Below are 144,179 nucleotides of genomic sequence, written 5' to 3'. Positions count from 1 at the left end.
TTAGGGTCACGATTGAAAGTGTCTGCCCAGCTTGTGGAGTGCAGGGGATGGCGGCACACACGTGATGCAGGCATGAGTCACGCGTTCCCTTATGGCGAGAAAGCTTCGTCGTGCATCGCGTCACGCACCGTGCTCTCTGCTTGGCCTTTGATCCCCGATGTCAAGCCAAGAACGCTCCCGGGAAGGACCGGGCAGCGAGGCACGACGTGTGGGCAATCGTAGAGGGAGACTTAGAGGGCAAAGGGTTTTGGGCGGTGGGGGAAAGGTGGTGTGACGGAAAAGGAAGTGAGAGGGCATTGAGTAGGAAAAGGAGGAGTAAAGTGAGATCGTTTTAAGGAATTTAGCAGGAAGATTTCGCGGGGAAAAGAAATATGAACGATTTGTAAGTGAATGGAAGGAAGAACAAAACGACGCAACAAAAGAGCTGCTACACAAATTCCAATGAAGAGGAAAAGGAGGGAAGATATCGTGCAGGTGATGGAGATTGGAGATTGGAGAGTGGGATGGAGATTGGAGAGTGGAATGGACATTGGAGAGTGGGATGGAGATTGGAGATTGGAGAGTGGGATGGAGATTGGAGAGTGGGATGGAGATTGGAGAGTGGGATGGAGATTGGATAGTGGGATGGAGATTGGAGAGTGGGATGGAGATTGGAGAGTGGGCTGCAAATTGGAGAGTGGGATGGAGATTGGAGAGTGGGATGGACATTGGAGAGTGGGATGGAGATTGGAAATTGGAGAGTGGGATGGACATTGGAGAGTGAGATGGAGATTGGAGAGTGGGATGGAGATTGGAGAGTGGGATGGAGATTGGAGATTGGAGAGTGGGATGGAGATTGGAGAGTGGGCTGCAGATTGGAGAGTGGGATGGAGATTGGAAAGTGGGATGGAGATTGGAGAGTGGGATGGAGATTGGAGAGTGGGATGGAGATTGGAGAGAGGGATGGAGATTGGAGTGTGGGATGGAGATTGGAGTGTGGGATGGAGAACGGAGAGTGGGATGGGCATTGGAGAGTGGGATGGAGATTGGAGATTGGAGAGTGGGGTGGAGATTGGAAAGTGGGATGGAGATTGGAGAGTGGGATGGACATTGGAGAGTGGGATGGAGATTGGAGATTGGAGAGTGGGATGGAGATTGGAGAGTGGGCTGCAGATTGGAGAGTGGGATGGAGATTGGAGATTGGAGAGTGGGATGGAGATTGGAGAGTGGGATGGAGAGTGGGCTGCAGATTGGAGAGTGGGATGGAGATTGGAGAGTGGGATGGACATTGGAGAGTGGGATGGAGATTGGAGATTGGAGAGTGGGATGGACATTGGAGAGTGGGCTGCAGATTGGAGAGTGGGATGGACATTGGAGAGTGGGATGGAGATTGGAGAGTGGGATGGACATTGGAGAGTGGGATGGAGATTGGAAATTGGAGAGTGGGATGGACATTGGAGAGTGAGATGGAGATTGGAGAGTGGGATGGAGATTGGAGAGTGGGATGGAGATTGGAGATTGGAGAGTGGGATGGAGATTGGAGAGTGGGCTGCAGATTGGAGAGTGGGATGGAGATTGGAAAGTGGGATGGAGATTGGAGAGTGGGATGGAGATTGGAGAGTGGGATGGAGATTGGAGAGTGGGATGGAGATTGGAGAGTGGGATGGAGATTGGAGTGTGGGATGGAGATTGGAGTGTGGGATGGAGAACGGAGAGTGGGATGGGCATTGGAGAGTGGGATGGAGATTGGAGATTGGAGAGTGGGGTGGAGATTGGAAAGCGGGATGGAGATTGGAGAGTGGGATGGACATTGGAGAGTGGGATGGAGATTGGAGATTGGAGAGTGGGATGGAGATTGGAGAGTGGGCTGCAGATTGGAGAGTGGGATGGAGATTGGAGATTGGAGAGTGGGATGGAGATTGGAGAGTGGGATGGAGAGTGGGCTGCAGATTGGAGAGTGGGATGGAGATTGGAGAGTGGGATGGACATTGGAGAGTGGGATGGAGATTGGAGATTGGAGAGTGGGATGGACATTGGAGAGTGGGCTGCAGATTGGAGAGTGGGATGGACATTGGAGAGTGGGATGGAGATTGGAGAGTGGGATGGACATTGGAGAGTGGGATGGAGATTGGAGATTGGAGAGTGGGATGGAGATTGGAGAGTGGGCTGCAGATTGGAGAGTGGGATGGAGATTGGAGAGTGGGCTGCAGATTGGAGAGTGGGATGGAGATTGGAAAGTGGGATGGAGATTGGAGAGTGGGTTGGAGAGTGGGATGGAGATTGGAGATTGGAGAGTGGGATGGAGATTGGAGAGTGGGATGGAGATTGGAGTGTGGGATGGAGATTGGAGATTGGAGAGTGGGGTGGAGATTGGAAAGTGGGATGGATATTGGAGAGTGGGATGGACATTGGAGAGTGGGATGGAGATTGGAGATTGGAGAGTGGGATGGAGATTGGAGAGTGGGCTGCAGATTGGAGAGTGGGATGGAGATTGGAGAGTGGGCTGCAGATTGGAGAGTGGGATGGAGATTGGAAATTGGGATGGAGATTGGAGAGTGGGATGGAGATTGGAGAGTGGGATGGAGATTGGAGAGTGGGGTGGGCATTGGAGAGTGGGATGGACATTGGAGAGTGGGCTGCAGATTGGAGAGTGGGATGGAGATTGGAGAGTGGGATGGACATGGGAGAGTGGGATGGAGATTGGAGATTGGAGAGTGGGATGGAGATTGGAGAGTGGGATGGAGATTGGAGAGTGGGATGGAGATTGGAGAGTGGGATGGAGATTGGAGAGTGGGATGGAGATTGGAGAGTGGGGTGGGCATTGGAGAGTGGGATGGAGATTGGAGATTGGAGAGTGGGGTGGAGATTGGAAAGTGGGATGGAGATTGGAGAGTGGGATGGACATTGGAGAGTGGGATGGACATTGGAGAGTGGGATGGTGATTGGAGAGTGGGATGGACATTGGAGAGTAGGATGGATATTGGAGAGTGGGATGGACATTGGAGAGTGGGATGGACATTGGAGAGTGGGATGGACATTGGAGAGTGTGATGGAGATTGGAGATTGGAGAGTGGGATGGAGATTGGAGAGTGGGATGGACATTGGAGAGTGGGATGGAGATTGGAGAGTGGGATGGACATTGGAGAGTGGGATGGAGATTGGAGAGTGGGATGGACATTGGAGAGTGGGATGGACATTGGAGAGTGGGATGGACATTGGAGAGTGGGATGGACATTGGAGAGTGGGATGGACATTGGAGAGTGGGATGGAGATTGGAGAGAGGGATGGAGATTGGCGAGCGGATTATAATTATCTTTATTCCCAACCACAAAACTGTGTCCTCCTCTCATGGTGCCTGTGGTATGGAAATAGACATTGTGTTCGTGTGACGGTCGGCACTTTGTCATCACGAATCGTGCAGCAATGGCTGTGATGGGACATGATTTGTTTTACACACAGTTATCGGGTATTACCGTTCATAATATATTCCCGCATGTAAGTTTAACCTCAGCAAATAATGTTAGCATTGTGGCTGCTATGGTTACCTGATGAAGGTGAAACGTGTGTGCTTCAGCTGTTTTCTCTGCCTGTGGCTTTTTTGAACCATTGACTGTAAGGTTTGATGGACACTGCCACGACATCCCCCTGGGGGATCGCTGCACTGTAGAGCATCATGTGAAGGTGACGTCATACTGTTGCTGTAGTTTGGAGAGTATATATATATATATATATATATATATATATATATATATATATATATATATATATATATATATATATATATATATATATATATATTGTTACAGACGTGGCTTGGATGTTATTTACCGAGCGGTTTTATGGTATGACCACGTCTGCACAAGTTACCCGATTGTGCCCGAACGTTGACTAGTCGCGCGATGCTGGCTCAATAAGAAAAAGAAGACACCCGGCTGGATTACAATAACACAATACGACACCAAGGTTTCGATTCTCAAGACCTCCGGAGGAGATTATATTCGTACGGAAAGGTCAGATTACAGGGGCTAGAAGTATAATCACAGAAAGACAGGCACTTAGACACACTCTTATATTAACCCCGGACAGACGACAGACAAACGGGACAACGGCTGACTCACACGGGGGTTTGATGGCTAGGAAAGGCAGGTATCGATGGCTCCAGGTCCTCCTGGGCTCGGGGCAGGGTACAGTACGGTCCGGTCCGGTCCAAAGATGCGGGGAGGTATCGTCGCGCTGGGGGTGGCGGTGGCTTCTCTCTCCAAGCTGAGGCGCATCTGACGTCACATCCGGCGCGGGGCCGCGTATATCCGGCGGGGAGTGACACGCCCTCGGCTCGTTAGCTCCGCCCCAGATGGAATCGGCACGTTGCTTCTCATTGGGTGCGTGGGGGGGTTACTGGCTCCGCCCCTGACGAGGAGCTGACAGCCAGCCCCTTCGGGGTAACGCCGTGGAGCGCATGGTCATGGCGGGTAACCGAGCCGGTGTGAGGACGCACACTCCCCGCCCCTCTGTTGTTGTAGTCGTAGTTGTAGTTGTAATTGTTGTTGTAGTTGTTGTTGTAGTTGTTGTTATTGTTGTTGTTTGGGGAAGAAGATGGGAGGAGGTATGGGAAAGGTCCTAAACTCACTACTGATGCCATATAATCACATTCTGGTGCAACGAAGAGTCATAATTAATGGAAACGAGGCCTTAACTGACATAGATTAAGAATAACTAGGAAGATGTCCGAAAGTTGTCTACGTGTGGTGCGGTGGACCTGGGCACGACATTTAATGGGGGAATAAGGGGAAGGTCGGCTCTACTGATTGTTATTTACATGCAATGGGACTAGGGAATGGGGGATTGGGGAAAGTTGGGGAGTATTGGAGAAAATAGGGGAATATTTACAAGCGGATATGGAGGCCAAATTCCATATTCGCAACATTGCACCCTTCTCTACCCTCGGGGCGTCCCGACCCGATAAATTTTTACCTACTTTAGTGTGGCACGCAATGTAGTTCCCTCTACTATTAACTCTACCCTGAGTGCGACAGTTTTACAGATATTCACAAATGAGTAAATATGTCCCCCTGCGACGTTGCACCCTTCTCCTCACAGAAACACACCCACAGGATAACCGAATCCGGAAAGAATTCTCAAACTAAACATACAGCCGGTAGGGAGCATTATTTACAAGACTACGCTGCTATTTACACTACGATCCAGGACCTGTTTTTGGAGGGACACATGCAGATGTTATGCATAGAGAGAGAGCGCGCTTGCCAACATCGATACACCAACCCACGAGTGCTCTGTGGCCGACGGCCTTTAATAACGTGCAGAGCACCCTTCCCGAGCATCAACAGCACCACCCCACCACCAATCGGTGCAGTCACCATTGTTCATTGGAATAAAAATAAATTCGACAACCCCTAACCCTGCAGGTGTCTCTTGCTCTTCTTGTGGTGCACTTGGTGGTGTTAACTATTAGTGGTTCACCTGTATGGCATAGGTGCCACGTTGATCCATAGGTCCATCCCCGGGTGGTGCTTGGCCGCAAACGAACTGCGGTCCATTGTGGGTGGCCACAAACATTGCGGTCCATATGGTGTATCGATCCCGGCAGCAAACAGCGAAAGTGCAGGCCCACAACTGCGCAGCCAGCACCTCTCTCTCCTCTCTCTCTACCCCAAAGCCAGATCCTCGGAGGTGGGAGACAAAAGAAGAAACAAGTGAGTAAGGTGGTAAGGGCGCAAAAGTGCACGCAATGTAAGGTGATGCACACTGGGGGCACATGGGAACCAGGTGAGACAGGTACGTTCCTATCGTACGCCCCCCCCCCCCCACCGGGTAACCTACATGGCCCCTCCCTTACCCCTTACTGTATCCACACAACACAACACTACCCATAAACATCTACTTTACAAATCAACAAACATCCCTACTGTCTTCCCCGTTCCTCCCATAAACCAAATTCGTCTTCTCTCCCTCCTAACCAATCAAATTTGCCATTTTCAACTCTCATCAAAATTTGCCATCTCCAACTCAACATCAAAATTTGCCATCACCAATTCATCATCAGTCCCTCCTAGGGAGGGAGAGATGGAATCACCCCAATGTCTCATCCACGTCGTGATGCGTCTCACAAATCCAACAGCAATTCTCATTTGTGCAACACAAACAAAGAAAACACAGGTGTGGAGTCATCATCATCACCACAGGTAAGTGGCTGCGTATGGTGCGACAGGTTCTTCAATCCTAACTATTTCCTAAATGACTTTAACAACTTTACACTACCCGGGGTCTTTCTCCGGCCAAACCATTGGCCCTCTTACTCTATGGGTTCTAAAAACCAATTCCCATTGGCCAACCTGTGGTGCTTTTCAATTTGGGGTCTCACTCCCCCGATTCATCTCCCGGTGCCCTCGCACAATTTCTGGGCTGCGGCGTGTACCTCTCCCAGTGGGTCTACCCACCTGCACACCTCCACCACTGCAGTTGCCTCCGAGCTTACCTGCTCCTTACCCTAACCTAACTACCTGGGGAAGGCCCTCTGGCTCTCTCCCCACTCCGTGCCCTCTCTGGCACTGGGCTGCCCGATCCACACCCGGGATCCTCAGGCACCCACTCACAACTACCGGCTCCCAGAGCCCACCTGCGGCCTCACCTGGCCGACATCCTCACAGTGGTGGAGTGCCCAACCAACTACACACACTAACAGGCTACACGCCCAGCCATTTCCACAACACTAATGCACCCATTCACAACACCATTCTGCAACCGCACCACAAATGCCAATATCCAACCACAATTTACCTGCACCCTCTACCTAACACTTACACTACCCGCCCCGGGTACTCGTGAAAGGGGTCCACTCTTCCCCCATCCACACCTTCGCACCATGCACACCACTCCGTACCACTCACTCCAACTCTCTCCACACACCTGTACCTGCACACCTGTGCTCTCACACCTGGTGCCACCTGCACCCTTCTCTCCCCAAGCGCATTCGCGCTGATCCACAACACTCACTACTCATACACTGCTCCACACACCTGTCCAGTTGCACACCTGTGCAATCACACTTGTTCAATCCTCACACACACAGCATCATCTCAGCTAACTACTCCCTTCTGAAACTTGCGCTTCCCAGTCGTCCCTTTAACTATTGCGCTCCCTCGTCATTATAATCCACACTAATCTACCTGCGTCCCCACTACAGGTATCAGGCACTAACTAACCTTAACGTTACCTAAGGTCATCTTCTCTAGATCCCTACACACAATATCCTAACCCACCCGGGCTAGTTTTCACTGCCATACACCCCATAAGCTATTGCTCCTTTGCCCCCCCATGGGAAGGGTGGCAGGGATGCCACCCTCTCCCACCGGGCCTATCGCTCCTCAATCCCCCAGTCCTCTGGCACTAATAAGCCCCCCTTATTCAGAGGTACTGGGTCCCGCCTCGGCATCTAAAGCCGAGGCAATCCACGGGGGCGCCTGCTCGCCGGTGTAAGGTCTTATCCGGTCGGCGTGGACGATCCGAGGGAGGGCTCGTGGCCCCATTTTGATCTTAAAGACCACGTCACAGATTTGCGACAGGACGACTCCTGGGCCTTGCCAGGGGGAGGTGAGTTTTGGGCACCTTCCCTTCCGCCTCCGGGGATTAAAGAACCAAATCTTCATCCCCGGAGCGTATTGACTCCCCTGGCTCCGGTCGTCGTACCTGCGCTTCATCTTTTCCCCCGCCAGATGGAGTTGGCGGCGGGCGAAGGCATGGACTAGCTCCATGCCTTCCTCTAGGTGACGTGCGTACCCCTCCCTCGGCGGGTTAACCACTGTGTCTGGCACGGGACCGCATAGCAAGTCGGCGGGAGCCCATAACTCCCGCCCATACATAAGCAACGCTGGACTGCATGCGGTGGCCCCGTGCTGGCTGGTTCGGTAGGCCATGAGCAAGTAAGGGAGATGTTCGTCCCAGTCATCCTGACGGGTGGTGGTGAACAGTGCCAGTTGTTGGATTAGAGTTCGATTGAATCTTTCCACCATCCCGTCAGATTGAGGTCTTAAAGGCGTTGTTCTGGTTTTCCGAATTGACAGGAGACTGCACACATCTTTTAGCAATTTGCTCTCAAAATTTCGTCCCTGGTCGGTGTGCAACTCCTGTGGAATCCCATGCCGGCACACAAATCCTTCCACGAAGGCCTGCGCTACCACCCCTGCTTCTTGGTTGGGGAGGGCGTAGGCCTCCGGCCACTTGGTGAAATAGTCCATTACAACGAGGATATACTTATTACCTTGGCGGGTGCGGGGCAGCGGTCCTAGAATATCCATAGCCACCCGCTCAAGGGGGGCCCCCACCTGATGTAATTGAAGGGGGGCCCTCATCCTCCGTGCTGGTCCCTTTTTGGCAGAACAGGCGTCGCATCTCCGACACCAGTCCTGTATGTCGCGCCCCATATTCACCCAATAGAACCTCCGGCGGACCCGAGATATTGTCTTTGTCCTGCCCAAATGGCCGCCGGAGCGGGTACCATGCACCTGTTGCAATATGACGTTCTTGAATTTGTCAGGGACTATCACCAGCCAGGAAGTTCGATCAGAGGGAACCTCCACCCACTTGCGATACAAGATGTTGCCTTTCAATTCCAGGGTCTGCCACTGAGCCCAATATGCCTTTGTTTGTGCCCCGAGGGGGGTGACCTCTTCCCCCTTTGGTCTTTGCCCCAATTTGACCCATTGGAACACCGGCCCCAGAACAGGATCCTCCTGCTGGGCCGTGCTCCAAGCCAATTCTCCAAATTCCTCGTCCGCGGTTAGTGGCAAAATTGGCCCTCTCACCCGGGTTGCCCGGACGACGAGAATCGGGGCGGAATCGCCCAATTGCTCCCTCTCCTCGTGTCTCGCACAAAATTTACAGTTTTCCCCCAGACAAGGACGCCGAGAGAGTGCGTCCGCATTACCATGGGCCTTCCCGGCCCTATGGGCCACATCAAAATCGTACTGCTGCAACTTTTCCAACCACCTTGCAATTTGGCCCTCCGGTTCCTTGAACCGAAGGAGCCATTGCAAGGAGGAATGGTCAGTTCTAACCAAAAATTTCCGCCCGTACAAGTACGGGTGGAAATGGTTCATGGCAGCCAGCATAGCCAATAACTCTTTGCGAGTGACGCAATAATTTCTCTCGGGCCTACTTAAGGCCCGACTATAATAACCAATCACTCTCTCCACGCCCTCCTGTGTCTGAGACAAAACTGCGCCCAATCCTTCCTGGCTCGCATCCGTGTCCAGGGTAAATGTCCCGTCACCAGTGGGGTAAGCTAGAAGGGGTGCGGATGTTAGACACCCCTTCAATTTTTGGAAGGCCTCGTGGCACTCCCGTGTCCAATTAAATCGCGTCCCCTTCTCCGTAAGCCGGTGGAGGGGACGGGCCAACTCCGCAAATTTCGCCACAAAGCGCCGGTAGTAGGAGCAGAGTCCCAAAAATCCCCGCACCTCTTTGATGGTACGTGGTGCGGGCCACTCCTCTACCGCTTTAATTTTGTCTGGGTCTGTTTTTACCCCCTCGCGGCCAATCACGTGACCTAGATAGGCCACCTCTCTTGCAAACAAAGTGCACTTACTCGGGTTCAGCTTCAACCCTGCCTGTCTGAGGCACCCGAACACCTGGTCCAAATTAGCTAGTGCCTGGGGGAACGTTTGGGCATGTACCAGGACGTCATCCAGGTACACCAGGCATGATTGCCATGGCATGCCGCCTAGTACATGCTCCATCAATCTCTCAAAGGTGGCGGGGGCGTTACACAAACCAAACGGCATCACAGTAAACTGATACAGTCCCTTACCTGTGGAAAATGCCGTTTTCTCCTTCCCTGCCCTATCCATCTCCACCTGCCAATACCCACTCTTGAGGTCCAAAGTTGTGAACCAATTTGAGCCCGCAACGGCATCGAGGGTGTCATCAATCCTTGGCAGGGGATATGAGTCCTTGAGTGTCACGTTGTTTAGCTGGCGATAGTCCACGCAGAACCGCGTGGTCCCATCCTTCTTTTTGACCAGCACAACAGGTGACATCCAAGGACTTCCCGAGGGCTCGATCACACCTGCGTCGAGCATTTTTGCAACCTGCTCGTCAGCTTCCGCCCTCTTGCTCCAAGGGAGCCGTCGGGCGGCCTGACGAATAGGCCGGGCCTCACCGGTGTGGATCTGATGTTTCACCAGGCCCGTACGTCCAATATCCTCGGTGGACAGGGAGAAGAGGTCCAAATGGGACCCAACCAGTTGGTGTAAGGCCTCCCTCTGGGTACCTCCCAACTCTACGCTGCTACGATTTACCATCTCGCAAATGGGATCGGGCCAATTCCTACTTGTTATTGAAGGCTCCCCCCGGGGTCGGCTCGGCTGGACGTTCTCGCCCCTCACTGTCGCGACTTCCTCAACGGGGGTGCAGCCAGCTACCCTCGTGCCCCTTACTATAGTGCGTGGTTCTGTACTCATATTTATTACTCGGACGGCCACTACCGGTCCGTCCGTTTTTACAAGGGTGCGGCCCACGATTAAACCCGGTATGGACTGCGCTGCCACCGGTTCGACCAGGCCGCAGGACTCCTGCCATGTTGGGCGAGCTGCCCATCGGGCCGGCACTATCGCCTCGGCCCTTGGGGGGATGGTCACGGCCTCGGAAGCCTCCAGCTCCGCTCTCTCGGCCGTGCTCACTCCCCCTAACGGCAGCTCTTCTACTCCCACCTGCAGGATCCCCCGGCACAAGTCGATTTTACAACCGCTGGCAGTCAACAGGTCCAACCCTATTAAACATGGGTCGCACACCTCCGCCACCCAAACATCTATCTCCCTCCTTACCGACCCTAACTTGAGGGTCACAGAACCACGCCCTATGATCGGGGCCGTTACCCCGGTAGCAAGCTGCAAACTATAATTTTGCAGGCGCTGGATCTTATCCCAGCCACCTGCGCTCGAATCAAGGACCACAGGGCTGATGATCGTGGCGCTAGCTCCTGTGTCCACTACGGCGTCTACCCCCACGCCGGCAATTTTGCATCTAATTGTCAGGCTACCGGTTCCAATTTGGCCACAATAAATGACCTGTCGCGTCAATGAGGGCTCTCCTCCATCCTCTGCTGCCGAACACCGCCCTACGTGCCCGACACCTTCTAGTTTCCCGGGGTCTGGCGGGGGGGTGTCTGGGGTCGGCTAACCCGCTCCCCCCTGGGCGGAGTTGAGGACCTCAACTGCCGGGGATCATCCCGGCGCGCGTTTCGACAGTGCCGCGCCAGGTGACCCAGGCGGTTGCAGGTATAGCACCTCACCTGGTAAGGTGCTTGCCTCCGGAATTCCAAATTCCCCCCCCCTGTAGGTCCGAATTGGATTACCCGCTCGTGGTCCACCGCGGGCCACCTCCGGGGCCGCCTGCCATGGTCCAGGTCCTGCCAGGCGCTGGTCCACCAGCCTCCGGACCATGCCCGCCAGGTCAGGACCCACGTCGGGGGCGGGCCCCCTAAGGGGTCCGCCCTCCATCGGGGGTCCCATCTGGCGGACCGCCATTGCGAGACGCTCGCCCCCCCGGGCCAGGGGCCTCGCTGCTTCCCAACGGGCCGCAGCGTCAGCCGCCTGGCTCAGAGTCTGCGGGCGCCACATGGCGAGCTGTTGCCGGAGCTCAATATCCGGGAGGGCCTGGATAAAATGGTCCAGCGCCAGGCTTTCCCGGGCATCCGCTGCCATGCTAGCATGTGCGATCCCCACTGCGCGGCGAATGTCGTGGGCAAGTTCCCCGATGGCTTCCTGGGGCTTGCGCTTTCGCAGCGCGAGCTGAGCTTTAACAAGCTCGCTCTGCTGTTCTATTCCAAATCGATTAATTAGGGCGTCGCGGAGGGCTGGCAGGGTGAGAGCACCCGCTGGTAATGCCGTCAGCACCTCCGCCGCCGCGCCGCGCAATGCGGCCACCAGGTGTACTCCACCTTCGTCCTCACCCCAACCGTTGCCCTTACACACACAGTCGAACTGCGCCAGGTACGCGCGTAGATCACTCTTGCCGTCATACGGCGCGAGTGGGACCTTGTGGGACCACCTCATATGTGAGTCGTTGCCCGCCTGCCGGACCCCGTGCGTCGCCCCTTGCGGGGTCAGCGCGGGGCCGAACCGGCCGGGCCCCCACAGTACACTACCCCCAAGGGGCTCTCGTGCCTCCCCGGTCCCTCCAACAACTACCCCTGTTGGTGTTGATGCATGGGTCACACCTCCGCAACCCGCTACCCATTCCATACCACCACCACCACAACCTTGCTCACCCACACCTCGCACCTCTCGTTCCATACCCTCCGGACCAGCCATACACCTCACTCTTGGCCTCTCACGAACATCCGGGTCTATCTCGACCCCCAAGCTTATTAAATCACCTGGCGCATCATACGCACGACCATATTGGTCACCACTTACACCGGGTCCTCTTTCTCTTCGCTTCTCCTCCATCACCTGCGAATCCCTCATCCGGTTAATGAGCACATCATCACGATCCGAACACAGACTTTGGACCAATTCTTTTACTTCCTCCTTTATCTCTTTCTTATCCTCTCTCCGTCGCTTCTTAATTTCGCTCACCCCTTCTTCCACTTCTTCTAATTTTTGCTTCATCCCCTTCATCTCTTTGTGCGCCCCTTTAAGTTCTTCCTCTAACTCCACTTTATTTTTTTCTATGTGCTCCCGCACCTCCCGCTCTTTAACCTCCATTACCTCTACCACCTTGTCCATTTTCCTCGTCAGGTCCTCATGTACCGTCTGACACTCTTTTTTAATTACCCCTACGTCCTTTTTCATCTCCTTCTGTGTCGATTTTAAACCCTCTATTACCGCTGTGTTCTTCTTTACCTGGTCCCCCAACTCCTTTTGTCCCACTGTCAGTTGTTCTACTCCCAGCGTCAACTCCTCTATACCACCTTGCAATTTTACAGTCCCCTTTCTCACCTCTTTCTCCATGCGCTCCTTACAGTGCCTCACCTCCTCGCGCACTCCTCCGACCTCCTCACTCACTCCTCTTCTGATCTCCTCTCCCATCACTTGCATCTCCTGCCCAGATGCCACCCTCATCTGCTCCATTTCCTCCCTGTGAGCATCCAGTTTGGTTTCTACCCCCATTCTGACCCCCTCTATCTGCTGCTCCATTTGTTTAACTTCCCTTTCCGCTTGGTCCCTCATGTCCCTCAATTTGCCTTCCATACTGTTCTCTAACCCCTCTAACCCATTTTTCACTCCCTCTATCGGATTCTCCTGGGCAGCCATTCTATTTTCTACCCCCGTTAACCCATGTTTCACCTCTTTTATCCCGTTGTCTAACCCCTCAAATTTCTTTTCTAATCCCTCACCGGTACCCCTCATTTGGCCCTCCAATCGCTCACCCTGAGCATCCATCCGGTTCCCCATTACCCCCATTTGGTCCTCCAATCGCTCACCCTGAGCATCCATCCGGTTCCCCATTACCCCCATTTGGTCCTCCAATCGCTCACCCTGAGCATCCATCCGGTTTCCCAACCGCTCATTATCAGCCCTCGTTTCCTCCCTCATTTTCTCGCTATTCTGGGCCATAAGGGCCTTCATTTGTATGAAAAAAAGGCCCCAATCCATCGGGGGCGCTGCCACGGTCGCTGGCGCGGTGATCAGCGAGGCGCCATTTTGCGCGCCCGCTTCTTCGTGCGTGACGGCGCTATTTTGCGAACCTGCCGCCCTCACTGCTTCGCTCTCCTCCTGTCCCTCATTTTGGTCCTGGATCGACCCTACCTCACTCTCCTTTACCGGACCCCAGCTGTCTTGATCCGCCATAGCGCGACTTTCAAAATTCGGTTTTTTTTTTTTTTTTTTCGTAAAACAAATTCAAATTTCGCCGTTATAATTTCGCGCGGGAAACGCGCTCCGAATCGATTCGGTCGAGCGCCGTACGCGCTCCGGCTCGATTTTCCCTCCCAAAATTTGGGCCTAACTAATTTAGTCCCGGGTTCGAATTCCACTCCTCGACACCAATTGTTACAGACGTGGCTTGGATGTTATTTACCGAGCGGTTTTATGGTATGACCACGTCTGCACAAGTTACCCGATTGTGCCCGAACGTTGACTAGTCGCGCGATGCTGGCTCAATAAGAAAAAGAAGACACCCGGCTGGATTACAATAACACAATACGACACCAAGGTTTCGATTCTCAAGACCTCCGGAGGAGATTATATTCGTACGGAAAGGTCAGATTACAGGGGCTAGAAGTATAATCACAGAAAGACAGGCACTTAGACACACTCTTATATTAACCCCGGACAGACGACAGACAAACGGGACAACGGCTGACTCACACGGGGGTTTGATGGCTAGGAAAGGCAGGTATCGATGGCTCCAGGTCCTCCTGGGCTCGGGGCAGGGTACAGTACGGTCCGGTCCGGTCCAAAGATGCGGGGAGGTATCGTCGCGCTGGGGGTGGCGGTGGCTTCTCTCTCCAAGCTGAGGCGCATCTGACGTCACATCCGGCGCGGGGCCGCGTATATCCGGCGGGGAGTGACACGCCCTCGGCTCGTTAGCTCCGCCCCAGATGGAATCGGCACGTTGCTTCTCATTGGGTGCGTGGGGGGGTTACTGGCTCCGCCCCTGACGAGGAGCTGACAGCCAGCCCCTTCGGGGTAACGCCGTGGAGCGCATGGTCATGGCGGGTAACCGAGCCGGTGTGAGGACGCACACTCCCCGCCCCTCTGTTGTTGTAGTCGTAGTTGTAGTTGTAATTGTTGTTGTAGTTGTTGTTGTAGTTGTTGTTATTGTTGTTGTTTGGGGAAGAAGATGGGAGGAGGTATGGGAAAGGTCCTAAACTCACTACTGATGCCATATAATCACATTCTGGTGCAACGAAGAGTCATAATTAATGGAAACGAGGCCTTAACTGACATAGATTAAGAATAACTAGGAAGATGTCCGAAAGTTGTCTACGTGTGGTGCGGTGGACCTGGGCACGACATTTAATGGGGGAATAAGGGGAAGGTCGGCTCTACTGATTGTTATTTACATGCAATGGGACTAGGGAATGGGGGATTGGGGAAAGTTGGGGAGTATTGGAGAAAATAGGGGAATATTTACAAGCGGATATGGAGGCCAAATTCCATATTCGCAACAATATATATATATATATATATATATATATATATATATATATATATATATATATATATATATATATATATACATATAAAAATGGTAACCTTCCACTCTTCCAGCCAAACGAACTTGTAAAGCGGCTGCGTGTGACGACTTTAACATATGAAGTGTGTACAGACCGGGCCAGATGGAACGGCCTTTCCTTGTACTCGCATTGTCTCGTTCAAAGAAAGGTGAAAAGCACGTTTAATACATAATCTGACTCATGAAGCGCTCTGTCTGCCCTAGTTCGGCTCCGGCACGTTACCATGGTAACGCCGGCGCTAATTACGCGGAGCGCGGGAAGAACCGAGTTTACGAGGTGCGAGGCGGGAGGGGAGTAAGAGTGCGAAAATGAGCCGAAGCGATGCGCGCTGCCCGTCCAGCCTTATAAAAAATTCAGTTTTAATTAGATTTAAAGTTTAATGAATAATTTCGGCAGCATGCAATGCCCGGGTTTCGCTGCCTCCATGTATGACGTTAACGCTAACGCCTTGATCATAATTCGCCTTGTGATCACGAAGCCACGTGTTGGGCCCCGCGGTCCACATGAGGGTGCGATGAATCGCCGCCGGGCTCTACCTGACGTCGCCTTACATTAGAGAATAATAATAATAATAATAATTCATTTATTTTGTATAGCGCTTTTCCAGAAGCCCAAAGGCGCTTTGACAGAGTGGAAAACATAATGCATAACAATACATGAAAACAACAATTGCAAAAAGACAAGAATCAAGAAAACAAACAGCAGCGATATACGGCATATATATAAGACAAGAATCATAAAGACAAGACAAGAATCAATAGCGAAATATTTAAAGCAAAAGGAGGGAGAAGGAGAAGGGATAGTCAGGGGTTAAATGCTGTGGGTTGAATGTTGAATGCAGCGTTGAACAGGTGGGTCTTTAGTGATGTTTTGAATGTGGTGAGTGAGGAGGAGTCTCTGATGGTGTGAGGTAGTGAGTTCCAGAGGGTGGGAGCAGCGATGGAGAAGGCCCTGTCCCCCCAGGATCTGAATTTGGTCCGGATGGAGGGGGTCAGGAGGTTGGTACCAGCAGAGCGGAGGTTGCGGGTGGGAGTGTGTCTGGAGAGGAGGTCAGCCAGGTAGGATGGGGCCAGGTTATGGAGGGCTTTGTATGTCAAGAGGAGGATTTTGTACTGGATTCTCTGGGGGATGGGGAGCCAGTGAAGCTTGTAAAGGACGGGGGTGATGTGGTCACGGGTCCGGGAATGAGTGAGTAGACGGGCAGCGGAGTTCTGAATGTATTGGAGTTTATTGGTGATTTTTGAGGGTGAACCATAGAGGAGGCTATTGCAGTAGTCCAGACGGGAGGTGATGAAGGCGTGGATGAGGGTTTCTGCAGCCGTGGAGGAGAGGGATGAGCGGAGACGGGCAATGTTTTTCAGGTGAAAGAAGGCTGACTTTGTGATCTGTTTAGTGTATTTGTCGAAGGAAAGGGTTTGGTCAAAGATGACGCCAAGATTCCGGATGTGAGGGGAGGTGGATACTGGGATACCGTCGATGTTGAGGGCAAAGTTATGGGTGGATTTTGTGAGCGTTTTTGGGCCAATGATGATTATTTCAGATTTATCACAGTTAAGCTTGAGGAAGTTGATTTGAAGCCAGGATTTTATTTCAGTGATGCAGTTTGTCAGGATAGAGTGGGTGTCGGTGGAGACGGACTTGGTGGAGATGAAAAGCTGGATGTCATCGGCGAAGCAGTGGAATTGGAGACCATGACGGCGGATTAAGTGACCGAGCGGGGACAGGTAAAGGATGAAGAGGAGGGGGCCAAGAACTGAACCTTGGGGGACACCTTGGGGGAGGGGAGCAGTGGGGGATTTGCAGTTATTGATGGAGATGAACTGGCATCTGTCAGAGAGGTATGATTTAATCCAAGAGAGGGCAGTGCCGGTGACGTTAAAGGTGGATTCAAGTCGGGTGAGGAGGATAGTGTGATCGATGGTGTCAAAGGCAGCGCTGAGGTCGAGGAGGACGAGAATGTTGAGGTTGCCAGCGTCAGAGGAGAGGAGAAGGTCGTTGGTGATTTTGAGGAGAGCAGTTTCAGTACTGTGGTTGGAGCGGAATCCGGATTGGAATGTTTCATACAAGTTATTGGCAGAGAGATGATGTTTGAGTTGAGTGGCTACAGCGCGTTCCAAAACTTTTGACAGAAAGGGTAGGTTGGAGATGGGTCTGAAGTTGTTTAGGGTGTCAGGGTTTAGACCAGGTTTTTTTAGAATGGGGGTAACAGCAGCAATTTTGAGGGAAGGTGGGACGATGCCTGTAGACAGGGAGGAGTTTATTGTTGCAATGATAAGTGGAGAGAGAGCAGGGAGGGAGGCTTTGACAAAGCTGGAGGGGATGGGGTCAAGAGTGCAGGTGGCAGTTTTCATTCCTATGAGGAGTTCAGAGAGGTCAGTAGGAGAGATTGGGGAGAACCGAGACAGGGGATGGCAGGACAAGGGGGGGCAGGTGGTTGGAGGGGGAGCGGGTGCGGCGGTGGTCAAGCTGTTGTAGATGTTGTCAATTTTGCGTTGGAAGAAAGAGAGGAAGGAGATGCAGTTGTCTACTGTGAATGACTGGGTGGTGGTGTTCAGGGGGCGGAGGAGTTTGTTTATTGTCGAGAAGAGTGCTTTTGGGTTTCCGGAGCCAGAGTGGATAATTTGAGAGTAGTAGGCAGAGCGGGCGCGGGAGAGGGCATCTTTGTAGTGTTGTATGTGGTCCTTGTAGGCTTGGGAGTGAACTGTGAGACCCGTTTTATTGCGGAGTCTTTCAAGTTGGCGAGCACGAGTTTTCATCAGGTGGAGTTCAGGGGTAAACCAGGGAGCAGAATGGGTGAAAGAAACTGTTTTGGTTTTTACAGGCGCAAGCTGGTCAAGGCAGGAGGAGAGAGTGTGGTTGTAGTAGTCAGTGAGGTCGGAAGGGGTGTGGAGGTCAATGAAGGGAGAAGTGGACATTTTTTCAGAGAGGGTGGATGAGAATGAGGTAGGTGAAAGAGCGTTTAGCTTACGGAAGTTGATTGTGCGATAATGCCTTGGTGTTGGGGCGGGGATGTTGATGGTCAGAGTGATGGCTAAGTGGTCAGAGAGGGTGAGGTCGGAGCCATAGAGATGGTGCAAATTTAATCCAGTGGAGCAGACAAGGTCCAAAATGTGACCACGGATATGGGTAGGAAAGTCGACATGTTGAGTGAGGTTAAAGCAGGTGAGTAAATCAGTGAAGTCAGTGGTTATTGTGGAGTCAGTGGAGTCCATGTGGATATTGAAATCACCAAGGAGGAGGATTGAGGGGGAGAGGGAACATAGCTGGGTCAGAAAGTAGGAGAAGTCAGACAGGAATGATGGGTGGGGTTTGGGAGGGCGGTAGACGACAGCCATGACTGACTGCGTGTGACCAGAGAGTTTTAAAGCCAGGTGTTCAAATGATGGAGCAGATGAGATGGAGATGAGGTTGGTCTTGATGTCTTGACGGTGGATAACGGCAATTCCACCACCTCGGCCCTCCGAGCGTGGTTTATTGACGTAGGAATATCCATTGGGTGTGGTGAGGTTGAGTGTGTAGTAGTCCAGAGGTTGTTGCCAGGTTTCGGTGAGACAGAGAAAGTCCAGTTTGTTATCCAGGATGTATTCGTTCAGGATGAGGCATTTATTGTTGAGGGACCGGGTGTTGAACAGGGTGAGCTTGATGTTGTTTTGAACAGCAGGGATGAATTCAGGTGATTTAGCCAGGGTTCGTAGGCAAGAGGTGCGATCGTGTGGGTTGCTGTGACCAGGTGCGCTGGGACGAAGAGTGAGAGTGCGCTGAGCCGACCAGAGGACGGGGATGGAGTGACCTGATTGCAAATAAACAAACTTGCGACCGGAGCCACGGTGAATGTACCTGGGTCGTCGGAGGAGTCCATTTGATTTGATGGCAGAGATGCATGATGGGGTGGAGCGGGTATTGAGCAGAAGAAGCCTTGCGGCGGAGTACTTCAGAGCCATGTCAGGCAGGAGCGAAGGGACGAGTACGAGGCCAAGGTCGAGGAGGCAAAGCGGCAAACGCAGCGGCAAACGCAGCGGCAAACGCAGCGGCAAACGACTGCAGCCGCTAATCAAGACCACAGCGGCAAACAAGGCCACAAAGACCACAAGGCCACCGGCAAACAAGGCCACGGCCACAAACAACGGGAGCGGGCCTTTCGATTCCGTATTCCGTACCATCAAAAGCAGATTCCGTTATCCAGCCGGAGGACACGCGGCACGTGCGGGTGTGAAAAGGCAGGACAGGTGTGAGATGTCAGGTCAGAAAAGTAGAAGCAGACCCTGTACATCCATCCAGTCGGAGAAGCGGCGAATATGCAACGCCAGCGTCCTCTCGCAACCGAACCCCAACATCTGAGAAGGAGCTGCGTACGCGGCCTCGCATCGAGACTCTCATTTCAGCCGGATGCAACGCGGTGACGCATCAATCAGGCAAAAGGTGGTTTTATAAACCGCTCGGCGTTCCGTGGTTGATGTGTAATATACTCGGGGACTGCAGACGAAGCAGACGCATGAATAATCTATAAAGCAGCGATTATTTGCAATGCTGAGCTGTCTTGGGGAATTAATGAGAAAAGCGTGCAATGAAAACGTGGCCGAGGTTCGGTGTTGGAAACGCGTCCCCGGGCCCGGGCTGAGCCGGGCATGCTGCTGGCGGCGCATTGGCATTACTCATGCTGTGTATTGCTGTGCCACACGGTATGCAGGCGTTATAACGATGAAGTGTCACCCACGGTGGGAAAACGAAGGGGTAGGGAATAAATACAATAACTACAACAGCATCTCGATACAGAGCATACCTCGCCAGGTGAACACTTTACCTTTTACTTTACCTTTTACCACTTTACCTTTACCTTTACCTCTTACACTTTACCTTTTGCAATTTTTATTTTTTTGCATTTTTTGCATTTTGAATTTTTTGCATTGTTTTGCATTTACCTTTTGTTTGTTTTTTGTTTTCTTGCCTTTTTTTTAACCTTTTGCATCCCACTGATAGGCCGGATCTGGATTACGACTGGAACCAAAATCGAACCGATTTGTCCTCGTCGCACAACCAACCTGTCCACCAAGTTTCGTCTGAATCTCTCCACAACTTTTTGAAATATCCTGTTCACAAACAGACACATGGGTGAAAACATAATCTCCATCCACCTTTGTTGGCGGAGGTAAATTTGAGGATGGGGGTGTATGAGAGGTAGTATTGCCGTATTGTAACAATTTTATTTATTTATGTTGAAGGCTCCAGTCACGGACTATATCGAGGTCAAGCCTAAATAAAAGAGCTGCATTGATAGAAAAATGAAGAAATAGAGAATAGTCGAAGTTTTTCAGGAAGTAAAAAAAATCAGCTTTTTCAAAAGGGGAAGGTCGAAGTGTTTGGAAGTACATGGGAAGGTAAAGAGTTCCATAGTTTGGCAGTGGAGGGAAAGAAACAAACATCATAACGACCCACCCTTGAGTTGTCAATGGCCACACAATAATCGAGAGATGTAGTGGCTTGTCGAGAATTCTGTGGTCTCACTAATGGCGGATATACACAAGCAGCAAGTTCTTGGTAGCAGAAACCGAAGAAATATCTGTAGAAAAGAGAAAGAGCCAACTTTGCGACGTAATTTGAGCGTGTCGAGGTTTGAGGTCAGATTGGGAGAGTTGATAAGTCGGATTACTTTGGATTCAATTCTGTCCAGCAAGTGTGTGGAGCTAGAACCTCCCCAGATGTGAGAGCAGTACTCTATACAAGGACGAATCAATCCTTTATATAGTTGAAGCAACTGTTGAGAGGAGAAGAATCTTCGACATCTGAATAGAACTCCCAGTTTATTCGAGGCAGATTTAGCTATTTGTGTAACGAGCAACGGTACCCGCCCTACGGGCGGGGCTTCAATTGGGAGACCCAAATGAAAAGGCAAAATATCAGAAATTGAAGGCTTTTATATTTTAAACGATTCATATAAACATCCGTTGAATCATATCACACGCAAATCATCAAAATCTAAACAGTACATGGCGCCAATTTTGAAAAAGATTGAATTCTGCAAAACGGAAGCGGCCGCTACACCTGTTTCTCAGTCGCACGTTTATGTGTGAAGAGTGCACGCCGAATCTGTAACAGGGAAGCGGCCGCTACACCTGTTTCTCAGTCGCTTTGCACACGCTGCCATGTTACTTCGGAGCCGCACGTTTATATAGGAAGAGTTCGTCAGGAGTCGATCTACTCTCTCCTGGTACGTAGAATAAACAGTATTTGTAGAATTTCAACAAAAGCCACATCACTGGTCATATTGGTCAATATTATTCCATCGTGTTTGGAAAAACTGAATAATTGGAAAGCTGGGAAAACTTGGAAAACAATATAGCCTATTTTACTCCCAGGGGTCCCAGGAATACCCACCCAAAATATCGTTGCGATCGGTTGAGCCGTTTTTGTGGTAACTTCGAATGGACGGACATTTGGTGAATTATAGTAAGATGTGTGGATTCCAGGATAAATTTGATGTTAGGGTAATACCTCGTAGGTTTATGTATCACAAGGTGTAATTGTGGAACTTTCAAAGGAGATTGGAGAGTTGAGAGCAGTTTTAGAGAGAGAGATGGGAAGAAATTGAGTTTGAGAAGCATTAAAATTAACTTGATTACATTTGCCCCATTGGGAAATCTTGTCCAAATCAGTATTTAAAGAGGTGGCAAATGAGATGTAGATTGAGTGAGGGAAGATTGGGTAGATGGGTAAACATGGAGGAATGTAATGTCGAGTTATTAGCCTACCAGTGCATTTGGTTATATGTAGAAGAAAGAATGTCATTGATAAAAAGAAGGAAGAGTATTGGAGACAGGACGGAACCCTGAGGGGTACGACTGTTGATAGGGAAGGAGGAACATGTTGAACCATCAACAGTTAGAGATAGAGTGGTCGGAGAGAAAACTTGATATGAGAGCGCAGAGTGAAGGAGGAAAGCTGAAAGAGGGAAGCTTGGATGTCAGACCCCGATGCCAAACTCTGTCAAAGGCTTTTGAGATATCAAGGCCTACCACAAAGGATTCCCCAAAGTCTCTCAGAGAAGAGGCCCAGACATTCGTAATGTAAGGAAAGATATCACCGGTAGATCTTGCCTTGCGAAAGCCATATTGATGGTCAGATAGAAGATTGTGAGATTCATGATGCTTGAGGAAATGCGAATTGAGAAGACATTCAAAGACTTTGGAAATGGTAGAAGTCAGAGCAATCGGACGGTAGATGGAAGGGTTTGAATGATCACCCTTCTTTAAAATAGGCTGCGGTAAGGTATGTTTCCAGGAAAGAGGAAACGTTTGGGTTTTTAAACAAAACCGAAACAAACGAGCAAGCACAGGTGCAAGTTCTGAAGCACACTCTTTCAAAACACGAGGAGGAATGCCATCTTGTCCGTACGCCTTGCTTGTGTCCAGAGAAGTGTTGCAGCAGTTGTGAAGTGTGTCAGGTTCTACATTCACAAAAGCCCATTCGATGTCTAGCGGGGTGGCTGGAACACCCTGTATTTGTATGTAGCAGATCTTCCTTCGCATGAGCAAGTGCGGGTTCAGAGGTCCATTGTACATTCTACTGACTGGACCTCAGAATTCCCTCCAAGACCTCACATAGTGCTTTGATAGAGTTTAAGTCAGTGCTTTGTGTCGAGCCATTCCAGATTCTCAACATTGTTGTCGTCGAACCAAAATCCCATCACCTATAAATAATCTTAAGACAAGGTGATGACTGCAGAATGAGGGGACACTGCATCACCAGCACAGTCATGCCTCAGTGATGATCCAATCAATGAACAAGTCCATTATGCTTTCACTAATGACCAGGGACCCGTGTGTAGTGCCGCGTACGGCCGAGTGAAACCGCTGTGGGTTGGGTGGGACCGCGTGAGGCCGTTGTGGGCGGCGCCGAGTAAAGCCGCTGTGGGTGGGGCCGAGTGAAGCCGCTGTGGGCGGGGCCGAGTGAAGCCGCTGTGGGCGGGCCGAGTGAAGCCGCTGTGGGCGGGGCCGAGTGAAGCCGCTGTGGGCGGGGCCGAGTGAAGCCGCTGTGGGCGGGGCCAAGTGAAGACGCTGTGGGCGGGGCCGAGTGAAGCCGCTGTGGGCCGGACCGATTGAAGCCGCTGTGGGCGGGGCCGAGTGAAGCCGCTGTGGGCCGGACCGAGTGAAGCCGCTGTGGGCTGGGCCGAGTGAAGCCGCTGTGGGCGGGGCTGAATGTAGCCGCTGTGGGCGGGGCCGAGTGAAGCCGCTGTGTGTGGGGCCTCATGAGGCCTGTTGCCGTTGCCTGGAATAAAGATGGTGCTTGATGCCTTCTGCGTGTCCGCATCTTTATAACAAAGACATGACATAGTGGAACAGAATTCCACGGAAAACCTCCCTTTGTTTGGGTAGTGTTTATGCAACAAAGCGCTGCGTTGCATGCTCCCGGAAGTTTATGTTTACTGCTAACTACCCAGTGTTCATTTTAGTCATCTGCACACTTATTGCCAAAAATAATGTTATGAATTTTTTTCAATGTTCCCAGAGATCAGACCGTGAAGGGAAAATAAACGATAAATTGCAAAATTAAAGTGTTGTAGCGGTTGCCGCTGAGCATACACAATCGCCTTACACCTGCCGAAGACGCAACCAGGGAGCGATCAGTGTATCGGGCTCGTCCAGGCCGCCCGGGTATGCTCAGACTCGCCTTTCCCGGGCATGCCCAGACTCGCCTTTCCCGAGCTCGCCCAGGCCGCCCGGGCACGCCCAGTCTCGCCTTTCCCGGGCAAACGCTCCGGCATGACGTGTTTGATTGCATATATATATTGCTACCCGATAAACGGGCTTTTCAGAGTACCCGAGTTTTGGTTTGATCAATAAAGAAGCTCGGACGAATTTCCGTCTTTTGTCGCGTCAATCCTTTCGACTCACATAGGAGCACGGCTCCTCACTGGTGACCCCCGACATGGACACGGCAGTTACCCTTAAACTGCCTACCTTCTGGGAGGCTCACGCGGCGGTTTGGTTCGCCCAGGCGGACTCCCAGTTTGCCCTGCGAGGCATTACCGCAGACGACACCCGCTTCCACCATGTGGTAGCGGCACTCGGCTCCGCCACCGCAGCCCGCACCCTGAGCCTCCTCCAGCACCCGCCAGCCGCTGACAAATATGGCGCGATCACGACGCTCCTCCTCGATGCATTCGCCCTCTCACCGGCAGGACGCGCACGACGCCTGCTCGACCTGCCCGAGCTTGGCGACACACGCCCGTCCGAGCGGATGGACTACATGCTCTCGCTGCTCGGTGAGCACTCCCCGGATTTTCTTTTCCGGGAGCTGTTCCTCCGCCAGCTGCCTAGCCAGGTACGCTTCGCCCTGGCAGGCATGCAGATCACGGATCCCCGCGCCCTCGCCAGGGAAGCCGACAAGATCTCCTCGGCAGGCCAGCACATCGGGGCAGCTACCTGGAGCCCGCCGCCGTCCGAGGCGATGCCCATGGCGCCCCAGCGCCCGGTGCGGTTGGAGGCCGAACTGCCAGTGCAACTGGCGGCCGCCACGCCGTGCCGACCGCTTCCAACACGACGGCCGGGGCCTCCACCTGACCAGGAGTGGTGTTATTACCTCGCTAGGTTCGGACAAAAGGCTCGGACATGCCGACCCCCGTGCACTTTCGGCAAGTCGGGAAACGGCCGGGCCAGCGTTCATTACCAGCCATGAGCACCGGCCACTCGGGCAACTTGCTTTTCATCAAGGACAAAGCGTCCGGGCGGCGTTTTTTTGTGACACCAGCACACAACTGAGCATCATACCCGCCTCCGAACAGGACAGGCAGACCGCCGTTTGTGGCCCCTCCTTGGTCGCTGCCAATGGATCGGCCATCCGCACCTTCGGCCCGCGCAACGTCGCCCTCTGCTTCGGCAGCCAGCGCTTTAATTGGACCTTTGTGACGGAAAGCGTGCCCATGGCTTTGCTAGGCGCCGACTTCCTCTGTGCGCACGGGCTGCTGGTCGACGTAAAACGGCGTCGCCTCGTCAACGCCGAGAGTTTCAGCTCCCTGGCATGCACAATGAGCAGCTCCGCACCGACCGAACTAGCATGCGCCCTCCCAGCGGCGAACGAGTTCGCTCGCCTGCTCGCAGAGTTCCCGGCCCTCACGTGGCCGATGTTTTCAGCCGTCGCAGTGAGACATGGTATCGAGCACCACATACCAACTACGGGCCTGCCGGTCTATGCCAGAGCCCGCCGCCTCGACCCGGCCAAGCTCGCCATGGCAAAGGCCGAGTTCGACGCGTTGGAGCACCTCGGCATTGTGCGGCGCTCCGATAGCGCGTGGGCCTTGCCACTGCACATCGTGCCGAAGCCGGGGGGCGGCTGGCGCCCATGTGGCGACTACCGCTGGCTCAACGACGTTACCACCCCCGACAGGTATCCGGTCCCGCATATCCAGGACTTTTCCGCCCGTTTGGCGGGGCGGGTCATTTTCTCGAAAATTGACTTAATACGGGGATACCACCAGGTACCTGTCAGGCCGGCCGACGTCCCAAAAACGGCCGTCATCACACCGTTCGGCTTGTTCGAATTCCTGAGGATGCTGTTTGGCCTCAAGAACCCAGGCGTTCCAGCGCTTGATGGATGGCGTGCTGCACGACCTGCCATTCCTCTTCGTCTACCTGGACGACATCCTCGTCGCCAGCACGTCCTGGGCCGAGCACCTCCTCCACCTCCGAACACTGTTCGGACGCCTCAGCGAGCATGGCTTAATCGTCAACCCGGCCAAATGCCACTTCGGCACGACGGCCGTTGACTTTTTGTTCCACCACATCACCAGGAACGGGGCCGTGCCGCTGCCAACCAAGGTCGAGGCCATCACTGAGTTCCCGCGTCCCCGCTCCATCAAGGCCCTGCAGGAGTTCCTCGGCATGGTGAATTTTTACCACCGTTTCATGCCCCGCGCTGCTCAGCTCATGTGGCCCCTTTACGAAGCCCTCCGGGGCAAGCCGGCCAAGCATGATGTTGTCTGGTCCGCAGACATGGATGCAGCATTCACAGGCGCAAAGCTGGCCCTCGTCGACGCAACGCTGCTTGCTCACCCGGTGCTCGATGCTCCCATCGCCCTCACTACGGACGCCTCCGACTACACGGTGGGCGCCGTACATGAACAATGGGTGAACGGGGTTTTGCAGCCACTCGCTTTTTTTAGCCGGCAACTCCGGCCGAACGAGCTAAAATATAGCACATTTGACCGCGAGCTCCTCGGTCGAAACCTGGCCGTTCGCCATTTCCGCCACCTCCTGGAGGGCCGCCCGTTCACGGCTTTCGTCGACCACAAGCCATTGGTTTACGCGATGGCCAAAGTCACGGAGCCATGGTCGGCCCGCCAGCAGCGCCACCTCTCCGCCGTGTCGGAGTTTACCACGGACATCCGGCATGTCGCCGGAAAAGACAACGCCGTGGCCGACTGTCTTTCTCGGGCCAGCGCGAATGCGGTCCACCTCGGCATGGACTTCGCGCTTATGGCGGCCGACCAGACCGCCGACACCACGGTGCAAGCCCTCCGGGCGGCGGACACGGGCCTCCGCCTGGCCGACGTCCCCTTCACGGACACTGTTCTGCTCTGCGACGTCTCCCAAGGCCAGCCTCGCCCAGTCGTGCCCGTTACCTGGCAGCGCCGCGTTTTCGCCTCCCTCCACAGCCTTTCTCACCCAGGCCGGAAAGCTTCCCAGAAGCTGCTGTCGGCGCGTTTCGTCTGGCACGGACTTCGACGGGACGTCCGTGATTGGGCCAATGCCTGCACGGCCTGCCAGCAGGCCAAGGTCCACCGCCACACCCAGGCCCCGCTGGCACCTTTCACCGTGCCCGAACGGCGTTTCGTCCACGTCAACGTGGACATGGTGGGCCCCCTTCCCCCATCACGAGGTTTCACACACCTGCTCACCATGGTGTACAGGACCACCAGGTGGCCGGAGGCCATTCCCCTCATTTCCACCACCACCGCCGACGTGGCGCAGGCTTTCATCGCCACCTGGGTCGCCCGTTTCGGCGCACTGGTGGACATCTCTTCGGACCGCGGTCCGCAGTTCACCTCCGAGCTTTGGGGCGCGGTCGCCCGCAACCTGGGGGTCAAGCTCCACCGTACCATGGCCTACCACCCCCAAGCCAATGGGTTGTGCGAGCGTTTTCCCCGCTCCATGAAGGCCGCGCTCATGGCCGGCCTTCAGGACGGCGGTTGGGCCGACCGGCTGCCGTGGGTCCTTTTGGGCCTCCGCACGGCCCCCAAGGAGGACCTCCAGGCATCCACCGCCGAGCTCGTCTACGGCCAGCCGTTACGCATCCCGGGCGAGTTCGTGCCCGATGCTACCAGTCCCTGGTCCGTGGCCCGCCAGCGCTCGGACCTCCAGGAGGCCGCCCGACGGTTTTCCCCCGTGCCAACGTCCCGCCACGGTGGCCCCCAGTCCTACGTCCCCCCAGCGCTTCGCACAGCGGAGTACGTTTTTGTGCGTCATGACGCACACCGGGGGCCACTCCGGCCGCTATACGACGGGCCCTTCCGGGTCCTGCGACGGGACGACAAGTCTTTCGTCGTCGACGTCGGCGGCAGGTCAGACCGGATTTCGGTGGACCGCCTCAAGCCGGCGCACTTGGACGTCGACCAACCACCACGGTTGGCCCTTCCTCCGTGGCGAGGCCACCCCCCATCCACGGTTCCCCCCGCTCGACCACCCACCACCACACCGGACCCCCCCTCCCATGAACCTCCAGTGGTCGCTTCGGCCAGGTCATCAGGACCCCCCTTAAATTGACCCTGCCGGTGCAAGTCGATTCTGCGGGGGCGCGTGTAGCGGTTGCCGCTGAGCATACACAATCGCCTTACACCTGCCGAAGACGCAACCAGGGAGCGATCACTGTACCGGGCTCGCCCAGGCCGCCCGGGCATGCCCAGACTTGCCGTTCCCGGGCATGCCCAGACTCGCCTTTCCCGAGCTCGCCCAGGCCGCCCAGGCATGTCCAGACTCGCCTTTCCTGGGCTCGCCCAGGCTGCCCGGGCACGCCCTGTCTCGCCTTTCCCGGGCAAACACTCCAGCTTGATGTGTTTGATTGCATATATATATTGCTACCCGATAAACGGGCTTTGCAGAGTACCCGAGTTTTGGTTTGATCAATGAAGAAGCTCGGACGAATTCCCGTCTTTTGTCGCGTCAATCCTTTCGACTCGCGTTGGAGCACGGCTCCTCAGTGTCAATGATGGTGAATGAAAGCCACAATCAGGAAACAAACGTGTTGTTCTATACATCTCACTAAAACTAACGTTGCTAATTAGCGTTCTAGGCAAATTGCCTATTGTGGCCATTTCCATAATTTATGCTTTGTGATGGTGAACAAGTGATAATCAGAAGAAAAAAAACGTTTTATTTCAGTGGTGGATAGATGGGAAGGGATGGGGAGGGATGGGGGCCCTTGGTAATTAAAATTTTACATATAACCTACGCTTGTTGTAATCTATATACTAGTACCGACTGCAAAGCCGCAATGAGCCGGCGAAGCCAAAACCTCTTGCCACTATTTTACCCATCACCATGGCATCAGTAGGTTAGGGAGTTGGTAGTAGGTAGGTATGTAGTTGGTAGTAGGTAGGTAGGTAGTTGGTAGTAGGTATGTGTAGTAGGTACCGTACCTGGTAAGACTTGATAAAAGAGAAGAGCAGATAGTCCTCCCCAATGGCAATACCTGCATACAATAAATGTCACAAGAAGCTTAAGGAAGTAACTATACGATGTGCCAGCTTAAGGCCTATTTTAAGAAATTTTAACTGGGTTTAACATACGTTTTCACAGTATGTGTGTAGTCTTATAACTTCAGTCGCTGTCAGGCGCCAGGGCTGGTTCTCTGACTCTCCGGGCACGGCAGCTTCCTCCACCAGAAGACGTTAGCTTGCAGTGATTAATTCGTTGAATTCCGTCTCAACTTCGGATATTTCCGGCCGTGAAAAACTATCCGTATTTCTAAACTAAATATGTAAACCGCTTATACCGTATTTCTGGCCATGAAAAACTATCCCATACCGCCGCGAGATTTCTAGAAAATAATTCTTCGTCAATGTTAGAATATTTGACGCCGTTTTCACCGTCCGAAACGCGTAATAATACTTTTTCAAATGCTCGAATCTCATTGGTTCTGGTGTTTGATGACGATTTTCGTTGAAGATAACGAGGTTGGTCTTAACGTATTTTAATTACTAATTAGAGGTTTCATTAGATTGTGAATCAAAGAACGACGGGTGAAACAAACTCCTATTGAACTTTTTCGCAATTGTTTTATGCAAACTTCCTCATCCGGTCGATGGCGCCCACCATTGAGCGCTTTCATTTTAGAAATATTTTTGCAAATGCTCGACTCTCATTGGGTCCGGTGTTTGGTGACGTGTTTTGTTGAAGATAACCAGGCCCGTGCGGGCCGATGTTGATCTTAAATTATTTTATTAATACATCGGAGGTGCATAAGATTGTGAATCAAACGATGACGGGTGAAAGAAACTCCTAATGAACGTTTTAAATTTGTTATGCATACTTCCGCATCCGCAAGATGGCTGCGTCCACTGCGCTTCGGATTCTCGAGCCAAGGCATAATCAGGTTTTCAACATAATACGTACTCGTTTATTGACAACACCGGCTTCGCCGGCTATTAGTGAACTATAAAAGGTGCATTTAAAGTATTTTATAACGTTTAAATATAACGTAAAGGTAAAGCATGGCGATTGTGATATATGACAGGTTCGACCACTTTGACGACGTGTTCAGATTAAAATGGCGGTCAGTGAAATCAGCCGTCGAACGCCGTAATGACATCTTCGACGTCATGACGTAGCGTGACAGACAGACAGACGGACAGAAAACTGCTGCTACTTTAATATATAGATGATCCACTACGTTGAAATACTCAAACATATTGTTGCGGATATGAGGATTGCATTTTTTATTGTGTGTATTGTAGTGGTAAATTGTTGTGTAAGCTTGGTTGAATATGGCCCCTCCTGCCTCCAGAGTTGTGTAAAGGTAAAAAGGGCGTCCCGGTAGTTAATTCCATGAAACACCACATTGCAGGACACGATAAAACCCTTGTTCAGTAGCTTATATCTTATTATGTGTTTTAGAGTAAGGCCTTGTCTTCCATTAGAATGACACTCCATTGCACCGAATCAATTAAGAATAGCTCCCCTTCAATAATTCCATTTCCCAGCCAAACTCTCCATCTGTGGGTAAAGCAGTTCACAAGCGTGGGGTGCACGCCCTCTCATTTCGCTGCTATAGTGAATATGTGCTCCGTGCTCTGTTTGAACATGAGGGGCAGGATCGCCCGGGAGAGGCAAGCCCAGGGCACGCCACGAAGGGTGGGGATGTTCAGCCCCATGCCCAAATAAGGAAACAAGCCTGTGGCTCGCCACGAGGGGCGTGCCGTCGGCGCCATGCCCAAATAAGGAGACAAGCCCGTGGGATTACCATACAAGGTCACGAAACAGAGCACGGGGGAGGAGGGCGGTACCGAAACCGAAGGGGGCGTGTCAGTCCCGCGCTGGAGAGAAGTGAGAGGCAGGGAATACGAGCTGGGCTGCGTGGAGAGGTACACGAAAAAGAAAGGGTCCAAGAGAAAGCAGAGGAACTTTTACGAACGAGTTGCAAAGAGATACGGCAGATGAGTCCAGCCCCGTTTCAACCAGCCGCGTGAAGCCCTGACGGGGCAGCGAGTGACCCTGCCGGCTTGCGCTGTAAAGCCGAATACCAGGAGCTGCTGGCATGCGCTGTAAAGCGGCATACAAGGAGCTGCCGGCTCCCCGCTTCCCGCCCGGAGTGGACCTGCTCGCTGTGCCCTGTGATCCCACCTGCTCATCCTTTCCAGCCATTCCTGCCTGCAAGTTCCCCATTTGCGTACGTGAGTTTGTTTTGTTCGTGCTGTCCTGGGTAGTAACTAAGTCTGTATAAGCTAGTAATTTTCACTGTGTCACCTGCGTTTTCATGTCCGCTGTAAATACCCGTGACTGCTCTTTTTGCTTATGTGTGTAAATAATAATAAACCCCGTTACTCTTCTGTACGTCTTCTTCTTCCTCTTTGCATTCGTCGTCTTAGTCTTTTCCCCATTGAATAGCGGTGGCGCGATACGGCCAACGTTTGGGTGAATCGGGTTTAATCGGGGAACAACTGTTCGGTCGCGGAGCCTCCGCTCGGCAAATATAACATCCTTAACCGCGTACCGTAACAATTGGTGTCGGGAGTGAGATACGAGGCCCGAACCAAATTTTTAAAACATCTATAAAAAATTTGGTCAAAATTTGGAACCACCGAAATTTGTGTTGTTTTACAAAACCCGAATTTTGAAATCGCGCTATGGCTGGTCAAGGCGACGGGATGTCGGTGGGAGAGATAGTCGGGGTAGAATCGACCCAGGACCTCGGGGAAATGTATATGGAGGAGGTGGTTGAGGGGGTTCCAGGCGCGCAAAATGGCGCCTCGCACATGGCTACGGCAACCGCGCCCGCGACCGTAGCAGCGCCACCGGTGGATTCGGACCTTTTTATGATACAAATGGGGGCCCTTATGGAGAGGCTAGAAGCCAAAATGGGACAAATGGGAAACCAAATGGTGGAATTGAGGGCTGATAGTGAGCGATTGGGGGTCGAAATGGGGGGCAAAATGGGCGAAATGGGGGGCAAAATGGGAGAAATGGGGGAACGGCTAGAAGCTAAATTTGAGGGGTTAGACAATAATTTTAAGGGATTAGACAAGAAATTTGAAGGGTTAGACAATGGGATAGAAGGGGTGAAACATGGGTTAACGGGGGTGGAAAATAGAATGGCTGCCCAGGAGAATCAGTTAGAGGGGGTGAAAAATGGGTTAGAGGGGCTAGAAAATAGGATGGAAGACAAAAATTGCGGGAGATAGGGGAGCAATCCACCCGGGAAATCGAACAGATGGGGAACCAGATAGAGGAGGTGAAAATCGGGGTAGAAACCAAACTGGATGCTCAGAGGGATGAATTGGGACAGATGAGGGCAGCATCTACAAAAGAGAGGGAGGAGATGAAAGAGGAGATACGACGAGGTGTAAGTGAGGAGGTCTCGGGGGTACGCGAGGAGGTAAAGCGAGGCGAGAAGCGTATGGAAAAAGAGGTGAGAAATGGGACGGCAAAGTTACAAGGGGGCATAGAGGACCTGACGGAGGAGGTGGAACAGCTGACGGTGGGACAGACGGAGTTAGTGGAGCAGGTTCAAAGGAACACTGCGGTACTAGGAGGGTTAAAGGCGACACAAAAATAAATTAAAAATGACTTAATAGCGACACAGAGGCAATGTCAGATGGTACGTGAGGGACTGACAATGAGGTTGGACGAGGTGACAAAGGTAATGGAGACGAAGGACCGGCAGGTGAGGACGCACATAGAAACGGTTAAAGTGGCGTTAGAGGAAGAGATAGAGGGGGCGCACAGGGAGATGAAGGAAGTAAAGGAAAAATTAGAGGAGGTGGAAGAAGGGGTGAGTGAAATTAAGAAGAGACGAAGGGAAACTAAAAAGGAAATAAAGGAGGATGTAATGGAATTGGTACAAGGTCTGTGCTCGAATCGTGATGATGTGCTCACAAACCAAATAAAGAGTTTGCAGGTGGCAGAGGAGGTGCGGAGACGAGGTGTCAAGGTGAGTGGCGATATATTCGGAAATGTATATGATGTGAGGGGAGCTTCAGTCGGCTTGGGGGTTGATTTAGACCCGGGTGTTTGTGAGGGACCAATAGCGAGGTGTATGACTGGTCCGGAGTGTGTGGAAAGAGGAGGTGTACAAGGAGGTCTGGCTATGGGGAGTGAGGGGGGTGCTGGTGAGCAAGAATGTGCGGGTATGGAGTGGGTAGCGGGTTGCGGAAGGGCGACCCAGGCATCGACACCAAGAGGGGTAGTGTTTGGAGGGGCGGGGACGCGCGGGAGCCCCCCGGGAATAGCGTACTGTGGGAGCCCGAACGGTTTGGTCCCGCGTTGATCCCGCAAGGAGTGACGCGCGGGGTCCGACCTTCGGGCGCCCACAAGGTCCCACTCGCGCCATATGACGGCAAAAGCGATTTGAGGGCGTACCTGGCGCAGTTTGAGTACGTGTGTAAAGGCAACGGTTGGAATCCGGACGAAGGTGGAGTACACCTGGTAGGGGCGCTGCGCAGTGCGGCGGCGGAGGTGCTGACAGCTTTACCACCGGGTGCTCTCACCTTGTCAGCTCTCCGTGCGGCTTTAATTAACCGTTTCGGTATCGAGCAGCAAAGCGAGCTTGTTAAAGCCCAACTTGCGCAGCGTAAACGCAAGCCCCAGGAGACCATCGGGGAACTTGCTCACGATATTCGCCGCGCGGTAGGGATTGCACACGCGGACATGGCAGCGAGTTCCCAGGAAAGCCTGGCGCTGGATCACTTTATTCAGGCCCTTCCGGATCTGGAGCTCCGCCAACAGCTCGCCATGTGGCGCCCGCAGACCATGAGTCAGGCGGCCGACGCTGCAGCCCGTTGGGAAGCAGCGAGGCCCCTGGCCCGGGGAGGCGAGCGCCACGCAGTGGCGGTGCGTCAGGTAGGGCCCGTGATGGGGGTCGCCCCCCCCGGGGGGCCGGCCCCCGACGGGGGCCCTGACCTGGAGAGCATGGTTCGGAGGCTGGTGGATCGGCGTCCAGCGGGACCTGTACCATGGCAGGCGGCTCCAGTGATGGCACCCGGTAGTCCCCGACAGAGTACCCCAATTCGGACATACAAGGGGGGGGGGGGGGGGATTTCGAATACCGGAGGCAAGCACCTTACCAGGTGAGGTGCTATAATTGTGCTAGGATGGGTCATCGTGCGTGGGAGTGTCGAGCTCCGCGCCGGGACGTTCCCCGCCAACCGATGCCCTCAACTCCGCCCAGTATCGATCGGCCTAGCCGACCGCAGACACCCCCCCGCCAGGGCCAGGGAAACTAGAACGTGCCGGGCTTGCAGGGCGGTGTTCGGCAGTAGGGGATGGAGAGAAGCCCTCGCTGACGCGACAGGTCATTCATTGTGGCCAAATTGGAACAGGTAGTTTGACAATTCGGTGCAAAATTGCCGGCGTGGGGGTAGACGCCGTGGTGGACACGGGAGCCAGCGCCACGATCATCAGCCCCGTGGTCCTTAATTCGAGTGCAGACGGCTGGGGTAAAATCCAGCGTCTGGAAAATCATAGCTTGCAGCTGGCTACCGGGGCAACGGCTCCGATCATAGGGCGTGGTTTTGTGACCCTCAAGTTGGGATCGGTAAAGCAAGAGATAGAGGTTTGGGTGGCGGAGGTATGCGACCCGTGCTTAATAGGGTTGGATTTGTTGACTGCCGGCGGTTGTAAAATCGACTGGGCCGGGGGATCCTGCAATGGGGGGTGGAAGAGCTACCATTGGAGGGGGTGAGCACGACCGAGAGGGTGGAGCTGGAGGCTCCTGAGGCCGTGACCATCCCTCCGGGGGCCGAGGCCATAGTGCCGGCCCGATGGTCAGCCCGCCCGACATGGCAGGAATCCTGCGGCCTGGTCGAACCGGTGGCAGCGCGATCCATACCTGGTTTAATCGTGGGCCGCACCCTTGTAAAAACGGACGGGCCGGTGGTGGCCGTCCGAGTAATTAATATTAGCACAGAACCACGCACTATAGGAAGGGGCATGAAGATAGCTAGCCGCACCCCAGTTAGAGAAGTCGCGACAGTGAGGGGCGAGAACGTCCAGCCGAGCCGGCCCCAGGGGGAGCCTTCAATAAGTAATAGGAATTGGCCCGATCCCATTTGCGAGATGGTAAATCGTAGTAGTGTAGGGTTGGGAGGTACCCAGAGGGAGGCCTTACACAAACTGGTTGGGTCCCATTTGGACCTCTTCTCCTTGTCCAATGAGGATATTGGACGTACGGGCCTGGTGAAACATCAGATCCACACCGGTGAGGCCCGGCCTATTCGTCAGGCCGCCCGACGGCTCCCTTGGAGCAAGAGGGCGGAAGCTGACGAGCAGGTTGAAAAAATGCTCGACGCAGGCGTGATCGAGCCCTCGGGAAGTCCTTGGATGTCACCTGTTGTGCTGGTCAAAAAGAAGGATGGGACCACGCGGTTCTGCGTGGACTATCGCCAGCTAAACAACGTGACACTCAAGGACTCATATCCCCTGCCAAGGATTGATGACACCTCGATGCCGTTGCGGGCTCAAATTGGTTCACAACTTTGGACCTCAAGAGTGGGTATTGGCAGGTTGAGATGGATCGGACAGGGAAGGAGAAAACGGCATTTTCCACAGGTAAGGGGCTGTATCAGTTCACTGTGATGCCGTTTGGTTTGTGTAACGCCCCCGCCACCTTTGAGAGATTAATGGAGCATGTGCTAGGCGTCATGCCATGGCAATCATGCCTGGTATACCTGGATGACGTCCTGGTACATGCCAAGACCTTCCCCCAGGCGTTAGCTAATTTGGACCAGGTGTTCGGGTGCCTCAGGCAGGCAGGGTTAAAGCTGAACCCGAGTAAGTGTACTTTGTTTGCAAGAGAGGTGGCCTATCTAGGTCACGTGATCGGCTGCGAGGGGGTAAAAACGGACCCAGACAAAATTAAAGCGGTAGAGGAGTGGCCCGCACCACGCACCATCAAAGAGGTGCGGGGATTTTTAGGACTCTGCTCCTACTACCGGCGCTTTGTGGCAAAATTTGCGGAGTTGGCCCGTCCCCTCCACCGGCTTACGGAGAAGGGGACGCGATTTAATTGGACGCGGGAGTGCCACGAGGCCTTCCAAAAATTGAAGGGGTGTCTAACATCCGCACCCCTTCTAGCTTACCCCACTAGCAACGGGGCATTTACCCTGGACACGGATGCGAGCCAGGAAGGATTGGGCACAGTTTTGTCTCAGACACAGGAGGGCGTGGAGAGAGTGATTGGTTACTATAGTCGGGCCTTAAGTAGGCCCGAGCGAAATTATTGTGTCACTTGCAAAGAGTTATTGGCTATGCTGGCTGCCATGAACCATTTCCACCCGTACCTGTACGGGCGGAAATTTTCGGTTCGAACTGACCATTCCTCCCTGCAATGGCTCCTTCGGTTCAAGGAACCGGAGGGCCAAATTGCAAGGTGGTTGGAAAAGTTGCAGCAGTGCGATTTCAATGTGACCCATAGGGCCGGGAAGGCCCATGGTAATGCGGACGCACTCTCTCGGCGTCCTTGTCTGGGGGAAAACTGCAAATTTTGTGCGAGACACGAGGAGAAGGAACAATTGGGCGATTCTGCCCCGATTCTCGTCGTCTGGGAAACCCGGGTGAGAGGGCCAATTTTGCCACTAACCGCGGACAAGGAATTTGGAGATTTGGCTGGGAGCACGGCCCAGCAGGAGGATCCTGTCCGGGGGCCGGTGTTCAATTGGGTCAAATTGGGGCAAGGACCAAAGGGGGAAGAGGTCACCCCCCTTGGGGCGCAAACAAAGGCGTATTGGGCTCAGTGGCAGACCCTGGAGTTGAAAGGCAACATCTTATATCGCAAGTGGGTGGAGGTTCCCTCTTATAGAACTTCCTGGCTGGTGATAGTCCCAGACAAATTCAAGAACGTCATCTTACAACAGGTGCATGGTAACCGCTCCGGCGGCCATTTGGGCAGGACAAAGACAATATCTCGGGTCCGCCGGAGGTTCTATTGGGTGAATATGGGGCGTGACATACAGGACTGGTGTCGGAGATGCGACGCCTGTTCTGCCAAAAAGGGACCAGCACGGAGGATGAGGGCCCCCCTTCAATTACATCAGGTGGGGGCCCCCTTGAGCGGGTGGCTATGGATATTCTAGGACCGCTGCCCCGCACCCGCCAAGGTAATAAGTATATCCTCGTTGTAATGGACTATTTCACCAAGTGGCCGGAGGCCTACGCCCTCCCCAACCAAGAAGCCGGGGTTGTGGCGCAGGCCTTCGTAGAAGGATTTGTATGTCGGCACGGGATTCCACAGGAGCTGCACACCGATCAGGGTCGAAATTTTGAAAGTCAATTGCTAAAAGATGTGTGCAGACTCCTGTCAATTCGGAAAACCCGAACCACGCCCATGCGGCCACAATCTGACGGGATGGTGGAAAGATTCAACAGAACATTGATCCAACAACTGGCATTGTTCACCACCACCCGTCAGGATGACTGGGACGAACATCTCCCGTACCTGTTGATGGCCTACCGAACTAGCCAGCACGGGGCCACCGCATGCAGTCCAGCGTTGCTTATGTATGGGCGGGAGTTATAGGCTCCCGCCGACTTGCTGTGCGGTCCCGTGCCAGACACCACGGATACACCGCCGAGGGAGGGTTACGCACGTCACCTGGAGGAAGGCATGGAGCGCGTCCATGCCTTCGCCCGCCGCCAGCTCCATCTGGCGGGGGCCAAGATGAAGCGCAGGTATGACGACCGGAGCCAGGGGAGTCGATACGCTCCGGGGATGAAGATTTGGTTCTTTAATCCCCGGAGGCGGAAGGGCAGGTGCCCAAAACTCACCTCCCCCTGGCAAGGCCCGGGAGTCGTCCTGTCGCAAGTCTGTGACGTGGTCGTAAAGATCAAAATGGGGCCACGGGCCCCCCCCTCGGATCGTCCATGCCGACCGGATAAGACCTTATGCCGGCGAGCAGGTGCCCTCATGGATCGCCTTGGCTCTAGATGCCGAGGCAGGACCCAGTACCTCTTGCGACGAGGGCCGTAGCGTCAGAGGACTGGGGGGAATGGTAGTGGAACATGCCCCATGTGATGGGATGGCCAATCCACCATCCCTCACAGAGGGGGGCAAAGGAGCACTAGATTTATGGGGTTTATGGCAGTGTAAGCTCGCCAAGGGAGGGTTTGGATAATGTATAGGGACCCTAGAGATTGACATTAGGTAACGTTAAGGTTAGTTAGTGACAAGGATACCTGTAGTGGGGACGCAGGTAGATTAGTGTGGATGATAATGACGAGGGAGCGCAATAGTTTAAAGGGATGACTGGGAAGCGCAAGTTTCAGAGGGGAGTAGTTAGATGAGATGATGCCGTGTGTTTGAGGATTAGAAGTGTATTGTGAAAAGTGTGTGAGGAACAGGTGTGATTGCACAGGTGTGCAACTGAACAGGTGTGTGGAGCAGTGTATGAGGGAGTGATAGTGATGAGTTGTGCTGACCAAATGGTCCAGGGAGAAGGAGGGTGCAGGTGGCACCAGGTGTGAGTGCACAGGTGTGCACCAACAGGTGTATGGAATAAATGGTTGTGTGGAAGACATGGAGTGTGGAATATATGGAGTCTTGGAATGGATGGTCGTGGAGTGAGTATGGTGGAAAATATGGAGTGGAGTGGATGGTGCGAAGGTGTGAATGGGGGAAGAGTGGACCCCCATCACGGATACCCGGGGCGGGTAGTGTAAGTGTTAGGTAGAGGGTATAGGTAAATTGTGGTTGGATATTGGCATCTGTGGTGCGGGTGGAAGAATGGTGATTGGATGGGTGCATTAGTGTTGTGGAAATGGCTGGGCGTGTAGCCTGTTAGTGTGTGTAGTTGGTTTGGGCACTCCACCACTGTGAGGCTGTCGGCCAGGTGAGGCCGCAGGTGGGCTCTGGGAGCCGGTAGGGTAGTTGTGGATGGGGCCCGAGGATCCGGAGGACGGACCCGGGTAGCCCAGTGCCAGAGGGCACCGAGGGGTGACAGAGCCAGGAGGGGCCTTCCCCAATTAGATAGGTTAGGATGAGGAGCTAGGTAAGCTCGGGTGGCAACTGCAGTGGTGGAGGTGTGCAGGTGGGTAGACCTGCTGGAAGAGCTACACGTCTCAGCCCAGAAATTGTGCAAGGGCACCGGGAGATGAATCGGGGGAGTGAGACCCCAAATTGAGAAGCACCACAGTTTGGTCAATGGGAATTGGTTTTTAGAACCCATAGTGTAAGTTGGCCAATGGATTGGCAGGGAGAGACCCCGGGTAGTGTAAAGTGTGTTAAAGTCATTTAGAAAGTAGTTAGGATGAAGAATCTCCTCGCACCATCTACATGCACTCACCTGAGATGACAGGTACTCCACACCATGCCAGGTTGTTTTTATTATTTTTATGTGCAAATGTTTTGGATTGTGAGACGCATCATGACGTGGGTGTGACATTGTGCTTGATGTTCCATCTCTTCCTCCTTATGAGGATTGATGATGAATTTGGTGATGGCAAATTTTGGATAGAGGAATTGTGGAGACGAATTTAGTGTCGGGGAAATATGGGGAAGACGTGACAGTAGCGACGAATTTGTAATGTGTAGATTTTGTACATAAGGGCAAGGGTAGTGTAGGTGACAAGGGGGTGACGTACGGTAGGGACGAGCTTTCTCATTTCGCTCTCCGTACGCATTTCGCCTTGCATTGCCTTGTTTGATGTGTACCCTTGTGACCTTACCCCTCGCTCATCTGTCTTGTCCCCCTTTTGTCTCCCACATGACCTGAACGCCGCTGGGCGCCAAGGGGAGCGTGCGTGAGTCCGCCATTGTGCGCACGGAACTCCCAGAACCAGCTGTCTGCATCGATGCACCACATTATGGACCACATGTCTGTGGCCGAGCACCACTTATGGACCCCATGGGTTGGGGCATGGCCCCTCTGCTGCAACCGGCCATGAGGGCCTGAAATCTTGCTGGCGGACCTTGGCCACAGGGCACCGATGCCCCACAGGTGAACCACACTAGTCGGCCCCTGTGGGCCATAAATAAATAAAAATGGACACGTTGGGTGCATTTCATTTTCGGTTCAAATAGGCCGCCAGTAAGAAAATGAAGGAAAAAGACAACAACTGGAAGAAATAATAATAGCCAGCAGAGGGAGCCAAAGAGCAAGAGACCACCTGCAGGGTTTGGGGTTGTTGATTTATTTTTATGCATTGAACTGTGGTGACTGCACCGATTGGTGCTTGAGGGTATTTTGGTGCATTTTGGGTGCTTTGATGGTGCATTGATGCAGAGCAGACTGTCTCCCCCCAGAAAGAACAATCACAGGTCCTGGGTTGCGTTTTGTAAATAAAAGTAGCGTCAACTGTAAATAATGCTCCCCACCGTCAGTGTATAGTTTGAAGACCATTCCGCAATTCGGTTAACTGTGGGCGTGAGTCTGTTAGGCAGGGTGAAATGGAGCAGCGGGACACATTTATTTATGTTTTAAAACTGTCGCACTCAGGGTCAGGTTAAAAGTAGAGGGAACTACACCTATGTTTCACACTAAATAAAAGTTGTAGGCCCGGGACGTGCCTAAGAGGAGGAGGGTGCAGTGTTGCGGATATGAGGATTGCATTTTTTTATTGTGTGTATTGTAGTGGTAAATTGTTGTGTAACCTTGGTTGAATATGGCCCCTCCTGCCTCCAGAGTTGTGTAAAGGTAAAAAGGGCATCCCGGTAGTTATTCCATAAACACCACATTGCAGGACACAATAAAACCCTTGTTCAGTAGCTTATATCTTATTATGTGTTTTAGAGTAAGGCCTTGCCTTCCATTAGAATGACACTCCATTGCACCGAATCAACTAAGAATAGCTCGCCTTCAATAATTCCATTTCCCAGCCAAACTCTCCATCTGTGGGTAAAGCAGTTCACAAGCGTGGGGTCCACGCCCTCTCATTTCGCTGCTATCATGAATATGTGCTCCTTGCTCTGTTTGAGCAGGAGGGGTGGGGTCGCCCGGGAGAGGCAAACCCAGGGCGCGCCACGAAGGGCGGGGCTGTTCAGCCCCATGCCCAAATAAGGAAACAAGCCCGTGGCTCGCCATGAGGGGCGTGCCGTCGGTGCCATCCCCAAATAAGGAGACAAGCCCGTGGGATTACCATACAAGGTCACGAAAGAGAGCACGGGGGAGGAGGGCGGTACCGAAACCGAAGGCGGCGTGTCAGTCCCGCGCTGGAGAGAAGTGAGAGGCAGGGAATACGAGCTGAGCTGCGTGGAGAGGTACACGACAAAGAAAGGGTCCAAGAGAAAGCAGAGGAACTTTTACGAACGAGTTGCAAAGAGATACGGCAGATGAGTCCAGCCCCGTTTCAACCAGCCGCGTGAAGCGCTGACGGGGCAGCGAGTGACCCTGCCGGCGTGCGCTGTAAAGCCGAATACCAGGAGCTGCCGGCGTGCGCTGTAAAGCGGCCTACAATGAGCTGCCGGCTCCCCGCTTCCCGCCCGGATTGGACCTGCTCGCTGTGCCCTGTGATCCCACCTGCTCATCCTTTCCAGCCATTCCTGCCTGCAAGTTCCCCATTTGCGTACGTGAGTTTGTTTTGTTCATGCTGTCCTGGGTAGTAACTAAGTCTGTATAAGCTAGTAATTTTCACTGTGTCACCTGCGTTTTCATGTCCGCTGTAAATACCCGTGACTGCTCTTTTTGCTTATGTGTGTAAATAATAATAAACCCCGTTACTCTTCTGTACGTCTTCTTCTTCCTCTTTGCATTCGTCGTCTTAGTCTTTTCCCCATTGAATAGCGGTGGCGCGATACGGCCAACGTTTGGGTGAATCGGGTTTAGTCGGGGAACAACTGTTCAGTCGCGGAGCCTCCGCTCGGCAAATATAACATCCTTAACCGCGTACCGTAACAATATGTAAGAATGATATTTGCTTTTCGTTATAATTTCATGGTCACGCTCATGGCCAAGGCCAGAGCTCCCAACCACAATCAGATACAACTTCACTGGTAATGACTGAGGGCCCTGGTTTCAGATGAGATCTGGGCCGTCTCTCTGGTCATAAGTCATGCTTTTGATACAGTCTGGCATCCTGCCTTACTCTCCAAACTCTCTGCCTTTGGGATCCAGGGCCAACTCCACACATGGCTTATTGACTTCCTCTACTCCCATAACCAACGTTTGGCTCTCAACGGAATCCTTTCATTTTCCCTTCCTGACAATGCTGGAGTGCCCCAAGGCAGTGTTCTGGGCCCAGTCCTATTCCTGATCATCATCAATTGCGGCGTAATTCGATAGGCCGGATCTCGAACTCTCTGGAAAATCCTCTTTATCTATTTGCTGACGACTCCAACCGCTGCCGTGACACCTCTCATCCGTCAGACAGGTATGGCAGCAGCCTCTTCTCTCTTTGCACATCTTGATAGAATCACATGCTGTTCAAACACTTGGAATATGTCTTTCGATACAGATAAATGTCACACTCTCATTATTTCTCACTGAAAGGACCGTATGGTAACCCTCCTCCCTCTCCCCCATATATTTTCTCAACAATCCTCTTGAGGAAGTTCAGTCAGTCAAACTCCTGCCTCTCATTATTATCAGCCATTAACTTTCCTGAGCAAACCACATTTCAAGTTTTTTTTTTTGTTGAACGCCAGTCGCTAACTGAGCAGCAGCTCCATCATACATAGTCCTTACTTGGCACACCTGAACTCCTATCCACATACAAGGCCTTAATGGAGTACTGCTATCCCCTCTGGGCTGGCGCTCCCGCCTCACACCTTGCTCATCTTGATGCCATGGAAAACCAGGCCTTCAAGATTGTTGAAATCTTCCACAATTAAGCTTAGGCTATGGGCTTAACACTTTCACATCACAGACAGGTCGGTGGTCTCTCGATCTTCCACCATCTCTTTTTTGATCTTACACCCGCTCCTCTTCGTGCTTTGTCCCCCACCACCCCAAAAGTTTCTACAGGGTGCACATGGTCCACCATCAACCCCTACTGGTGAAATTACCTAAATCCTGATTCACTGCTCACCTCCACTAATTTGTTCCTCTGCTTTTCCCACCTGTGGAACCAACTTGCACATCCACTTCAATCTCATTCTTCCCTCCAAGTTTTCAATACAGCTGTTCACCACCATATGAGATCATCCTCATGGCAAAACCATGATCGTTTCTATCCTTGTTAACCCCCCCCCCCCCCCCCACCCTTTGCGCTCAATCCTTCGCCCACCTCCTTCAAAATTTACAGTTTTCCCTTCTGAGAGTTTCCTTCTGTATCTGTATTGTCCACCCCGTGCGTATTCCCTACACCTCAGTCCTCCACACACCCATATTTACCCTGCGCTCACGAAGCGAAAAGAAGGGTTAAGCATTTGGGTGCGTACGTGCATACGTGTCAGAATTTTTTAAAATTCATTTTCGCGGTAAACGTTGGTCCGATTGGCACGAAATTTTACCGAGAACGCGCCTCCGCCTGTATAAAAATTTTATTCACAATTATGACGTCATAGGTCACGTGGTAAGGACGCCATCCTGAAAAAACGTTACACTTATATATCTCCCAAACCGCTCAATGAATTTTTTTTAAACATGGCTCATTGTCAAGTACTCCCCATGAGAAATAAGATATGTTGATGATGTCATTGGTGCCATAAGTATGACGTCATAATTTGACAGGGACAACGCTTAGTCTGATCAGTTTGAAATATATTGAGCGTGATCTATGCAACAATTATATTAGAGAATATAAATTTATGATGTCATCGCTCACGTGGTCTGGCAGCCATATTGGGTCAAAAAATGGGGAAAAAAACGTTAAAAAACAGAAGAGTTGATTCGCACCAAGTTGACGACGCAGGGTAAGTATTCTATGAATACCATCTAGTTGTCCAAGTGTCCATTGTCCCTGTATTATTTTGTCCTTCACCCCGCTGTTGGTGTCCTCACCTCTCTCTTGTTCCTTTTGTTATGTTGCATCCTGATCCATGCTTTAACCATTGACTCTGTGTACAAAAATATAATATAAACAACACCAAAAAACCTAAACGCAACCTTAATCCGAGTCGTGAAAGTCCAATTCTAATCATGAGTCTCATGGAGGCAGCTGTGTAGATGTGGCTTTGCTTCCCATCGGCCGGTAAGAGAACTTTCTTGTTTTGTTAAAATACTTTAGATCAAATTAGCAAGTTCCATTTTCTTCTCCACGTCGGTGTGCCATGTCTACCCAGTCCCCACATTCATTGGGAAACACCCAAACCCTTGGGCGCATCCCCACATCCCAATTGTACATCTCACAACCCTCCGGTTGCACGTACCTAACAACTCACGTTCTCATCAAGTGTTGTAGATTTCACGAGAATTATTTACATCAAATAACTTTTTCCAGAAATTGATTTCTCCTTTCACTAATGCTTCCTTCCGGTCGAGTGGCAACGGCGACAGTTTATCCGGTGCAAATAGGCCGACTTGTTTGGCGGGATTAAAGTAATTGAGGGTGACGGAATGGCTTGTTTAAGCCATGGCTTTTTCAGGGATTTCCAGTGATTAGCTGCTCACTTTGTCTCACCTCCCGATGGTCTCGGCTGCATCACCACATGAGAGGAATCCGTGCTTTGTACAACAGATCTTCTTTTCCTTTCATATGAAACACCTTGCTCATTGCGGGTAGTGCAATTTGCTAGGGTGTGGCTGTGCTGCTTCGTGTACAACAGAAACCTACCTCTTCACCACTACATTTTAATTCATCTGAGAGCGACACTGATTTTTTGATCACGCAATAATTCAATAACAGCCATAATTTTGCATTTTCTTATAATATGTAGGAATTATTATTAGCTTATCTGGAATTGGAATTTCAGATAAGGTATTGTCCGTCCGTGTCCATCTTTAAAACAGATCTTTAAGGTCTTTAAAACACCTGTTCACCACCATCTCTTATCTTGAGGGTGACGGAAGATTTGCCCTGATGTTCTTTCCCCCATCCAAAACCTTGATCTTTTATACCCCCGTTAATTCACCCCAGATCCACTTTTTTGAAATACCGACTTCTTTCCTGGAAGTCCTAGCAGTGGCCATGTGTTTTTTTTTACCTCTTCCATCCCCCACTCCCCTTCCCACGCCTCCTCCCCCCAAGCCCTCTCCCTCCCACAGATCTCCCTGCTCTCGGATGTGGTACTTGTGTGCTTCCCTCTCTCCTCATTTTGTCTCCCGCTCCCTTTATTTCCTCTTATGTGTCGGTTAATTTTTTTTATTGTTTTTTTTTTGTGATTAATGTTCGCTCTTACACGAGCCTCGATCTTGTATACAAAAAAAAAAAAAAATCTCCCATTTCAACTTCTCCGGCCAAACCGCTGGGCCGATCCGGCTGAAATTTGGCAGCAAGGTTCTGCTCCTAACTGGTAACGGGGATTGCGAAGCTCGTTACTTTCACATTACTTTAAGGAGGTCAAAATGGCAAACTTGGAAAAATTCCTTCAAAAATCTTCTTCTCCAGACCCAGCAGTCAGTATGCTACCAAATTTGGGTTACATTAGGACAGGGCCCTGCTGTTAAATTGTGGAGGCCATGCCCATCACGTGCCCGAAAGTGTGTCAAAATGGCCGACGTAGTAAATATTTTGGAAAATCGTATAGACTCCTTCAAAAAATTCCTTTTCCAGACCCACTGGTCAGAATGCTACCAAATTTGGGTTACAACATTAGGGCAGGACCCAGATAAGCGACAGGTCAAGTGGTCCTATTTTTATAATTACTACACAATTTGAGCAGCTCGGTGGTGGAGTGGGTGAAATATTGTTGGATTGCCTTCACTGGTGTTTGATTTCCATTGCTACTTCGGGTTAAAATTTCCAAGTGTCCAGGAATTGTTTTTCTTCATCCTCATCATCACCTACTGCGCTGAAAGGTTGTGTCCTGTTGTTGTTTGTGACGTGCATAAATGGGGGTTCTTCTTTGTTCGTATGCAGCGCAAGGCTGCAGGGTAGCATCATTGGCTGAGGGTGCGGCGTGCTGCTGATGGAGTGCCCTCTATGGTTAGGGCAGGCTGCACATGTTGCTAACGGGTAGTGCAGCAATTGCTGGGGTGAGACTCAATCTGTGCCTTGCTTCCCAGTCAAGTTAGAGGGTTCAACCTGCACACACACACACACACACACACACACACACACACACACACACACAGACACACACACACACCCACACCCCCGCTCCCCCTTCAAAAGGGGATTGGACAGATATTGGGAAGGAAAAAGGTTGCGACCTTGTACTAGCTATATACATGCACCAGCATGTTAAAATTTAAATAGTCTCAATGTTGGAACCCATCTGTGGATCGGTCCCATCGGCCGATGGGTCTGCGCCATCTGCGGATGTGTTGTTCACCTTGAAGGTGAACCCATCTGTGTTTCCTATGCATCAATGGTGGATGAGTATGTTTATTTGAACCTAAAAATAAGCAATTGATGTCATAAATGTTTATAAAGCAGTCCGTGACATGTGGTTTAACCTGTTAAACATTTAAAAATCATCTCTGTTAAATTCCTACCACATGTAATTCCAATGACTGTGTACCTGATTGAAGAGCACCATTCTGTCAACACATTCCTTCAAGGTGAACAACACATCCGCAGATGGCGCAGACCCATCGGCCGATGGGACCGATCCACAGATGGGTTCCAACATCAACACATGTTCAAACCTGCAGAGAAGATCAGGAGATTATATATATATATACAGTCACGTGAAAAAGTAATTACAGTAAGTACCTAACCTCACCACATACAAGGCTTTCATCCGCAGCTCAATGGAATACTGTTCTCCCCTATGGGCTGGTGCTCCTGCCTCACACCTGGCTCGGCTTCACGCTGTTGAATCCAAAGCTTTCAAAATCATTGGAATCTCCCGCGATGAAGCTATCTCTGAGGGCCTTTCACTCACTCACCGCAGGCAGGTAGGTGGTCTTTCTGTCTTCTACCGACTCCTCTCCGGCCTTGCTCCCCCAGCTCTCTCCGTGCTCTGTCCCCCAAATATTCCTACAGGTCGCACAAGATCTGCCAGCAACCCTCTGATGGTTAAACTGCCGAAATCTCGGCTCTCTGCTCACCTTCACTCTTTCATTCCTCTTTTCTCCCGCCTGTGGAACAAACTCCCACACTCCCTTCAATCCCTCTCCTCCCTCCAGGTCTTTAAAACAGCTGTTCACCACCATCTCTTATCTTCCCCCATCCATAACCTTGATCTTTTCTACCCCCACTAATTCACCCCAGATCCACCTTGTTTGAAATTCCAACTTATTTCCTGGAAATCCTGGCAGTGTCCATATGTTTATACCTCTCCCACCCCCCCCCCCCCTTCACATGCCTCCCCCCCTTCACATGCCTCCCCCCTTCACATGCCTCCCCCCCAAAGCCCTCTCCCTCCCACAGATCTCTCGATGTCTCCATGTCTCTCGGTCCCTGCTCTCAAATGTTGTGTTTGTGTCCTTCCCCCTCTCTCCCCGTCTTGTCTGCCGCTCCCGATGTTATTTGTTTTATGTGTCTGTTTGTCTTTCTGTGTGATTAATTTTCGCTCTTTCACGAGCCTCGATCTTGTATACAAAAAAAAAAAAAAAAAAAAAAAAACCCCCATGTAAAGTTTGGACTTTTTCAACATATTTCAACATACAGCTATTTGATCTTCATTTCAACAATATTGATAGATAAAGGTGATATAATACACTTTAAGTACTTACTTTTTCTATATGCGAAATTTGCATTTATGATTATATAAATTATACAATGGACTACAAAATGTAAATGTTTCATGATATTTGTTATATTATATCACCTTTATCTATCAATATTGTTGAAATGAAGATCAAATAGCTGTATGTTGAAATATGTTGAAAAAGTCCAAACTTTACATGGGGTGTACTTACTTTTTCACGTGACTGTATGTATATATATATATATATATATATATATATATATATATATATATATATATATATATATATATATTAGGGTGGGCTTCAAAAAAGCAAAATGCAGATTCTCTCCGGGACATGGTCTAATTCTGTTCCTGTTGGTGTCAAAGGAAACCACACCAAATTTGAATGGAATCCAATAATATGTAGGGGTGCCACATCAGTGATGAATTTTCCCCCATGCAAAAATAGGAATTCCCATTTTTTGGGCTGTATATACACAAAATAAATACATAATTATATGTATACATTAAATATAATATAAAAAATAAATATATAGTAAATATACATTAAATAATAAATATACATAAATACACATTATACATTATATATATACAATATATTATACATACAGTTTTGAGACTTCCTATGATCACTATCTGGGCAATTTTTATGCATGTTTTGTACAGGTTCCCGGGGTCAGGGGTACGCTTTTTTAGTGTGTAATATGTAGGCCTAACTTATTGACTGTGGCTCTTTTGTAGAGAGTGACCCTGTGGAGTAAGAATTAACAGGATTTTACCCACATTCTTGCTTATTTTGCAGATATGGCATGTGCTAGTACCAGTGCTTCATTGAAAACTCGGGCTCAGGATAATGTGTATCTCATTGGGTCCACTTCTGGAGATGCCATCAAAGGTGCCAAACTCCCGACTGTGCATCAATCTCTTGTCCTGTTTTTCCATCACCTGAAGAAGGAGAATCGCACTGCCCGGGAGAGTGCAACCCTCACCATTGAAGAGGTTGTGAAGTTCTGGGAAAAAGCTCACCTACCTACAACGACGAAGCAGCACTGCATCCATCGTTTGGAGAGGCTATATGAAGAATGGAGGAGCCTCCAAAAAGGTGCAAAGCGGGGTGGTGCGACCCAAGAGAAAAAGGAAGCATCCTTCAAGGCCTCCTTGGAGAAGACGTTTGATCTTAGGCATGCAGATTCGGAGGCCATAATCACCAACCCCGAGGACAGGAAGTTTCTTCACGATCAATTCTCAGAGAGGAAGGCTTCAATGGGATCTGTAGACGCTGTGTTGGAAGCAAAAACGTTCTTGTGTGTTTGAAAGATCAGCAGCCACGAGATGATTATCGTGAACTCCTAGAACTGACTGTCATCTACATGGGAGGAATCCCACCTCGTGGAATCCGGATCATGGCTCCAGGAGCAATGCACAGAGCCAGATGGATGGCAAAAGCACTATATTCACTACAGGTGTTCATGTTTCGGTCAGAGTTCCACTTGACACTTCGAGAGGCGAGAGAACTCCAAGCCTTCAACATTTTTGTCTGCCTTGTGTATGTACAGGCTTGGTTTCGGGCTCCACAAGCTATTGAGGCTCCCCTGAATGACATTAACCTCTTCAAGAAGTTGGAAAAGTTTGAACAAATCAATCAGAAGATGGCTCAGGCAGCCTTGAAGGCACTTGGCCGCCACACGTGGTACATGAGCCCAGTACTAGTGGCATTTGCATTCTTTGACACCAGAATTGACAAAGAAAGCAAGATCAATATGATTGAAGCATTGAAAAATGACGGTGAAAACCCCTCTCCAAAGAGACCAGCTATCAAACGAGGAACCGCCCTGTCAATCGCTGGCCTCATAACAAAACACACCAAGCATTTCTTCAGCATCCTAGGGACCCCAACTGATTGGATGGATAAGGATCCTGGTTCATGGGAGCAAGAAACCAGCTTTCAGGAAGCAAAGAAAGCCGCCAGTGGCTTGGTCGTGGTGAACGACAGGGCAGAAAGGGGTGTCGCATTGATACAAGACTACAATAAGCTCCTTACAAAGGATGAAGAGCAAAAGCAAGCTCTGCTCCAAGTTGTTGCTGCTCACAGGAAGATGTACCCCGATGCCAAGAAGGCAACAGTGGTGAAACAGGCCCAGAAATAGGAGTTACATTTCTCATTATATTTGGGTTTTTAAATATTATGTGATATGGTGTCTCTTCATTTTATGAACTGAACATTTGGATTGTTATCATTGAATTTGAGTTTTCATAGCAATATAGTGCTATTTGTGCAGCTATTGTAACTTGTGTTTGCTAGAATACAAAGAAAGTGAGTGGAGGGTGGATTTTCATAAAACAAACTTCTGGTTTTGCTTTCGATCCATATATAGAAAAGTTTTGTAGACACCTTTAGTTTGAAGGCTGATGTGGCACCCCTAAATAAAATCAGATTGCTTTCATATTTGGTGTCTTTTCATTTTGGAACAAAAGGAACAACATAAAGCCATGTCCCAGTAAATATTTAAAAACAATTATTTTGAGCACCACCCTAATATATATATATATATATATATATATATATATATATATATATATATATATATATATATATATATATATATATATATTGTTGCGGATATGAGGATTGCATTTTTTTGATTGTGTGTATTGTATTGTGGTAAATTGCTGTGTAACATTGTTGATTATGGCCCCTCCTGCCTCCGGAGTTGTGTAAAGGTAAAAAGGGCGTCCCGGTAGTTAAATCCATGAAACACCACATTGAAGGACATGATAAAACCCTTGTTCAGTAGTTTATATCCTTATTATGTGTTTTAGAGTAAGGCCTTGTCTTCCATTAGAATGACACTCCATTGCACCAAGTGAAAGAGATAGATTCCCTTCATTCCCATTCCCAAAAACCTCCATTTCCCCTTTCGTAATGGCCAAGCCTCAATTTGGCAATTACATCCCCTCCAAAGCCGCCATTGACCACGAGGCAGGGTTGGGGAAGAAAGGCGGGTCCCCACCTCGTCAGAGAGGGGAGGAGTGAGTCAGCCCCACTCAACCAATCACGAACAAGGGGTTGGACTTGGAGAGGGTGTGGAGAGAAACATCAAGGAGGTTCGCGAAGGTTGAGGGGCGGGGCCTATATAACCCGCGGCGGGACGTTCCCCAAAGAGAGTTGCAAAGAGGTCCAGAGATGAGCTGAGAAAGGAGAGGAGCTTTTACGAGAGATGAGCTGAGATCTGAGATGAGCTATGACAAGAGCTGAGTTGTGAGGTCCAAAAGCAGAGGTCATCCAGGGAAGCGCAAAAGCCTGCTATTCGTCACCTTGCTCGCCAGCGGCAGCGTCTACAGCAGCAGCAGCAGCAGCGTCCCCAGCAGCAACAACGCTCGCCAGCCGCGTGGGGCCTGGACGGCAGTTCGGAGCAGGGCCGCGAAGGAACGGCGGCTGCCCAACGCGCGGATTGTGCTGCCGGACCCATTGGACTTTCCTCTCTTTCCAGCCATTCCTGCCTGCAAGTTCCCCATTTGCGTACGTGAGTTTGTTTTGTTTGTTCTGTCCTGGGTAGGTAATTAAGTCTGTATAAGCTAGTAATTTTCACTGTGTTACCTGCTTTTTCATGTCCCCTGTAAATAACCGTGACTGCTCTTTTTGCTTATGTGTGTGTAAATAATAAACCCCGTTACTCTTCTGTACGTCTTCTTCTTCTTCCTCTTTGCATTCGTCGTCTTAGTCTTTTCAATATTGAATAGCTGTGGCGCGATACGGCCAACGTCTGGGTGAATCGGGTGAGTCGGGGAAAAACTGTTCGGCCGCGGTACCTCCGCTCGGTAAATAACATCTAATCATCGGACAGTAACAATTGGTGTCAGGAATGTCGGATTCGGACCTGGGACTAAATTTATTTAGCCCAAATTTTGGAACACCAATTGTACTATTGGCATAACAATTGGTGGCGGGAGTGAGATTCGAGGCCCGAACCAAATTTTAAAAAACATCTCGGAAAAAATTTGGTCAAAATTTGGAGCTGCTGGAAATTTGTGTTTTAAAGCAAAACCCGAATTTTGAAATCGCGCCATGGCTGGTCAAGGCGACGGGATGCTGGTGGGAGAGATAGACGGGGTAGAATCGACCCAGGACCTCGGGGAAATGTATATGGAGGAGGTGGTTGAGGAGGTATCAGGCGCACAAAATGGCGTCCTCGCGCACGTGGGTGTAGCGGCACCAAATTTTGCCGCGCCCGCGACCGTAGCAGCGCCACCGGTGGATTTGAACCTTTTTATGATACAAATGAAGGCCCTTATGGAGAAGAATAGTGAACAAATGGGGAACCGGATGGATGCTCAGAGTGAGCAAATGGGGAACCGGATGGATGCTCAGAGTGAGCAAATGGGGGCAATGAGGGACGAAGCAAGGGCTGATAGTGAGCGATTGGGGGGCGAAATGGGGGGCAAAATGGGAGAAATGGGGGAACGGCTAGAAGCTAAATTTGAGGGTTTAGACAAGAAATTTGAGGGTTTAGACAAAAAATTTGAGGGATTAGACAATGGGATAGAAGGGGTGAAACATGGGTTAACGGGGGTGGAAAATAGAATGGCTGCCCAGGAGAATCAGTTAGAGGGGGTGAAAAATGGGTTGAGGGGGTTAGAAGATAGGATGGAAGACAAATTGCGGGAGATAGGGGAGCAATCCGCCCGAGAAATTAAACAAATGGGAGAGCAGATAGAGGAGGTAAAAATCGGGGTAGAAACCAAATTGGATGCTCAGAGGGATGAATTGGGACAGATGAGGGCAGCATCTACAAAAGAGAGGGAGGAGATGAAAGAGGAAATATGACGAGGTGTAAGTGAGGAGGTCTCGGGGGTACGCGAGGAGGTAAAGCGAGGTGAAAAGCGTATAGAGAAAGAGGTGAGGAATAATACGGCTAGGTTACAGGGGGGAATAGAAGATCTGATGGAGGAGGTGGAACAGCTGATGGTGGGACAGACGGAGTTAGTGGAGCAGGTTCAAATGAACACTGCGGTACTAGGAGGGTTAAAAGCGACACAAAACGACATTAAAAATGACTTGATAGCGACACAGAGGCAATGTCAGATGGTACGTGAGGGACTGACAACGAGGTTGGAAGAGGTGACAGAAGTAATGGAGACGAAGGACCGAGAGGTGAGGACGCACATAGAGACCGTCAAAATAGCCTTAGAGGACGTACTTGAGGAGACGCACCAGGAAATAAAAGAGGTGAAGCAAAAATTAGAGGAAGTGGAAGAAGAGGTGAGTGAAATTAAGAAGAGACGGACAGAAACTAAGAGAGAAATACAGGAGGAGGTGATGGAATATGTTCAAGGTCGGTGCTCAAATCGTGATGTGGTTCTCACTAACCAAATAAAGAGTTTGCAGGTGGTGAAGGAGGTGCGGAGACGAGGTGCCAAGGGGAGTGGCGATATACGAGGAAATGTACATGATGTGAGGGGAGCTTCAGTCGGCTTGGGGGTTGATTTGGATCCGGGTGTTCGTGAGAGGCCGTTGGTGAAGTGTGCGACAGGTACGGTGTGCAAAGGAGGAGGTGTGCGAGAATGTCCGACTCTGGGGTGTGTGAGGAAAAAGTGCGCGCCGAGGAGTGAGTGTGCTGTCGAGAGTGAGTTGGTCGAAGCGCGTGTGCGAGGGGGCACATGGAAGCGCGGTGTGGTGAGTGTTACGGAGGAAGTAACGAGAGAGTGTACACCTGTGGTGAGTGTTACGGAGGAAGTAACGGGAGAGTGTGCGCAAGAGTATGCGCGAGAAAGGTGTGTAACGGACGGGTGCATGTGGAAAGAGTGCGCTGTCAAGAGTAAGGGAGAATGCACGCCTGTGGTGAGTGTTACAGAGGATGTAACGGAAGAGTGTGCGCGAGAAAGGTGTGTAACGGACAGGTGCATGAGGAAAGAGTGCGCTGTCGAGAGTAAGGGTGAGTGCGCTGTCAAGAGTGGTGGTGAAAGTAGTGAGAGTGACACGGAGCGTGAGTTGGTTGTGACAGGTGAGAGAGGATGTACACCTGGAATGGAAGGATGCACACCTGGAATGGTAGAGCGTGTGTGGGAATGCACAATTGAGTTGGTAGTGAGGCACGTGGTTGGGTGTGCAAGTGAGAGCACACCTGTGATTGTCACAGAGCAGGTGACCGAGAAGGGGGCGCGAAGAGGTGTGTTGGTAAGGTGTGCGAACGACGAGTGTGTGCCAAGGTGTTCGGTGGTTAGGTGTGTGACCAAGTCTGTGAGCGGAATCAGTGTACCTGGGTGTGTACGAGAAGGTGCAATGACGAGGAGCATGGGAACAGCTGGATGTATGAGCAAGGAATGGGCTGTGGGGTGTAAGCATGCAGGTGAGGCATCGACGGTAACCGGGTTAGCGGTTAGAACGATATTTAGCCGAATCGGGCCCTCGGTGCGCGTCGGGCAGCTTCACGTGCCGCGAGGACCAGCGGGGATCCGAACCACGGCGGGTTCGAAAGGACCGCCGTACGTGATCCACGCTGGGCCGCGCTTGGAACGGCCGCGTCCGTGCTCCACTAGGCGGAACGGGCAGCCCGATAGGAAGGGTCGTCAGGGCGACCCCTTTTTGTTGAGGCGTTCCGGCAGGTCGAGATCGGGCAATTGGATGGCCCCGTGCCGAGGTGGTGCGTGGGATCTCGGCCCGGGTAAGCGTCCTTCCCTGCACCGAGTGCCGGACGCATCCAGCCGCCGGCACCAAACAACCCGCATTCATTGCTCGGCTTTACGAAGCCGGGCTGTAGAAGTGAATTGGCGCACCGAGAGGCATTAGTAGGTAGACTGTAATGATGAGGATAGTGGTCTGGACCCGAAATTAGAAAAAAAACAAAATTTGATGATTGGCAAAGGATTGGCAGAGTGATGATTGGCAGAGGATTGGTAGAGTGATTGGCAAATTTTTGATTTGTGGAAATTGGACGAGCAAAATTTATAGTGAGAGATGCCCGATGTGGTGGGATGGCAACTCTGTCATCCCTCACAGCGGGGGCAAAGGAGCACTAGTTTATGGGGTTTATGGCAGTAAAAACTAGCCCGGGAGGGTTGGGATAATGTGTAGGGCCCTAGAGATTGACATTAGGTAACGGTAAGGTTAGTTAGTGACAATGACACCTGTAGTGGGGACGCAGGTAGATTAGTGTGGATGATAATGACGTGGGAGCACAATAGTTTAAAGGGGCGACTGGGAAGCGCAAGTTTCAGAGGGGAGTAGTTAGATGAGATGATGCCGTGTGTTTGAGGATTGGAAGTGTATTGTGAAAAGAGTGTAAGGAACGGGTGTGATTGCACAGGTGTGCAACAGAACAGGTGTATGGAGCAGTGTTTGAGTGAGTAATGGTGATGTGTGTTGTGTTGACCAACTGGTCCAGGAAGAGGAGGAGGGTGCAGGTGGCACCAGGTGTGAGGGCACAGGTGTGCAACAACAGGTATGAGGAACAGGTGTATGGAATAAATGGTAGTGTGGAATATCTGGAGTATTGGAATGGATGGTCGTAGAGTGAGTATGGTGGAAACTATGGAGTGGAGTGGATGGTGCGAAGGTGTGAATGGGGGAAGGATGGACCCCCATCACAAATACCCGGGGCGGGTAGTGTAAGTGTTAGGTAGAGGGTACAGGTAAATTGTGGTTGGATATTGGCATCTGTGGTGCGGGTGGAAGAATGGTGATTGGATGGGTGCATTAGTGTTGTGGAAATGGCTGGGCGTGTAGCCTGTTAGTGTGTGTAGTTGGTTTGGGCACTTCACCACTGTGAGGATGTCGGCCAGGTGAGGCCGCAGGTGGGCTCTGGGAGCCGGTAGTTGTGGATGGGGCCCGAGGATCCGGAGGACGGACCCGGGTAGCCCAGTGCCAGAGGGCACCGAGTGGGGTGACAAAGCTAGGAGGGGCCTTCCCCAGTTAGTTAGGTTAGGGTGAGGAGCTAGGTAAGCTCGGGTGGCAACTACAGTGGTGGAGGTGTGCAGGTGGGTAGACCTGCTGGGAGAGCTACACGTCACAGCCAAGAAATTGTGCAAGGGCACCGGGAGATGAATCGGGGGAGTGAGACCCCAAATTGAGAAGCACCACAGTTTGGTCAATGGGAATTGGTTTTTAGAACCCATAGTGTAAGTTGGCCAATGGATTGGCAGGGAAAGACCCCGGGTAGAGTAAAGAGTGTTAAAGTCATTTAGAGGGTAGATAGGATGAAGGATCTCCTCGCACCATCTGCATCCACTCACCTGAGGTGACAGGTACTCCACACCATGCCAGGTTGTTTTGATTATTTTTTATGTGCAAATGTTTTGGAATGTGAGACGCATCATGACGTGGGTGTGACATTGTGCTTTGTGTTCCATCTCTTCCTCCTTATGAGGATTGATGATGAATTGGTGATGGCAAATTCTGAAGTAGAGGGATTGTGGAGACGAATTTGGTGTAGAAGAAGTATGGGGAAGACGTGACAGTAGCGACGAATTTGTAAATGTGTAGATTTTGTACATATGGGGTAAGGGCAAGGGTAGTGTAGGTGACATGGGGTGACGTACGGTAGGGACGAGCTTTCTCACTTTGCTCTCCATACGCATTTCGCCTTGCATTGCCTTATTGATGTGTACCCTTGTGACCTTACCCTTCGCTCATCCGTCTTCCCCCCTTTGTCTCCCACATGAGGACCTGAGCGCCACTAGGTGCCGAGGGGAGCGTGCGTGAGTCGGCCATTGTGCGCCCGGAACTCCCAGAACCAGCTGTCTGCATCGATGCACCACATTATGGACCACAGGTCTGTGGCCGAGCACCACTTATGGACCCCATGGGTTGGGGTGTGGCCGCTCTGCTGGAACCGGCCATGAAGGCCCGAAATCTTGCTGGCGGACCTTGGCCACAGGGCACCGATGCCCCACAGGTGAACCACACTAGTCGGCCACGTGGGCCATAAATAAAATAAATAAACATGGACACGTTGGGCACGCTTTATTGCAAATAGGCCGCCAGTAAGAAAATGAGAGAAAATGACAACAACTGGAAGAAATAATAATAACCAGCAGGGGGAGCCGAAGAGCAAGAGACCACCTGCAGGGTTAGGGGTTGTTGATTTATTTTTATTCATGAACAATGGTGACTGCACCGATTGGTGCTTGAGGGTGTGTTGGTGCGTTTTGGGTGCTTTCATGGTGCATTGATGCAGAGCAGACTGTCTCCCCCCCCAGAAAGAACAATCACAGGTCCTGGGTTGCATTTTGTAAATAAAGTAGCGTCACTGTAAATAATGCTCCCCACCGTCAGTGTGTAGTTTGAAGACCATTCCGCAATTCGGTTAACTGTGGGCGTGAGTCTGTTAGGCAGGGTGCAATGGAGCAGCGGGACATATTTATTTATGTTTTAAAACTGTCACACTCAGGGTCAGGTTAAAAGTAGAGGGAACTACACCTACGTGTCACGCTAAATTAAAGTTATAGGCCCGGGACGTGCCTAAGAGGAGGAGGGTGCAGTGTTGCGGATATGAGGATTGCATTTTTTTGATTGTGTGTATTGTATTGTGGTAAATTGCTGTGTAACATTGTTGATTATGGCCCCTCCTGCCTCCGGAGTCCCGGTAGTTAATTCCATGAAACACCACATTGAAGGACACGATAAAACCCTTGTTCAGTAGTTTATATCCTTATTATGTGTTTTAGAGTAAGGCCTTGTCTTCCATTAGAATGACACTCCATTGCACCAAGTGAAAGAGATAGATTCCCTTCATTCCCATTCCCAAAAACCTCCATTTCCCCTTTCGTAATGGCCAAGCCTCAATTTGGCAATTACATCCCCTCCAAAGCCACCATTGACCACGAGGCAGGGTTGGGGAAGAAAGGCGGGTCCCCACCTCGTCAGAGAGGGGAGGAGTGAGTCAGCCCCACTCAACCAACCACGAACAAGGGGTTGGACTTGGAGAGGGTGTGGAGAGAAACATCAAGGAGGTTCGCGAAGGTTGAGGGGCGGGGCCTATATAACCTGCGGCGGGACGTTCCCCAAAGAGAGTTGCAAAGAGGTCCAGAGATGAGCTGAGAAAGGAGAGGAGCTTTTACGAGAGATGAGCTGAGATCTGAGATGAGCTATGACAAGAGCTGAGTTGTGAGGTCCAAAAGCAGAGGTCATCCAGGGAAGCGCAAAAGCCTGCTATTCGTCACCTTGCTCGCCAGCGGCAGCGTCTACAGCAGCAGCAGCAGCAGCGTCCCCAGCAGCAACAACGCTCGCCAGCCGCGTGGGGCCTGGACGGCAGTTCGGAGCAGGGCCGCGAAGGAACGGCGGCTGCCCAACGCGCGGATTGTGCTGCCGGACCCATTGGACTTTCCTCTCTTTCCAGCCATTCCTGCCTGCAAGTTCCCCATTTGCGTACGTGAGTTTGTTTTGTTTGTTCTGTCCTGGGTAGGTAATTAAGTCTGTATAAGCTAGTAATTTTCACTGTGTTACCTGCTTTTTCATGTCCCCTGTAAATAACCGTGACTGCTCTTTTTGCTTATGTGTTTGTAAATAATAAACCCTGTTACTCTTCTGTACGTCTTCTTCTTCCTCCTCTTTGCATTCGTCGTCTTAGTCTTTTCCATATTGAATAGCTGTGGCGCGATACGGCCAACGTCTGGGTGAATCGGGTGAGTCGGGGAAAAACTGTTCGGCCGCGGTACCTCCGCTCAGTAAATAACATCTAATCCGTGGACCGTAACAATATATATATATATATATATATATATATATAGATATATATATATATATATATATATATATATATATACATATATATATATATATATATATATATATATATATATATATACATAAATATATATACAGACTTGCCATTTAATATGGAATATTTTTTTTGTGGGGGTGAACTTACTTTTCAAGTTGATTTAGAACCAAAAGTTCATTGGAATTATGTTGAAATTATTCTAGATTTTGTTAATGTGCCCCTTTAAAAGAAACAAAAACCACATTTGACATTTCGAAGCAAATAAATTGATCCTTGAAAGTGATGTAAACTGACATCGAACTCAATTCATGGACAGTACTGTGTTAAACTTCTGTACGTTTTCCAGAAGTATCTCTTTATTTTGCACATTAGGCAAAAAAATTTTTTAACAAAAACAAAAGTTAACTTACGACTGGGATTACGGACAGTAAAATTACAGTTCAGTACGTCGTGCAACCCCCACGAGCATTCAGTAGAGCACATACGCGTTGAGGAATGCTGTTCACGAGATTTGCCAAGGTTTGGACAGGAATCGCTTGCCATGCAGTGACAATAGCCTGCTGCAATTCACGCAAAGTGGTGGGCTGCTGGTCCAAGTTGTCGATTTGACGCGTTAATTCTGCCCACAAGTTCTCTATCGGATTGATATCCGGGGACATGGCAGGCCACTCCATATGCTCTACACCACGGTCAGCAAGAAAGTGTTGGATCATGCGAGCATGATGAGGCCATGCATTGTCATCTTGGAAGACAAAGTTTCCTCGAAAGGCGGCACGAGCAAATGGAAGCAATGTTTCTTCCAGAATGGCCCTGTACTTGAACTGGTTCAGGTTTCCATTCAGAACAACCAGGACTGTTTTGCCCCCTGTATGAAAAGCAGCCCGAACGGTCACCCCACCACCTCCAGCTTGGACTCTTGGCACAATCTTCGTTGTAGGCTTCATGCACTTGTCTGCGCACTCGGACATGGCCATCTTGACGATAGACCAGAAATCAAGACTCGTCACTGAAGATCACGTGATTCCAGTGTCCTGGTTGCCATTGTCGGTGCTCTCTGGCCCACTGCAATCGGCGCTGGCGGTATTGTCTTGTCAGGCATGGCTTTCTCAGGGGACGCCTGGCATGATAGCCTGCTTGAACCAGTCGTTGGTTGACTAGCCTTCTGGATACAGGCACATTTGTCAGTTGCTGCCACTCAGCCCTAAGCCGATTAGCTGACTTGGTACGGCCATTGCGGACTAACCGGTGCAGCTGGCAATCATCCCTCCTTGTGGTTCTGCGGGGACGTCCTGGCCTCGATATTGGAGTAGGGACACCCCTCTGAGCATTTCATTTCGGGATCTTTGACACCTGACCTTGAGTGATGCCATACTGCCGAGCAATAGCACGCTGTTTCATGCCGGAATTTCGTAAAGCCACCACTCCATGACAAACAGCATTGTCGAGTTGATGGACCATCTCCAGAGGAAGCGGCAATAACTTTTGTAGAGGTGCAGCAGTTGTTTTCCACTAATACAGAACGCAACAACCCTTATATATCCGATTGTGAAGCCAATCGTCAAATGTACCTGTCCGTACATTTTGTCATGCCCCCTGTGATATAATCCTGTTATTGACTTCTTGCTGCGACAGACAATCAGTGACATGGTTCTTTTAACAAATAAATCACAGAAGCATGAAAGAAACTCACCAGATTGATATATTCCGATTTCAGAAAGTAAACCCAAGTCAAGAAAAAAAAAAAATCCATATTAAATGCCAAGTCTGTATATATATATATATATATATATATATATATATATATATATATATATATATATATATATATATATATATATATATATATATATATATATATATATATATATATACACATGTATATATATATATACAGTATATGGGCTTGCCTCTCAAGATGAACAGGAAATTTTCTTCTACTCCCATCTACCAATCATCATGATGAATGTTCTCTCTCAGAGTATATAACCATGAAAGCAGGGTGAGAAGTGAAGAGAGAAAGAAAAATGGCGAGTCTTGAGTTTATTTGTGTGTCATGGCGCATGAGGTTCACTGGTATTGCTTTTTCGTAGAGCGGATAGGAGGAAGGATCGTGCACTTTTTGATGAAAGCATCAAACTTGGTACATATCATCAGTAGGCCATTACAAGAAAAAATAGATATAGTGCCATCCCAGTTTTAGCCTATGACGTCTGTGGCGGCCATTTTTCAAAATTTGTCTTTTGAAGGGGTAATCGAGTTCAAGCTACATCTTCTCCGAGGGAGATTGTGGAATCTGACAGGGGTTTCGATATTCGGTTAGGCCAATGTCATGTGTCTAGCCCCACGGAGCTCGATTTTTCTTTTTTCACCGAATTTTCGGTATTGTGTAGCTAACTAACCTCATAACTGATTATACATTATTTTCTATCTCATTTCAAGGTCAGTAACCTTCGTTTTGACATTTCCGGGCCTGGCCTGTCCGAGCCTGTTTCGGTTATCGTCCGTCCTTTGTACCGGAATACCGCTCGCTCGTGAACCATCGTCGTCTCCTGACTTGTTTTGTTTGTTATGGCCTACTGAATATGTGTACCAAGTTTGATGCTTTTATCAAAAAGTGCACGATTCGTCTCTTTATTGCACCTATCCGCTGGACTATTTGGAATAAACGCAAGTTCAGAAGATACTCACCGACTGGTGTGGATCGGTTGAGTGAAGCACGTTTGGATTCCGTGACATATTTGGAGCTTGTCCAAGATCGATCGTCCATCGGTGGAGTTTTGTGTGCATGAAGTGGATGTGGACGTAGCAAGCGTTCCTGTGGATGGTACAGAGCTTTTCTTCTGTCCCTGGTGGCATGTTGGTTCATTGTGCGCATGTGAAATGGAGGAAGCGCTTTCTGTGGGGTTCGTTCTGGAGCAAACGGAGACCTATGTCTGAGGAGGAGAGGGCGACAAGAGCATTCTCCCGAAGGTGGCTGTGTGGCTGTCTCGAACCGGGCCACATTTGTTCTGTGCCGTTGATCGGAGAGATGCCTAGCCATGAGCGACTGTCAGTCAGAGTCAGAGAGATCATTGATGAAGATCAGGAATAGGGCTGGACCCAGAATACTGCTTTGGGGGCACTCCAGCCATGACAGTGAGAGGAGATTAAAGGATTCCGTTGAGAGCCACACGTTGAATACGAGAGTCAAAAAAAATTCAGTAGGCCATATGTGGAGATCATTTTGGATGCCATATGTGGAGAATGAATTATCTTTAAATATGCAGATTTTTTTATCAGTGTCTTTGTGTTTAACTATGCTTCATAATGATTGCTATGTAAGACAATAACACGTGTTATGAAGGACTTCTTTTTTCTATCTTGCTCGATACTGAACAGGTATCCATTGTCAAGGATTTCCAGGTGAGAGACCGAGGCTCTGGCCCAAGATGATGAACCATACTTGATAGAGCTTCTCATGAATGACCTGTGTGTTGTGAGCATCAGTTGAGAATTTGACCCTGTGAAAGATACTAAGATGGCATCTGCTTCTTTTGACCATCTTTGACATTTGGTATCTCCTTGACTGGACATGACTGACAGTGAGACCACGAACCTTTATCAACGAGACCGCTAACGGTATGATGCTGGGGATGTGCTCTGGGAGCCAAGGGGGCCATAACACAAAAAGGTTGGGAATCCCTGGTTTAGCGGATGCTTTGGTTTTGCGAATGTGTTGGTTTGGCGGATGTATTCGTTGAGTGGATGTGTTTGTTTACCGGATGTGTTGGTTTGGCGGCTGTATTAGTTTGCCAGATGTGTTGTTTTGGTGGATGTATTGGTTTGGCGGATGTGTTGGGTTGGCGGATGTTTTGGTTTGGTGGATGATTTGGTTTGGTGGATGTGTTGGTTTGGTGCATGTGTTGGTTTGGCGCATGTGTTGGTTTGGCGGCTGTATTAGTTTGCCAGATGTGTTGTTTTGGTGGATGTATTGGTTTGGCGGATGTGTTGGGTTGGCGGATGTATTGGTTTGGTGGATGATTTGGTTTGGTGGATGTGTTGGTTTGGTGCATGTGTTGGTTTGGCGCATGTGTTGGTTTGGCGCATGTGTTGGTTTGGCGGCTGTATTAGTTTGCCAGATGTGTTGTTTTGGTGGATGTATTGGTTTGGCGGATGTGTTGGGTTGGCGGATGTATTGGTTTGGCGGATGTGTTGGTTTGGCGGATGTGTTGGTTTGGTGCATCTGTTGATTTGGTGGATGTATTGGTTTGGCGGATGTGTTGGTTTGGTGGATGTGTTGGTTTGGCGGATGTGTTGGGTTGGTGGATGTATTGGTTTGGTGAATGATTTGGTTTGGTGGATGTGTTGGTTTGGCGGATGTGTTGGTTTGGCGGATGTGTTGGTTTGGCGCATGTGTTGGTTTGGCGGATGTGTTGGTTTGGCGGATGTATTCGTTGAGTGGATGTGTTTGTTTACCGGATGTGTTGGTTTGGCGGCTGTATTAGTTTGCCAGATGTGTTGTTTTGGTGGATGTATTGGTTTGGCGGATGTGTTGGGTTGGCGGATGTTTTGGTTTGGTGGATGATTTGGTTTGGTGGATGTGTTGGTTTGGTGCATGTGTTGGTTTGGCGCATGTGTTGGTTTGGCGCATGTGTTGGTTTGGCGGCTGTATTAGTTTGCCAGATGTGTTGTTTTGGTGGATGTATTGGTTTGGCGGATGTGTTGGGTTGGCGGATGTATTGGTTTGGCGGATGTGTTGGTTTGGCGGATGTGTTGGTTTGGTGCATCTGTTGATTTGGTGGATGTATTGGTTTGGCGGATGTGTTGGTTTGGTGGATGTGTTGGTTTGGCGGATGTGTTGGGTTGGTGGATGTATTGGTTTGGTGAATGATTTGGTTTGGTGGATGTGTTGGTTTGGCGGATGTGTTGGTTTGGCGGATGTGTTGGTTTGGCGCATGTGTTGGTTTGGCGGATGTGTTGGTTTGGCGGATGTGTTGGTTTGGCGGATGTATTAGTTTGGCAGATGTATTGTTCTGGTGGATGTGTTGGTTTGGCGGCTGTATTGGTTTGACAGATGTGTTGTTTTGGTGGATGTATTGGTTTGGCACTCCATCAGCACTCCATTTGGTTCTTCAGAGATAACGTGAGAGATAACGTAATGGCAGAACATGTCTTTTCTGGTGGAGCTCTGATTTTCTTGTGTGTCAGCAAGCAATCAAAAGATTCAGCTGTACTCTGTTGTGAGGATGAGTAAATATGCAGGATGAAGGTCTCCCTCAACTTGTGTTAGGTAGTGTTTGACATATTTAGCATGCTTGCCAAGTGGGGGTTGGCAAGTGTGAGCAGGCAAGGGAATTGAACCCACACCAGCCTGTGGAGAAAAAAAACAAGTCTTTAACCACTCGACCGAACACCCAACTCTCAAAGGAAATGTAAAGGCTGTTAATCTAAGTCAGAACAAGTACAAAAAGTTTTAATTAAAACAAAAGCCGCGTCGATGTTACACAATGCCGAGATGCAGCTGTGCCTATAACGTCGATGTTATAGGCACAGGACATTCCTATTGATTCGATTACTTGATGTTATTTTTGTGCAAAGTGAAAATATATCTCGGCAATTTTCCGTGTGTGGCGACGAATTTTTAATATATCTCGGCATTTTCCCGTCTGTTATTTCAGGCGGTGTATGACTGACCATGCCGCGATTTAAAAAATATATATCTCGGCAATTTCACGTGTGTGGCGACGAATTTTTAATATATCTCGGCATTTTCCCATCTGTTATTTCAGGCGGTGTATGACTGACCATGCCGCGATTTAAAAAAAAAAAATCTCGGCAATTTCCCGTGTGTGGCGACACGTGAACGAAGCTATGCTCCTCTCTCCACATTATTGTGACGACGTATAAATTAAATATTTCATCGTGACGATTGTCATCAAATGGACGAATATTTAATATATCTCGGCATTTTCCCGTCTATTATTTCAGGCGGTGTATAACTGACCATGCCGCGATTTAAAAAAAATATATCTCGGCAATTTCCCGTATGTGGCGACACGTGAACGAAGCTATCTATGCTCCTCTCTCCACATTATTGTGATGACGTATAAATTAAATATTTCATCGTGACGATTGTCATCAAATGGACGAATTTTTAATACTAGACGACCCATGACCCATTGGGTCAATGTTATTTAATATATAATTAAGGGGTTACCATGGTTACAGTGGGGGTCAAAGGTCAACCTATGGTGAAGATATATAATTTTCTCACACTTTCTAATAGAGAGGCAAAATGCCATATAAAACTAAATTTACTGGTTCTAATTGCTTTTATTTATCAATCCTCACATAGAAGAGCAGTTTTTAGTAATGAGCAGTGAGGAGAAGACCCCTCAGCCAATGATGCTACCCCTCAGCGAATGATGCCACCCCGCAGCCAATGATGTGACCCCTCAGCCAATGATGTGACCCCTCAGCCAATGATGTGACCCCTCAGCCAATGATGTGACCCCTCAGCCAATGATGATGATGATGCTACCCCTAGACGACCCATGACCCATTGGGTCAATGTCAGTTTGAATAGATATGAGAATAGAACTAAAGCGAACGCTGGACATCATCAGGGAGATTATTTGGGCCAGCAAGCCATAAGGCTCACCTCTCCAGCGTTCTAAATCACTTACCTGTGACACGTGATTTTGGCCCTTATCTCCGATCACGTTGACGGAAATCACCACAGCATATCGTCAAGATCCCTCCAAAAGGCTCGTCTTTGTCACATACATCACGCAACGTGCGATCCACAGCCTCGAAACTCTCTCTCCTGATCATAGGACACTCATCCCACACGATGGGTTTTGTACTTCGAAAGAGGTCTGCGATAGTGGAATTTTTATCGATGTTGCATACGCCATCTTCCCTCGGTGTCAGAGGGATTTGGAACCTTGAGTGCGCTGTTCTTCCACCAGGCATGAGGGTAGCAGCTATGCCAGATGAGGCCACCGCAGGGGGCAACTTCTCCACTCGCTCTCACTTTAGAGAGAATCAGGTTAATAAGAAACGTCTTCCCTGTGCCTCCAGGCGCGTCAATGAAAATCATTGATGACTGATTCGTGCGGATGTTGCTATTCGCGTCCATAGACGTGAGGTGTGATTCGTTGTCCGCGTCCGTAGCGCCGTCGGAGGGTTGATACGACATTCTTCCTGCAAATAGTATTGTGTTTGTGCTATGGTTTTCCCGATCATCAAATGACAAATAAATTACATTGTGAAAATTAAACATTTCAAATAAACCTATTTAAAGTGTATGCGCATATAAATAATTTAAAAAATCGAAGAAATATCTCTCGGTAATTTCCTGAAACATATTTTACTTCCGGGTAATAATGTTGAATACAATGACGAAGATATATACTGTATGCCTGTTATTTTAGGCGGTGTATTTTCGTATATCAACGTGGCGCAATTTTTAAAATATATCTCTGCAATTTCCCGTGTGTGCGTGAATGTTCTCAATTATTTCTTTTACCGAGTCTAAAACCATCGATAAAAATGAAATCAGATGGCGACTTAGATTGAAGATAAAGGCGTGAGACAGACTCATTGGCCTTGAAGATACAAGCCTTTCAGAATTCATTTCGTTCTATAAACGGAAACTTTCATCGGATTTTCTTCCAGCTTTTTTTTCAACCGAGTCTAAAACTATGTTAGCGACTGTGAAAAACGAAATGATATATCGAATTTGATTTGAAATAAAACTGAGAGAGAGAGCAAGACACCACGGGCCTACAAAACGCCTCAAAGCTATGCGAGTTAATAAAATGGTGGATATTACTACTCTCTCAAAGGGGTAAGCCACGCCCCCGGACCGATCGAATGTTACATACAAACACGCAAGATTTCTATTTTATAATTATATAGATATCTCGGCATTTTCCCATCTGTTATTTCGGGCGGTGTATGACTGACCATGCCGCGATTTAAACAAAATATATATCTATCTCGGCATTTTCCCGTCTGTTATTTCGGGCGGTGTATGACTGACCATGCCGCGATTAAAAAAAAAAAAAATCTCAATGAACTTGAAGTTACAGGCCTTTGAGAATTCATTTCGTTCTATAAAGGGCAACTTTCATCGGATTTTCTTCCCGTTTTTTTTCAACCGAGTCTAAAACTATGTTAGCGACTGTGAAAAATGAAATGATATATCGAATTTGATTTGAAATAAAACTGTGTGAGAGAGGAAGACACCACGGGCCTACAAAACAGGCCTCAAAGCTATGCGAGTTAATAAAATGGTGGATATTTGTTTATATGAAGCCTCTCCCACAATGGGTGGAGCTATGGTTCCCAGAATGGGTGGAGCTTTGAGGTTTTGTCTTCTCTGCAAGAACAAGAACAAGAAGAAGAACAACAACAACAGCAGAGGGCACTCTATTAGCAGCGTCTGCGACGCGGCTAAAAATAATTGGACTGAGGACTCTGCCTGGGAGAGCACCAAATCTTCCAAAGGGAGAGTGGACGACAAGTTATGGAGAGCAACCACATTGGCTTGTATCGCTTGATTGATAAAGGGAAGGTAGTTACGAGCAGAAGACCTTTGCCTCGCCAAAGGGTTGATGCCTGAAATATCAGCTTCTCCTTCCCACTGCAGTCAGCATATTTCGGTCAATGTTCTGTTGATTCCATCCATTGTTGTCCCTGTCCACCGAAGCAGATCAAAAGTAGCCTTAATGAGAAGGACATTTAAAGCTTTTGCACTATTGGGCTTGCCTCCCAAGAGTCAAGGGTCCATCAAATGGTACATCAAGGTGATGAAGGGTCCTGTCACATCCCGAGGCATCAGACAGGAACGTGACCTCTCCGCTCGCCTTACCACACCATTAAAACAAATCAAATGTTGAATTCCCCATTGTCCTATTACCATATACATTCAATGCTTCTATAGTGTTTTTTTTCCTCCATTGGACCTGATAGGAAATGGCTGCACGTGGACACACGTTGTTAGGTGCTACAATTGGGAGTTATAGACCTCAGGAGTTTGTGTCCCCTCCCTTAAGTTCTCGTTTTGAATCCCATCACCTACTCTGATTCATGCAAATGGCGTAAGTTGGATTGGTGGCAATGACATCATCCACCTTTGTGCTTGTGAAGACCTGTACCATATTAGACATTGCTCACTATTTCACTTTCTCAACCAAATTTTTTCTTTCCCAAAAGATGCATAAAACCATTAGTAATCAAATCTGAAGGCACGACCAACTAGAATATCTGCCCATCAAGCAAGGTCCAGGTCCGCTGGTTCTACCTCCGCGTGGTCTTCATTCAAGATTGTGCAGGCAAAGGTGATGAGCGCAGTCTTGGATGAAGACCACTCGGCAGTCGAAACATCAGGCCTTAGTGTTGCTTGCTCTGCGGTGATACTAGTTGATGGTGTCTTCAATTTTGAATATTATAAATCTTCCAAACTACAGCCAATCTTTTGTGACATATACATATATTTATATATACACAAAGAATTAAGTTAAGCACCCCTACACAACGAATTAAGGTAAGCACCCCCTAATATATATTCTTTGTGTATATGTATACATTGGCATATATTCTAAGGTATGTGAGATCAAATAATGATTGGTATGACATTAGCAATTATCCATTGATGAAATTGAGTGATCAAAGTGAAAAAAAGTGATTGGTTGAGTCAGTGATCCGATCACGTGGGTCCTACACACGTTATTGACGCAAAGATCGCTAGAGGTCTTCTCAGAACAATGACTGTACGTTAGAAAACATAAACGTCATCCACACTGTCCGTGATGGACCTATAGCTCCATACTTAAATTGAGGTGAAAATATGCCTAAAATTCCCAAAAAATTTCACCTTAAATTATTCAGAATAAAATATTGAAAACGGCATGATTGTTATGTTTTTATGTGACCATAATATCACTTCTCCAGAAAATATAGCAATATCATGGGTATATTACACTGTTTTGACGACAACAAACTTGTAATGTGCGAGGTTGTACAAAAACGGGGGGGGGGTGCTTAACTTAATTCTTTGTGTATATATGTATACACATGGGATATGGAGTATCGTATGTGTATGAATGCATTTGTTCATGCACACATGCATATTTCTAATGTACTGTATATCATTATGTAGGTTATGGTCATTCAAAACTGGAGACTATTATTTGTTTAAACATCATTTGGAAAGCTGCAGTTTGCTCTTTCTGACTATAGAGGGAACTTGGCAATAAAGGTGCTTGGTCGGCCATCCTTCCTCACAGGATACCTTGTGGCAATTCCTCGCGGATAGCATATGGTGTCAGGACATCAATGTTAGAAAGAGCTTGTATTTTTTTTTTTTTGGCCAAAACGAAATAAGGCTAGAAATGGGGCCGAGGCCACTTTGACAAGCCTCAATTGTGGTGAAACACCATGGTCTCCACTTCTGTGATGAAGTTTAATATGAAACTGAATGTGGAAAACAACCTTTTGCAATCGACATAATTTTTAAAAGCTATACAACAACAACAGGCATTTTAAGGCCATTTTCCCTGCTAGAGAGGGGGTTAGCCTTGCGGTCCCCATGACAATCTTCTCCATTTTGCCCTATTTTCAGCATCTCCCCTTGTTAACCCCCTTGCCCGCATTTCTTCTTCCACCATCTTTAGCCAAGTCTTTCTCGGTCTTCCCCGTCTTCTACTTCCTTCTGCATTCATTTCCATCACTCTTCTCAACCAGTCACTTTCATCCTTCCTCAACACATGACCAAACCATCTCAACCTGTTTCTCTTCACAGCATCAATCACAGGCTCTATTCCCATCATCTTTCGCAATCCCAGTTTAACGTCCATGCACAAACAAATTGTTTTAAAGCTATGAAATACAAAAATATCATCATTATGACAAGCTTAGGAGTGTGTATGGTAGACAGGTCTGACAGGATGGTGCAGAGGTAGTGCACCGAGCTCTGAGCTGTCTGGTCTGGGCTTGATTCTGGACCTGACTATAAAATGGTGGATTGCTGCTTCACAAACAGGGTGTTGCATCAATGAGTGAGTGTATTGTATCTCGGATGGATGATAAACTGTGGACCCATTTGCTAACATTACTTGGTGGATTGATACCACGGTGTCGTTTTATGAAAAGTATGCAAGTTTATCACTCACATCCTGAACGAATTCCAAATTGCTGAACTGACTTTCTTGCCAACTTGGACGTGGCAAGCATGGCAAGTATGCCATATAATATACCCATCAACAAGAATTGAGGGAGGCCTTCATCCTTCAATGGACTGAAATCTGGAATAGGCTGGAGGAAATGGGAAACATCAGATTGCAATAGGCAGCAGTCCTGAAGGACTGTAGGAAAGAGCATGAGACTACAGGAAGTCAATTAGTTCCTTCTTTATCTTCTTCTTTCATGTGCAGCGCATGGCTGCAGGGATAATCATTTGCTCGTGGCATGGCAGTGTCCACCAACTGATGCCAGCAGATGGTATGCCCAGTTTAACGTCCATCTGAGGGATGGCACACACGTTGATTCGTCATCCTGCGTGTGAAACATCAGGATGGCTGTTTATAGCTGGGTTGACATTCAAACCTGGGCTGGACTATTCAGAGGCAAGTGTGTGTTAGTAAGTGAATTTTACAGTCCAGGATATCCTTCCAACCCCAGGCAAGTATTTCAATTATTTCCACAGCCTGGACTTTGGGAAGGTAACTAGGTCTGGATTTCTGGAACAAAAGAGGTAACCTGAATTGGCTGGGATGGGTGGAGGGAATATGTGGGTGCAGTGAGACCTGAATTGAAGGTGGGAGAAAACCTACCTGTGGTTAAAGAGAAGTGGACCATGAGACTCGACATCCGGCTAAGACGTGCGTATAACTAGTTGAGACCTAAGTCCTCATTGTAACTTGCAATACACAGGTGGGACTGCTGTCCTTTTCGACCTTGTGTTATCTCTGTTGCTACTGGGGCAGCAATATGTGAAGAGGTTGCACCAGCCCAGAATGGGAAGCTATACTCCAACTGTTTAACACACTTTATCACATGTCATGAGAGATTTAAACTAGAGACGGCACTCGGTAGAGCATATACCTCCGCCAGGCTGAACTGTTTACCTTTTGTATCCCACTGATAGGCTGGATCTGGATTCGGACCTGAACAAAATCTAATTCGGCTTGTTCTTGTCACCCAACCATCTCATCCACCATGTTGAGTCTCATCCACCATGTTGAGTCTCATCCACCATCTGGGGACATTCAAACCCAGAACTGTTGTGGTCATTCAAACCTCCTGGAACCGTTGGGAACATTTAAACCTCCCAAAACTAGTTGTTGGAGATATTCCAACCTCCCAGGACTGTTGGAGACATTCAAACCCCACAGAACAGTTGGGGACATTCAAACCTCAGAGCAGAACAATGCATCATTTAAAAATATATTTATATACAGGAAGTTTCACAAAAGTGAACTATTTGAACATTTTATTGTAGAAAAATTACAAAAGGAGGTAGCAAGTTTTTTTTTTTTTTTTTTTTTTTTTTTGTATACTGAATCGAGGCTCGTGAAAGAGCTAACATTTATTTCACAAACAAATCAACCAGACAAGCAAAATATACAAAAAAAAGGGAGCGGAAGACAAGATGGGGAGAGAAGGGGAAGCACACAACCACAACATTTGAGAGCAGGGAGAAGTGTGGGAGGGAGAGGGCTTGGGGGCAGGAGGCGTGGGAAGGGGAGGGGGGGGGGGGGGAGAGGTATAAAACACAAGGGGACCGAAATTAGCGGGGGTAGAAAAGATCAAGGTTTTGGATGGGGAAGGATAAGAGATGGTGGTGAACAGCTGTTTTAAAGACCTGGAGGGTGGAGTGGGATTGAAGAGAGCGAGGGAGTTTGTTCCAGAGGTGGGAGAAAAGAGGAATGAAGGAGTGAAGGTGAGCAGAAAGTCTTGATTTTGGCAGTTTAACCATAAGAGGGTTGCAGGCAGATCTTGTGCGACCTGTAGGAATATTTGGGGGACAGAGCCCAGAGAGGGCTGGGGGGGGGGGCAAGGCCAGAGAGGAGTCGGTAGAAGACGGAAAGACCACCAACCTGCCTGCGGTGAGTGAGTGAAAGGCCCTTGGAGTTAGCTTCATCGCGGGAGATTCCAATGATTCTGAACGCTTTGGTTTCAACAGCGTGAAGACGGGCTAGGTGTGAGGCAGGAGCACCAGACCAGAGGGGAGAGCAGTATTGCATAGAGCTGTGGATGAAAGCCTTGTATGTGGTGAGGAGCTCAGGTGTGCCAAGGAAGGACTTCGCACGACGGAGGATGCCCAGTCGGCGACTGGCTTTGGAGGCCAGATTTGAAATGTGGTTTTCCCAGGAAAGATCATGGCAAATAGTGAGACCCAAAAGCTTGAGTGACAGAACTTCTTCGAGAGGATTATTCAGAAAGTGGATGGGAGGGTTTTCCAGTCGGTCTTTTCGGAGAGACATCGTAAGAGTGTGAGATTTATCAGGATTGAAAGACATGTTCCATTTGTTTGCCCAGTCTGTGATTTTGTCCAGGTCTGCAGAGAGTGAGGAGGCTGCAGACTGCCGATCTGAGGGATGAGGAATGGAGCGACAGAGAGTAGAGTCGTCAGCAAAGAGATAGAGAGGATTTTCAAGAGAGTCAGAGAGATCATTGATGAAGACCAGAAAAAGCACAGGGCCCAGAAGACTACCTTGGGGAACTCCAGCCTGAACAGGAAGAGGAGATGAGAGAAACCCATTCAGGGCCACACGTTGACTATGACCAGAGAGGAAGTCCGCCAGCCATGCGTGGAGATTTCCATGGATACCAAAGGAGGAGTGTTTGGTGAGCAGAGCAGGGTGCCAGACCGTATCGAAGGCACGTGAAATGTCAAGGGAGACAGCTCTAATTTCCTGTTTGGCGTTGAGGACCTCCATCCATTGTTGAGAAAGCAGAAGCAGCAAGTCCAGAGTAGAGTGACCAGGTCTGAAACCAAATTGATGATCAGAGATCAAGCCATTGGAGAAGAGGAAAGATTTCATATCTGAAGCAATGATGGATTCCATGACTTTGCTGATAATTGGGAGAAGGCTGATTGGTCTGTAGTTGCTGGGATCTGTTTTTGCACCTTTTTTGTGCAAAGCGGTGATGTTGGCTGATTTCCAAGCAGATGGCAGATGACCTTGAGCAAAAGAGAGGGTGAAGAGAACAGAAAGAGGGAGTGAAAGAGCGGAAGAACATGATTTTAGGACCCGTGGGCTGATGCCGTCAGGACCAGTTGCAGAATCAGAGTCGAGGGTTGACAGAAACTTTTCCACCTTGTCAGGAGGAAAGGACACAGAGTCCAGGAGCAGCTGGGTACGACTGGGTACGGTGGGTACAGAGAGGGATGGGTTTGGGTGCATTGATACATTGATACATTGATGGAAAGCATACGTCAAAGCCTGGTGTCAGAAAGCTTGGTGTTGGCTTAGCGGTTAGGGCGCAGGCTTGGGATCATAGGATCCTGCGTTCGAATCCCGGTCGATCGCTGAATTAACGCCAGGGGGGTTGACTCAGCCTTCATCCTTCATAGGTGGACAAATTGAGTACCAGCTTGCTGGGATGAACGTGCTGATGTGTGCCCCAGTTTAGAATAGGTACACCGTATACCTGGGTGTCGTAAGAGGCGACTAAAGGGGTGGCGTCAGGAAAGGGCATCTGGCCATAAAAACATTGCCTCAAAAAGGGAACCATGAGCTCATGGGGCCTGCAAGGCTAACCCTCGCTCTAGCAGGGAAAATGGCCTTAAAAGGGCTGGATCCGTCATGCCATTTACAAATCACTCATTATACTGCTTTTCGTTGATGTGTGTTCTGCCTCTAGTACATGGGCTTATGTTGGGAAACCAAAGTTTGTGGACCGTTTTGCTAGATTCTTGGCAACTAGGCTTAAATCACTCTAAATAGCATATAAAATAAAAAAATTGCTGTTGCCAAATTTTCACGACATCTTCATGGCGGCCATCTTGGATTTCAAGATGGCCACCATTTCGGACCTATTTTGCCTTATATCTCACTTATTAATCAAGGTATCAGCACAAGAATAGTGTCCTTACCCACATTTTCGGGGTCAAGGAAGACAATGGTAATATTCAAATTTCAGCTGCATGGCCAACATCTTTATAATTTCAAGATGGCCACCATTTTTTAATCTAGTTTTGCCCAAACTCCAGGTCAAAGCCATACTTTAAAAGGTTTTCATGTATATCAGGTTTAAATATAAATGTCCTGGTATTGAATCTATTTACTTTTACTCACAGGTCCTTACATTTTTAGATAATGGTTAGGATTGGATTGGGAGGGGGTGGATAGGAGGTGGGGGGACAGGGGAGTTCTTCTGCCAGATCCACACCCAAATATTATCTAAAGAATCAAGCTACCATACATCTAGTTTTAGTCAAATATTATTCCTGAAAATGTGTTGGATGACTTTTTAACAATCTTTATTCTTTTCAGATGTGCAGCAGACGACCTTGAGAAGTTGCATTCTTGGATAACTGTGGAGGAAGAACGACTGCCGGCATCATGACCACGCCAGAGGAACCTGCTGCTAAAAAGAAGCCCATTGACTTCAGTCTTTGTTTGCTTTGCCAAGGGAAGAAATACATAAAAAGGAAAGTGCTTGAGCCTTTAAGCACACCACAGGCAGATACATATGAGACATTTTTGCGAAATCTCACCAAACGAGATACATACAGGAATCCGACATATGTGGCCATAAATCAAAGACTGCAAGGCTTATCCGCTGGTGATCTGATGTCAAGAAAAGCATTATGGCATCGGAGCTGTTACGGTATGCTGACACATATACAGCATATTGAACGTGATAATGGACGATATGAACAAGCCACAAGTCAAATGGACACTCGTGTTCTGACCGGAGGTAAGAAACGAGGAAGACCATCAACAACTCCTATTCCAGAGGAAGCCTCCTGTTCAGCACCAGCAGAAAGGCAGACACGGTCGACAGTACCATCATTCTGCCGGAATATGTGCTTTTTCTGTCAGACTGTGAAACAGGACAAAAAGACCGGAACAGAAGAGATACGCTGTGAGTGTAGAAGCAAAGATATTGGTAGGTCAGTTAAACAGATTGTGGAAAACAGTGACAACAGTGTCTGGAAACTCAACCTTGCGGACTTTCTCGTTGAGGGAGATTTTCTTGCAAGGGACATAACCTACCATAAGAGCTGTTTGACCTCCAACTGGAGTCGCTACGTGCAAATGCCACAGCGCAAAAATTGTGCAGGTGACCAAAGTGGTGATGGGGACTTAGGACAGAGAGAGAGATTTGTATCAGCTGAAATTGAGTTCTTTGCTGAATTACAGGATTGCATCGATGATGGACAGTTTGTCTCAACACCTGAGGCTGATGAGGTCTACAGTAACATGATGCGGGACTATGGTATTCAGAATCACAGCATCACCAGGGGCAGGCTGTTACAGAAGATCCGTGAGAACATTTGTTGTGATATTACCGATGGTCAAGGCCAAAAACCTGTCATTCATGGCAAAAAGGTTTTTGAAGGTTTTTGGCCTTGACCATCGGTAATATCACAACAAATGTTCTCACGGATCTTCTGTAACAGCCTGCCCCTGGTGATGCTGTGATTCTGAATACCATAGTCCCGCATCATGTTACTGTAGACCTCATCAGCCTCAGGTGTTGAGACAAACTGTCCATCATCGATGCAATCCTGTAATTCAGCGAAGAACTCAATTTCAGCTGATACAAATCTCTCTCTCTGTCCTAAGTCCCCATCACCACTTTGGTCACCTGCACAATTTTTGCGCTGTGGCATTTGCACGTAGCGACTCCAGTTGGAGGTCAAACAGCTCTTATGGTAGGTTATGTCCCTTGCAAGAAAATCTCCCTCAACGAGAAAGTCTGCAAGGTTGAGTTTCCAGACACTGTTGTCACTGTTTTCCACAATCTGTTTAACTGACCTACCAATATCTTTGCTTCTACACTCACAGCGTATCTCTTCTGTCCCGGTCTTTTTGTCCTGTTTCACAGTCTGACAGAAAAAGCACATATTCCGGCAGAATGATGGTACTGTCGACCGTGTCTGCCTTTCTGCTGGTGCTGAACAGGAGGCTTCCTCTGGAATAGGAGTTGGTGATGGTCTTCCTCGTTTCTTACCTCCGGTCAGAACACGAGTGTCCATTTGACTTGTGGCTTGTTCATATCGTCCTTTATCACGTTCAATATGCTGTATATGTGTCAGCATACCGTAACAGCTCCGATGCCATAATGCTTTTCTTGACATCAGATCACCAGCGGATAAGCCTTGCAGTCTTTGATTTATGGCCACATATGTCGGATTCCTGTATGTATCTCGTTTGGTGAGATTTCGCAAAAATGTCTCATATGTATCTGCCTGTGGTGTGCTTAAAGGCTCAAGCACTTTCCTTTTTATGTATTTCTTCCCTTGGCATAGCAAACAAAGACTGAAGTCAATGGGCTTCTTTTTAGCAGCAGGTTCCTCTGGCGTGGTCATGATGCCGGCAGTCGTTCTTCCTCCACAGTTATCCAAGAATGCAACTTCTCAAGGTCGTCTGCTGCATATCTGAAAAGAATAAAGATTGTTAAAAAGTCATCCAACACAGTTTCAGGAATAATATTTGACTAAAACTAGATGTACGGTAGCTTGATTCTTTAGATAATATTTGGGTGTGGATCTGGCAGAAGAACTCCCCTGTCCCCCCACCTCCTATCCCCCCCCCCTCCCAATCCAATCCTAACCATTATCTAAAAATGTAAGTACCTGTGAGTAAAAGTAAATAGATTCAATACCAGGACATTTATATTTAAACCTGATATACATGAAAACCTTTTAAAGTATGGCTTTGACCTGGAGTTTGGGCAAAACTAGATTAAAAATGGTGGCCATCTTGAAATTATAAAGATGTTGGCCATCCAGCTGAAATTTGATTATTACCATTGTCTTCCTTGACTCCGAAAATGTGGGTAAGGACACTATTCTTGTGCTGATACCTTGATTAATAAGTGAGATATAAGGCAAAATAGGTCCGAAATGGTGGCCATCTTGAAATCCAAGATGGCCGCCATGAAGATGTCGTGAAAATTTGGCTACAGCAATTTTTTTATTTTATATGCTATTTAGAGTGATTTAAGCCTAGTTGCCAAGAATCTAGCAAAACGGTCCACAAATATACATAAGCCCATGTACTACTCTGTTCAAACAGGCTTTGATTCTAGCTCTGGAATTCTGCACAACCTGTCTGCAAGTGGCTGGAGTAGTAACCTGACAGTAGTCCTCCACCTCCTGCTTCAGGACAGCCAGTGTTCGAGGTTTGGTGGCATAAACTTGACCTTTGGCAGCACCTCAAAAGAAAAAATCCAATGGATTAAAATCTGGGCTGTAGGATGCCCACTCAGGTGCTGTGTTCATGCTGATGACACGATTTCCAAACAGCTGGTGGAGTAAGTCCATGGTTTCACCTGCAGTGTGCGTTGGGACACCGTCCTGCATGAACCTTGCAAGTCTGAGTTGGTTTGGAGTCAGTAGTTGAGCGAGATCAATGTGGAATCGGAGCAAGACCTAGCGGTACCGGTCTCCATTGACTGTCACCGTCTTACCATTGGCGTCCTCGAACTAATACGGTCCCAGCATACCCCATCTGGCATTCAATTCACAGAAGCAAGTGGACTTGGGGCCCTTGAGAGACTTATTAGACACCTCCTCATGAGGCTCATCACCCCAGAAGATGTTGTTGTGATTGTTGATGGCCCCATTCAAATGTAAGTGTGCTTCATCACTGGACCACAAGGAGTTGATCCAATTTGGGTACCCTTCCTTCGGGCACTAAACCAATCGCACATTGTTACTCTTGCCTTGTCAATCAGAGTTAGTTTATGCCTTACAGATATGATGTATGATGTAAGGGTAGAGCTTGAGTTCATAAGTGAGAATGTGTCACACAGATGAGGCTGTGATCACCAGTTCCCGGGAACGCCGACGATGGGATTTCTTCGACTTTTGATAGCAGAATCTCTCACAAGATGAATGTTTCCTTGGTTCTTCGTAACACTCGGTGTTTGGTGCCACTGTTGCCTTTATTTTGATTTTTCACTTATATGATTTTTCACTTTTCCATGTGCTTGGAAGTACTCCACAAACCGCTGAATGCTCCCATTGGAATGTCCATTGTGGGTGTGAACATTGTAATACTGACAGTATCATCGGCGCACCTGCACGTAGGATTTTGTCTCAAACCGCAAAGTCACGATTTCCACTTTTTGTTCCACTGTGAACACCATAGATGACGTAAGGTCTTACTGACTACTTGTTAGAAATGGCATACCACCACTAGCATACCCCTCAAGAGAGAAGAGTGTAGCATAAGAAACGACAGAATATCAGGCTGCTCAAATTGATCACTTTTTTGAAGAAAACATGAACACTACATGGCCAAAAGTATGCGGACACCCCTTACAATTAGTGTATTCAGCTATTTCAGCCACACCCATTGCTGACAGGTATATATATATATATATATAATTAAGCACACAGCCATGCAATCTCCACAGACAAACATTGGCAGTAGAATGGGCCGTACTGAAGAGCTCAGTGACTTTCAATGTGGCACCGTCATAGGATGCCACCTTTCCAGCAAGTCAGTTCCTCAAATTTCTGCCCTGCTAGAGCTTCCCCAGTCAACTGTAAGTGCTGTTATTGTGAAGTAGAAATGTCTAGGAGCAACAACAGCTCAGCCGCAAAGTGGTAGACGCACAAGCTCACAGAACGGGAATGCCAAGTGCTGAAGCACGTAGCGCGTAAAAATCGTCTGTCCTCGGTTGCAACACTCACTACCGAGTTTCGAACTGCGTCTGGAAGCAACGTCAGCACAACAACTGTTTGTCGGGAGCTTCAAGAAATGGATTTCCATGGCCGAGCAGCCGCACACAAGCCTAAGATCACCATGCGCAATGTCAAGCGTCGGCTGGAGTGAGTTAAAGCTCGCTGCCATTGGACTCTGGAGCAGTGGAAACGCGTTCTCTGGAGTGATGAACCACGCTTCACCATCTGGCAGTCCGACAGACGAATCTGGGTTTGGCGGATGCCAGGAGAACGCTACCTGCCCGAATGCATGGTGTCAACTGTAAAGTTTGGTGGAGGAGGAATAATGGTCTGGGGCTGTTTTGTCATGGTTCGGGCTAGTTCACATGGCCTTACACTGTCACAGTACGGCCCATACACTGTCACACTTCACTTAGTTCCAGTGAAGGGAAATCTTAACGCTACAGCATACAATGACATTCTAGACGATTGCGTGCTTCCAACTTTGTGGCAACAGTTTGGGGAAGGCCCTTTCCTGTTTCAGCATGACAATGCCCGCCCCCATGTACAAAGCGAAGTCCATACAGAAATGGTTTGTCGAGATTGGTGTGGAAGAACCAGACTGGCCTGCACAGAGCCATGACCACAACCCCATCAAACACCTTTGTGATGAATTGGAACTCAGCCTGTGAGCAAGGCATAATTTCCCTACATCAGTGCCCGACCTCACTAATGCTCTTGTGGCTGAATGGAAGCAAATCCCCACAGCAATGTTCTAACATCCAGTGGAAAGCCTTCCCAGAAGAGTGGAGGCTGTTATCGCAGCAAAGGGGGGACCAACTCCATATTAATGCCCATGATTTTGGAATGAGATGTTTGACGAGCACATACGGGTGTGATGTTCGGGTGTCCACATACTTTTGGCCATGTAGTGTATTTATGGAAGAGAGCAGATCACTGGCAAATGCTTTGATGAGGTATCACCTCTTTTGATCGCTTTCACGAAAGCTGAACAGGATTCTTTGCTTTATATTCTTTGTGCTTTGATTTATGCCTCCGGTCATGAAACCTTTACGAGATCAATACCCTTGAAATTTGATTTGGACAACACATGGAAAGTACCTTGATGGTATATAGGATAAGAGAAGTTTCCGTGTATGTTGGGGTGGGTCCATCCACGGGTGAGTCGTGAACCAGGTTGATGAGTTCAAATTAACTCCAAGTGGTTGCCCTGGAGAAGGTAGATTGAGAGATGTACTGGTTTTGATGTTAGTTAATCTACAGGCCACAACACTCCTCCACCACCACGTGACAATTCAAATTGTGGTCGTATTCCATCATTTTTACCATGACGATGAATACCATATATGACAGGCAGTTAGTTATCTCTTGATGATCAATAATCCAATGGATCAATTCGAGTTTAGATACTAGTATCCTGTTTCATACGAGGATCTGTAGGTTTTTGTGAGATAAATAAAGCTGTTACCAAAGACAGAAACAAAGAGACACGAGCAGACATGGGATATAGCAAAATTGTTTTTTCAACTTGTGTGATACTTCAGCGTGACAATCTCTTCTAAAATGTCTAATCCGCCTTGAAATGAGAGGCAATTCATCACCCACGGTAGGAGCGATTTTGTCTGTCGAGCTTGCGGGAAAAAGGGCAGGAGGGCTCGAGTAGGTTCTGAAATTTAAGGTATCTGGGAGAGTGGTGCGCGGTTCTTTGTTGGTCTCGGGAGGTGGTGTTGTGGTTGTTTGGGAGGTGGTTGTTGTGGTTGTTTGGGAGGTGGTTGTTGTGGTTGTTTGGGAGGTGGTTGTTGTGGTTGTTTGGGAGGTGGTTGTTGTGGTTGTTTGGGAGGTGGTTGTTGTGGTTGTTTGGGAGGTGGTTGTTGTGGTTGTTTGGGAGGTGGTGGTTGCTGTGGTTGTTTGGGAGGTGGCTGTTGTGGTTGTTTGGGAGGTGGTTGTTGTGGTTGTTTGGGAGGTGGTTGTTGTGGTTGTTTGGGAGGTGGTTGTTGTGGTTTTTTTGGGAGGTGGTGGTTGCTGTGGTTGTTTTGGAGGTGGCTGTTGTTGTTGTTTGGGAGGTGGTTGTTTGGGGGGTGGTTGTTTGGGGGGTGGTTGTTTGGGTGGTGGTTGTTGTGGTTGTTTGGGAAGTGGTGGTTGTGGTGGTTGTTTGGGTGGTGCTTGTTGTGGTTGTTTGGGAGGTGGTGGTTGTTGTTGTTGTTTGGGAGGTGGTTGTTTGGGGGGTGGTTGTTTGGGTGGTGGTTGTTGTGGTTGTTTGGGAAGTGGTGGTTGTGGTGGTTGTTTGGGTGGTGCTTGTTGTGGTTGTTTGGGAGGTGGTGGTTGTTGTTGTTTGGGAGGTGGTTGTTGTGATTGTTGTTTGGGAGGTGGTTGTTGTGGTTGTTTGGGAGGTGGTTGTTGTGGTTGTTTGGGAGGTTGTTGTTGTGGTTGTTTGGGAGGTGGTTGTTGTGGTTGTTTGGGAGGTGGTTGTTGTGGTTGTTTGGGAGGTGGTTGTTGTGGTTGTTTGGGAGGTGGTTGTTGTGGTTGTTTGGGAAGGTGGTGGTTGCTGTGGTTGTTTGGGAGGTGGCTGTTGTGGTTGTTTGGGAGGTGGTTGCTGTGGTTGTTTGGGAGGTGGTTGTTGTGGTTGTTTGGGAGGTGGTTGTTGTGGTTGTTTGGGAGGTGGTGGTTGCTGTGGTTGTTTGGGAGGTGGCTGTTGTTGTTGTTTGGGAGGTGGTTGTTTGGGGGGTGGTTGTTTGGGGGGTGGTTGTTTGGGTGGTGGTTGTTGTGGTTGTTTGGGAAGTGGTGGTTGTGATGGTTGTTTGGGTGGTGCTTGTTGTGGTTGTTTGGGAGGTGGTGGTTGTTGTTGTTGTTGTTTGGGAGGTGGTTGTTGTGATTGTTGTTTGGGAGGTGGTTGTTGTGATTGTTGTTGGTCTCTCGAGTTGCGGATCCTCGTCTTAAACGAGGAAACTAACCTCAGCAATGAATAGACATTGGTGAGAGATGCGGGTGGAGTCGACGGTAGGGTTGCATGCACAGCGGTGTGGAGGGAATTGGGGGCGGGCAGGGGGTTTAGGGAAAGGGCTTGCTGGCTCCCGATGTTATCTCCCGACTCGGTACGGAGAGAGGCCGTTTGTCTCCCGAGCCGCCTGCGCACCGTCGCGCTTCGGAGCGAGCTCGTATTTCCATACTCGGCAAAGTTCATTTCCTTCTCCAATGGTGCCCCCCAAACTCCCCCGTTCCCACCACTTGTGTTGCCTTTATTTTTCCATAACCCTCCGTTGCCGGCGCGAGAGAGGCCCACGTTGCCCTTGATTATGCAGACGTACGTGAGAAGGCAGTAATTCCAGGGTTCTGTCAAACACCATTGGTTTTACTGCAGACGAGTTAAGTAGTTCGGCGTGGGAGGCCTTTTGCTATACGAGGGGCACCAGAGACCCAGCACCAAGAAAAGTCCATGCACTTCTTCTCAATTCCCCCAGCTGGAGGATTCACAGCTTGGTCTTGGCAAGATGACTTCGGATCCATGCTGGAAATCCCATTGGTTTACCTCTATATGCTTTGAAGCTGCACTTCAACTAAGGAATGCAAGTGGAGCACATTTAAAGCATTGAATAGTTTAACAAGATTTTGTAGAGGTAACGCACTTACCTCTGAGTTATCTAGTCTGGGTTCGATTCCCGACACGACTACAAAAAGCCAGGTTGGTGCATCGCAGTCACTGCATTGCATCACATGACGTGTCCGTCCTTCGGTTGGGTGGTCCTGTCTGCTGGTATAGTACTAGTCGTAGTAGTCGGTGGACGTTAAAGGTCCCATGGGCCACGCGTTGCTTCGTGTAGAGTGTAGGTGAGTTATCGCCGGCATTCCTGAACAAATTATAGAAATTCCTGCCCAAATCTGCTTCATTCGAGCATCAGCCCTGGCCGGTCAGTTCGTGAAAGACCTCAGCTAAAGTTCCTTCGTGGCTGACCCCCACAGAAGGTGGGATTAATCGTGGTGGTAGTCGTCGTAGTCGTAAAAAAACAAAAATGAACGGTGTTGTGGCATTGTCGCTAAATGAAGCATTTTTCATGAGAAAAATAGTTTTTTGACTTTAATTCATTTCCTAACACCCAGTATGAAGTTATTATCCAAGCAAATGTGTGTGGAGTGTAAACTGCAGACGAAGCAAATGTGCCGAACACGAGTTTGTCAAGTTGTATGAAATGTTTCCATTGTGAGAACAGTTTAAGAATAGGCTTCGGTTCATCGTCCGCTTACTTTGAACATTCAGTATTATATAGGATAATTAGCATTGTATAGAAAATTCACTTTAATTACCCTTCTTCGGATCAGAACCAGACTGATTGTATGGACATTTGGTGGAAAACGAGTCCAAAATGCAAAAATTTTAATTGCTTTAATTGAAGCACATGGAATTTTAAAAAATGTATTTAAAAAATGTGAAATTAAAAAAACATTTTTATTTTTTTTTACATTATTTTTTTAAAATGTAAAAAAAAAAAATCAACACAGGTGGGTTCTGTTTTTACCCCCTCTCTGTCTGTCTGTTTGTCTGTTTGTGAACAGGATATCTCAAAAAGTTGTGGATGGATTCAGATGAAATTTGGTGGAGTGGTTGGGTGAGTAACAAGGATGAAATGATTAGATTTTGGTGAAGATCTGGATCCGGATCTGAGAAGTTTTTAAGTGATTCTTCACCATTGAGAGATAGGGCAAAAACGATATACTGTATATAGCACGATAACTCAAAAAGTTATGGTCGGATTCAGAGGAAGCTTGGGGCGCAAGTTGGTATGTGACAAGGAATAATTGATTCGATTTTTGGTGAAGATCCGAATATGCATCTGGATAGGAGTTTTCTTAAATTTTTAAAATGTTTCTTCACCGTTGAGTGATAGGACCAAAAATGATACGGCACGATATCTTAAAGTTGTGGATGACTAATGACAAAACTCGGTGGGTGAGTTGGTTAGGTGAGAAGAACAAGCCGATTCGATTTTGTTTCATGTCCGGATCCAGATCCAGCCCATCATTGGGATACAAAGTGTAAACTGTTCAGCCTGGTGGAGGTATGCGCTGTACCGACTACCGTTCTAGATAATCCTCATCGACCCCGACTCTTACACATATGTCTTCCTTTCGTTTCAAACTACACACACACACACACACACACACACACACACACAAAAGCACACATACACACACAAGCACACACACAAGCACACACACACACACACACACACAAGCACACACACAAACGACGCACAAGCACACATACACACAAGCACACACACACACACACACATACACAAGCACACACAAGCACATACACACACACACACACACACACACACACACACACACACACACACACACAAGCACACACACACACACACAAGAACACACACACACACACACACACACACACTCTGTTTTTATAAAGTAAACGATTCAACAAAATAACCATTGTTACGAACACTACCACCAGCACTCAAAGAATCCCCTCTATTTCCACACCCTTTGGGATTGTGAAAGAATCATTCGTCTGAGGTGCCCGTGCTGCACATCAAGGACTGCGTGACATTGACATAGGGAAGGGGTGAGCAAATGACCCTTTGGTCCAAATGTATATTTACCATGAGCGAGGGTTCGACCTCTCTCGGAATTGCGCACACACTCCCCCAAATGGATGGCAAACACGAGTAACGTGTTATTTGTTCTGCACGGCACATATGTAGCATTTTACTATCGCTTATAACGATGATTGGAAAAATACTTGGAGCACAGCCAGGTAATAGTATAGGTAACCCATCAAAATGTGCTTGCAAAGAAAGGTGCAAGAATGGTGTGTTTTCAGTCTAAGCTTTGTTTTATATCTCTCCCACCAAACCCACCCCCTCCAACCCCCCATTCCCATGCCCCCCCCCCCCCCAAGCCGTCTCCCTCCCACAGATCTCCCGATGTCCCTGCTTTCAAATGTTGTGTTTGTGCTATTCCTCCTCTCTCCCCATCTTGTCTTCCGCTCCCTTTATTATATGTTTTATGTGTCCGTTTATGTTGTTTTTTTGTGTGATTAATGTTAGCTCTTACACGAGCCTCGATCTTGTATACCAAAAATATATGTATAAAAAATATTTTTAAAAGTTTGGGTTAGGGTTCTTTCTAATATAATTAAAACACAAATATTGAACCTCGAGCAAGGAGATGAAGGAAAGAGCGTTACAAATCAGAAAAATAACTGTAGTTGGGACACATCATGTTAAAAAGTGTGGATATCGCAAAATGGTGAAAAGCAGAATCTCAACCTCGGAGTTTAGGTAGGGAGATGTAAAGCCGTGAGTATGGCCGAGTCACGTGTCCTGCAAAAAGAAGGGCCGTGACACCTAGGGTGCCACATTCTCATCTTCATCCACTTTTTCATCATTTCTTTACCAGGAGAGAGGGTGAAGGTTAACATACTGACAATTGCATGGTGGAGAACAGGCAGTGCAGTTAACAAGGAGTGGGTTGGTTGAGAAATGAAAGTGACCTACAGAGGCTGGAGAGGATTAAATAGGTAATGGAGTGGAAGGTACAAGACAGGGTAAGACACAGCAGAGGACCAAGAGGCCACCAACACATCTGAAGTAAGAAAGGAGCATATGTTGTGTCATGACCTTCTGGTTGATAATGACAATGATGTTCAGAGCTTTTGCCGCAAATGTGTCCAGGGATGGAAGATGGGATGCGGGAGCTCCAGCCCAAAGTGGAAAGACGTACTTTTTTGCAAAAAAAACTTTAAAGAGTTCACAGATGCCAAGAAAGGACTTTTACTCTCTATCACTTGGAGAATCTTATCGCAGGTAAGATTTTAGCGTCCTCATGGAACATTGTTGTCTTGGATTTGTGTTTATTTTTATGTTGTCTTGGATATACTCATATTACCATGGATATTCATTGTGTATTTACTGTATACTATCCTGTGTATTTATAGTATTGTTCTGTGTATTTATGGTATTGTGTTGTTGGAACCCATCTGTGGATCGGTCCGATTGGCCGATGGGTCTGACCCATCTGTGGATGCACGAGAAATGACAATGCAGACCCATCGGCCGATGGGTCTGCGCCATCTACGGATGTGTTGTTCACCTTGAAGGAATGTGTTGACAGAATGGTGCTCTTCAATCAGGTACACAGTCATTGGAATTACATGTGGTAGGAATTTAACAGAGATGATTTTTAACACAAACAATACAATACGTTAAACAGAATTTACGGATACAATTACGGATACAATTTACGGAATACGGATACAATACGTTAAACAGAATTTAACAGAGATGAATTATGATGCATACACATTCCTTCAAGGTGAACAACACATCCGCAGATGGCGCAGACCCATCGGCCGATGGGACCGATCCACAGATGGGTTCCAACAGTGTTACACTTGTCATGTCCAATTGCACTATGTGTAGACTTGCTTGAATGTTTATATTGCACCGAGGAGAAACGTCATTTTGTTCCATTTTATACTGTATTGTATATGGATGGGATAAAAGCAATGAAGAGTAGAAAAGCGGGAGGGCCGACGGGAGTTGTGGGACATATGTTGAAGGCAGCAGGAAGTTGGGGTGTGAAGAGAACGACAGAGATCTGTAATCTGGTGGTGAAAGAAGGCCGCATTCCAGTGGCTTGGGAACTGAGTACCCTTGTCCCTCTATACAAGGGGAAACGTGACCCTCTGGAGTGTGGCTCGTACCGAGCGATAAGGTTATTGGAGCATGGAATGAAGGTATTGGAAAGGGTGTTGGAGAGGAGGATAAGGAAGAAGGTGAAGATCGACGAAATGCAGTTTGGATTTATGCCAGGAAGAGGAACGACAGACGCACTCTTTATTGTGAGGCAGTTGCAGGAGAAGTACATGGAGAAGAGGAAGAAGTTGTTTCTTGGGTTTGTTGATCTGGAGAAAGCATTCGATAGGGTTCCACGCGAAGTATTGACATGGACATTGAGGAAGTTTAGAAGTGGAGGAATGGTTGATCAGAGTAGTGATGGCAATGTACAAAAGAGTGCGTACAGCTGTAAGGACGAAGGACGGGAACAGTGGTGAGTTTGAGGTGAAGGTGGGAGTGCATCAGGGGTCGGTACTAAGTCCACGACTATTTGTAGCTGTGATGGAGGTGCTGGCTCAGAACGTAAAGGAGGGTTTACCATGGGAGTTGTTGTATGCAGATGATCTGGTGTTGATTGCGGAAAGTATGGATGGACTGAAGGAAAAGATGAACAAGTGGAAGGAATGTATGGAGACAAAAGGTCTGAAGGTGAATATAGGAAAGACGAAGGTGATGGCAAGTGGTAAAGTATGTGGTGAGGTGGAAAGAACTGGGAAGTGGCCATGTGCTGTGTGCAGGAAGGGTGTCGGAATGAACTCCATTCAATGTACAATGTGCGCTGAGTGGGTTCATCAAAAATGTAGTGGTCTGAGAGGGTTATTAACCAGTGTGGCAGCTACATTCAAATGTAAGGTGTGCACAGAGGGAGCTGCAGATGGAGGAAATGTTGAGTTGGATCTTGGAGACGGCGTGAAGCTGGAAGGTGTGAAAACATTTTGCTACCTCGGAGACATGCTGATTGGAGAAGGTGGATCAGACTCGGCAACGGTTGCTAGAGTGAGATGTGCATGGAAGAAGTTTCGGGAACTGAGTGGTGTGCTGATGAGGAGGCGAGTGTCGTTGAGGCTGAAGGGAAAGGTGTATGCTGCATGTGTGAAAAGTGTTATGATTTATGGGAGCGAGACATGGGTCATGAATGTAGAGCAGCAACGAAGGCTGGAAAGGGTGGAAATCTGAATGGTTCGGTGGATGTGCGGAGTATCGTTGAGAGAGAGGAAGACATATGATGAATTGCGAAAGATGATGGGAATAGAGCCTGTGATTGATGCTGTGAAGAGGAACAGGTTGAGATGGTTTGGTCATGTGTTGAGGAAGGATGCAAGTGACTGGTTGAGAAGAGTGATGGAAATGAATGTAGAAGGAAGTAGAGGACGGGGAAGACCGAGAAAGACTTGGCTAAAGCTTGTGGAAGAAGAAATGCGGGCAAGATGGTTAACAAGGAGAGATGCAGAAAATAGGGCAAGATGGAGAAGATTGTCATGGGGACCGCAAGGCTAACCCCCGCTCTAGCAGGGAAAATGGCCTTAAAATGCATGTTGTTGTTGTTGTTGTATATGGATGGGATGACAATAAAATTTATTGAATTGAATTGAACATCTGAAGATTTAATTACTAACTCGATGAATAAACTGGAAAAATGTAAGTTATATTTGTATTCACCAAAGGCTGTACTACTCTGACAAAGTCTAATGAAATGTTTTATTCTTCATCTCATTTCATCATTGTCACAAGGACGAAATTGTTAGATTTTGGTGAAGATCCGGATTCGGATCCGGCTACTAAAATTTTAAAAGTGATTCTTCACCTTTGGGAGATCGGGCCAAAAACGATACATAGCAGGATATCTCAAAAGGTTGAGGACGGATTTGGACAAAACTTGGTTGAGAGGTTGTGTGTGTGTCAAGGACAAATAGATTCGATTTTGGTGCAGATATGAATATGGATTCGGATATGAGAATTATTTAATTTTTCAAGTGATTCTTCACAATTGGGAGATCGGTCCAAAAATGATACATAGCGGGATATCTCAAAACGTTATGGATGGATTTGGACGAAACTTGTTGGACAGGTTTTGTGTGTGACAAGGAAGAATCGATTCGATTTTGGTGAAGATCTGAATATGGATTCGGATGTGAGAATTATTTGAATTTTTAAGTGATTCTTCACCATTGGGAGATCAGTCCAAAAATGATACATAGAGGGATATCTCAAAAAGTTATTGATGGATTTGGACGAAACTTGTTGGACAGGTTGTGTATTAAAATGCTGGGAAAGTAAACTGAACCTTTTGGTACCTGTTTCATACATATCTTGCCGAAAAAAAGGTTGGAATCGATGATTTTTCACTTCCACCAACATTCCGTGGTTATTTAGCTACAGTATTTTTCTTTGGTTATGTCTAAGTACTTCTCAGTTCCAGCATTTATCAGGGGCGGGCATTTGCAAAAAAGACTACAGGCGAAGTTGATGGCACGCCATCACAAATCCATATGCTTCCCACCTAAAGCAAGGTGACCATAAAGCAATGACCCAATATCACTTTTTGAATTAAAGTTTGTTTTTTTTTGTTTTTTTTTGTTTTTTTTACACATTTTGACCCTTGGGACCCTTAATCCCCATCCCCCTAAGGCATGAACCGGAAGTCAAATCCAAAAAATTGTTACATATTTCATGCGTCCCCAAATGTTGATTGCACATACAAAGTTTTATTTAAAAATATTGTTGCGGTTTTGTGTTTTAATAATAAAGGTTAATTTCCCCTCCTAGTTTAGTTACACTACAACATGTAGCCTCGTTTAAGCTCAGTTATTTCATAGTAAATGTAAGCGTAGACCTTTCCTGTGTGTAGTTTTGCATTGAGTAGAATAATGAGAATTAGGTCCTTTACGATGCCTCCATGCTTTTGGTTTTGGCGCGAAATACCACGAGGCAGGCCTGAACAAGTCGATCAAGGCGAAGGAAGGTGGAGGAGTGGGAGTGACCGGTAAGCACGAGCCGCCAATCAGGGCTCGAGGGGAGTGACTTACCACTGCGGCAAAAGGCGGGGCTTGGAACATTCGATGCGGGCTAGGGCGGGGCCAACATAACCCTGTGCCTGGAGCCCCCATCTCAGTTATGAGAGTCGGTTCGGAGCGCCAAGTTATGAGATGCGCGCAGGGCAAGCCAGATGAGTTATGAGTTATGAGGAGGACATGTGCTGAGTTATGAGGCAAGCCCATCAGTCGGTTCGGAGCACTGAGTTATGAGAAGGGATGCACGGTGTTGAATTGGGTTATGAGACGGGAGGAGACGCGCCCCGTTGAGTTACGAGAGTGAAAGCGCTGTGTTCAGTTGTGAGAGGGAAAGCGCTGTGTTGAGCTGAAGTCAGATCCTCCGTTGAGTTACGAGAGTGAAAGCGATGAGTTACGAGTTATGAATTCAGAGCGCTCAGTTTGATGGAGTTGTATTAATCGTGCTGTGAAGGACAGCCGTGCTGGGCCAGAGACGCGAATATTGTCCTGCCTGTCTGCCTTTGCTGAGATACGCGCCGCGAGGATTTTCCCGCCTGCCTGCCTGTCTTCGCCGGGGATACATGCGGTGACTGCCAGAGGGCCACGCCGGGTGAGCTGTTCCTGGACGACCAAAGCCGGCGTGTTCAGTGCATGAACATTTCTTCCTTCACCCCCCTGTGAGTGTGAGTGGGCCCATTGTCTGGTAAATAAGTAAGACTGTTTAAGACTGCCCTGTGTCTCTTTTCTACTAATCATTGTAAATAGTGTAATAAATCGTGTTCTTTCTCTGATTCGACCATTTCGTCCCTTCCATCATTGACTTAGCGTGGTACGAATTATATCGCTCCAATCGGGTTCCAATAGCAAGGTAACAGCATGGACCACGTGGTACACCATCCGCTCGGGTGTACTCAATTATGCGTGGTTCGTGCGAGACTCGATCCCCGCTTGCGCGGCAGTGTGGGTACTTAGGTACGTGCGAAAATTGTCCCGAAACCCTTTTCCACGTCTGACCAGAAGTGGCGACCCAGTCTCGCGGTTTGAAGACCCAAGGAGAACAAGGGGCTTAATCTCCCCTTGGTAAGGGAACGGGCTTCGCCAAAACCGCAACAATATTTAAAAATGTGCCTGTAATTGAATTTTTTGATATTTGACCTTTTGACAAAGCCCAAGGGGATGGGGCTTTGTAGGAGGAGATAGCGTGACGGACGGACGGACAGACAGGCTTACAGACGGAGCGGAATCCAATATCACCCCAGTATTTTCAAAAAGCATGGAGAGAAAAATTAAAAGGGAAGTGTAAAATTGAGTGACTACAAACATTTCAAGTGAAAGGCATAATTATATTGAGCTATGAAGTTTCATCATGTATCAAAATCCAAAGTTATGGCCACGTAATGCAGACGGTTATAAAACAGGTTTGAAAGGGAAGGCGATATAGGCAGTGACTTTGACTTAACTACATACAGTATGTATAGATATCGTTTATTTATATGCAGATGGAGGAGCTTGGTGGTATGCACACTCACCTCCAGCCTGGGTTTGAATCCTGACCCAGCTGTAAACTCTCATCCTGGTGTCTCATCCATCGACATATGTGTGCCGTTCATTGGAAGGACGATTCCAGAAAGACTTGGACCAGGATCGTTCCCTGTGTCCAACTCCACAAGGTGGGAATAATTGGGTCATACACATGCAGGCAATGTTTATTACCAGGTCATTCACATACATTCACGGTCATTAGAATGCCCTTCTCGGGCTACTTGATGACATTATAGGCAAATGTCCTACATTATTCATTCACTGGGGAACACGAATGGGAAGAAACTAATTCAAGATAATTAATCAAAATTAAACCCTGAATTGGACTTTTTCATTCGATAATCGCTATTCAAGAAGCCTCTTGTTACAGTCACAATGGATACAGGGATACAAACGTTGCTATGGTTTCAATCAATTGTCCGTGCATTTGAGGTTCAAATTAAAAGTCATTGCACAGCACAAACCCAGATTAATTTATTATAAACCTCACAAAATTTCGTTTAAAACGGCTTTTCATTCCACGTTTGATAATTCTCACTTCGAACTGCAGTATATTTATCTAGGATGTCCCGTAAAATGTTACATTTTAAAAACATGCTTATAGCCTTTTTTGTTTTTAATCGTATGATATAATGAGACTGGCTTCGTGAGAAAAGGGAACCCACAAACGTTCTGATTATATATTTTCCGTTTTCCATGTTGCTTAATTGATGAAAATGTTTCATGAAAAATTCTGATGTTTAAGATAATGACAGGGAAAGACAAAAGTGCAAAAGAGTTTTGTTTTCAGCAGAACAGACCCGGGCCATCGCTTGAAAGTAAAGAAGAGGAGAGTTACGACTGTAGTGAGGCCAGGGGACTTTTATTCAGAGAGTATATTTTGTGTACTTTTGGAAGGCTTTTGGAAGAGCATGAACAGATGAGGATGCAACAGAACAAAATGAACTGGAGAGAGAGAGGGGAAACACCAACACCATGAATCAAGGACAAAATAGAGGGAGACTTGGACAAATCATGGGTGTGAGGAGGAATGAGGGGTAGAGGAAGAGTGTAGGGGGTGGACAAGAAATATAGATGTAGAAGCAGGAAGGAAACCTGGAAATTTGGAAGGAGGAGGGCTTTGGGGGAAGGGGGTTAACAAGGGTAGAGAAGATCATGATTTTGGAATGGGGAGGATCTGAGATGGTGGTGAACAGCTGTCTTGAAGACTTGAAGGGAAGAATGAAATTGAAGACAATGTGGAAGTAGGTTCTACAGGTGTAGAAAAATAGGAACAAATGAGTGGAGGTGAACATTGATCCTGGATTTCTGTAGTTTCACCAGAAGGGGGTTGATGGTGGACCACATGCACCCTACAGAAACCTGGTGGGGACAAAGCACACAAAGAGCAGAGCTTGCAAGACAAGAAAAGTGGTAGTAGAAGACAGAGAGACCACCAACCTGTTTGCTATGGGAAAGTGATAGGTCCATAGACTCAGCTTCATCACGGAAGATTGTAATAATCCTGAAGGCCTTGGTTTCCATGCCGTCAAGCTGAGCAAGATGTGAGGCAGGAGAGCCAGCCAGGAGGGGAGAGCAGTACTCCATCGAGCTGCGGAAGAAGGCCTTGAAAGTGTATCGGAGTTTATGTCTGCAAGGAAGGACTTTGTACGATGGAGGATTCCCAGTTTGTGATTGCCTTTGGAGAGAAACTTTTAAAAGTGGTGTGCCAAAGAAAGGTAATGGCTAATAGTGAGACCCAGGAGTTTGAGTGACTGAACTTCCTCAGGAGGATTATTGAGAAAGTAGATGAAAGCGTTTGCCGTACAGTTCTTTCAGAAAGAGAGTGAGAGTGGGAGATTTGTCAGGATTGAAAGACATATTCCAGGTATTTGACTAGCTTGTGACTTTGTCAAAGTCTGAAGAGAGGGAAGAGCCTGCAGTCTGCCTGTCTATCTAAAGGATAAGGGATGTCATTGCAAAGGGTGGAGTCATCAGCAAAGAGATAAAGAGCATTTTCCAGATAGTCAGAGAGATCATTGATGAAGATCAGGAATAGGAGGGCTTTAGGAGTCTGAGGAGGTCTTAAGGTTCTTGGGAGTCTTGGGGGTCTTGGGGGTTTTAGCGGTATTAGGGCTCTTACGATTTTGGGAGTTTTAATGGTCTTAGGGTTCTTAGTATATTGGGAGACTTGGGAGTCTTAAGGGTCTTGGGAGTCTTAAGAACGGTTTTGGGTGTCTAATGGGTCTTGGGGTCTATAAGGGTGTTAACGCTCTTAGAATATTGGGGGGTCGTGGGTGTCATAAGGTTCTTAGGCGTCTTAGGATATTGGGGGTCTTTTCCTCCCTTCAAAAACTCCTTCCTTTCTCTTCACAATGTTCCAACCTCCCCTTTCTATTTCCTTCCATTTCCCATTTTCTTACTTTTAATTTCCTCACCATAGCTCCTCCCACATAACACCTGAGACCACCCAGCGTACAGGCTGCACTCAGCACTAAGTGACCCCTGACAGCTCAGGAATCTAAAAGCATGATCCGTCCCTCCCTACAATTGGATTCAAAGTGGACGACGAAATGAGGTAGGTTGTTGAACCATGTCAGGACAGGCAGTCTGAAAACTTCCATTTCCAGAAGATTGATTTTTTTTTTCCCAAAGAAAAATGCCATACGCATTTGAATAACGACAAGAGAGCCGAGATTGAAAATCAATGTCCAGACTTTGTCTGTAGCATGAACTCTTGATTATCCGTTAAATTCGAAATGAACGAGCCACGACTCTGTGCGGAAACAGGACGAACTTTGATGAAGACAGGTTTCTACTTGGGCTGTGCGTACTTCTTTATTGCACTCCATACGTGCACCGATCCTTCTTGATTCCTTGGATATTCAGCTTGGACGTTTCGGCTCCTTAATGTGAATCCAGCACAAAGCATATTTCATGGCAAATCGATAAGGAGGATATTTGGTGTCCTATTAGGGCCTTTAACCACATCTTGTTTTTCTCTACATTTCCCGGCTACATCCAATTTGATTCTTCTCACAATTTGCTTCCTATTTTGCTTTTTTTGAGTGTGAACTCACATGTACATTACCTTTTGAGAGAACCTGACAATTTGCACAAACAAGCTCTCGAAGTCATGTATTATTCACCCTTCAGATGAATGTCATCCAAAGAGGAAACGACACCACAACACCACCGAGCGTGTTCCCCATGGTGTATTACATGGTATTTCATGTACATTAAATGCTTCTTCGTGCAGGAGCTGCTCTCCACACGTCCCGCGAGACTCCGTTACGTGCAGAAATTCTTACAAAGTCGTTTTGGCTGAGGGTGGAAGTTTAAGGAAAAGGCTGAACTCCATGTTCACCATTTCATTGAATATAAACCACCTTGTGCTTGTATTTTACAAATGATAAATTACTGCTGACCAAAGAATGTGTATCACCTCGTCGATTATAAACCTCCTCTATCATAAACCTCTATCATGTAGCTCTCCTGTCCCTGGAATCCCTGGTGTTGGCTTAGCGGTTAGGGTGCCGGCTTGGGATCCTAGGATCCTGGGTTCGTAATCCCGGTCGATCGCTGAATTAACGCCAGGTGGGTTGACTCAGCCTGTCATCCCTCCGAGGTCGGCAAATTGAGTACCAGCTTGCTGGGATCAATGATCCCGGTGTGTACCCCGGTTTAGAATAGGTACACCGTATCCCTGCGCATCGTAAGAGCGTGACCAAGGGTTGGCGTCAGGAAGGGCATCCGGCCATAAAAACATTGCCTCAAACAGGGAACCATATTTGTCATGGGGCCAGCAAGGCCAACCCCCGCTCTAGCGGGGAAAAATGGCCTTAAAACGATCATTCATTCATTCATGTAGCTCTCCTGTCATAAACCTCCTCTATCATAAACTTCATCTATCATAAACTTCATCTATCATAAACCTCCTCTATCATAAACCTCCTCTATCATATACCTCCTCTATCATATACCTCCTCTATCATATACCTCTTCTACCATCAACCTCCTCTATGATAAACCTCCTCTATCATAAACTTCATCTTTCATAAACCTCCTCCATCATAAACCTCCTCTACCATCAACCTCCTCCATCATAAACTTCCTTTATCATAAACCTCCTCTACCATCAACGGCCTCCATCAAAAACCTCCTCTATAAGATACCTCATCTATCATATACCTCCTCTACCATAAACCTCCTCTATCATAAACCTCGTCTATCAAAAACTTCATCTATCATAAACCTCCTCCATCGTGAACCTTGTCTATAATATACCTCCTCTATCATTAACGCCCTCTACCATCAACCTCCTCCATCATGAAACTCCTCTATCATAAACCTACTCTTCCATCAACCTCCTCTGTCATAAACCTACTCTACCATCAACCTCCTCTATCATAAACCTCGTCCATCATAAACCTCCTCTATCATAAACTTCATCTATCATAAACCTCCTCCATCGTGAACCTTGTCTATAATATACCTCCTCTATCATTAACGCCCTCTACCATCAACCTCCTCCATCATGAAACTCCTCTATCATAAACCTACTCTTCCATCAACCTCCTCTGTCATAAACGTCCTCTACCATCAACCTCTTCCATCATAAACCTCCTCTCCCATCAACCTCCTCCATCATAAACCTGCTCTAGCATATACCTCCTCTCCATCAATCTCCTCTCTCATAAACCTCCTCCATCATAAACTTCATCCATCATAAACCTCCTCTACCATCAACCTCCTCCATCATAAACCTCCTCTATAATATACCTCCTCTACATCAACCTCCTCTATCATAAACCTCGTCTATCATAAACCTCCTCTATCATAAACTTCATATATCATAAACCTCCTCTATCATAAACTTCATCTATCATGAACCTTGTCTATAATATACCTCCTCTATCATAAACATTCTCTACCATCAACCTCCTCCATCATAAACCTCCTCTATCATAAACCTACTCTATCATAAACCTGCTCTATCATAAACTTCATCTATCATAAACCTCGTCTATCATAAACCTCCTCTATCATAAACTTCATCTATCATAAACCTCCTCTATCATGAACTTTGTCTATAATATATCTCCTCTATCATAAACCTTCTCTACCATCAACCTCCTCCATCATAAACCTCCTCTATCATAAACCTTCTCTACCATCAACCTCCTCCATCATAAACCTCCTCTATCATAAACCTACTTTATCATAAACCTCTTCCATCATCGGGTTAATCCACCCCAAATCTGCCTCCTTCAAATTCCCTGTTTTCTTTCCTGAAAGCCCTTGCAGTGTCCATCATAAACCTCCTCTATCATAAACCTCCTTTATCATAAACTTCATCTCATATAAACCACCCCTATCGTGAACCTTGTCTATAAATATACATCCTCTATCATAAATCTCTTCGATCGTATACCTCCTCTATCATCAACATTCTATGTCATAAAGCTTCTCTATCATAAACCTCTATCATGTAGCTCCTCTATCATATACATCCTCTATCATAAAACTCCACTATAATCGTCCTCCTCCATCATATACCTCCTCTATCATATACCTCCTCTACCATCAACCTCCTCTATCATAAACCTCGTCTATCATAAACCTCCTCTATCATGAACCTTGTCTATAATATACCTCCTCTATCATAAACTTCATCTATCATAAACCACCCCTATCATAAACCTACTTTGTCAAAAACCGCCTCTATCATCAAGTTAATCCACCCCAAATCTGCCTCCTTCAAATTCCCTGTTTTCTTTCCTGAAAGCCCTTGCAGTGTCCATCATAAAGCTCCTCTATCATAAACCTCATCTATCATAAACTTCATCTATCATAAACCTCCTCTATCATAAACTTCATCTATCATAAACCACCCCTATCGTGAACCTTGTTTATAATATACGTCCTCTATCATAAATCTCTTCTACCGTATACCTCCTCTATCATCAACCTTCTCTGTCATAAACCTCCTCTATCATAAACCTGGTCTATTATAAACCTCCTCTATCATCAACCTCCTCTATCACCAACTTTCTCTATCACCAACCTCCTCTATCACCAACTTTCTCTATCACCAACCTCCTCTATCACCAACTTTCTCTATCACCAACCTCCTCTATCAGCAACTTTCTCTATCACCAACCTCCTCTATCACCAACTTTCTCTATCACCAACCTCCTCTATCACCGACCTTCTCTTTCACCAACCTCCTCTATCACCAACCTTCTCTATGACCAACCTCCTCTATCACCAACTTTCTCTATCACCAACCTCCTCTATCACCAACCTTCTCTTTCACCAACCTCCTCTATCACCAACTTTCTCTATCACCAACCTCCTCTATCACCAACCTTCTCTATCACCAACCTCCTCTATCATAAACCTGGTCTATTATAAACCTCCTCTATCATCAACCTCCTCTATCACCAACTTTCTCTATCACCAACCTCCTCTATCACCAACTTTCTCTATCACCAACCTTCTCTATCACCAACCTTCTCTATCACCAACCTCCTCTATCACCAACCTTCTCTATCACCAACCTTCTCTATCACCAACCTTCTCTATAATCGACCTCCTTTATCAACCTCCTCTATCATTTTGTCCTTGTTCATCTTTTGTAATACTGTACCTTAATAGCTTTAACCCCTTCCAAAGAATATTGTATGCATGGATCAGAAAGTAGCAGCCAAATGCTATCGGGTCGGCTGATTGGCTACCATACAGCAGTGCCTATTATTACCTCCACCACCGAAGGTGAACGGAGATTATATTTTCATCACTGTCTGTTTGTCTGTCTCTGTCTCTGTCTGTTTGTTTGTGAACAGCATATCATAAAAAGTTGTGGACAGATTCGGCTGAAATTCGGTGGAGATGTTGGGTATGTGACAAGCACGAAATGATTAGATTTTGGTAAATATCCGGATCCGGATCTGGAGCTGAGAATTTTAAAGTGATTCTTCACCATTGAGAGATAGGGCAAAAACGTTATAAAACAAGATATCTCAAAAAGTTTTGGACGAATTCAGCCGGAACTTGGTGGACTGGTTGTGTGTGTGACATGTGACAAGGACGAATCGATTCGATTTTGCCGAAGATCCGAATCCGAATCTGGATACGAGTATTTTTTAATTTTATTCAGTGATTCTTCCCCCCCCCCCCCCCTCGCCCCTTTCACATGCTCCCTACCCCCAAGCCTCCTCCCTCCCACATATCTCCCGATGTCCCTGCTCTGAAATGTTGTACTTGTGTGCTTCCCTCTCTCTCCCCATCTTGTCTCCCGCTCCCTTTATCATATGTTTTATGTGTCAGTTTGATTTATGTGATTTAATGTTGGCTCTTACACGAGCCTCGATCTTGTATACCAAAAAAAAACCCCAAAAAAACATCGAGTGAAGGGACCAAAAACGATATATGTTATGATATTTTAAAAAGTTGTGCACGACTTATGACAAAACTTGGTGGATGAGTTGGATACGTGACAAGAACAAGCCGATTCGATTTTGGTTCAGGTCCGAATCCAAATCCGGTCTATCAGTGGGATACAAAATGTAAACTGTTCAGCCTGGCGGAGGTACGCCTTCTATACCGCGTACTGTTCTAGTTCTTCATGATACACGTCCAGCCTTCGGCAGTCCTCTTGTATAACATCATGGCTTGCCAAACTCCCATGTAAGCCAGCACAGCAGATGCCATCATCTGCCTCAACCCTCCATTTCAGGGTTACATAGGTTATATCTCTCCAGCACCCCTCAGGACATTATAAAAGCTTATTTTGTCAGTAGGCCTCAAGGAACAATCAAACTTATAATCATACTAAAATATAAATGATTCGGATCGTTTTAGACATCAAATTTTGGCCCTCAAATCGTACGACAATCGCATGGTTCATATCTACATACACGATGGGCCAAAAATCCAGTTTTTCCAAGATTGTCTTGCGATTTCTCAACAAAATAACTGTACATCAGACAACACCGATATCAAATTGTGACACTTTACCTTCACAAAAGCTACAATGCATTTCTCAAAATGTCATGACATTTGTCTGAAAATTGATTAAAAGTAAAACCAAAGTAAGTGTTTGAATTGTTTGCCTTCTTCGTTTGAACACATTTGGAAGTGATCAGTCAAATATTGACAGATTGTCCTCCAGCATAACCCGATGGTTTTGCGAGGTGATGCAAACTCTTCCTGAATGAAGCTTTTGGTTCTGCTTGAAAAACATCAGAAAAGCTAGTTGTACTGAAATATTCATTCACACCTTGTCTCGGTAAACTGCACCCGAAGCATGGTCATGGTCTATCCAGAGAGCTTTACTTTGTCCATACTCAATATTCATTGTCGGAATACGTTAGTCGTGAAGTTCCACTTTTCCATGTCATCCTTGTACGTCTCCATGACGTGGGTAAGCGATGAGATTGATGGACTCAATATTCACGGAAACGTAAATAATAATATATAAAAAATTGTTCTCTGTATCCCAAGAGATCCCACCCTGATTCCATCCTCTGCTATTCAACTTGTACCTTCCATGAAATCCACCCTTTCCACTACCTTCATGTCCACCGGAAATGGAAGAATAGGGTGGGAATGCATTTTGTAGAAGTTGAGAAAGGTTGAGGATTGATGTGATGGAGTGAAGGAGGCAACGTTAATTGACGAAAAGTGAGGATCTTGAGGATATATTGGCAGGGTTGAGGGAGAAGGAAATCTTTACGATCCTTGATCTTTTGTTCGGTGATGTAGATGTCATATGGAATTCGAAAGCTTTCATCTCGAAGACACGAGGTCCCCCTCCCAGCAAACCCATCACCCCACGACCCCCAACTCCCACTTACCCTTCCTTGTCAAATTGCCAACTGAACATATGGTGGTTGCGCACAGTGCCGAGAGCCAAGTCCCGACTCTTCCAGTTTCCTACTCCATGTTGCTCGGTGCATGCCAACCCTCACACATACACAAACAGCCCTCTGGCACCCTCTTTCACCCCCTCCTCCGCTCCTTCCAAATTGCTCCCAAACCCCGGCCTTCGACAGCCAAGCTGGCTATAGGTCGCTTCAAAATGAAGCAGTGTTTTGGCGCAAATTGAATGTGAAACCGTTGCCGCGTTGCCTTTGAAGGTTTCCTTTAAATTCAGGTCACTCGGAATGGCCTGTGGGTACACGGTGCTGGATGCATTAAAACATGGCCGAAAATCAATGACACACACAAACGCACCAGCCCGGCCGAAACGAAGCCAGGAAAACCCGGTTATATTGTTATTGCAAAATTATTTCAATCTGGCTTTATTTTGCGATTCATTGCAACACAACCCTCTCACCGGAGATGGAAATATCTGGTGTATTACTCATTTATTACGAAGTACGACGACACCATGCGTACGCGGAGGAGACAGAGACTCGCGGTACATTTTGTCTTATTGAAAGACAATTTAGCATCCCCTAAATCCCCGTTTTCCTTCCGCGCCCCATTAATCTCACGCGAGCCGCAGCGATGCAATATTTTCCCAGCTGTGGCACCGGGCAGAGGTTTTATGAGCCAAGTCCACTTTCCAGACGCCTCGCGAAAAACGCCCTCCGAGGGAGCTATCGAGGGACGCGCATCGAGAGAGATGATCCAGCGAAGATCGAGGGACGCGCATCGAGAGAGAAGATCCACCGAAGATCGAGGGATGCGCATCGAAGACAAGATCCACGGAAGATCGAGGGATGAGCATCGAGAGAGAAGATCCACCGAAGATCGAGGGATGAGCATCGAGAGAGAAGATCCACCGAAGATCGAGGGACGCGCATCGAGAGAGAAGATCCAGCGAAGATCGAGGGATGAGCATCGAGAGAGAAGATCCACCGAAGATCGAGGGATGAGCATCGAGAGAGAAGATCCACCGAAGATTGAGGGATGCGCATCGAAGACAAGATCCATGGAAGATCGAGGGATGAGCATCGAGAGAAAAGATCCACCGAAGATCGAGGGATGAGCATCGAGAGAGAAGATCCAGCGAAGATCGAGGGATGAGCATCGAGAGAGAAGATCCACTGCAGATCGAGCGATGCGCATCGAGAGAGAAGAGCCACCGAAGATTGAGGGACGCGCATTGAGAGAGAAGATCCACCGAAGATCGAGGGATGAGCATCGAAGACAAGATCCACGGAAGATGGAGGGATGAGCATCGAAAGAGAAGATCCACCGAAGATCAAGTGATGCGCATCGAAGACAAGATCCACGGAAGATCGAGGGATGAGCATCGAAAGAGAAGATCCACCGAAGATCGAGAGACGCGCATCGAGAGAGAAGATCCACCGAAGATCAAGGGATGCGCATCGAAGACAAGATCCACGGAAGATCGAGGGATGAGCATCGAAAGAGAAGATCCACCGAAGATCGAGAGACGCGCATCGAGAGAGAAGATCCACCGAAGATCGAGGGATGAGCATTGAGAGAGAAGATCCACCGAAGATCAAGGGATGCGCATCGAAGACAAGATCCACGGAAGATCGAGGGATGAGCATCGAGAAAGAAGATCCACCGAAGATCGAGGGATGTGCATCGAGAGAGAAGATCCACCGAAGACCAAGGGTTGCACATCGAGAGAGAAGGTCCACTGAAGGTCAGGGGATGTGCATCGACAGAGAAGATCCACCGAAGATCGAGGGACACGCATCGAGAGAGAAGATCCACCGAAGATCAAGGGATGCGCATCGAGAGAGAAGATCCACCGAAGATCGAGGGACACGCATCGAGAGAGAAGATCCACTGAAGATCAAGGGACGCACATCGAGAGAGAAGACCCACTGAAGATCAGGGAATGTGCATCGACAGAGAAGATCCACCGAACATCGAGGGACACGCATCGAGAGAGAAGATCCACTGAAGATCGAGGGATGCGCATCGAGATAGAAGATCCAATGAAGATCGAGGGATGAGCATTGAGAGAGAAGATCCACCGAAGATCAAGGGATGCGCATCGAGAGAGAAGCTCCACTGAAGATCGAGGGACACGCATCGAGAGAGAAGATCCACTGAAGATCAAGGGACGCGCTTCGAGAGAGAAGATCCACTGAAGATCGAGGGACGCGCATCGAGAGAGAAGATCCACTGAAGATCAAGGGATGAGCACCGAGAGAGAAGATCCACCGAAGATCGAGCGAAGCGCATCGAGAGAGAAGATCCACCGAAGATCGAGGGACGCGCATCGAGAGAGAAGATACACCGAAGATCGAGGGATGAGCATCGAGAGAGAAGATCCACTGAAGATCAAGGGATGCGCATCGAGAGAGAAGATCCACCAATGATCAGGGGACGCGCATTGAGAGAGAAGATCCACCGAAGATCAGGGGACGCGCATTGAGAGAGAAGATCCACCGTAGCTTAAGGGACGCGCATCGAGAGAGAAGATCCACTGAAGCTCGAGGTATGGGCATCGAGAGAGAAGATCCACCGTAGCTCAAGGGACGCACACCGAGAGAGAAGATCCACCGAAGATCAAGGGACGCGCATCGAGAGAGAAGATCCACTGAAGCTCGAGGTATGGGCATCGAGAGAGAAGATCCACCGTAGCTCAAGGGATGCACATCGAGAGAGAAGATCCACCGAAGATCAGGGGATGTGCATCGAGAGAGAAGATCCACCGAAAATCGAGTAGTCCATGAGCTAGAGGGGCCAACCTAGCACCTCCTCCCCCACACCCCACCAATCAACGAAACTTTTTTTTTTTTTTTACTTTTGAAATGTACTGTTTGAGAAATTATATGTTAACATGCGATAAATTGGGACTCAGTATGGATTTTGAGAGACTGAAAGTTGCTATTTCCTCTGTTATGATGGTATATTGTTTATACTGTTATGTATATATTGTTATGATGGTATATTGGTTATATTGGACGTTATGATGGTTATACACGATGGTATACATAAGCACAAGATTTTGTTTTTTAATCCAACCAAAGATGGCTGACTGGCGGCCTTTACAGTGCATTCAGAAAGTATTCAGACCCCTTCACTTTTTTCACATTTTGTTATGTTGCAGCCTTATGCTGAAATCGTTTAAATTCATATTTTCCGTCATCAATCTACACTCAATACCCCATAATGACAAAGAGAAAATATAATTCTATAAAGTTTTGCAAATTTATTAAAAAGAAAAAACTGAAATATCACATTGACATAAGTATTCTCACCCTTTGCTATGACACTTGAAATTTAGCTCAGGTGCCTCCCATTTCTCTTGATCATCTTTGAGATGTTTCTACACCTTCATTGGAGTCCACTTGTGGTAAATTCAATTGATGGGACATGATTTGGAAAGGCACACACCTGTCTATATAAGGTCTCACAGCTGACAATGCATATCAGAGCAAAAACCTAGCCATGAGGTCGAAGGAACTGCCTGCAGAGCTCAGACAGGATTGTGTCGAGGTACAGATCTGGGGAAGCCTACAAAAACATTTCTGCTGCATTGAAGGTTCTCAAGAGCACAGTGGCCTCCATAATTCTTAAATGGAAAAAGTTTGGAACAACCAGGACTCTTCCTAGAGCTGGCCGCCCGGCCCAACTGAGCAATCGGGGGAGAAGGGCCTTGGTAAGAGAGGTGACCAAGAACCCCATGGTCACTCTGGCTGAGCTCCAGAGATCCTGTGTGGAGATGGGAGAAACTTCCAGAAGGACAAACATCACTGCAACACTCCACCGATCTGGGCTTTATGGCAGAGTGGCCAGACGGAAGCCAAACAGTTCAATCTTGGTTTCATCAGACCACAGAATCTTGTTTCTCACAGTCTGAGAGTCCTTTAGGTGCTTTTTTGCAAACTCCAAGCGGGCTTTCATGTGTCTTTCACTGAGGAGAGGCTTTCGTTTTTTCCGATTTTTTTTGTAGGCTTCCCCAGATCTGTGCCTCGACACAATGCTGTCTCTGAGTTCTGCAGGCAGTTCCTTCGACCTCATAGCTTGGTATTTGCTCTGATACGCATTGTCAGCTGTGAGACCTTATGTAGACAGGCTTTCCAAATCATGTCCAATCAATTGAATTTACCACAGGTGGACTCCAATCAAGGTGTAGAAACATCTCAAAGATGATCAAGAGAAATGGGAGGCACCTGAGCTAAATTTCAAGCGTCATAGCAAAGGGTATGAATACTTATGTCAATGTGATATTTCAGTTTTTTCTTTTTAATAAATTTGCAAAACTTTCTAAAATCGTATTTTCTCTTTGTCATTATGGGGTATTGAGTGTAGATTGATGAGGGAAAAAATGAATTTAAACGATTTCAGCATAAGCCTGCAACATAACAAAATGTGAAAAAAGTGAATTGGTCTGAATACTATCTGAATGCACTGTAAAGGCCGCCAGTCAGCCATCTTTGGTTGGATTAAAAAACAAAATCTGCTGCTTATGTATACCATCGTGTATAACCATCATGACATCCAATATAACCAATATACCATCATAACAATAAAACAATATATACATAACAGTATAACCAATATACCATCATAACAGAGGAAATAGCAACTTTCAGTCTCTCAAAATCCATACTGAGTCCCAATTTATCGCATGTTAACATATAATTTCTCAAAAGTACATTTCAAAGTTTCAAAAAAATATAGCTTCGTTGATTGGTGTGGGGTGGGGGAGGGGGGGGAGGTGCTAGGTGGGCCCCTCTAGCTCATGGACCAGAGGGATGTGCATCGAGAGAGAAGATCCAACGAAGATCGAGGGATGCGCATCGAGAGAGAAGTGCCACCGAAGATCAAGGGATGTGCATCGAGAGAGAAGGTCCACCGAAGATCGGGGGACGTGCTTCGAGAGAGAAGATCCACCAATGATTGTGGGATGCGCATCTAGAGAGCAGCTCCACCGAAGATCGGGGGATGCGCATCCAGAGAGAAGATCCACCGAAGATCGGGGGACGCGCTTCGAGAGAGAGGAGATCCACAAGTGATTGGGGGAAGCCCATCTAGAGAAAACATCCATCGAAGATCGGGGGATGCGCATCTAGAGAGAAGATCCACTGAAGATCACGGGACGCGCATTGAGAGAGAAGATCCACCGGAGATCGGGGGATGCGCATCAAGAGAGAACATCAACCGAAGAAATCTCCATTCTCCCCCCTTGTGGATCTATGCCATTCATATTGGTCACAATTCTGCTCAACGTGATCTGCTTAACAGAAACTTTCCTCCTTCATGATGTCTCTGATTCCTTAGTATCTCTCCCGGGTTACTCCCTCCTCCAGTATGATAGACCTGAGCCTCGTCCTGGAGGTGGGGTTGCTATCTTTATCAAAAACTCTTCCTCACTCGCCCTGCACTGCACTCTCTCCACCTCACCCCCAGGAATACCTCTGGCTACGGCTTCCCCTTCGCTCCCACCTCTTGTTCATATGTGTGTTGTACCGTCCACCAAACAGTGATGACTCCATCTACATCTCGTTGTCTGATAATATGGACCAACTTCTGTCTACTCATCCTAACTCTCTCTTCCGCATATGTGGTGATTTCAATTGTCACCATGCCAGTTGGCTGGGTGTGGGTACCTCTCTCACCAGCCATGGCTCCTCAGCAAAGGACTTCTGTGACTCACTGGGACTGACACAATCTGTCAATTTCCCGACCCGGATCTCAGTCAACGCAGCATCTTCTCTTCTGGACTTGGTTATGACTAACTTCCCTGAAAATGTCTGCGGCTCTTCTTCTGCTCCAATCGGCTCATCTGATCATGTGCTTGTTAAAGTGGACATCTCTCTGACCATTCTCAGGGAGCCTCCTCAGCGTCGACGAGTCTGGCAATTCACTCAGGCCAACTGGCACGGTCTTCAAGCAGCCATCAATCATCTGGACTGGTCTCCCATCTCTACCACCTCTGACATCAACTCATCCTGGGAATTCTTCCAAAGTAAATTGCTCTCTCTCATGCACAGATTTATCCCATCTCGTCTTCAGTTGTCATACCCTTCCTCCCGTACATGGTACACGGAATCTTGTGGTGAGGCTGTTGCCCAGAAACAACTTGCCTTCGTCTCCTGGAAAGCAAATCCAACGGAAGGAAATCTCATTTCCTTTCACAAAGCCCGAAACAAGTGTGTGTCCACCCTCAGGAGAGCCAGGAAACAATATCTCTCCGTTCTCAAGACCGAACTCTCTTATCTGTCTCCCTCTTCCAAATCCTGGTGGCGTCTGGTCAAATCTGTTTCTGGTGTTTGTTCTCCCTCCATCCCCTCCCTTACCTCAAACGGCTACACAGCTGACTCCGCACGTGAAAAAGCTGAATGCCTCAACTCTGTGTTTGCCTCTAAATCTTGTGTCCCAAACCCATCCCTCTCTGTACCCACCGTACCCAGTCATACCCAGCTGCTCCTGGACTCTGTGTCCTTTCCTCCTGACAAGGTGGAAAAGTTTCTGTCAACCCTCGACTCTGATTCTGCAACTGGACCTGACGGCATCAGCCCACGGGTCCTAAAATCCTGTTCTTCCGCTCTTTCACTCCCTCTCTCTGTTCTCTTCACCCTCTCTTTTGCTCATGGTCAACTGCCATCTGCTTGGAAATCAGCCAACATCACCGCTTTGCACAAAAAAGGTGCAAAAACAGATCCTAGCAACTACAGACAAATCAGCCTTCTCCCAATTATCAGCAAAGTCATGGAATTCCATCATTGCTTCGGATATGAAATCTTTCCTCTTCTCCAATGGCTTGATCTCTGATCATCAACTTGGTTTCGGACCAGGTCACTCTACTCTGGACATGCTGCTTCTGCTGTCTCAACAATGGATGGAGGTCCTCAATGCCAAACAGGAAATTAGAGCTATCTCCCTCGTCATATCACGTGCCTTCGATACGGTCTGACACCCAGCTCTGCTCACCAAACTCTCCTCCTTTGGTATCCATGGAAATCTCCACGCATGGCTGGCGGACTTCCTCTCTCGCCGTAGTCAACGTGTGGCCCTGAATGGGGTTCTCTCATCTCCTCTTCCTGTTCAGGCTGGAGTTCCCCAAGGCAGTGTTCTGGGCCCTGTGCTTTTTCTGGTCTTCGTCAATGATCTCTCTGACTCTCTTGAAAATCCTCTCTATCTCTTTGCTGACGACTCCACTCTCTATCGCTCCATTCCTCATCCCTCAGATCGGCAGTCTGCAGCCTCCTCACTCTCTGCAGAACTGGACAAAATCACAGACTGGGCAAACAAGTGGAACATGTCTTTCAATCCTGACAAATCTCACACTCTTATGATGTCTCTCCGAAAAGACCGACTGGACAACCCTCCCATCTACTTTCTGAATAATCCTCTCCAAGAAGTTCTGTCACTCAAGCTTTTGGGTCTCACTATCTGCCATGATCTTTCCTGGGAAAACCACATTTCAAATCTGGTCTCCAAAGCCAGTCGCCGACTGGGCATCCTCCGTCGTGCGAAGTCCTTCCTTGGCACACCTGACCTCCTCACTACATACAAGGCTTTCATCCGCAGCTCAATGGAATACTGCTCTCCCCTCTGGGCTGGTGCTCCTGCCTCACACCTAGCTCGTCTTCACGCTGTAGAAACCAAAGCGTTCAGAATCATTGGAATCTCCCGCGATGGCGCTATCTCCGAGGGCCTTTCACTTACTCACCGCAGGCAGGTTGGTGGTCTTTCCCTCTTCTAGCGACTCCTCTCCGGCCTTGCTCCCCCAGCTCTCTCTGGGCTCTGTCCCCAAAATATTCCTGCAGGTCGCACAAGATCTGCCTGCAACCCTCTTATGGTTAAACTGCCAAAATCAAGACTCTCTGCTCACCTTCACTCCTTCATTCCTCTTTTCTCCCGCCTCTGGAGCAAACTCCCTCACTCTCTTCAATCCCACTCCTCCCTCCAGGTCTTTAAAACGGCTGTTTACCACCATCTCTTATCTTCCCCAATCCAAAACCTTGATCTTTTCTACCCCCGCTAATTTCACCCCAAATCCACTTTTTTGAGGTGACTTTTGTCTTCTTTCCTGGAAGTCCTTGGTGTCCTTGCGTTTTATACCTATCCTGCCTCCCCCCAGGCCCTCTGCCTCCCACAAATCTCCCGATGTCCCTGCCCTCAAATGTTGTGTTTGTGTGCTTCCTCCCCTTCTCTCCCCATCTTGTCGACCGCTCCCCTTTTTATAAACTTTGTTTGCTTGTTTGTTTGATTTGTTTGTTTGATAAACTAGGGCATGCCCGTACTATATCTATATCTAAAATTATATCCCCCCCTCTATTTACATGAAATGGTTTGGTTCATGAAATGTTTGGGTCCATTCGCAACGCCAAAGCGAACGGCGAACGCTTTACATGAAATGGTTTGGTGCATGAAATGTTTTGGTTCATTCGCAACGCCAAAGCGAACGGCGAACGGCTTGCGAGTACAGTGACAATCCCCCCGGGGTTTTTATTAGTTTTAAAACATAGTTTAACGCCAACATAGCGCCAACATAGTTTGCAAACGTGAAATAAATGAATACGCTCTCAAATGTGCCATCCGAGGCAGAGTGTGTCCGCCACGTTCGGCACACGCGATAGCTCGCTGCTCTCTGATTGGTTGAATCGTTTTTTGGACATAGCTCGGTAAGTAATTGTCCGATTAATATGAAACCTTGAAAAGGCACATCCTCGGGTCCCCAGCAATATACCTGGCAAGTTTAAAGTATATCGGACCCGTGGTTGTCGAGAAACAGCGGTCACAGACAAACAAACGTACAAACGTACAAACAAACAAACACACAGAGATTACTGGAATTATAGATAGATGTTAGCTCTTTCACGAGCCTCAACTCTGTATACAAAAAAAAAAAAAAAAAAAAATTGTGCCACACACGTTCATCGACAAGTATCAATCGAGAAAATGGTCACAAGATTGATGCATGATCATTACATGTGCGCACATGTTGATGTAGTTGGGGTTAGCGTTGTTAGGGTTAGGGTTAGGGTTGAAGAACAGAATCGCTTGCAGTTGAACTGATACCATGGTTTCATCTTTAGGCGGGGCGCAACCAGAATTTTGAGAAGGTGGAGGGTATATATATATATATATATATATATATATATATATATATATATATATATATATATATATATATATATATATATATATATATATATATATATATATATGGCCCATGTTACGTGCAAAGGAGCAGGTCTATTTCGAGACATTACCTCCTCCATACTGTGGGCAAAGGGGTTTCCAGGAACCCTCCCCCCACTATCCTTGGAGCCATGTTTTCAGGCAAATGAACGTATAACGAATTAGCTGAAGCATTTTCTCAGCTCGTTTGGTGTTCCAGTCTGTCACCCCGGGATCAATGCCACATTGCTCCTATTTTTTAATCAGATAAGTCGGGCTCATATGGTTGGTAGGGGTAACTGTTCTCTCTTCTCCATAACGAATCGGGACATATAACTTCGGCGCCCCCTAATGGCAAATTATATGGATGGCATCCGTCCACCCATACACGAGTTGATGGAGTTGTGTGAGTCGTGTTGTTTCCACAAGAGCACAGATTGGTGGCCGGTGACTTGTGTGAATTGCGAATGCGCGTTTCTGGGGCCATGATGGACGTCGCTCCAGTAAGCAACGTTCGTCAGATTTGCAATGATGTATATGCCGTTTGTGTAGACTCATGAAGGATGGACAGACAGTCGGACGATGAGGAAACATTTTATGAGTGACATGAGTGGAGGTCCCCTTGCTACGTGGCCTTGACTTGGCTCATAGCCTCAGCCATCGCTCATGGACATCCTTTTCACAGACACCAAAGCAATTGAGTAAGGCCGATGCCCACATTCCTCCATGTCTCCACCCAATACAACAAACGGGTTTCCACGTTTCCAGTGGGCACTTGTTGAGCTGTGCAAAATTGTTTCTGTAAAATTTGTTTAAAAAGGACCCATGAATGGGTTGAAAAAGGCGAAAAGACGTCTTGACAGGCACCTGCGTGTTTTTTTATTTTATTTTATTTTATTTTTACATCAAACCACAGTTGTCTAACTATTGTCTGTACCTTTAGGAGATATAAAGGAATGGGTCATGGGAAATTGGTATGTCCTGTGTAGTTCGTTGCATCATGTGTGACTGCAAACGCATGCATACATACTGTATATATATATACATATATTGCGACGGTTTTGAGATTGGGACATATTGATCATTAAAGGTTAAAGGGTTGCCCCCCATAGTTAGTCCACGAGCAACACGTAGGCCACCTTAGAGTATTAGTTATGTCATAGTATGTGTAAGTATAGGCCATTTCCCCTAGTAATATCTGCGATGTGTAAAGACATGAGTTTAGGTCCCTTTCATTTTTGCGCCACCCTCCAATTCCACCTATGGGCATAATTGATCCCGTGCCCCATTTTTTATTTTTATTTTTTATTTTTGTATACAAGATCGAGGCTCGTGAAAGAGCGAACATTAATCACACAGAAAGACAAACAGACACATAAAACAAATAACATCGGGAGCGGTAGACAAGATGGGGAGAGAGGGGGAAGGACACAAACACAACATTTGAGAGCAGGGACCGAGAGACATGGAGACATCGAGAGATCTGTGGGAGGGAGAGGGCTTTGAGGGGGAGGCATGTGAAGAGGGGTGGGGGGGGGGGTGGGATAAGTATAAACATATGGACACTGCCAGGATTTCCAGGAAAGAAGTTGGAATTTCAAACAAGGTGGATCTGGGGTGAATTAGTGGGGGTAGAAAAGATCAAGGTTTTGGATGGGGGAAGATAAGAGATGGTGGTGAACAGCCGTTTTAAAGACCTGGAGGGAGGAGAGGGATTGAAGGGAGTGTGGGAGTTTGTTCCAGAGGCGGGAGAAAAGAGGAATGAAAGAGTGAAGGTGAGCAGAGAGCCGAGATTTCGGCAGTTTAACCATCAGAGGGTTGCTGGCAGATCTTGTGCGACCTGTCGGAATATTTGGGGGACAGAGCACAGAGAGAGCTGGGGGAGCAAGGCCGGAGAGGAGTCGGTAGAAGACAGAAAGACCACCTGCCTGCGGTGAGTGAGTGAAAGGCCCTCAGAGATAGCTTCATCGCGGGAGATTCCAATGATTTTGAAAGCTTTGGATTCAACAGCGTGAAGCCGAGCCAGGTGTGAGGCAGGAGCACCAGCCCATAGGGGAGAACAGTATTCCATTGAGCTGCGGATGAAAGCCTTGTATGTGGTGAGGAGCTCAGGTGTGCCGAGGAAGGACTTCGCACGACAGAGGATGCCCAGTCGGCGACTGGCTTTGGAGGCCAGCTTGGAAATGTGGTTTTCCCAAGAAAGATCATGGCAGATAGTGAGACCCAAAAGCTTGAGCGACAGAACTTCTTGGAGAGGATTGTTGAGCAAGTAGATGGGAGGGTTGTCAAGTCGATCTTTTCGGAGAGACATAGTAAGAGAGTGAGATTTGTCAGGATTGGAAGACATGTTCCACTTGTTTGACTAGTCTGTGATTTTGTCCAGGTCTTCAGAGAGTGAGGAGGCTGCAGACTGCCGATCTGAGGGAAGAGGAATGGAGCGGCAGAGAGTGGAGTCATCAGCAAAGAGATAGAGAGGATTTTCCAGAGAGTCGGAGAGATCATTGATAAAGACCAGAAAAAGCACATGGCCCAGCACACTTCCTTGGGGAACTCCAGCCTGAACAGGAAGGGGAGATGAGAGAAATCCATTCAGGGCCACACATTGACTACGACCAGAGAGGAAGTCCGCAAGCCATGCATGGAGATTTCCATGGATACCATAGGAGGAGAGTTTGGTGAGCAGAGCTGGGTGCCAGACCGTATCAAAGGCACATGATATGTCAAGGGAGACAGCTCTGATTTCCTGTTTGGCATTGAGGACCTCCATCCATTGTTGAGACAGCAGAAGCAGCATGTCCAGAGTAGAGTGACCTGGTCTGAAACCAAATTGATGATCAGAGATCAAGCCATTGGAGAAGAGGAATGATTTCATATCCGAAGCAATGATGGATTCCATGACTTTGCTGATAATTGGGAGCAGGCTGATTGGTCTGTAGTTGCAAGGATCTGTTTTTGCACCTTTTTTGTGTAAAGCGGTAATGTTAGCTGATTTCCAGGATGCTGGCAGATGACGTTGAGCAAAAGATAGGGTGAAAAGAACAGAGAGAGGGTGAGATAGAGCGGCAGAGCAGGATTTTAGGACCCGTGGGCTGATGCCGTCTGGTCCAGTTGCAGAATCAGAGTCGAGGTTTGACAAAAACTCCTCCACCTTGTCAGGAGAGAAGGACACAGAGTCCAGGAGCAGTTGGGTTCGACTGGGAAAGGTGGGAACAGAGAGAGATGGGTTTGGGACTAAGGATTTTGAGGCGAACACAGAGTTGAGGCATTCGGCTTTGTCACGTGCGATGTCAACTGTGTGGCCATTTGAGGTAAGGGAGGGGATGGAGGGGGAACAAACACCAGAAACGGATTTGACCAGACGCCACCAGGATTTGGAGGAAGGAGACAGGTTTGAGAGTTCATTCTTGAGTGAGGAGAGATAGTGCTTCCTGGCACTCCTGAAGGTAGACACACACTTGTTCCGAGCTTGGTGGAAGGAACTGAGATTGCCTTCAGTTGGATTAGCCTTCCAAGAGGCAAAGGCAAGTTGTTTCAGGGCAACTGCCTCACCACAAGATTCAGTGTACCATGGACGGGAGGAAGGGTAAGACAACTGAAGGCGAGATGGGATAAATCTGTGCATGATAGAGATCAGTTTGCTTTGGAAGAATTCCCAGGAAGAATTGATGTCAGAGGCAGTGGAGATGGGAGACCAATCCAGACGATTGATGGGTGCTTGAAGACCGTCCCAGTCGGCCTGAGTGAAATGCCAGACTCGTCGACGCTGAGGAGGCTCTCTGAGAATGGCCAGAGAGATGTCCACTTTGACAAGCACATGATCAGAAGAACCGATTGGAGCAGAAGAAGAGCAGCAGACATTAGCAGGGAAGTTTGTCATAACAAGTCTAGAAGAGAAGATACTCCATTGGCTGAGATCCGGGTCGGGAAATTGACAGATTGTGTCAATCCCAGTGAGTCACAGAAGTCCTTTGCTGAGGTGCCATGGCTGGTGAGAGAGGAACCCACACCCAACCAGGTGGCATGATGACAGTTGAAGTCACCACATATGAGGAAGAGAAAGTTGGGATGAGTGGATAGAAGTTGGTCCATGTTGTCAGACAGTGAAATGTAGATGGAGTCATCACTGTTTGGGGGACGGTACAGAACACATATGAACAAAAGGTGGGAGCGGAGAGGAAGCCATAACCAGAGGTACTCCTGCGGGTGAGGAGGAAAGAGGGCAGTGCAAGGAGAGTGAGGAAGAGAGTTTTTGACAAAGATAGCCACCCCACCACCAGGCCGAGGCTCAGGTCTATCATACCGGAGGAGGGAGTAACCAGGAAGAGATATTAAGGAATCAGAGACATCTTGAAGGAGGAAAGTCTCTGTTAAGCAGATCAAGTCTGGATTGTCAGAAGCAACCTGTATGGAGAGATCAGTCAGGTTTGAGCGAAGGCCCCGGATGTTTGAGGTCCATACCGTTAATGAAGAGAGAGGGGGAGCATCGGGTACAGGACAGGGGAGGGGAGGAGTAGGGTAAGATGAAGGATGAGAGGGGGAGGTAGGGAGAGCAGTTGATAGTGTGTCAGATGTTGCAGAAGAGTTCCAAGAAAGGGAAGGATGAGGAGGATGAAAGGTTTGATGGTGAAGGGATGAGGCACAGTGAGGGGTTGTTTGAGGGGGGGCAGAGGAAAGTAGAAGGTTTGGGGGGGTGGAGGTATGAGATAGAAGGGAGACGAAGTGGGGAGGAGGCAGCTTGGAGGAGGAGGGGGGAGGAGGGCGAATTGGAGAGGAATGGTATGGGGGGAGAATTGAATGGGAGGGATTGGGGGGGAGTTTTGAAGGGGAGGAGTGAGGGGGGAGTTTAGGAGGGGAGGGGCAAGGGGGGAGTTTTGGAGGGAAGGGGCAAGGGGGAAGTTTAGAAGTGGAGGGGCAAGGGGGGAGTTTAGGAGTGTAGGGGCAAGGGGGGGGATTTGGAGGGGAGGGGCAAGGGGGGAGTTTAGGAGGGGAAGGGCAAGGGGGGAGATCAGGAGTGGAGGGGCAAGGGGGGGATTAGGAGGGGAGGGGCAAGGGGGGAGTTTAGGAGGGGAAGGGCAAGGGGGCAGTTTAGGAGTGTAGGTGCAAGGGGGGGGATTTGGATGGGAGGGGCAAGAGGGGAGTTTAGAAAGTGGATGATTAATGAAAGACGAACATTGATAACAAATTGGGTTTGTTGTGATTTTCAAGTTAGCAATCCGATTCAGAACGATGGAGGAGGGATGGAATGAATGTGAATTTAGACCATGTAGTGAGGGAGACGTATAAGATATTGAATTTCCTTTTTTTGAAGTGGAATGAGTTGGAGAGGAAATTGAGAAAAGCCTTTTAAATAGGAAGAAAAACAGCGTGTTGTAATATACCACTGAATAAAACACAGAAGGGGAAAGGTTAAACATATTTAAATAATATTTTAACAGAACTGTGAACAATCTTATATGCACAAAAATACCAACGGGGGGAGAGCCGAGAGGGACCACCACGAGTCAAGTGAACAGGGCAAACGGTGGATGGCATGGAGATAATGGGGGCGGGGCGAACAGCACACCTGGACAGAAAATACAGGATGAGACAACAGTACATGTGGAGAAAAAGAAAATAAATGTTTTTGTTTTTTTGTTTTTTTTGGGGGGGGGGGGGGGGGGTGGGGATTTAGAACGTTAGACAGAGTATTATGTTCGGGGTAGAAGGGAAAAAACCAAGAGCCAAGCAAAACACGCTTAAGTTAACAAAACACCGACGGGGTACAACTACAAGGCCACACACGAGGAGCAGAACACGATTAATTAATTACGAGTTACAGGAAATTCAAACCAAAACTAACTATAATCAAACAATAACGCATGGACGATAAAATAACGAGTTGAAATTTGACAATCTATCTGGGGAAATGGGGGAGAGACACGTGGTCGAAGAACGAACGAACGAATAAGAATGAATAAACGAATGAGCACAGAGAAGGTAATGTCTTTTTTTTTGGTTTTTTTGAGTTGAGATTTACATAAGGAAGTAGGCTTTGGGGTGGAAAGACTGGGAAAACAGAGAACGAAAGTTATTGGATCACAAACGACAGACCGCTGAGAGAAAAACAAAGCCTCAAGGTTGTACAGTGTACACTGTACAAGGCCTCAAGACGACACGAATTAACACGATTTTCAATACAGGTATGAAAGATTTGCACCGAAAATCTTTGTCGGGACAATATACGTACATACACCATAAAATAAATAGTTTTTACGAAAATACAAAATGGGAACAATTACTTAACTTCGATTTCGATGGAGAGCGTGTGGAGCTGCGAAAAAACGAACCCTCGCCAGCAAGACCGGAAACGGAAGTCTCAACGGAACGGAAGGCTCATTTGGCTGACCCACTCAGTTTGTTACGCTTTGGCTACCCGCAGCATTTGTTACGCTTTGGCTGCCAGCAGCATTTGCCGCCCTTTGCTCGCTCACTAGTCGAGTAACACGAGGTAGGCCTGAGAAGGAGGAGGAGCGCGGGGTCGGGGTGGGGCGGCGTCAAGGCAGCGCATCAGAGTCGATGACGGTAAGGGCCAGCAACCAACCAGGGCTCTAATGACATGGCGTGACAGGGTGTGGTAAGGCGCGTCTGGTAAGTGCTAGAAGGTTCGCGGGGCGTGCCTATAAAAGTCTTTGCACAAAGCCCTTGCACAGGACTGGTTGAGAGTGAAGGACTGACCAAAGGACTTATGCACGAGGACTTATTAGAGAACTTCGAGGAGTGGTGAGAGGACTCGTTGGGAAAGGGCGTGATAAAAGGACTTGAGAGAGAGAGGGCACATGTTACAAGGAGCACGAGAGAGAGCACGAGTGAGTGGTGAACAGGACTCGACTGAAGCAGCGTTCGCTTTGGGGGCATTGCGCTGTATCTCAGTTTTACGTACGCGCCAAAGGAAAGGCAGCCAGACGCGCCGGTGGCGAATATCGAGTGAACGTGGTAATAGCGCGAGTGATAACCGCCAACCGCCAGAGCCCAGACCCTACCGTTCGCCCCGTATTATCCCGTGTGCGCCAACGACACGCGGAGAGCTCCTGCCCCTCGACTTACCATCTGCCCGGGACGAGCCGGAGGCCGGAGGGAGCTGCACGAGAGCCATCCCTGGACGTGGTGAACATCATCCCTCAGCTGCAAACCCTGTGTGAGTGTGTCTGTGTGTGAGACGGGCCCGTTTGTCCTGGGAGTAAGTTAAGACTGTTTTTAAGGCTGCACTGTGTCCCTCTTTTCTCGGAATCATTGTAAATAGTGTGAATAAATTCTGTTCTTCCTTTCTTCCCAATTTGATCGCCTGTGTGATTTCTCCATTGGCTAAGCATGGTACGAGTAAGATCGCTAGAACCGGGTTCCTCAACTAAACTGTACGGATCGCGTGTACGGCTGTACGCACCGCTCGGCGTCTCAGCACGCGTAATTCGTGCGGGGATTATTTCCTCGTTTCTGGGCAGCGCGAGTAATTAGGTAATAGTGATTCTAGTCCTACGACCCTATTTCACGCTGTCCGGGAAGGACGTCATAGGTCCCGGGTCCCGTCGGCCAGTCAAAGACAAGGGGACTAATCCCCCCTTGGTAAAGGGAGAAGGCCGGCGGCGAGATCCACAACAATATATATATATATATTGTTACAGACACGACTTTGATGTTAAGGTGGGCCGAGCGGAATGGCCGTCGTGTCCGCACAAATTACCCGACTATACTCGACGTCGACGGAGTCGCGCTACGCTGGCTCAATAAGAAAAAGAAGACACCCGGCTGGGTTATAATGACACAATACGACACCAGGGGTTCAGTTCTCAAGACCTCCGGAGGAGGTTATATTAAGGCGGAAGGTTAGATTACAACTACAAGAGGGACAGCATAGAAAGACAGGCACTTAGACACACTCTTATATTAACCCTAGACAGACCACAGATAAACGGGACAACGCTGACTCACACGGGGTTTGATGGCTAGGAAAGGCAGATAGCGATGGCTCAAGGTGCACTCTTGGCTCAAAGCAGGGTACACGGTTCGGTCCAGAGATGCGGGGAGGTCTCGTCGCAGCGCTCAGAGGTGACGTTCTTTCTCAGGCCTCTCCAAACTCAGGCGCATCTGTTTCAGCGCTCGCAGGTCCGTCTTTCTCCAGCTGGGGGCGAATCTGACATCACGTCCGGCAAGCGGCTGCGTATATCCGGCGGGGAGTGACACGCCCTCGGCTCGTTAGCTCCGCCTCGTGGAATCGGCACGTTGCTTCTCATTGGGTGCGTGCGGGGGGGGGTTACTGGCTCCGCCCCTGACGAGGAGCTGACAGCCAGCCCCTTCGGGGTAACCCCGTGGAGCGCATGGTCTGGAGCTAATCGAGCCGGTGTGAGGACGCATCCTCCCCCGCTCCGCCGCCATCTCCTCTGTTGTTGTTGTAATTGTTGTTGTAGTTGTTGTTATTGTTGTTGTTTGGGGAAGAAGATGGGAGGAGGTATGGGAAAGGTCCTAAACTCACTACTGGTGCCATATAATCACATTCTGGTGCAACGAAGAGTCATAATTAATGGAAACGAGGCCTTAACTGACATAGATTAAGAATAACTAGGAAGATGTCCGAAAGTTGTCTACGTGTGGTGCGGTGGACCTGGGCACGACATTTAATGGGGGAATAAGGGGAAGGTCGGCTCTACTGATTGTTATTTACATGCAATGGGACTAGGGAATGGGGGACTGGGGAAAGTTGGGGAGTATTGGAGAAAATAGGGGAATATTTACAAGCGGATATGGAGGCCAAATTCCATATTCGCAACATTGCACCCTTCTCTACCCTCGGGGCGTCCCGACCCGATAAATTTTTACCTACTTTAGTGTGGCACGCAATGTAGTTCCCTCTACTATTAACTCTACCCTGAGTGCGACAGTTTTACAGATATTCACAAATGAGTAAATATGTCCCCCTGCGACGTTGCACCCTTCTCCTCACAGAAACACACCCACAGGATAACCGAATCCGGAAAGAATTCTCAAACTAAACATACAGCCGGTAGGGAGCATTATTTACAAGACTACGCTGCTATTTACACTACGATCCAGGACCTGTTTTTGGAGGAACACATGCAGATGTTATGCATAGAGAGAGCGCGCTTGCCAACATCGATACACCAACCCACGAGTGCTCTGTGGCCGACGGCCTTTAATAACGTGCAGAGCACCCTTTCCGAGCATCAACAGCACCACCCCACCACCAATCGGTGCAGTCACCATTGTTCAATGATTAAAAATAAATGCGACAACCCCTAACCCTGCAGGTGTCTCTTGCTCTTCTTGTGGTGCACTTGGTGTCAACTAAAAGTGGTTCACCTGTATGGCATAGGTGCCACGTTGACCCATAGGTCCATCCACGGGTGGTGCTTGGCCGCAAAAGAACTACGGTCCATTGTGGGTGGCCACCAACATTGCGGTCCATATGGTGTATCGATCCAGGCAGCAAGCAGCGAAAGTGCAGGCCCACAACTGCGTAGCCAGCACCTCTCTCTCCTCTCTCTCTACCCCAAAGCCAGATCCTCGGAGGTGGGAGACAAAAGAAGAAACAAGTGAGTAAGGTGGTAAGGGCGCAAAAGTGCACGCAATATAAGGTAATGCACACTGGGGGCACATGGGAACCAGGTGAGACAGGTACGTTCCTATCGTACGCCCCCCCCCCCACCAGGTAACCTACATGGCCCCTCCCTTACCCCTTACTGTATCCACAAAACACAACACTACCCATAAACATCTACTTTACAAATCAACAAACATCCCTACTGTCTTCCCCGTTCCTCCCATAAACCAAATTCGTCTTCTCTCCCTCCTAACCAATCAAATTTGCCATTTTCAACTCTCGTCAAAATTTGCCATCTCCAACTCAACATCATAATTTGCCATTACCAATTCATCATCAGTCCCTCCTAGGGAGGGAGAGATGGAATCACCCCAATGTCTCATCCACGTCGTGATGCGTCTCACAAATCCACACAGCGATTCATCTCCTGCAACAAAACAAAGAAAACACAGGTGTGGAGTCATCATCATCACCACAGGTAAGTGGCTGCGTATGGTGCGACAGGTTCATCAATCCTAACTATCTCCTAAATGACTTTAACAACTTTACACTACCCGGGGTCTCTCTCCGGCCAAACCATTGGCCCTCTTACACTATGGGTTCTAAAAACCAATTCCCATTGGCCAAACTGTGGTGCTCTTCAATTTGGGGTCTCACTCCCCCGATTCATCTCCCGGTGCCCTCGCACAATTTCTGGGCTGCGGCGTGTACCTCTCCCAGTGGGTCTACCCACCTGCACACCTCCACCACTGCAGTTGCCTCCGAGCTTACCTGCTCCTTACCCTAACCTAACTACCAGGGGAAGGCCCTCTGGCTCTCTCCCCACTCCGTGCCCTCTCTGGCACTGGGCTGCCCGATCCACACCCGGGATCCTCAGGCACCCACTCACAACTACCGGCTCCCAGAGCCCACCTGCGGCCTCACCTGGCCGACATCCTCACAGTGGTGGAGTGCCCAACCAACTACACACACTAACAGGCTACACGCCCAGCCATTTCCACAACACTAATGCACCCATCCACAACACCATTCTGCCACCGCACCACAAATGCCAATATCCAACCACAATTTACCTGCACCCTCTACCTAACACTTACACTACCCGCCCCGGGTACTCGTGAAAGGGGTCCACTCTTCCCCCATCCACACCTTCGCACCATGCACACCACTCCGTACCACTTACTCCAACTCTCTCCACACACCTGTACTTGCACACCTGTGCTCTCACACCTGGTGCCACCTGCACCCTTCTCTCCCCAAGCGCATTCGCGCTGATCCACACACTCACTACTCACACACGGCTCCACACACCTGTCCAGTTGCACACCTGTGCAATCACACCTGTTCAATCCTCACACACACAGCATCATCTCAGCTAACTACTCCCTTCTGAAACTTGCGCTTCCCAGTCGTCCCTTTAAACTATTGCGCTCCCACGTCATTATCATCCACACTAATCTACCTGCGTCCCCACTACAGGTATCAGTCACTAACTAAACTTAACGTTACCTACTGTCATCTTCTAGGGCCCTATTGATATAACCTAACCCACCCGGGCTAGTTTTCACTGCCATACACCCCATAAGCTATTGCTCCTTTGCCCCCCCATGGGAAGGGTGGCAGGGATGCCATCCCACCACATCGGGGGTCTCTCACTACCAATTTTGCACATCAAATTTCAACAAATTAAAAATTTGCCAATCACTACCCATCATCTGCCAATCACTACTGCCAATCCCTTGCCAATCATCAAATTTTGTTTTTCTCCAATTTTGGGGCCAAAACACTAACCTCATCACCCAGTCTACTCACTAATACCTCTCGGTGCGCCAATTCCCGTCCAAAGCCCGGCTTCATAAAGCCAAACAATGAATGCTGGTTGTTTTGTGCCTGCGGCTGGATGCGTCCGGCATTCGGGACAGGGACGGGGGCTTACCCGGGCCGAGATCCCATGCATCACCTCGGCGTGGAGCCATCCAATGTCCCGATCTCGACCTGCCGGCACGTCTCACCAAAAAGTGGTCGCCATGACGACCCTTTCTATCGGGCTGCCAGCTCCGCCTAGTGGAGCCTGGACGCGGCCGTTCAAAGCGAGGCCCGGCACGCACCGAGGGCCTGCTTCGGCTAAAAGTCGCTCTAACCTCTAACCCGTGTAACGTCGATGCTTCACCTGGACGCTTACACCCCGTGGCCCGTTCCTTGCTCACACATCCAGCCGTGCCCATGCTCCTCGTACCTTTCCTTACACACCCAGGTACACTCATTCCACTCACAGCCTTGGTCACACACCTGACCACCGAACATTTTGGCACACATTCGTTCGTAGCACACCTCACCAAAACACCTCTTCGCGCCCCCTCCTCGGTCACCTCCTCTGTGACAATCACAGGTGTGCCCTCATTCGCACACCCAACCACGTGCCTCACCACCAATTCCAGCGTGCATTCCCACTCACGCTCTACCATTCCAGGTGTGCATCCTTCCATCCCAGGTGTACATCCTCGCTCACCTGTCACAACTAACTCACGTTCCATGTCACTCTCACTACTTTCACCTCCACTCGTGACAACGCACTCACCCTTACTCTTGACAGCACACTCTTTCCTCATGCACCTGTCCGTCACACACCTTTCTCGCGCACACTCTCCCGTTACACCCTCTGTAACACTCACCACAGGTGGACACTCTTCCTTACTTCTGACAGCGCACTCTTTCCTCATGCACCTGTCCGTCACACACCTTTCTCGCGCACACTCTCCCGTTACACCCTCTGTAACACTCACCACAGGTGGACACTCTTCCTTACTTCTGACAGCGCACTCTTTCCTCATGCACCTGTCCGTCACACACCTTTCTCGCGCACACTCTCCCGTTACACCCTCTGTAACACTCACCACAGGTGGACACTCTTCCTTACTTCTGACAGCGCACTCTTTCCTCATGCACCTGTCCGTCACACACCTTTCTCGCGCACACTCTCCCGTTACACCCTCTGTAACACTCACCACAGGTGGACACTCTTCCTTACTTCTGACAGCGCACTCTTTCCTCATGCACCTGGCCGTCACACACCTTTCTCGCGCACACTCTTGCGCACACTCTCCGGTCACACCCTCTGTAACACTCACCACACCACGCTTCCATGTGCTCCCTCGCACACGCGCTACGACCGACTCACTCCCGCCAGCACACTCACTCCTTGGCACGCACTTTTTCCTCACACACCCCAGAGTCGGACTTTCTTGCACACCTCCTTTTTCGCACACCAGACCTGTCGCACACTTCACCAACGGCCTCTCACGAACACCCGGGTCTATCTCGACCCCCAAGCCTCTTAAATCACCTGGCGCATCATACGCACGACCATATTGGTCACCACTTACACCGGGTCCTCTTCCTCTTCGCTTCTCCTCCATCACCTGCGAATCCCTCATCCGGTTAATGAGCACATCATCACGATCCAAACACAGACTTTGGACCAATTCTTTTATCTCCTCTTTTATCTCTTTCTTATCCCCTCTCCGTCTCTTCTTAATTTCGCTCACCCCTTCTTCCACTTTTTCTAATTTCTGCTTCACCTCTTTTATTCCCCGGTACGTCTCCTCCAGCTCGTCCTCCAAGGCTACCTTGACCGTTTCCATGTGCGTCCTCACCTGCCGGTCCTTCGTCTCCATTACCTCTATCACCTCGTCCAGCCTCGTTGTCAGTCCCTCACGTACCATCTGACATTCCCTCTTCGTCGCTACCAAGTCATCTTTTAGTTCTTTCTGTGTCGCCTTTAAACCTCCTAATACCGCAGTGTTCCTTTGAACCTGCTCCACTAACTCCGTCTGTCCCACCGTCAGCTGCTCCACCTCCTGCGTCAGGTCCTCTATGCCCCCTTGTAACTTTACAGTCGCCTTTCTCACCTCCTTTTCCATGTGCTCCTCACAGTGCCTCACCTCCTCGCGCACTCCTCCGACCTCCTCACTCACTCCTCTTCTGATCTCCTCTCCCATCACTTGCATCTCCTGCCCAGATGCCACCCTCATCTGCTCCATTTCCTCCCTGTGAGCATCCAGTTTGGTTTCTACCCCCATTCTGACCCCCTCTATCTGCTGCTCCATTTGTTTAACTTCCCTTTCCGCTTGGTCCCTCATGTCCCTCAATTTGCCTTCCATACTGTTTTCTAACCCCTCTAACCCATTTTTCACTCCCTCTATCTGATTCTCCTGGGCAGCCATTCTATTTTCTACCCCCATTAACCCATTTTTCACTTCTTTTATCCCGTTGTCTAACCCCTCAAAATTATTGTCTATCTTCCCAAATTTCTTGTCTAACTCCTCAAAATTATTGTCTAACCCCTCACTGGTACCCCTCGCTTCGTCCCTCATTACCCCCATTTGGTTTCCCATTACCCCCATTTGCTCACTCTGAGCATCCATCCGGTTCCCCATTACCCCCATTTGGTTTTCCAATCGCTCACTATTCTTTTCCATAAGGGCCGTCATTTGTATAAAAAAAAGTTCCAATCTTCCCAGCGGCGCTACTTCGGTCGCGGGCACGGTGACCAGCGAGGCGCCATTTTGCGCGCCCGCTTCTTCGTGCGTGACGGCGCTATTTTGCGAACCTGCCGCCCTCACTGCTTCGCTCTCCTCCTGTCCCTCATTTTGGTCCTGGATCGACCCTACCTCACTCTCCTTTACCGGACCCCAGCTGTCTTGATCCGCCATAGCGCGACTTGCAAAATTCGAGTTTCGTAAAACAAATCCAATTTTTTTTTTTCGTTATAATTTCGTCGAGCGCAGTACGCGCTCCGAATCGATTTTCCCTCCCAAAATTTGGGCCTAATAAATTTAGTCCCGGGTTCGAATTCCACTCCTCGACACCAATTGTTACAGACACGACTTTGATGTTAAGGTGGGCCGAGCGGAATGGCCGTCGTGTCCGCACAAATTACCCGACTATACTCGACGTCGACGGAGTCGCGCTACGCTGGCTCAATAAGAAAAAGAAGACACCCGGCTGGGTTATAATGACACAATACGACACCAGGGGTTCAGTTCTCAAGACCTCCGGAGGAGGTTATATTAAGGCGGAAGGTTAGATTACAACTACAAGAGGGACAGCATAGAAAGACAGGCACTTAGACACACTCTTATATTAACCCTAGACAGACCACAGATAAACGGGACAACGCTGACTCACACGGGGTTTGATGGCTAGGAAAGGCAGATAGCGATGGCTCAAGGTGCACTCTTGGCTCAAAGCAGGGTACACGGTTCGGTCCAGAGATGCGGGGAGGTCTCGTCGCAGCGCTCAGAGGTGACGTTCTTTCTCAGGCCTCTCCAAACTCAGGCGCATCTGTTTCAGCGCTCGCAGGTCCGTCTTTCTCCAGCTGGGGGCGAATCTGACATCACGTCCGGCAAGCGGCTGCGTATATCCGGCGGGGAGTGACACGCCCTCGGCTCGTTAGCTCCGCCTCGTGGAATCGGCACGTTGCTTCTCATTGGGTGCGTGCGGGGGGGGGTTACTGGCTCCGCCCCTGACGAGGAGCTGACAGCCAGCCCCTTCGGGGTAACCCCGTGGAGCGCATGGTCTGGAGCTAATCGAGCCGGTGTGAGGACGCATCCTCCCCCGCTCCGCCGCCATCTCCTCTGTTGTTGTTGTAATTGTTGTTGTAGTTGTTGTTATTGTTGTTGTTTGGGGAAGAAGATGGGAGGAGGTATGGGAAAGGTCCTAAACTCACTACTGGTGCCATATAATCACATTCTGGTGCAACGAAGAGTCATAATTAATGGAAACGAGGCCTTAACTGACATAGATTAAGAATAACTAGGAAGATGTCCGAAAGTTGTCTACGTGTGGTGCGGTGGACCTGGGCACGACATTTAATGGGGGAATAAGGGGAAGGTCGGCTCTACTGATTGTTATTTACATGCAATGGGACTAGGGAATGGGGGACTGGGGAAAGTTGGGGAGTATTGGAGAAAATAGGGGAATATTTACAAGCGGATATGGAGGCCAAATTCCATATTCGCAACAATATATATATATATATATATATATATATATATATATATATTGTTGCGGATATGGGATTTGGCCTCCATCCATATCCGCTTGTAAATATTCCCCTATTTCCCCAATACTCCCCAACTATCCCCAATCCCCCATTCCCTAGTCCCATTGTCTGTAAACAACACTCTGTAGCCCCGACCTTCCCCTTTTTCCCCCATTAAATGTCGTGCCCAGGTTCACCGCATCTCACGTAGACAACTATAGGACATCTTGCTAGTTATTCTTAGTCTATGTCAGTTAAGGACTCGTTTCCATTAATTCTGACTCTTCGTTGCACCAGAATGTGATTGTATGGCACCAGTAGTAAGTTTAGGACCTCCCAATACCTCCCCACAATCTCATCTCCGCATCCTCCCATCATCTCATGAAACAACAACACCAACAACAACAACAGCGCGCGGGGAGTGCGCGTCCTCACTCCGGCTTGGTTAGCCGCCATTGACCATGTGCTCCGACGGGGTTACCACACAGGGGCTGACTGTCAGCTCCTCGTCAAGGGCGGAGCCCGGTAACCCCCCGCACCCAATAAGAAGCGGCGGACCGATTCCATCTGGGGCGGAGCTAACGAGCCGAGGGCGTGTCACTCCCCGCTGGATATACGCAGCCACTTACCGGAGGTGACGTCAGATGCGCCTCAGCTTGGAGAGAAAAGGACGCCACCTCCAGCGCGACGATACCTCCCCGCCTCTCTGGACCGGACCGGGTCGATTCTGCCCCTGAGCCAAGGTGCACCTTGAGCCATCGACTACCTGCCCCTCCTTGCCATCAATCCCTGTGTGAGTCAGTCTTGTCCCGTTTGTCTGTGGTCTGTCGGGATTAAGATAAGACCGTGTCTAAGTGCCTACCTTTCTGTGCTGTACCTCTTGTCCGTGTAATCTAAACATTCTGCAAACCAATATTATAACCTCCTCTGGAGGTCTTGAGAACTGTACCCCTGGTGTCGTGTCATTTAAACCCAGCCGTGTGTCCTTTCCATCATTGATTTAGCATAGCGCGACTTAGTCAACGTTCGAGTGGAATCGGGTAACTTGTGCGAACACGGCGGCCATTCCGCTCGGCCCAGCATAACATCTCAATAAGTCGTGTCCGCAACAATTGGTGTCGGGAAGTGGGATCGGTCCCGGAGCGCGATTCACGCGCTCGAAATTATAACGGCGAAATTTGATTGTGTTTTACAAAAAAAAATAAAAACCCGAATTTTGAAAGTCGCGCTATGGCAAATCAAGACGGCTGGGTTCCGGTAGAGGAGAGTGAGGCAGGGTCGATCCAGGACCAAATTGAGGGACATGAGGAGAGCGAAGCAGTGAGGGTGGCAGGGTCGCAAAATAGCGTCGTCGCGCACGAGGTTACGGGCGCGCAAAATGGCGCCTCGCACATGGCCACGGCGACCACGCCCGTGACAGTAGTAGCGCCGCTGGTAGATTTGAACCTTTTTTTCATACAAATGAAGGCCCTTATGGCCCAGAATAGCGAGAAAATGAGGGAGGAAATGAGGGCTGATAGTGAGCGATTGGGTGAGCGATTGGAGGGCCAAATGGGGGTAATGGGGGACCGGATGGATGCTCAGAGTGAGCAATTGGGGGTAATGGGAAACCAAATGGGGGTAATGAGGGACGAAGCGAGGGGTACCGGTGAGGGGTTAGACAATAATTTTAAGGGATTAGACAAGAAATTTGGGACATTAGACAATAGATTAGGGGAAATACAGGAGGGGTTAACGGGGGTAGAAAATAGAATGGCTGCCCAGGAGAATCAGATAGAGGGAGTGAAAAATGGGTTAGAGGGGTTAGAAAACAGTATGGAAGGCAAATTGAGGGACATGAGGGACCAAGCGGAAAGGGAAGTTAAACAAATGGGGCAGCAGATAGAGGGGGTCAGAATGGGGGTAGAAACCAAACTGGATGCTCACAGGGAGGAAATGGAGCAGATGAGGGTGGCATCTGGGCAGGAGATGCAAGTGATGGGAGAGGAGATCAGAAGAGGAGTGAGTGAGGAGGTCGGAGGAGTGCGCGAGGAGGTGAGGCACTGTAAGGAGTGCATGGAGAAGGAGGTGAGAAAGGGGACTGTAAAATTGCAAGGGGGTATAGAGGAGTTGACGCTGGGAGTAGAACAACTGACAGTGGGACAAAAGGAGTTGGGGGACCAGGTAAAGAAGAACACAGCGGTAATAGAGGGTTTAAAATCGACACAGAAGGAGATGAAAAAGGACGTTGGGGTAATTAAAAAAGAGTGTCAGACGGTACATGAGGACCTGACGAGGAAAATGAACAAAGTGGTAGAGGTGATGGAGGTTAAAGAGCGGGAGGTGCGGGAGCACATAGAAAAAAATAAAGTGGAGTTAGAGGAAGAACTTAAAGGGGCGCACGAGGAGATGAAGGAGGTGAAACAGAAATTAGAAGAAGTGGAAGAAGGGGTGAGCGAAATTAAGAAGCGACGGAGAGAGGATAAGAAAGAGATAAAGGAGGAAGTAAAAGAATTGGTCCAAAGTCTGTGTTCGGATCGTGATGATGTGCTCATTAACCGGATGAGGGATTCGCAGGTGATGGAGGAGAAGCGAAGAGAAAGAGGACCCGGTGTAAGTGGTGACCAATATGGTCGCGCGTATGATGCGCCAGGTGATTTAATAAGCTTGGGGGTCGAGATAGACCCGGATGTTCGTGAGAGGCCAAGAGTGAGGTGTATGGTTGGTCCGGAGGGTATGGAACGAGAGGTGCGAGGTGTGGGTGAGCAAGGTTGTGGTGGTATGGAATGGGTAGCGGGTTGCGGAGGTGTGACCCATGCATCGACACCAACAGGGGTAGTTGTTGGAGGGACCGGGGAGGCACGAGAGCCCCTTGGGGGTAATGTACTGTGGGGGCCCGGCCGGTTCGGCCCGCGCTGACCCCGCAAGGGGCGACGCACGGGGTCCGGCAGGCGGGCAACGACTCGCATACGAGGTGGTCCCACAAGGTCCTACTCACGCCGTATGACGGCAAGAGTGATCTACGCGTGTACCTGGCGCAGTTTGACTGTGTGTGTAAGGGCAACGGTTGGCGTGAGGACGAAGGTGGAGTACACCTGGTGGCTGCATTGCGCGGCGCGGCGGCGGAGGTGCTGACGGCATTACCAGCGGTGCTCTCACCCTGCCAGCCCTCCGCGACGCCCTAATTAATCGATTCGGCATTGAACAGCAGAGCGAGCTTGTTAAAGCTCAGCTCGCGCTGCGAAAACGCAAGCCCCAGGAAGCCATCGGGGAACTTGCCCACGACATTCGCCGCGCAGTGGGGATCGCACATGCTAGCATGGCAGCGGATTCCCGGGAAAGCCTGGCGCTGGACCATTTTATCCAGGCCCTCCCGGATATTGAGCTCCGGCAACAGCTCGCCATTTGGCGCCCGCAGACTCTGAGCCAGGCGGCTGACGCTGCGGCCCGTTGGGAAGCAGCGAGGCCCCTGGCCCGGGGGGGGGAGCGTCTCGCAATGGCGGTCCGCCAGGTGGGACCCCCGATGGAGGGCGGACCCCTTAGGGGGCCCGCCCCCGACGTGAGTCCTGACCTGGCGGGCATGGTCCGGAGGCTGGTGGACCAGCGCCTGGCGGGACCTGGACCATGGCAGGCGGCCCCGGAGGTGGCCCGCGGTGGACCACGAGCGGGTAATCCAATTCGGACCTACAGGGGGGGAAATTTGGAATTCCGGAGGCAAGCACCTTATCAGGTGAGGTGCTATACTTGCAACCGTCTGGGTCACCTGGCGCGGGCACTGTCGAGCACGCGCCGGGATGATCCCCGGCGGTTGAGGTCCTCAACTCCGCCCAGGGGGGGAGTGGGTTAGCCGACCCCAGACACCCCCCCGCCAGACCCCGGGAAACTAGAAGGTGTCGGGCACGTAGGGCGGTGTTCGGCAGAAGAGGATGGAGGAGAGCCCTCATTGACGCGACAGGTCATTTATTGTGGCCAAATTGGAACCGGTAGCCTGACAATTAGATGCAAAATTGCCGGCGTGGGGGTAGACGCCGTAGTGGACACAGGAGCTAGCGCCACGATCATCAGCCCTGTGGTCCTTGATTCGAGCGCAGGTGGCTGGGATAAGATCCAGCGCCTGCAAAATTATAGTTTGCAACTTGCTACCGGGGTAACGGCCCCGATCATAGGGCGTGGTTCTGTGACCCTCAAGTTAGGGTCGGTAAGGAGGGAGATAGATGTTTGGGTGGCGGAGGTGTGCGACCCATGTTTAATAGGGTTGGATTTGTTGACTGCCAGCGGTTGTAAAATCGACTTGTGCCGGGGGATCCTGCAGGTGGGAGTAGAAGAGCTGCCGTTAGGGGGAGTGAGCACGGCCGAGAGAGCGGAGCTGGAGGCTTCCAAGGCCGTGACCATTCCCCCAAGGGCCGAGGCGATAGTGCCGGCCGGTGGGCAGCTCGCCCAACATGGCAGGAGTCCTGCGGCCTGGTCGAACCGGTGGCAGCGCAGTCCATACCGGGTTTAATCGTGGGCCGCACCCTTGTAAAAACGGACGGACCGGTAGTGGCCGTCCGAGTAATAAATATGAGTACAGAACCACGCACTATAGTAAGGGGCCACGAGCCCTCCCTCGGATCGTCCACGCCGACCAGATAAGGCCTTATACCGGCGAGCAGGCGCCCCCGTGGATTGCCTCGGCTTTAGATGCCGAGGCGGGACCCAGTACCTCTGAATAAGGGGGGCTTATTAGTGCCAGAGGACTGGGGGATTGATGAGCGATGGGCCCGGTGGGTAAGGGTGGCATCCCTGCCACCCTTCCCATATAGTGGGGCAAAGGCGCTATAGTTTATGGGGTGTATGGCAGTGAAAACTAGCCCGGGTGGGTTAGGATATTGATAGGGCCCTAGAAGATGACCTTAGGTGACGTTAAGGTTAGTTAGTGACTGATACCTGTAGTGGGGACGCAGGTAGATTAGTGTGGATTATAATGACGTGGGAGCGCAATTGTTTAAAGGGACGACTGGGAAGCGCAAGTTTCAGAGGGGAGTAGTTAGATGAGATGATGCTGTGTGAGAACTGGACAGGTGTGTGGAGCAGTGGATGAGTAGTGAGTGTTGTGGATCAGCGCGAAGGTGCTTGGGGAGAGAAGGGTGCAGGTGGCACCAGGTGTGAGAGCACAGGTGTGCAAGTAAAGGTGGTGTGGAGAGAGTTGGAGTAAGTGGTACGGAGTGGTGTGCATGGTGCGAAGGTGTGGATGGGGGAAGAGTGGACCCCTTTCACGAGTACCCGGGGCGGGTAGTGTAAGTGTTAGGTAGAGGGTATAGGTAAATTGTGGTTGGATATTGGCATTTGTGGTGCGGTTGCAGAATGGTATTGTGGATGGGTGCATTAGTGTTGTGGAAATGGCTGGGCGTGTAGCCTGTTAGTGTGTGTAGTTGGTTGGGCACTCCACCACTGTGAGGATGTCGGCCAGGTGAGGCCGCAGGTGGGCTCTGGGAGCCGTTAGTGTCAGTGGGGCCCGAGGATCCGGAGGACGGACCCGGGTAGCCCAGTGCCAGAGATGGCACCGAGTGGGGAGAGCGCCTTCCCCAGGTAGTTAGGTTAGGGTAAGGAGCAGGTAAGCTCGGAGGCAACTGCAGTGGTGGAGGTGTGCAGGTGGGTAGACCTGCTGGGAGAGCTACACGTCACAGCCCAGAAATTGTGCGAGAGCACCGAGTGTTGAATCGGGGGAGTGAGACCCCAAATTGAAAAGCACCACAGTTTGGGCAATGGGAATTGGTTTTTAGAACCCATAGTGTAAGAGGGCCAATGGTTTGGCAGGAGAAAGACCCTGGGTAATGTAAAGTTGTTAAAGTCATTTAGGAAATAGTTAGGATTGATGAACCTGTCGCACCATACGCAGCCACTTACCTGTGGTGATGATGATGACTCCACACCTGTGTTTTCTTTGTTCTGTTGCAGGAAATGAGAATTGCTGTTGGATTTGTGAGACGCATCACGACGTGGATGAGACATTGGGGTGATTCCATCTCTCCCTCCTTAGGAGGGACTGATGATGAATTGGTGATGGCAAATTATGATGTTGAGTGGGAGATGGCAAATTTTGATGAGAGTTGAAAATGGCAAATTTGATTGGTTAGGAGGGAGAGAAGACGAATTTGGTTTATGGGAGGAACGGGGAAGACAGTAGGGACGTTTGTTGATTTGTAAAGTAGATGTTTATGGGTAGTGTTGTGTTTTGTGGATACAGTAAGGGGTAAGGGAGGGGCAATGTAGGTTACCTGGTGGGGGGGGGGGGGGGCGTACGGTAGGAACGTACCTGTCTCACCTGGTTCCCATGTGCCCCTAGTGTGCATTACCTAATGTTGCGTGCACTTTTGCGCCCTTACCACCTTACTCACTTGTCTGCTTCTTTTGTCTCCCACCTCCGAGGATCTGGCTTTGGGGCAGAGAGAGAGGAGAGAGAGGTGCTGGCTCCGCAGTTGTGGGCCTGCACTTTCGCTGCTTGCTGCCGGGATCGATACACCATATGGACCGCAATTTTTTGTGGCCGCCCACCATGGACCGCAGTTCTCTTGCGGGCAAGCACCACCCGTGGATGGACCTATGGGTCAACGTGGCACCTATGCCATACAGGTGAACCACTTATAGTTGGCCCCCTGACGGCCACAATACAGAAATGGACGCGGTTGGCGCCTTTCTTTATTTTTGAAAGAAGCCAGAAGGCCAAGTGCACCACACGAAGGCAAGACCAGCGGCAGAACATCGGCCGGCTGCGACACCACCGGTGATTATTGAACACTTTATTGGTGCACCGGATGGTGCTGACTGTGTGATGGGGTGGTGCTTTTGGTGCTTGGATGGGGTGCTCTGCACATTATTAAAGGCCGTAAGGCCACAGAGCACTCGTGGGTTGGTGTATCGATGCTGGCATGCGTGCTCTCTCTATGCATAACATCTGCATGTGTTCCTCCAAAAACAGGTCCTGGATCGTAGTGTAAATATCAGTGTAGTCTTGTGTAAATAATGCTCCCTACCGGCTGTATGTTTAGTTTGAGGATTCTTTCCGCGATTCGGTTATCCTGTGGGTGTGTTTCTGTGAGGAGAAGGGTGCAACGTCGCAGGGGGACATATTTACTCATTTGTGAACATCTGTAAAACTGTCGCACTCAGGGTTGAGTTAATAGTAGAGGGAACTACATCTGAGTGCCACACTAACGTAGGTAAAGATTTATCAGGTCGGGACGCCCTGAGGTAGAGAAGGGTGCAATGTTGCGGATATGGGATTTGGCCTCCATCCATATCCGCTTGTAAATATTCCCCTATTTCCCCAATACTCCCCAACTATCCCCAATCCCCCATTCCCTAGTCCCATTGTCTGTAAACAACACTCTGTAGCCCCGACCTTCCCCTTTTTCCCCCATTAAATGTCGTGCCCAGGTTCACCGCATCTCACGTAGACAACTATAGGACATCTTGCTAGTTATTCTTAGTCTATGTCAGTTAAGGACTCGTTTCCATTAATTCTGACTCTTCGTTGCACCAGAATGTGATTGTATGGCACCAGTAGTAAGTTTAGGACCTCCCAATACCTCCCCACAATCTCATCTCCGCATCCTCCCATCATCTCATGAAACAACAACACCAACAACAACAACAGCACGCGGGGAGTGCGCGTCCTCACTCCGGCTTGGTTAGCCGCCATTGACCATGTGCTCCGACGGGGTTACCACACAGGGGCTGACTGTCAGCTCCTCGTCAAGGGCGGAGCCCGGTAACCCCCCGCACCCAATAAGAAGCGGCGGACCGATTCCATCTGGGACGGAGCTAACGAGCCGAGGGCGTGTCACTCCCCGCTGGATATACGCAGCCACTTACCGGAGGTGACGTCAGATGCGCCTCAGCTTGGAGAGAAAAGGACGCCACCTCCAGCGCGACGATACCTCCCCGCCTCTCTGGACCGGACCGGGTCGATTCTGCCCCTGAGCCAAGGTGCACCTTGAGCCATCGACTACCTGCCCCTCCTTGCCATCAATCCCTGTGTGAGTCAGTCTTGTCCCGTTTGTCTGTGGTCTGTCGGGATTAAGATAAGACCGTGTCTAAGTGCCTACCTTTCTGTGCTGTACCTCTTGTCCGTGTAATCTAAACATTCTGCAAACCAATATTATAACCTCCTCCGGAGGTCTTGAGAACTGTACCCCTGGTGTCGTGTCATTTAAACCCAGCCGTGTGTCCTTTCCATCATTGATTTAGCATAGCGCGACTTAGTCAACGTTCGAGTGGAATCGGGTAACTTGTGCGAACACGGCGGCCATTCCGCTCGGCCCAGCATAACATCTCAATAAGTCGTGTCTGCAACAATATATATATATTGTTGCGGTTCTGAGAAATGTACATATTGATTAATAAAGGTTAAAGGTTTGCCCCCATAGTTAGTCCACATGCAACACGTAGGCCACCTTAGAACATTAGTTATGTCATAGTATATGTGTAGAATAAGACCATTCCCAATAGTGATACCTGCGTTGTGTAAAATAAATAAGAGTAGGTCCCATTCATTTTGTGGCTCACCCTCCAAATCTACCTCGTTGGGCAGCATCCAGTCCGTGCCCCATTTTTGCTATTGCCCTCGCATTGGGATGCTCAAACCAGCCAAATGCCACGAGGTAGGCCTGAAAAGGGGGAGGAGCACGAGGTCGGGGTGTGGCCATGTCAAGGGCGGAGCCGGTAAGAGCCAACGACCAACCAGGGCTCGGGTGGAATGGCGTGAGGGGCGTGGTCAAAGCGCGGCTGGCAAATTCGAGAGGGTTCGCTGGGCGGCGCTATATAAACGCGCACGCAAAGCCCTTCCAGAGGACTCGTGAGGGAAGCCAAGCATTGGCATGATACAGGACTGATGAGCGAGGGGCTTTGTAACAGGATGATTGCACTTTATCAAGAGGACTCGTGAGGGAAGCCAAGCATTGGCATGATAGAGGACTTACGCAAAAGCGCTGGTATGAAGAGGTAAAGAGGACTTACGCAAAAGCGCTGGTATCAAGAGGTAAAGAGGACTCCCGTGCGAAAGGACTGGCCAGAAGGCGTATATGCGCTTTACCAAAGAGGACGATTGGGAGAGGCGCTTCACCATTTGAACTGTTGGAGTGCATATAGCGCCAGTTCGTTTATTACATAGGCGGCTGAGCCAAGAAGTAACCACCAGTCTCGCATACCTTTCCCCTGATAATTGTCCGGTCCGCGCCAAAGACACGCGGGGAACGCCTGCCGTCTGTCCTACCATCTTCTTCATGGTGAGTAGGGGACCTTGAGAACGAGCTGTGGACATCATCCCTGGACCATCAACCCTGACCATCTACATCCCCGTGTGAGTGTGTCTGTGTGTGCGGGCCCGTTTGTCCAGGGGATAGGTTAAGACTGTTCTTAAGGCTGCATTGTGTATTCTGCTTCTTCTTCTTCATTGTACAAAGTGTTAATAAACCAATCTATTCTTCCTTTCTTCTTAATCCTTGGATTAAGGATTATGTGATAATATGGCTGATAATAAACTGTGATAAAAGGCTGTGAAAATAAACCAATAAAGCCCTCCATAACCTGGCCCCATCCTACCTGGCTGACCTCCTCTCTAGACACACTCCCACCCGCAACCTCCGCTCTGCTGGTACCAACCTCCTGACCCCCTCCATCCGGACCAAATTCAGATCCTGGGGGGACAGGGCCTTCTCCATCGCTGCTCCCACCCTCTGGAACTCACTACCTCACACCATCAGAGACTCCTCCTCACTCACCACATTCAAAACATCACTAAAGACCCACCTGTTCAACACTGCATTCAACATTCAACCCACAGCATTTAACCCCTGACTATCTCTTCTCCTTCTCCCTCCTTTTGCTTTAAATATTTCCCTATTGATTCTTGTCTTTTTGCAATTGTGGTTTTCATGTATTGTTATGCATTATGTTTTCCACTCTGTCAAAGCGCCTTTGGGCTACTTGAAAAGCGCTATACAAAATAAATGAATTATTATTATTATTATTATTATTAATCCGACCGTATTAGTGATTTCTTCCATTGGCTAAGCGTGGCATGATTCAGAACCGCTCAAATCGGGTTAGTTCCTGTTAACAGCTCGGATCACGGCTTGCTATCGCTCGGTGTTTCCACCTAAAACCGTGGTTCAGGCGGGGTTATTTCCTTGCTTCCTGGAAGGTGTTGGTAATTAGGTAATAGGAATAATTCGGCCTACCACCCTATTCAGCGCTGACCGGAAGGAACGTCATAGCCCCGGATCACATCGGCTAGATAAAAGACAAGGGGATTAATCCCCCCTTGGTAAGGGGAAAGGCCGACGTAGAGATCCGCAACATTTGGTGTCAGGGGAGTGGGATTGGACCCGAAGTGCGCCTAACGCACTCAAAATTACGAGCAGCCGAAATTTTATTAGCATCCAAATTAAATTCGTGCCATGGCTAGTCAAGATGGTCGGATGCCGGTCGAGGTAGAGGAGGAAATAGAGTCAATAACCCAGGACCCCCGGGAAGAATGGGAAGAGGAGGAGAACAATGATGAGGGTGCAGCAGTAGAGGAGGTAGGCGAAGAAAATGGCGGCGCCTCGCACATGGCCGCGGTAGCCGAGCCTGCAGCACCAATAGATATGGGCCTCTTTATGATGCAACTCCGGGCGTATATGGGAGAAGAATTGGGTAAATTGACAGAAAAGTTGGACGCCTAAAGTGATAAATCCACCCGGGAGCAAAAAGAAATGGGGGGCCAATTAAAGGAAATAGGGGGCCAATTGAGGGAAATGGGGAATAAAACCACCCGGGAAATAAATAATTTGGAAAACAAAATGTGAGAGCAATTGGAAAATCAAACTGGCGGATCAGAAAGCAAAATTGGGGGCCAATTGAAGGACGTGGGTGGCCAAATGGAGAAATGAACGAGGGGTTAGTGGGGTTGGAAAACAGGATGGGCACCCAAGAGAATCGAATGAAAGGGATGAAAGACGGGTTAAAAGGGTGTGGTAACAGAATAGGTGGCCAAATAAAAAAGATGGGGAAAGACATAGATCGCAGGTCAGGCGGGAAGGTCGCATTGGTACGCGACGAGGTAACGCGATTTGAGAAGTGCGTGGAAAGCGAGGTTGAGCCAAGCACAGCCAGGTGGACCGGGGTAGAAATCGTGACAGGGGGTATAGAAAAGCCGACGGCCGCCGAATTATAAAGTTTTCTTTTATGTGCGCCAGCGGTCGTCGAGTGTAATAAAGAAAAAGAAATTATAGTTGAAATTGGGGTTGAGGAGACGGCAGAGGTAGTACGTGAATTGAAGAAAGAAATGGAATGTACTCAAAGTCTGCATTCGCATTGTGATGTCGTGCTGTCGTGCTGTCTAACCCCAATGAGAATTTGCAGGCGCTGCTGCGGAAAAGGGTCCCAAAGGTAAGCAGGATTGTGTATGGCGCGAAGAGGTTTGGCGCGAAAGTGTTTGGCGCGAAAAGATTTTTCGTGCGCTTGGGATCGCGACGTCACCCGGGCGCTTGTGGAAGGTCCGTGGTGAGGTGTGTGAAAGTAAATGGCGCGCATGTGAGGGAAAGGTGTGCGCTGAAGCGCGAGTGTGAAACAGAGTATGAAACTGAGAGTGAGAGTAGGTGCGACACAGAGTGTGAGATGGATGAAGAGAGTGTGTGAGGATGAACACCAGAGTGTGTTGGAGAGAGTGTGTGGGGATGCACACCGGAGTGGGTGATTGGGTGTGCAATAGAGTGCACACCCATGGGTGTTACAGAGTGTGTAACGGAGTGCGTAAGTGGTATGAGAGCGCCAGGGTGTGCGCGAGGATGTGCACTAAGGGAGTGTGTGAGTGGCATGAGTGCGCCTGAGTGGTGTGCACCTGAGTGTGCGAGAAAGGAGAATGCACGAGAGCATGCCGTAACAGAGTGTATGGGATGTGTGAGTATGGAAAGGGTCGTGTGGTGTGAAAATGCGACTCGGGCATCGACGCAGACCGGGGCAGCGTTTAGGCCGACGGATAGCCGACGCGAGCTCTCGGGGCATGGTGTTCTTTGTGTGCTGCGGGGGACGGCGGGGATCGTTGCCGCGGCGGCGTGCACGATTCGGGCTGGGCCCTGCCCTGTATGGTCGGTGCCGTGCCGTGGTGCAAGGGGCAAACGGCACGATTCCAGGGGAGGAAGGCCAGGTCGGACCTTAGCCCCCTGGCGGGTGCCGTGCTCCGACCGGGGGAAGTTGGGTCATGGGTCATTGTGCCGAAGACCGGAAGGCTCCGCGCCGGGATGGCGCCTGGAAACTCGGCCCGAGTATGCCTCCTCCCCAGAATCGACAAGGGGATTAATCCCCCCTTGGTAAGGGGAAAGGCTGACGTAGAGATCCGCAACAATACATATATATTGTTGCGAATATGGAATTTGGCCTCCATATCCGCTTGTAAATATTCCCCTATTTTCTCCAATACTCCCCAACTTTCCCCAATCCCCCATTCCCTAGTCCCATTGCATGTAAATAACAATCAGTAGAGCCGACCTTCCCCTTATTCCCCCATTAAATGTCGTGCCCAGGTCCACCGCACCACACGTAGACAACTTTCGGACATCTTCCTAGTTATTCTTAATCTATGTCAGTTAAGGCCTCGTCTCCATTAATTATGACTCTTCGTTGCACCAGAATGTGATTATATGGCATCAGTAGTGAGTTTAGGACCTTTCCCATACCTCCTTCCATCTTCTTCCCCAACAATTACAACAACAACAGAGGAGATGGCGGCGGAGCGGGGGAGGATGCGTCCTCACACCGGCTCGATTAGCTCCAGACCATGCGCTCCACGGGGTTACCACGAAGGGGCTCCTTGTCAGCTCCTCGTCAAGGGCGGAGCCTGGTAAACCCCCCGCACGCACCCAATGAGAAGCAACGTGCCGATTCCACGAGGCGGAGCTAACGAGCCGAGGGCGTGTCACTCCCCGCCGGATATACGCGGCCCCGCGCCGGATGTGACGTGAGATGCGCCTCAGCTTGGAGAGAGAAGCCACCGCCACCGCCACCCCCAGCGCGACGATACCTCCCCGCATCTTTGGACCGGACCGGACCGTACTGTACCCTGCTTTGAGCCAAGAGTGCACCTTGAGCCATCGCTATCTGCCTTTCCTAGCCATCAAACCCCCGTGTGAGTCAGCCGTTGTCCCGTTTGTCTGTCGTCTGTCCGGGGTTAATATAAGAGTGTGTCTAAGTGCCTGTCTTTCTGTGATTATACTTCTAGCCCCTGTAATCTGACCTTTCCGTACGAATATAATCTCCTCCGGAGGTCTTGAGAATTGAAACCTTGGTGTCGTATTGTGTTATTGTAATCCAGCCGGGTGTCTTCTTTTTCTTATTGAGCCAGCATCGCGCGACTAGTCAACGTTCGGGCACAATCGGGTAACTTGTGCAGACGTGGTCATACCATAAAACCGCTCGGTAAATAACATCCAAGCCACGTCTGTAACAATTGGTGTCGAGGAGTGGAATTCGGACCCGGGACTAAATTAGTTAGGCCCAAATTTTGGGAGGGAAAATCGTCCCGCAGTTACTGCGCTCGACGAAATTATAACGGAAAAAAAAAAAAAAAAAAAAAAAATTGTATTTGTTTTACGAAACTCGAACTTTGCAAGTCGCGTTATGGCGGATCAAGACGGCTGGGGTCCGGTAGCGGAGAGTGAAGCAGGGTCGGTCCAGGACCAAATTGAGGGACATGAGGGACATGAGGAGAGCGAAACAGCGGGGGTAGCAGACGCGCGAAATGGCGCCTCGCTGGTCACCGCGCCGGCGACCGTAGCAGCGCCCCCGGTGGATTGGAATTTGTTTTTTATACAAATGAAGGCCCTTGTGGTCCAGTATAATGAAGAAAGGGAAAAACAGAATGGGGAATCTGATGGATGCTCATTGTGAGCAAATGAGGGCTCGGAGTGAGCAATTGGGGGTAATGGGAAACCAAATGGGGGTAATGGGAAACGAAATGGGGGTAATGAGGGACGAAGCGAGGGGTACCAGTGAGGGGTTAGACAATAATTTTGAGGAGTTAGACAAGAAATTTGGGAGGTTAGACAATAATTTTGAGGAGTTAGACAAGAAATTTGGGAAGTTAGACAATAATTTTGAGGGGTTAGACAACGGGATAAAAGAAGTGAAAAATGGGTTAATGGGGGTAGAAAATAGAATGGCTGCCCAGGAGAATCAGATAGAGGGAGTGAAAAATGGGTTAGAGGGGTTAGAAAACAGTATGGAAGGCAAATTGAGGGACATGAGGGACCAAGCGGAAAGGGAAGTTAAACAAATGGAGCAGCAGATAGAGGGGGTCAGAATGGGGGTAGAAACCAAACTGGATGCTCACAGGGAGGAAATGGAGCAGATGAGGGTGGCATCTGGGCAGGAGATGCAAGTGATGGGAGAGGAGATCAGAAGAGGAGTGAGTGAGGAGGTCGGAGGAGTGCGCGAGGAGGTGAGGCACTGTGAGGAGCACATGGAAAAGGAGGTGAGAAAGGGGACTGTAAAGTTACAAGGGGGCATAGAGGACCTGACGCAGGAGGTGGAACAGCTGACGGAGGGACAAAAAGGACTAACGGAGCAGGTTCAAAGGAACACTGCAGTATTAGGAGGTTTAAAAGCGACACAAAACGACATAAAAAACGACTTAATAGCGACAAAGAGGGAATGTCAGACGGTACGTGAGGGACTGACAACGAGGTTGGACGAGGTGATAGAGGTAATGGAGACGAAGGACCGGCAGGTGAGGACGCACCTGGAAACGGTCAAGGTAGCCTTGGAGGACGAGCTTGAGGAGACGTACCGGGGAATGAAAGAGGTGAAGCAGAAACTAGAAGAAGTGGAAGAAGGGATGAGCGAAATTAAGAAGCGACGGAGAGGGGATAAGAAAGAAATAAAAGAGGAGATAAAAGAATTGGTCCAAAGTCTGTGTTTGGATCGTGATGATGTGCTCATTAACCGGATGAGGGATTCGCAGGTGATGGAGGAGAAGCGAAGAGGAAGAGGACCCGGTGTAAGTGGTGACCAATATGGTCGTGCGTATGATGCGCCAGGGGATTTAAGAAGCTTGGGGGTCGAGATAGACCCGGGTGTTCGTGAGAGGCCGTTGGTGAAGTGTGCGACAGGTCTGGTGTGCGAAAATGGAGGTGTGCAAGAAAGTCCGACTCTGGGGTGTGTGAGGAAAAAGTGCGTGCCAAGGAGTGAGTGTGCTGGCGGGAGTGAGTCGGTCGTAGCGCGTGTGCGAGGGAGCACATGGAAGCGTGGTGTGGTGAGTGTTACAGAGGGTGTGACCGGAGAGTGTGCGCAAGAGTGTGCGCGAGAAAGGTGTGTGACGGCCAGGTGCATGAGGAAAGAGTGCGCTGTCAGAAGTAAGGAAGAGTGTCCACCTGTGGTGAGTGTTACAGAGGGTGTAACGGGAGAGTGTGCGCGAGAAAGGTGTGTGACGGACAGGTGCATGAGGAAAGAGTGCGCTGTCAGAAGTAAGGAAGAGTGTCCACCTGTGGTGAGTGTTACAGAGGGTGTAACGGGAGAGTGTGCGCGAGAAAGGTGTGTGACGGACAGGTGCATGAGGAAAGAGTGCGCTGTCAGAAGTAAGGAAGAGTGTCCACCTGTGGTGAGTGTTACAGAGGGTGTAACGGGAGAGTGTGCGCGAGAAAGGTGTGTGACGGACAGGTGCATGAGGAAAGAGTGCGCTGTCAGAAGTAAGGAAGAGTGTCCACCTGTGGTGAGTGTTACAGAGGGTGTAACGGGAGAGTGTGCGCGAGAAAGGTGTGTGACGGACAGGTGCATGAGGAAAGAGTGTGCTGTCAAGAGTAAGGGTGAGTGCGTTGTCACGAGTGGAGGTGAAAGTAGTGAGAGTGACATGGAGCGTGAGTTAGTTGTGACAGGTGAGCGAGGATGTACACCTGGGATGGAAGGATGCACACCTGGAATGGTAGAGCGTGAGTGGGAATGCACGCTGGAGTTGGTGGTGAGGCACGTGGTTGGGTGTGCGAATGAGGGCACACCTGTGATTGTCACAGAGGAGGTGACAGAGGAGGGGGCGCGAAGAGGTGTTTTGGTGAGGTGTGCTACCAACGAATGTGTGCCAAAGTGTTCGGTGGTCAGGTGTGTGACCAAGGCTGTGAGTGGAATGAGGGTACCTGGGTGTGTAAGGAAGGGTACGAGGAGCATGGGCACAGCTGGATGTGTGAGCAAGGAACGGGCTGCGGGGTGTAAGCATGCAGGTGAAGCATCGACATTAAACGGGTTAGAGGTTAGGTCGACTTTTAGCCGAATCGGGCCCTCGGTGAGTGCTGGGCCTCGCTTTGAACGGCCGCGTCCGTGCTCCACTAGGCGGAGCGGGCGGCCCGATAGAAAGGGTCGTCATGGCGACCACTTTTTGTTGAGGCATTCCGGCAGGTCGAGATCGGGACATTGGATGGCTCCACGCCGAGGTGATGCGTGGGATCTCGGCCCGGGTAAGCCCCCGTCCCTGCACCGAGTGCCGGACGCATCCAGCCGCTGGCACAAAACAACCAGCATCCATTGCTTGACTTTACGAAGCCGGGCTTTGGACAGGGATTGGCGCACCGAGAGGTATTAGTGAGTCGACTGGGTGATGAGGTTAGTGTTTTGGCCCCAAAATTAGAGAAAAACAAAATTTGATGATTGGCAAAGGATTGGCAGAGTGATGATTGGTAATGGTACAGTGATTGGCAGATGATTGGCAAATTTTTAATTTGTTGAAATTTGATGTGCAAAATTGGTAGTGAGAGACCCCCGATGTGGTGGGATGGCATCCCTGCCACCCTTCCCATGTGGGGGGGCAAAGGAGCAATAGCTTATGGGGTGTATGGCAGTGAAAACTAGCCCGGGTGGGTTAGGATATTGTGTGTAGGGATCTAGAGAAGATGACCTTAGGTAACGTTAAGGTTAGTTAGTGACTGATACCTGTAGTGGGGACGCAGGTAGATTAGTGTGGATGATAATGACGAGGGAGCGCAATAGTTAAAGGGACGACTGGGAAGCGCAAGTTTCAGAAGGGAGTAGTTAGCTGAGATGATGCTGTGTGTGTGAGGATTGAACAGGTGTGATTGCACAGGTGTGCAACTGGACAGGTGTGATTGCACAGGTGTGCAACTGGACAGGTGTGATTGCACAGGGGTGCATCTGGACAGGTGTGTGGAGCAGTGTATGAGTAGTGAGTGTTGTGGATCAGCGCGAATGCGCTTGGGGAGAGAAGGGTGCAGGTGGCACCAAGTGTGAGAGCACAGGTGTGCAAGTACAGGTGTGTGGAGAGAGTTGGAGTAAGTGGTACGGAGTGGTGTGCATGGTGCGAAGGTGTGAATGGGGGAAGAGTGGACCCCCGTCACGGATACCCGGGGCGGGTAGTGTAAGTGTTAGGTAGAGGGTACAGGTAAATTGTGGTTGGATATTGGCATCTGTGGTGCGGTTGCAGAATGGTGTTGTGGATGGGTGCATTAGTGTTGTGGAAATGGCTGGGCGTGTAGCCTGTTAGTGTGTGTAGTTGGTTGGGCACTCCACCACTGTGAGGATGTCGGCCAGGTGAGGCCGCAGGTGGGCTCTGGGAGCCGGTAGTTGTGAGTGGGTGCCTGAGGATCCCGGGTGTGGATCGGGCAGCCCAGTGCCAGAGAGGGCACGGAGTGGGGAGAGAGCCAGAGGGCCTTCCCCAGGTAGTTAGGTTAGGGTGAGGAGCAGGTAAGCTCGGAGGCAACTGCAGTGGTGGAGGTGTGCAGGTGGGTAGACCCACTGGGAGAGGTACACGCCGCAGCCCAGAAATTGTGCGAGGGCACCGGGAGATGAATCGGGGGAGTGAGACCCCAAATTGAAGAGCACCACAGTTTGGCCAATGGGAATTGGTTTTTAGAACCCATAGTGTAAGAGGGCCAATGGTTTGGCCGGAGGAAGACCCCGGGTAGTGTAAAGTTGTTAAAGTCATTTAGGAAATAGTTAGGATTGATGAACCTGTCGCACCATACGCAGCCACTTACCTGTGGTGATGATGATGACTCCACACCTGTGTTTTCTTTGTTTGTTGCAGGAGATGAATTGCTGTGTGGGTTTGTGAGACGCATCACGACGTGGATGAGACATTGGGGTGATTCCATCTCTCCCTCCCTAGGAGGGACTGATGATGAATTGGTAATGGCAAATTTTGATGTTGAGTTGGAGATGGCAAATTTTGATGAGAGTTGAAAATGGCAAATTTGATTGGTTAGGAGGGAGAGAAGACGAATTTGGTTTATGGGAGGAACGGGGAAGACAGTAGGGATGTTTGTTGATTTGTAAAGTAGATGTTTATGGGTAGTGTTGTGTTTTGTGGATACAGTAAGGGGTAAGGGAGGGGCCATGTAGGTTACCTGGTGGGGGGGGGCGTACGATAGGAACGTACCTGTCTCACCTGGTTCCCATGTGCCCCCAGTGTGCATCACCTTACATTGCGTGCACTTTTGCGCCCTTACCACCTTACTCACTTGTTTCTTCTTTTGTCTCCCACCTCCGAGGATCTGGCTTTGGGGTAGAGAGAGAGGAGAGAGAGGTGCTGGCTGCGCAGTTGTGGGCCTGCACTTTCGCTGTTTGCTGCCGGGATCGATACACCATATGGACCGCAATGTTTGTGGCCACCCACAATGGACCGCAGTTCGTTTGCGGCCAAGCACCACCCGGGGATGGACCTATGGGTCAACGTGGCACCTATGCCATACAGGTGAACCACTTTTAGTTAACACCAAGTGCACCACAAGAAGAGCAAGAGACACCTGCAGGGTTAGGGGTTGTCGAATTTATTTTTATTCCAATGAACAATGGTGACTGCACCGATTGGTGGTGGGGTGGTGCTTTTGATGCTCGGGAAGGGTGCTCTGCACGTTATTAAAGGCCGTCGGCCACAGAGCACTCGTGGGTTGGTGTATCGATGTTGGCAAGCGCGCTCTCTCTCTATGCATAACATCTGCATGTGTCCCTCCAAAAACAGGTCCTGGATCGTAGTGTAAATAGCAGCGTAGTCTTGTAAATAATGCTCCCTACCGGCTGTATGTTTAGTTTGAGAATTCTTTCCGGATTCGGTTATCCTGTGGGTGTGTTTCTGTGAGGAGAAGGGTGCAACGTCGCAGGGGGACATATTTACTCATTTGTGAATATCTGTAAAACTGTCGCACTCAGGGTAGAGTTAATAGTAGAGGGAACTACATTGCGTGCCACACTAAAGTAGGTAAAAATTTATCGGGTCGGGACGCCCCGAGGGTAGAGAAGGGTGCAATGTTGCGAATATGGAATTTGGCCTCCATATCCGCTTGTAAATATTCCCCTATTTTCTCCAATACTCCCCAACTTTCCCCAATCCCCCATTCCCTAGTCCCATTGCATGTAAATAACAATCAGTAGAGCCGACCTTCCCCTTATTCCCCCATTAAATGTCGTGCCCAGGTCCACCGCACCACACGTAGACAACTTTCGGACATCTTCCTAGTTATTCTTAATCTATGTCAGTTAAGGCCTCGTCTCCATTAATTATGACTCTTCGTTGCACCAGAATGTGATTATATGGCATCAGTAGTGAGTTTAGGACCTTTCCCATACCTCCTTCCATCTTCTTCCCCAACAATTACAACAACAACAGAGGAGATGGCGGCGGAGCGGGGGAGGATGCGTCCTCACACCGGCTCGATTAGCTCCAGACCATGCGCTCCACGGGGTTACCACGAAGGGGCTCCTTGTCAGCTCCTCGTCAAGGGCGGAGCCTGGTAAACCCCCCGCACGCACCCAATGAGAAGCAACGTGCCGATTCCACGAGGCGGAGCTAACGAGCCGAGGGCGTGTCACTCCCCGCCGGATATACGCGGCCCCGCGCCGGATGTGACGTGAGATGCGCCTCAGCTTGGAGAGAGAAGCCACCGCCACCGCCACCCCCAGCGCGACGATACCTCCCCGCATCTTTGGACCGGACCGGACCGTACTGTACCCTGCTTTGAGCCAAGAGTGCACCTTGAGCCATCGCTATCTGCCTTTCCTAGCCATCAAACCCCCGTGTGAGTCAGCCGTTGTCCCGTTTGTCTGTCGTCTGTCCGGGGTTAATATAAGAGTGTGTCTAAGTGCCTGTCTTTCTGTGATTATACTTCTAGCCCCTGTAATCTGACCTTTCCGTACGAATATAATCTCCTCCGGAGGTCTTGAGAATTGAAACCTTGGTGTCGTATTGTGTTATTGTAATCCAGCCGGGTGTCTTCTTTTTCTTATTGAGCCAGCATCGCGC

At 49.0% G+C, this 144,179-nt stretch overlaps 1 long non-coding RNA gene across 2 annotated transcripts; it reads left to right on the top strand.

Moving 5' to 3' along the window:
- Positions 1–38,008: 38,008 nt before the first annotated feature.
- Positions 38,009–142,635, top strand: LOC144894050 (uncharacterized). Of its 2 annotated transcripts, XR_013624752.1 has the most exons (3): positions 38,009–38,031; positions 140,839–140,977; positions 141,009–142,635. It is a non-coding gene; the product is annotated as an uncharacterized LOC144894050 (long non-coding RNA). The 2 variants fall into 2 exon arrangements; XR_013624751.1 differs by lacking the exon at positions 38,009–38,031 and having other exon boundaries at positions 140,237–140,977.
- The last annotated feature ends 1,544 nt before the right edge of the window (positions 142,636–144,179 follow it).

Source organism: Myxine glutinosa, chromosome 10, assembly GCF_964187855.1.
Source record: "Myxine glutinosa chromosome 10, kmMyxGlut1.1, whole genome shotgun sequence".
Classification (NCBI taxonomy): Eukaryota; Metazoa; Chordata; class Myxini; order Myxiniformes; family Myxinidae; genus Myxine; species Myxine glutinosa.
The sequence above is the reverse complement of the archived record's forward strand: the minus strand, read 5'-3'. Positions and strand labels throughout refer to the sequence as shown.